Source organism: Bos grunniens, chromosome 14 (genome assembly GCF_055505025.1).
Source record: "Bos grunniens cultivar Pamir isolate PY7600 chromosome 14, Bosgru_T2T1.0, whole genome shotgun sequence".
Lineage (NCBI taxonomy): Eukaryota > Metazoa > Chordata > Mammalia > Artiodactyla > Bovidae > Bos > Bos grunniens.
The window spans coordinates 59,133,574-59,277,752 of NC_141178.1; the positions used below are offsets into that span (position 1 = coordinate 59,133,574).

Consider the following 144,179-nt stretch of genomic DNA (forward strand, 5'->3'; position numbering starts at 1 on the left):
TCCATGGAATTCTCCAGGCAAGAATACTGGAGTGGGTTTCATCTCTTACTCCAGGGGATCTTCCAACCCAGGGATCGAACCCATGTCTCCTGTCTCCTGCATTGGCGGGCAGATTCTTTACCATGTTGCCATGTGGGAAGTCCTAAATAAATGTATGCAGTACTGAAAATCCTAGGAGATGCACAAACTTTCCCCATGTAATTAATGAAACCTCTCCCTTTTACTGCCCCTGCCCCCAGATATCCCAGTTTGGATGCTAAGATGGAAGGGCACTCTACTGTTGGTAGATTCTTTTCTACTTTGCTTAATTCCAAACCCACTTCAAAGATATTCTTCATCTGGTTCTCAAGTGGCTTCAGATGGGCTTTATGAAAATCAATTGCAGCCAGAAGAGTGGGTTTTTCTCTTTCTTTTTCATTTCCTAGCTGTGGGGTTATTAAGAGCATATTTCCAGTGACCCAACACACTGATGCAGTTTCTGCTCTCACTGGTAAAGAGCTCAGAAGTCGTCATTCCCTCCTGTGATAAGAAAAGCTGACCAACAGAAAATCAAAGAATTTCCCTGTACTCATCTGAGAACTGCAGCCACAGGGCACCCTCCCCCCCAACCCCACACCAAATCTGGAGGGTCTATCACAACCAGAAAGGTTCCTGGAGCAGAAACTGGGGATCCCAAGCTGGCAGAAAGATTTAAATCATCCCTCAGGACCCTCTCTGCCCTCCCTCCCAACCCTGCTTCCTGGAGAACGTCCCTTCCATTCTCCACAAGGTTCCAGAACTCACAGCCCAATATATCTTTATGTGTTTTTATTAATTCCAGGGACTCAAGATTGGCATGAAATTTATTACAGCAAATTTAAAGCATTGCACAATTTCACTGCAACTTTGAAGAGATTCCCTAGGGATTTTTTTTACTTGAAAATTTAATCAAATAACCCCTTGGTCATCAATCTGCCCGGCCAGTTGATGGGGAGTTGTGTTCACACCTGCAGTGACGTGTACTCCAGACTCGATTCAATTATAAATCTTGGTGACCTCAACTCACCTACAGATGGCACTAAACGGCATGGAAACGGTTCAGATCCGCATGCTCTCTATAATTACAGTGACGTATCCAGTTCTGCAAAATCAGTGAACAGCTCCTGAAGTTGTTATATATAGCAAAATGGTGCAGAGTTACATGAAAACTGAAATCCTACTTCGTTCAGTCAACAGGGAAAGGCTTGTATCATCTCTGATTTTCATTTGTTTTTTAATCAACTTATAATGGCTATAAATGGATGTTTCTCAGAGAAAATTTGACTTAGCTCATTGTCAACTACAAATGGGTACTCGCCATAGGCCCTTGCCTCTACAAGGCTGAAATCATGAACTACTGCAGCTGCTGACCTTCAACACCTTCTGAAAGGAGTTCAGGGTGGAGCGCAGAAATGAGGAACGCTGTGCTCAGGTAGAGGGGAGGAGGGAGAAACTGGCAGGACAGGTCTTCAGGTAGTTTGGTATTTTCAGGAGCTGATTTTATGAGCCCAATTCTCATATTTCCTCGGGTCTAGAAAAGCACTAAAACCCTTCATGGAGACCACTGCTCCTTGTGACTAGCAGAAAGTTTCTGGGAAAATTTGTGCTCGATTGCATGTACTCTCCCTTCACCAAAATCACACACATACTGACCTCCCCCCACTGTCTCTTTGGAGTGGTCTCTCAGAGCTATCTGAGGTGCTGTTTCCCAGGCTGCAGTCCACATTTTGCCCCCAGTAAAACTTAATTCACAGTTCTCACATTGTGCATTTTTTAAAGTTGACGTCATCGCCCCTTTTGCTATTGGGAGTTGTGGGGTGAGGGGGCGGGCGGTGTTTCTGTTGAAACCTCACTCTCTCCAGAGAACACAGAGCACTACAATCTCTCTTCTTCCCTGAGGACCCAGCATCCTTCAAGAGACCATCTTATCACAGCCAAAGACTACTCCTTCCAAGCACCCTGGAGACGCCAACCTGCTCCTCTTTGAGCTCCGGCCAGTCCTTCTGTATCTGTTGGAGATGATGTTGGTGGCAGCTTTGCCTCTTGGTGTTTTGTCCTAGAAAAGCTGCCTCTCCTCGCCTCCCTGGGGCTTTCTCATCCTCTCGAAGTCCCAAGACTCTGATGCTAAGAGATCCTTGTATGTGTTTAGTTGCTCAGTTGTGTCTGACTCTTTGCAACCCCATGGACTGTAGCCCACCAGGCTCCTCTGTCCATGGGATTCTCCAGGCAAGAATACTGGAATGGGTTGCCATGTCCTTGGATCTTCCAGACCCTGGGATCAAACCCCAGTCTCCTGCATTGCAGGCAGTTTCTTTACCTTCTGAGCCATCAGGGAAGCCTTTATATGTCTGTACATGTTGCTGCTGCTGCTGCCAAGTCGCTTCAGTCGTGTCCGACTCTGTGCGACCCCATAGACGGCAGCCCACCAGGCTCCCCCGTCCCTGGGATTCTCCAGCCAAGAACACTGGAGTGGGTTGCCATTTCCTTCTCCAATGCATGAAAGTGAAAAGTGAATGTGAAGTCGCTCAGTCGTGTCCGACGCTTAGCGACCCCATGGACTACAGCCTACCAGGCTCCTCCATCCATGGGATTTTCCAGGCAAGAGTACTGGAGTGGGGTGCCATTGCCTTCTCCGATGTCTGTACATATATATATATGTATGTATATATATATTCTTTCCCAGATTCTTTTCCGTTATGGAAGATGACTTCCTAACCAAAGGACACACACCTTACAGACATAATCTCTCCAGGGGTCTATCTTAACATGCCTTGGTGGTTAGAAGACTACAAAGAGTGTCAATCAAATTAACAACTGAAATGATTTTTTCCATCTATTCATATGCCAAGTATATAGGAAAATACAGGGGGAGGGGAATAAATTTTTGCCATTTATATTCTAGGCAATCTGCTACTTTGGTTATTTGCAGTTTAAATGTGCCAGTTATTTCAGCTGTGTTTCTTTTTTTAATGACATATTTTGAAAAAACATTCAGGTTTATAACCAATATATGTTAATTAATCATTTCAGTTTTTTCCCTTGAGATGTTTTAGACCATAATTGACCTCATTTTTCCTCTTTCAGTCTTTATTCTTAATAAAAGTATAACTTTATGAATAACAATCTGATATTAATATAAGCATGGACTTATTAAACAAGGGAATTTTATGTAAGTGTTAGGGTAAAGTTAAATAACACAATATTAATATATTGCTTTATGGTTTCTAGAACAGACGCTTGGAATTGAGAGATCTCAATTCTGCTGTCTTAGAAGGCTTAAGTTATTTTGTAACTTTTTAAAGTGGCTCTTACTGACTTTTTCATCACTTATTATTTCTGATAAGATCTCTTTCATACACATTATTATTGGACTGAATATTTAAAAATATTTAAAATATTTTATAAACAAAGATTCTAGGCTGAGCTTGTAAGTGAAACCAAGTTATTGAAATTTGATGGCTCAAGCCATTTGGTATTGAAAGGACTTCTGGTGAAGGTGGGGGGAAAGTGCTTTCATTTCATTTTTCTTTCAGTTTCGTATTCGGATGTAAGGTAAGGTATAGCTGATGAAGTAACCAGACCACCTCTGGTTCATTTATGTGACAGGACACTAGATGGCACTGTCTTCCTTGGGAATTGATCAGAATTCTTTTTAAGTGCATTTTCAGGGATATGTTTCTTTTGTGTTTTCCAGAAATCAGATAAAAATATTCCCTCCACTTGCTGTTCTTAATGAAGTGTTAACTTTGTGAGTAAGCATCTACACTTGAAACACAGCGGACTGTCTGAATAATGTAACTGAGTAAACGACGGGTTGCTGGCTCTTTATGGCTTCTGGGCACCACGACTCCTGGAACTAGTTTCCTTTTTCATTGCTGTTGATGCTAATAAACTTTGGAACAGTTTCAGGTTTACATAAGCATCTCAGGGCCAGTGCAGGGGGCTCTCATGCACTGTGCCTCCAGGTCCCCATTATTGCTCCCTTGCTTTAGTGAGGCACACTTGTCACATGGATGAAGTGATGTTAGCTCACTGTTAGCTGAGGTCTGGACCTCACCCAGTTTCCTTAGTTGTTGCCTCATGTGCTTTTCCTGCCCCAGGATCCACTCCAGATGACTGCTGGACATGTCGCCACCCTGTCTCCTCGAGCTCCTCATGATGGCCTCGATGGTTGCCAGGTTACTGACTGGGTGAGTGTCCAGTGCTCCTTTTCGGGTCAGGCTGGGTTATGGATTTAGGGGAGGAAGACTACACAGGTGCCAGGCTGCCTCCTCGCCTGCTGTCGGGGTGCACACTGTGCTCAGTCGTGTCCGACTCTGAGACCCCATGGACTGTAGCCCACCAGGCCCACGGGATTTCCCAGGCAAGAATAGTGGAGTGGGTTGACATTTCCTTTTCCAGTGTGCACACTATTTAAAAAATTAATTTATTTTTAATTGGAGGATAATTGCTTTACAATATTGTGTTGATTTCTGCCATACATCAGCATAAGTCAGCCACAGGTATACGTATGTCCCCTCCCTCTTGAACCTCTTTCCCACCTCCCAACCCATCCCACCCCTCTAGGTTGTCACAGAGCGCTGCTCCCCGCGTCATACAGCCAATTCCCACTTGCTATCTATTTTATATATGGTAATGTATATTCTTCCGTGCTACTCTCTCGATTCGTAAGTGTCCACAACTCACACTATTGATGTGACCAATCGCTGTGTACATTGACCTTCATCTCCCAGCTGAGGGGTGCTTGTCAGGCTTCCTGTTTCCCCACCATCAAGGTACCTGTCCCCTCCTTTTCTCTACTTTTCTCCTTGGAAGGAAGTCACTTTGCACAGTGAGAACTTGAGGAGGTGTGTGTGATGATTCACCTCTTGGAAAGTGAAGTATCTATTACATTAATCATCTGGAATTTTTCTGCATTGGAAAAATTTCTCTTCTCCTCCACTTATTCACTAGCTTATTTATTTATAACAGTGTAGACCCATGAATATTTATTTTACCCTCTGGGTTATAACTCAGTACTACTTTATTTATTTTGTTAGTCACATTTTTCCAGCTTTGGCCCTTGGGGGATCTTTCAGTTGGCTTCTGTGTGCCTTTGACATACTTCCATCAATGTATTTTTTTCTTTTTAAGCAGTTCAGTCTACAAATGGGATTTCACACCATTATTCTGTGAACATGACTCTTTTCCATTACTGGAGTAATATGTTAATAATGAAAACTAAAAGATAGATGAAAGTAGAAAGAAAAAGAAACAGTCTACTTTATTTAAAAAAAAAAGCCTTCGTTACTTTGTCAATTTTTGTTACTATTCGTGTGTTCTCTGAAAGTGTTTCTTTTTTCATTATTATTTTGCATACTTTTTTTTACATTTCCTCTTTAAAAAACAGGTTTACGCATTCTTTGTAAATAATTTCATATCCTAATCATTTCTATTTAACAATACATCATGGATATTTTCCCCATGTTATTACATATATATTACTTGAAATGTCCTCCATCAAATTAACCTTTCCTTTAGAGTTGAATTGGCTCAAAAGTATCTTCAGTGTGTAATTCTGGATGCAGAACGACCTTTAACACATAGGAATTGAATAAATTATCTCTCAAAATTATCTGTTGCAACATTTTAGAATTACAGTGATGAAATGAGTACATTTGAGCCTACAAGTTCTTTAGGCACCTTCTCCTTATTCAAGTATTTAACATTGCTAGGAGTTGAGCTAGGTCCCAGGAGAGCAGCCATATTTTTTGAAGCCCTTGATTCATGTTTGGATTTTACAAAATTGGGCAAGCTGTATGAGGGCAGCCTAGGAAAAGGAAGGGGAAGATGTTGTTCAGACTACGCACATAAGCCAGGGATCAACAGCCAAGAAGCTAAGGAAAATGAGCTGCTTAGTAAGAAACAGGCTTTTCATAGAAATGATGTCTAATTCAGAGGCTGGGTGCTGCCCTTCTCAGCACAAATTCTTAACTCCTTTACTGAGAAATTATGCAACTGACTTAATTCCACGTAGTTCAAGAAAATACAGGAGGAGATGACTCCACATCCTGGGTGGTATTAGTCACCTTATCCCTCAGGAGCTCTCCTAAGTGGGCAGAACAATGAGAACTTGTATTTTTCCCTAAGATCTCTGCTTAATCACACCACCATGCTATCCAAAATATTCATTAAACAGTTAACAAAGGTGACTGAAAACAGAAAACATCAGAGGCTAGACTTTTACACATTTAACCAGAGATTGTGCATTAAAAGAATGAAATGGAATTTCTGTCATTTTTTGTTTTAAAATTATTTTTCTCTCCAAGGAGAGAGTTCAGCCTTCGTTTTGTATTATGTGGCATAATAACACGGAATTTCTTTCTGGGGTTTCACATTCAGAGGTTAAACCTCACGCACATCATCTATGTGTTTGGCAGGGAATCCTCACTGCCCCACTCATCCCCAATTCTCCCGTGAGGAGCTCGCAAGGTTTTCACTTCATCTTGTCTCAGCTTTGTCCTTGGGGAGCAGGGGGCCTATTTTCTCATCCACAGCTCTTGTTCCAGAAATTTGTGTATGAGTGAATTCTCTTCTCAGAGGACTTCCTTGTTATATTACTGATTGATAAGAACAAAAATCTTTATTTTTTATTTGATCCTCTGGAGTTGAGGGTTTTCATCTGATTTTTACGTTTTTCACACTCTCCTTTTCTTTAATTCCTATTACAGACTGAGCAGCTCTCTGGAATATGATTGGGATATTTTTAAAGCTATTGACAGATGGGGAGCTATTGTTCAGAGAGCTAAGTGACAAATGACTGTGGATGTGTGTGTGTGGCTGGGGGCATTCGTGTCGGGGTGTCCTTAGAACGAAGTGCATTCCAACCAGCCAGCAACCGGCACGGTCCCTGGCACATGGCAAGTGATCCACAACTACCTGTTGACTGAATAAATGAATGAATAGCTGGTATTTTATTGTGATATGATTCCCCAGCTTGAGATTTTGTGGTTGTTGTTCCGTCACGGTCATATCCAGCTCTTTGCGACCCCATGGACTGCAGCACGCCAGGCTTCCCTGTCCTTCACTACCTCCTGGAGTTTGCTCATGTCCATGGAGTCGATGATGCCATCCAACCATCTTGTCCTCTGTCACCTCCTTCTCCTCTCTTGGAGCCAAGGGCGGTCCCAGAGAGGGATTCCAAGAAGGGAAGATGATGCTCTGTCCCAGAACCAGAAACTCAGGGGTGGGCCAGGAATCTGTGATGAAGAGGCAATTCTGAGGCCTTTACGATTGACAGTCATGCCCCAACTCTACAGTCTGGGGGGCTCTGTCCTTTGATGTCCACTTCCTTTGGTGCCCTCCTCCCCCCTCGCTTCAGCCTCTCTCTGAAACCCCCTGCAGCCTTCTCATCCGCTGCCAGCACCCTGTCCCTCCTCTAAGCCAATCCTGAAGGTCACTTCTTTACAAAGCCTTTTTGCTGTTTGTCCAGGCCTGTCTTTGTAACCAGTCCCACCACCTCTCCACAGAAAGATCCTCTTCACCTTTTTCCCCCACCTTATAATCGTTTCCCTGCACTTGCATGATCATCACTGCCCTTGTCCCCTTAAAGCCGGCCACCTGAGACTGAGTTCAGTGAAGCACTGTAATGAATGACCACTGTTAACTACGGGATAACGTTCTTTCAAACTAAATACATTGACAAGAAATTAGGAGTGATGATCCACTTTGGGGAAAAAATGCCTTACAAAGAAGAATTCAAATCCTTTGAAAGGGCAATTTACATCTGTCACCTGTATCCCCTTGCTCACATCAGAGTGACTTCCAGGGCAGTTAGATTTGGGAGTTCACCATCAGTGTACAGAGTTGAACGGAACGCCCCCTTGTGGTCTTTTGTGAAAGAGCATCTCCTTTTGTTTGTGGTCTTTGCCCGCTACTGCGCCCATTATCTATTTCAGCAACCACATCACTGGCATCTTTGTGGTCACTAAAACCACTAGACATTTCTTCCCACTTGAACTTCGAAGTCCCAGGCCTCCCTGAAGTGCATTTGATCAGAGAGTATTTTAATGACTATATTGCTTCAGGGCTTCCCTACCTGCCAATATAGGAGACTGGGGTTTGATCCCTGGGTTGGGAAGACCTCTTGGAAGAGGAAACGGCAACCGACTCCAGTATTCTTGCCTGAGAATTCCATGGACACAGGAGCCTGGTGGGCTACAGTTCATGGGGCCACAAAGGGTTGGACATGACTGAGCAATTAATACACACACGTGTTGTTTCAAAGAGATGCATAAATATTTTGCATCTTGCAACATAGCCGCATTAAATAAGTTTTGAGTAACCACAACCCCCATGTTGGTCAATTTGAACTGGATACTTCACTAACACTAAAAGATCTCACATACTCTTCAAGTTCTGTGGTCCATCGCCTTAGCCCCGGAAGTCCAAAATACCCCAAACCAGGCATATTTAAAGAACTCATTTGGTGGTAAAACCTGATCTGAAGCTATGTATAGGCTATATTCACTCCACTTCCTATGAACTCAGGTATTTTTCCTACAGAAATGTTTTATTTGTTTAGTGGTTTCTTTTCCAGTGTTCACCGAGAGAAATCCACCAAATATTCAGTATATTTATTGTATTAAGTGAAGTCACTAAATCGTGTCCAATTCTTTACGACCCCATGGACAATAGCCAACCAGGCTCCTCTATCCATGGGATTTTCCAGGCAAGAAAACCAGAGTGGGTTGCCATTTCCTTCTCCAATTTATTGTATTAGCCTTTCAAATAAAAACAAAAACAAAAAAAGCAAACCTTAAATCAGAAACACATCTGACCCTGAGGTTAGCAGATGAGGGCTTAAGAACTTGTCTGAGCCCCAGCATAAAGTGTAATTTTAAAAATTCACGGATTGTTTTGTTTTGTGACATGGTATTGACTTTCAGTGCTATAAATAAAGCCACCTTTGATTCTAGAAGTTCTGTATTAACAGGGCACAATGACCAATCCAGATTATATATGAAAATCTTATCAGTGGCCTAGAGATGGAGGCCCAAGCCTGCCCCTATCATTTCCAGATTTAAGGGAAATATTCGAGATCACTTGGTGACCATCTTGGAGACCTGTGACATTTTTGGCGCTTGCTCCTACTCCAAGTATTTAGATTCATAAGAATACAGGAAATTAAACTGGAAGGCTTCCCTCTTACACATCTCTCAGATTAGGACTTTCTGGGATAAATTTTCATCAGTTTAATACAACATCAATGTCATGAAATGGAACACAAATGTTATCAAAGCAATTCATTCAAAAGTGTAGTTTCCATAAGTTGTCTTTTTAAAAAGAGTGAATGGTGAGTTAAATACTTGCATGACTTTTCTCCCCAAATTAAAATTTTTAGAAGAATTTTTTTCTCACATCTGTCTGGACTTTAAGTGGGGCATCTTGTAAGTAGTTCCTTTGCCTGCTTAGAACATCTAGCCGAGTCACGAAGATGCCACTGTAAAGGAATTTCACTTCTTTTATTTTGCAAGAAAATATGAAGAGAAACCACTCTATTCCTTTTGTGGCCCTGAATGCAGTTGATTTCTCAGCTGTGAATCAGCGATCCTAGCGTCCAGGTATTCCAGAGTGACTGTGTGAGTACAAGGTGATCTTTCTTTTAAAGTGCCAAAGCACTGAATGGAGAGAATGGTGGGTGTATGGGTATCTTTGTGTATCTATAGTCATTATTGCCATCAGGAAGAAGAGCAAGGCACTCCCAGTTCATCAGAAAACTTCACATAGTCAAAGCGTAGAGATAGAGAACTGATATCTCATTCAACCAGCAGAAGTAGAAATGCAGATACAGAATGGGGGAAAGGTGGGTGGTGTGAGAGCTGTTCTGATGGGAATTAAGCGTGGCCATGGAAAGTGGCTTTAAAATCACAAAGGTCAGGGGCTGACCCATAGGATGAGCAATTGTTTTAATTCAGTTGAATTTATTAGATGCTGGTGCTTTGCTTCCTTTTAGCTGCAACTTCCTCGGCTATAGTTTGAGCCAAAGGAAAGCCTTCAGCACAGGCAAGATGAGAAATGAGCTCACATTTAACTTCAGTGTCCTTGATCTGTCGTGTTGTGTAAGCAAACAAATATGGCCCCTCCTCTAATCGACCCTCTTCTACGCTCCTGGGTGTAGTGTGTACCCTTCTGTGGTGTACTGTGTCCCCTAAAGGCAGACCCAGACATGCTTTACTGGTGGGATTCCGACAGCACCCCGAGAAGCCTTCTGGAGGGCCTATGGAGGCGCCTCCAGGGACACGTGTCAGGGCTACGAGCTCTACTTTAGGTTCAGCGAGCTTCCTGTTCGTAAGAAAGGAAAAATCCACACTTCCTCCTCCTCCTTCCTCCTCTACGCCTACAGCCAGCTTTGGGAAGGCAAGCCGTCTGGGGAAAGAGGTCTTCTTTTGAGCAGATCACTTTGCAGTACAGGTCAAAGCTGGGGCTGCTCTTGAACCTGGGCGTGCATTTACTCACCTTAGATTCCTGCGAAGCTTTTAGGTTCACTGACACCCCTGTATCTCCCTCACCCAGTGCAGAACAAGAGTCAGGATCTTGGGGGTGGAAGTGGAATGGGCATTCTGTTTTTCAAATTCTCAATAATGACCTGGGACATGAAGATGTAACCGGCCTGCACGTCTCTGTGGACCCTGAGATTAAACGAGCACCTGCCCAGCCCCTGGATCTGCCAGTCAGGAACCCTAACTGGGTGTTGTCTGCTGAGCACCACCGAGTTGGACACCAGTTGAGAACAAGGGAGGAAGCCCAGGTGACAGCAGAGATGCTGAAGGCAAAGGAATTCAGACTTGAGCTGGGGGTGGGGTGAACGGTGGGGGGACAGTTGAATGTAAAACTGCCAGAGGAAGCAGAATGGAGAAAAACAAGGTGACGGTGAATTTAGTCATTTCCTAGAGATGTTGTTTTGCTTTGGGGCTTCCTTATACTCTCTCTTGATGCTGGGTCATGTGTGAGCTTCTGAAATGGAGTGTGAACAGGTGTGTGTATGTCAAAAAATGCAGGGTGGTGCATCACGTCACCAGCTGTGCAGACATTAGATGGTGATAATAGTTCACCTTTGTGAAGGTGGCTCTTGGGAGTTGAGAATTTTAGAATACTTTACAATGGACCTTTAAAAAACATTATATGGGAAAGGAAGTTAAAATTTAGGGGAAAGCAGAATATTTCGTCCTTTTCTCCAGGCAACCAACACCTAGGCAACACATACAAAGTGAAATTGTAATGGTGCTTGATAGATAAGCCCGGTTTCCCTGCTGGCTCAGTGGTAAAGAATCCACCTGCCAGTGCAGGAGATACAGGAGACGTGGGTTTGATCCCTGGGTTGGGAAGATACCCTGCAGGAGGAAACAGCAACCCAGTCCAGTATTCTTGCCTGGAGAATCCCATGGACAGAGGAGCCTGGTGAGCTGTAGTCCATGTGGTCGCAAAGAGTCAGATAGGACTGAGCTACTGAGCACGCACGCATATACTTTACTAAGCCTGTTTGAAAACAAATCCTGTTGGGCCCCCCGACAGGGATGATGGGTGTCTAGGCCACCAACTCCTCGGTTCTCCAATCTGAAAACACTCAAAGGATGGAGGCAGAACTTGTACACATTTTTCAATCGATGTAACCAATGGAATCACCTCCCAACCCCCACTCCCCCACCAACTGGTACCCATTCTTATATTGACGACACTTGGAAATGTTAAACACCAGTGGAAAACTTGAGATGTTACGGGCCCAGGTGTATTAAAATAAGATCAAAAATAGAAATATTAGGTATATACACAAACAGCATAGGTGAAATGTGATATGACATAGCGTTTTCCATTCAAGCTACAGTAGAAAAATTTAACAAACAAAACCTCTATCTAATTGCTCCAGTGACTCAGAAAAGCCTCCTCACTCATTTAGTTTCCAGCATAGCCTCATATAAATAGACTCACACAGACCACACACAATTTAGAAAAGATTGCTGAATCACAAAAATAGCCCCTGAATACGGCATTTTTACTTTCTAGAGTACAACTAAAATGAATACTTGATCAATAAAATAATGTTCAGAATCATTTGAAGCAATAAAGAAAGCTCTGATGTTTTGTAAGGCCCTAGAAGGTTCCGCAGAGATTAGAATCATCTTGTTCGTCCAAACTACAAGGTCCAAAGAAGTCTGGATAGAGGAAATTGTGGAATTGAAAAGCTGGACTTTAAAAAAAAACATTCCTTCTATTGGCAGAGCAGTTCCTGAAGCTCCCTTCCAGGGGAGCTGGGCAAACCTGGGTGGTTGGGGAATCCGCATGGCTTAACACGGTGGCCCTGCCTGCTTGCTGATGACACTTTCAAGGAAAGAGATTCCTCTGCCCAGGTGGGGTTCTGAGTGATCTCCGTGGAAGGAAGTGATCTCCAGTCCAGATTTCATGGGGTGGGAGGTCACAGAAATCTGGGAAGGACATGGAAGCATCTGACTTAACCTGCAAAATCTAACAGGTTGGATTAGTAGATTTTTTTTTTTTTTAACAAATAAGCTCAAGCACAGAGAACATACAAGGAAGTGCAATGGAGACATCTGGTTATTTCTGTTGTGCTCCTGTCTGCGACTCACTGAAATGGCCTCCGAACTTCTGAGTCACATGCCCCCTTGTAAACAAGAGGCCGATGTGGGTGCACTTTGGTGGGATAGGTGTTTTCTTTTCAGAAATCCATGTCCAGGTGTTGGACTCGCAGAGCCAGTGTGCCCACTGGGTGCAGGCTGGTGGGCATATTGCCCTTGAGAGGAGAATCCTTTCCCATGGAAGAAGTCCTTCCTGAGTTTTAGCCTTGTGTGAAGGAAGCAAGGATAGCCGGGGAAGCCAGCCCAGGAAATAACTAGTGACCGGGGATTGTTGTTTTTCCCTTTGGAGGGAGGCGGCGGTCCCGTGCGTGGCTTGAGTCCCCAGCACTAAGGCTGCTGCTGGTACTGGCCCTCGGTGGCCGTGTAGAAGTCGTCCAGCACGCTCTGTAGGTAGTCAAACGTTGGCCTCTCCTCTGCCTTTTCCTTCCAGCACATCTTCATGATGTCGTAGAGCTCATCTGGGCAGTTCTCCATGCGGGGCATCCTGTAGCCCTGCGACAGGGCGGTCATCACGTCCGCGTTAGTTCTCCCTGGAGGCGAAAAACCCACAGGTACTGTTTAGAAGCCTGACTGAGGGTCATGCGATGCAGTGGTACCCACCTCCTTCATCCCTGGTTGGAGTAAGTGTCGGAGGATGGGGTGGGCTAAACTGTGTTCCCACAGTCCCTGCTATCCTGGAAATTCCTATACTGAAGACATAGCCCCAAGGACCTCAGAATGGGACTGCGTTTAGACATAAGCCCTCTAAAGAGGTGACCAAGCCTTTAGGGTGGGCCTAAGCCCCATCTGACTGGTGTCTTTATAAGAAGAGGAGATTAGAACATGGAGATGCAGGAGAAAGCCAGAGAGAAGACAAATGGAGATGTTGTCTCAAGAGCCAAGGATGAGCCTTGGAGAAAGCAATCCTGTCAACACCTTGATCTTGGACTCCCGGCCTGAGGAACTGTGAGAAAATACATTTCTGTTGTATGAGTGATTCAGTTTGTGGTATTTTGTTACAGAAGTTCTCAAAACTGGCAGAGGGGCTACGGACATTTCTGTAAGCAATGTAATCATATAAAGGAGGTTAGTACAAAGAGGATCTAGGCAGCATTCAGCTGCCAAAGTAAAAATCGGTGAACGTGATAAGCGGAAGGCAGAGCGAGTTCTCTTCAACGACAAAAGGACGTTGGACCTGACAGATCTTGTGAATAAACACCCGATTCTAACATTTCATCTCACTCTCTTTTGCACTATTTTTTTCCCCCAGCTTCTACCGGTAATTAAAAAAAAAAAATCATTTTCTCACCCATTATCTCCCAATACTTTTTCAAAATCAGCTTTTCATTGCAAGTTTACTTAAAGAAGTCAGGGTCCTTAAGTGAGCTAGACCAACTGTTTCATTCCCACTCCTCAAATCATCCTCAGGACAAGAGGCAGAGCTCGGTGGGCTCCAGCGAGGGAACCCCCTGCCTGCTGTGTCACTTCAGTGTCTGACTCTTTGCGACTCCATGGACTGCAGCCCGCCAGGCTCCTCTGTCCGTGGGATTTCTCCAGAATACTGGAGTGGGTTGCCATTTCCTTCTCCATGGGGTCTTCCTGACTTAGGGATCCATCCCGTGTCTCTTAAACATCTCCTGCATTGGCAGATGGGTTCTTTACCACTAGCTCCACCTGGGAAGCCCAGGGCACCCACTATTCCTGCCGGGCTCTGCAGGATTGCTGACTGTGGAGGATGGCTTTTACTATAATCACTTGTCTCAGGTTAGCTCAGACACTGAACTGTCCGTCTTTGACACTGAGAAGAACTTTAAGGGGAAACAAAAGGTCATTTTAATAATATTTTTCTCCATCATTAAAACGGGATAATAAAACATGCTCATTCAGCCATTTTAGTAGGCTCCCCTGGTGGCTCAGTGGTGAAGAATCCACCTGCAATATAGGAGACCTGGGTTTGATGCCTTGGTCGGGAAGATTCCCTGGAGAAGGGAATGGGAACCCACTCCAGTATTTTTGCCTGGAGTACCCATGGACAGAGGAGCCTGGCGGGCTACAGTCCATGGGGTTGCAAAGAGTTGGACATGAATGAATGAATAAACAACAACATCAACAACAAGGGGCTGGAGGGGGGCAGGCGGGTCGGCGAGTTAGCGTCTAATGGGTACAGTATCAATTTGGGAAGATGAAGACGTTCCGGAGATGAATGATGGTGGGAAGTCCAGCAGGTGAGGGCGAGGTGGCCAGGGTTCCGTAGGAGCCAGTGATGCAGCTCTGGGCCAGAGTCTCCTTCTCCGAGCCCCAGAGCCTTGTCCACACATCGCTGTGGAGCGTGCAGTACCTACCACACAATACTTGTGAGGTTGTATGTTTATTGATCAGGTGTCATATATAGGCAAAGTATATAATCTTTCTCTATAGGTTGTAGATTATAGATAGATATCTGGGCTGATTCAGAAATACTGTCCCCATTTTGCGGTGTCTAGAGCAGAGCAGCCGTCAGAACATGAAATCTGGCACCGGAGGGTTTCACGGGACCGTCAGCCCACTGTGTAGGCCCCACCCAAAGGCCTCCCCCTCCTACCAGCCCTCCAGGCCCAACAGCAGCAAAGGTGACTAGGAGCCTGGAGGCCACATCACTGCTCTGCCCCAAAGTCTCCCGTCTCTTGCAAAGTCAGAGGTGAAGCCCCTGGGCAGCCTCTGAGGCTCACATCCGCTCCACGTCATCCCAACACCTCCTGCCCCTGCTCGGGACCCTGTGCTCTGGCTGTTTCCCCCACGGGACACCCAGCCCCGGACAGCCCCTGGGGCTCTCTGTCAAGTCACTGAGTCCCTGCTGCTTTTAGAACCTGCGACCCATCCCCCCAACCCAATCCCTAAACCATCACACCCTCCCCCAACAGCATACTTCCCATCCTACATACGGTCCTTATTATCAGTGATTATTATAAATGATTGTAATCAATACTCAACTATTAGCTCTCAAGGGAGGAGCTGGGACTGCTCCATCCGGCACCTTGGGAATGCTTAGCACCCTCAGATTTTTGAATGAGGGAACGATTTAAAGATTTACTTTTAAACTGGCCATATCCATTGATTTTGTGAAAAGCCCATTAACAAGAAAGAGAAGGCTTTGGGGAAAAGTCCCTCTGCTTCCATGTTCCTGGAAAAAGGAGGGCTGGCAGAATCTGGCTGGGAAGATGTTAGGAATCTGGAAATACTGAATGACGTCCCCACAGCCAGTAAGTTGAGGATCTGAAGAATCATTTGTTTGCAGACAGAGGTGGTTGTCTCTTGAAGTGGCAAAGACTCCAAAGTACATTATACAAATCTTTGTTTCAGAACTGACCAAGAAAGAATCATACAGCATCATTTCTATGTCCGTTTCCTCCACCATCCGGTGCGAGGCTTGGGAGGAGCCCTGTGTCTAGTCCGCCAACCCTGTTGCTTCAACAATATCTGTGACCACGCCAGGCACATTCTAGGCTGTTAGTGGTGGAATTTATTAGTGGAGCAAAAGATACGCACGCAGACAAGAAGGCGGAGAAGTGTCTAAGCATATTTTACAACACCTTCCACTAAAGACAAAGTTCTCACACCCTTGTCTTTCCTCTGGATATTTGTTCATCTTTTTTATGTCTCATACCACCTGGCTTTTTTCTCATATATATCCCGCAAATGGAAATAGGTAAGTAAGCAGTACCTGGGTAGGGAATTTTCCCATAGGTGACAATTTCGTACAGGAGAATTCCAAAGGACCACACGTCAGACTTGATGGTGAAACATCCGAAGTTGATTGCTTCTGGAGCTGTCCACTTAATGGGGAACTTAGCACCTAGGGGAGAAGACACAAGGGCTTTACTTGGGTCTCTGAGCTGAAACAAAAAAGTCACAGGCGTGTGACTCTCACACTTTCCTTCTTTGAGGGGGAAAGTTTTGATGATTTATTTTGAGTGGGTAACACATGCATATCCCAGGTGGCTCAGTGATAAAGAACCCGCCTGTCAATGCAGGAGACCCAGGTTCAATCCCTGGGTCAAAAAGATCCCCTGGAGAAGGAAATGGCAACCCACTCCAATATTCTTGCCTGGGAAATCCCATGGATGAGGAGCCTAGCTACAGTCCATGTAGTCCATGGGTCACTCTTTGTGACCCCATGGGCTACAGTCCATGGGGTCACAAAGAGTCAGACATGACTGAAGCTACTGAGCACACACACACACACAGAGGCTTGTCAAATTCTACAAAACCAATGTAATAAATTGATCTCCTGGGTCTGAATCCTGGCTCTCCCACTTACTATGTGGCTTCAGAAGCTTCTGAGCCTCTCCTTTTTCCTCATATACAAGATGGAAGCAATATACTACTTATCATATAGGGTTATTGTAGAGATAAATGAGATAGCATGAAAAGCACTTAGAACAGCAGCTGCCTCACTGAAAAGCTCACTACCTTTTAGATCGCTGCTGTTGTTCAGTTGCTCAGTTGTGTCTGGCTATCTGCGACCCACGGACGGCAGCACACCAGGCTTCCCTGTCCTTCACTACCTCCCAGAGTTTGCTCAAACTCATGTCCATTGAGTAGGTGATGCTATCTCACCATCTCCTCCTCTGTCACTCCCTTCTCCTCCTGCACTCAGTCTTTCTCAGCATTAGGGTCTTTTCCTTTTACCCACTTCTCCTCAAACTGTTTTCCTTGACCCGCCATTTTGCTGAAGGTGATTAAGGCCAAAGATAAATTATAATCCACCAAAGAGTACCGAAACTTGAGGCGGGAGAACCACCTGAAGCGTGACAAATGCAAGAGATGTTTCACAAATCAAAGCAATGTTTTCAGTCTGTTTGTCACATCTATGAATTCTGTGGGCACCTTCCAGAAATAACACACATGTTGTTAAATTGATCTTTAACAAGTCTTAGGAATGTCAAGGAAGTGCTTGACTCTTTCAGAAGAGAAAGCACTGCAAAAAAATCCCCAAAACTACTCACTGAACTTTCAGGAATGAGACTGTAGGAGTCCTCAGATCACAAGCAACACAGAACAGTCTCCAACAGGAGAGGCCAGTGCAGCGCCAGGAGGGCCGGCCTCGGAGCACCAGGCCAGGGACTCGGGGATTTATGCTGCTCTGGGTGTTCTTTGGTTTCCATGTATAATATGGAATGTGGGGAAATAAAGGAGTGTGTTTTTGTAATGTTACATTTACTTCTGTGTGTGTGTGATAATTTCCATGTTTTAATTTGTATTGGGTTGGCCAGAAGGTTCGTTCGGGTTTTTCCACAAGATGCAATGGAGAAATCTGAATGAAATTTTTGGGCAACCCGACAGTTAAAAGGCCAGAATACAGCCTTAAATAGTACAGTATAGAATTATTGTTACAAATATTCTTTCTACAGTGAAGCAAAGTGTACCTCATTGGGTGAAAAGCTCTGACATGTAATATGAACAAAGAATTACGATTCTGCCAAGCCTCTTCTTGTTTTGCCTCACTTAACTGAAATACAAATGACAGCATTTTTAAATTTTATAAAAGTATCATAGAGATAATCGAAAGAGTAATTTTTTAAAAAGAAAACAATTAGGATATACCACAAACTGCAACTGTGGTACATATTGAATATTGTACCAAATGAATTCTTTTTTTTTTTTTTTTGATGCCTATTGTAATCGCTTTGTTAAAAATAGGCAAAAACAAAACAAAACTAAACAATAACCAAACACCTAAAGATGGCTCTGGGAACATACCTTCTCTGGCTGTGTACTCGTTATCTTCAATCACTCGAGCAAGACCAAAGTCTGCGATTTTGCACATGAGAGACTCAGAGACTAACACATTAGCGGCTCGTAGGTCTCTGTGGATGTAGTTTTTCCTCTCGATGTACGCCATTCCCTCGGCGATCTGGAAACAGAACAAGGCTTTCCTTTAGACGTTCTACTTAGGCCCAGAGAGGCAAATCAGAAAGCTTTTGAGTTCTTGTAGATATTTTGATGGTTCAAGTTTTTCAAACAAAGGGTAAATTACAATCGCCCCCTTGAGTCCTCTCTAAAATAACTGCTCCTCCAAATTTCCAATGATGAAAATCAGTCTCAACATGATTATTTAAGTTGTCTCAACCTTTCTGAATGTGTGGAGGCCCTTTTGAAGACTCTGTAGATACAAGGACGTCATTGTCCCAGCTTTTCAGAAGTGAAAACAGAGCCGGGGGAATGATGTGCTAACAGACCCAAGAGCAGGCTGTACCTGTCACCACATATTCATGCAAGAAAAGTTGATTCTAGATTCCATTAGCCAGAGTAGTCTCTGATTTCTTCCTGCTGTTGTGAAATAGAGAAACAGAGCTGGATTTACTGGTGTCCCTGTCACCACATCCCTGCTGTACAGTTAGTTGACTGCCCACAGGACCCAGGCTCCAAGCTCTCTCTGCACAGTCCCTCCAGGATGAGCAGAAAGAGTCACCCAGACACAAAGCTGACGGATGGCAGGAGAGAAGCAATGAGCCGAAGATAAAACAGGGGAGGTGAAACCACTACACAGCAATTACTGGAAAATTGGGTTAAGGAATCAAAATAGGGTTATTTAGGAAAACATTACCAAATTATTAAGAATCAAGAAGTAAGAAAGGAAGGGAGTAAGGGAGGGATGGAGGGTGGGAGAGGAAGGAAAGAGAGAGGGATGAATGAAGGAAGGGAGGAAGGGAAGGACCAAGGAGCTGTGTCTGGTGAGCAGTTAGAGGGAAAACTAATTAGGATTACTTCACACAGGAATGAGTGTATTCTGCAAATTCTACCTTGAATTCCAGGCAGCTCAGGGTGGCGGACCTGACTCCTTCCTAACTCCATCCTCAACAGCATCCTCCTTATCATTCATCAAAGGCCAGTTCAGCCAGGCGCTGCAGCTCAGCAAAGGCTTAGCTCCTTACTACATGCAATGCTTCTCCTGACTCCAATGACTACAGACTGGGACTATAGACTCCAAAGACTGGACAGGGAACCAGGAAGCGCCGAGGTTTGCTGTGATTCCAAAGCAAGCTGGACACTCCATCAGGGACACTCGCCAGACACGTCTCCAGGATGTGACCCACCACTCCGAGGAGCCCAGGGGACACAGGCTGAATCTCTAACCTGGTGCACCAAGGACTCATGTTTCTCTCATTCTCAGTGACGGATCTGAATGCTCAGTTCATGAAAAGCAACCTGGGAACTTGTTGGTAAGGCTCTTCTTACACACTCACCGAGTTCTGCATTTACACAAACCTGAATGCATTTTTAAAAAACATGATTCTCTGAAATAACAACAGACTTGCAGCAAGTCCCACTTATTCTGGCTTTCTTTTTCATCTCAGGGTTTGTTAAGGAGCTCATATTGCAAATAATAATAACAGCGCTCACTGAGATGAAGATTCGAAACAATAGCATTCGCCAAGTGGAATAAACAATGGATATGAGAGCATAACAAAAGCTTTTGGATAGGACTTGTTCTGAGGTCACAAAAGACTACAATTCTCTTTTTATATAAAATGTACTATTTCCCTGGTCTGTATGCGTTGGTCTTTCTGGGTTTCTTTCTTTCTTTTAAACCTTAATCTTTGTTTTTTGTTTGGTTGTTGTATTTACTTTGACTAAAGTAAAACCAGCTCTATTTCTCTATTTCGCAACACCAGGAAGAAATCAGAGACCACTCTGGCTAATGGGATCCAGGATCAACTTTCCTTGCGTGAATATGTTCTACCTCCTCTGGGCCACTTAGTCTAGCAGCTGTCAGCATGGAAGAAAGAGCTGTTGCATAAATACATCACCCCCAGGCTCAGCCATCCTCCGGGCCCCAAGGAGCGGGGGATGGTGCTCACCCTCCACTTTCTTTTTAATTAAATTATAGTTCATTTACAAAGTTCCAGTTGTAACTTACCGCAAAGTGACTCAGTTATACCTGTATATTGGACTGGCCAAAAAGTTCATTCTGGTTTGTCATAAGATCTTATGGAAAAATTGAATGAACTTTTTGGCCAACTCAATACATGTGTATTCTTTTTCAGATTCTTACCATTGTAGGTAATTACAAGATATTGAATATAGTTTCCTGCACTCTACAGCAGGTCCTTGGTGTTTATCTATTTTATATATAGTAGCATGGATGTGGGGCTTCCCAGGTGCTCAGTGGGTACAAAATCTGCCTGTAATGCAGGAAATGGGGAGACGCAGGTTTGATCCCTGGTTTGGGAAGATTCCCTGGAGGAGAGCATGGCAACCCACTCCAGTATTCTTGCCTGGAGAATCCTATGGACAGAGGAGCCTGGTGGGCTATAGTCCATAAGGTCGTGAAGAGTCAGACACGACTGAAGTGACTTAATATGCATGGATGCATGCACACAGCATGTATCTGTTAATCCCACCAGCTTGGGAAAGGTGAATTGTGAAGGAGTTAGGTGGAGTTGCTCAGGTCTGATGAGGACAGAATCTGATTCAGGAAGATGCCTTTGCACCCAGAGGTATTTTACATAAATGATGATGATGATAATAAGGTGGCTGAGTGACAGGTAAATAGATAGATATATATAGAGATGGTAATAACCATCACTTCTCCCAGCACTAAAGGGGCGCTTTTTATGCACCAGACACTGTTTTACCTTCATTAAACCTACTTCACATTTCATCTGAAAACAATCTATCAGGAAAGTTTTATTTTCATTATACACATGCGAATGAGACTTAAAGAGGCACAGGAACCTCCTGAAAGTCACAGAGGGAGGGAGAGAGCCAGGACTGACACCCAGGAGGGCTGACCTCCAGGTCACATCCCAGAATGTCCCATCAGCAAGAGAGCTCACAATTAGATGCTTCTGGAACTCAAATTTTTCATCAAGAGGAAACTATTCTGCTGAGAAGAGAAAAGAATGCTTTTGACGTTTCATCTTAGAATTCATTGTTGATAAGCCCAAATTTCACAGCTCAGAAATGCTATCACAAACCCTCCCCAGGCAGAGTTCAGGAAGGACATACAAGCTTGGACATGCATGGGTTGTCTTTGTCTGGAACAGTGCTTCTCAGCCTTTTTTCATTATCACCCTCTAAGGAGAAAAATTGGAGGGCAAGAGGAGAATGGAGTGGCAGAGGATAAGATGGTTGGATGGTATCACTGACTCAATGGACATAAGTTTGAGCAAACTCTGGGAGATAGTGGAGGACAGAGGAGCCTGGCATGCTGCAGTTCATGAGGTCGCAAAGAGTTGGACATGATTTAGTGACTGAACAACAACAACAAAATACCAAGAAATAGGATTTTGTCCAGTAGGTCTGAGCTGTGGAGGGCCACAGAAATATCTAAGCTTTCCTCCTCCCCCATGAACAAATTCTGAGTCCCATGGGGGCAATCTTGCCCCATTTTGAATTCTCGGTCTAGAAGCTAAATTAAGCAAAGAAGGTATAAAGTCCATTTTTCCCTATGACTCAAAAGTGGCAAATAAGATGGATGATGATATATTCTTGGCTTGGATGAGGTTAACACTCTGTCAGAATGAAAATAACCAGGCTAAAATTAAGCAGGAAAATATTCTTTCATTCAAGTAGTCCTATATATTGTGAAAAAAAGCAATAACTATCTTTCCTTTTGGAAAATTCGACAAGGCTGAAAGGAAATTATTTTCCTAGAGTCATGCCACAGGTTAGCACAATGGTTTGGAAGTGACTTCAATTTCCCTTCTGCTCATTTAGCAGTTAAATTCAGTTTTAACCCTTATGACCATATTTCTTAACTCTCTCGCTGGCTGTGTCCCTGGGCCTCTTATGTTAACCCAGTTCTCACCCTAAACCACCTAAACCTGCATCCCTAAGAGTGAGGCCTCCCTGGCTGGTTGTGATGGGCAGCCCAGGTGCAGAACTGCCTTGGCCCTTGTCGCTTCCCAGGAGCTTGACTCTGATCCTGATTTATTCAGTAAGAACCCGGATTTTAATAAGCTCTTTGTCTGCACAGTGAACTTGAAGAAGCATTGCATTAGATCCAGTGCTTTTAACTTCAGCTGTCTTAGGATTTGAAGTGCTAGACAGACTGGCATGAAATCTCAGTCTCAGCCTCATGAATGGATGGACGATAGTCCTCCTAAGGCTGGGGAAAGGAGGTCCCCACACAACTCAACTGAGGAGAAATAAGGAGCAAGATGACCACAGCCGGCAGGAAGGAGCCCAAGCAGAGAGGCGAGGGTGCCAAACGGGGGCTGATGGCCCAGATGGTGGGCAGCACAGAACATGTGTCCTGAGCTTCTGTTTCTTTTGTAACTTAGGGAGAACACTAGGCTCACAGCTCAGAGGCAGGGAAACTGGAACCTCTTCCTGCACATCAAGGTTCTGGGGTCAGGCTGTTATTGACAGGGCTTAGAAAACTGATTTAACCTCTCAGCTTTAAATAGTCGGAGGGGATTCTCTACCTCTTGAGCCACGTCGGCATCATGCCAGCATCAGGCTCAGTGATGCGCAAACATGAGAAAACCTTGACTTTCTGAACCACCTGCCAACACTAAAGAAGAACTAAAAATGTCTCTTTCTCCATGGGCTAATTTCCAACTCTGTACTAGAGAGTCTGTGTGTGAAGCAAGTGGAAATTTGAAGTAAAAACCTCCCCTATGACTTAAAATGAGAATAATCATACAAGGAGACAAGGTTGGTGATGTGTCTGGACTCTTGGTTTAAAGCTACCTTGATTGACGGTCACATGGGCTGGCCATTTCCTGAGGTCAAATAGCGTGGCAGGCATACATGTCTAGTTCCTCTTTTTCTACCATCAATGGAAATATATGGTGACATTTTCTCTCTTTAATGTTTCTGTGTGCAGGTGTGTGTGTGTGTGTGTGCCTGTAAACTATCCCAAGAAGACAGGGAGGAACCACTTGGGAGTGAACCACTGGGACCCCCACCTGAGCAGTAACCCAGCAGCTTCTGGCAACATTTCCCAGGCATCTGGTACCCAGTAAAAGTTCTAGGCACTGAGAAGACATTAAAAATGATGCTTCCTGAGTTAGAGGTCAATCTCATCTTGCATGCGTGCATGCTCAATCGCTTCAGTCATGTCCAACTCTTTGAGACCAAATGGACTGTAGCCTGTCAGGTTCCTCTGTCCATAGGATTCTCCAGGCAAGACTACTGCAGTGGGTAGCCATTCCCTGCTCCAGGGGATCTTCCTGACCTGGGGCTCGAACCTGGGGCTCCTGCATTGCAGGCAGATTCTGCACCACTGAGCCATGAGGGAAGCCCCAATCTCATCATGGGGCTAAATAAGCAGACCCCCAGCCTCTGGCTGTTCTCCAGGGAGGCCTTTCAACATGCTGTGAGAAGAAAAAGTGTGACCATTGGGCGACTGCCAAGCAGCTTCCCAGACAGGACCAGAGAGGAGGCTCTGACCCCACATACCGGGAAGCCGCTGTTCTGAGAAACGGGCGAGTAACAGGCTATCTTGCTCAATGAGTAATTTGTAAAATTTTAATGAGCAGAGCCCACATGAGACAGAGCGGATGGAATAAAGGAACCTAATTGACGGACTTGCTGTGATTTCTCGAGCAAAGCTAAAATCTGCCCCAGGAAATTCCAGCCCGAAAGAAAACTGGAACTGAAAACCCAGCCTGTCTTCGAATTGGCCAGTTGGAAAACATTTGTCACTTAGATGAGCAGTGAGAGAGAAAGAGCAAAAACCTGCCAGAAAGCAGGAAAGACTGAACTTTGGTTTTCTTGTGGCATGTCGTGGCACCTGTCCCATGAGGCATTGTTTGCCTTACTCTCTAGATACGTACTTTCTTCCTACACTTGGGAAAAATAGAATTCAAATAATTAATCACTTGCAAAAACCCTAGGGAGATTACAAAATAATAATAGTGTTAATATTAATAAGCTGGAACCGAGCCAAAGGGTAAAAGCCTCTCAAGCCTATCTGAAGGGTTCTCTCCATCACCCTGGGGTTAATCCTAAATGGATCTGAAAAGACCATTTCATGACAAAAGGAAAATAAAATGCAGAGAAAACAGTCTTTAAAAAGAAAGTTTAAGTAAGAACACATTTCCTTGGCACTCCAAATGGTACAGCATTTACTTTGTGGCAGGTGATACTTCCTGTAGATGTACTTTTCTATCAATATTCACTGAGCCTCCATACTGGATCCCTGCACTCTTTAGTCCATAATTTGGATGAAGGAAGGGATGGCTTAGAGAGCTCATTCCTTGCTATGTTGGAGCATCACATTTCTTAGAAATTATGTTTTAGCTTTATTGGGTTATTAAAAACATTCTTCTTTATTCCTCTTTTTCCAGCAAAACTTCTAAGAAATAATGGAAACTATGGCTTTGATGCTGATGGTGATGACAACGGAGATGATGACGAGGACGGTGGGGACAGTGACGGTGATGATGACAAGAGCGGCGGTAATGATGACAGCCACCGTGTATTGGCTGCTCACTCTGCCCAGGCACCTCACCAGGCATTTATAATCCCTAAAATAAGCCTGGGAAGTAGCCAACATTCCTAGTAAAGCTGAGTCTTGGAGAAGTGAGATTTTTTCCCCTAGACAGACTTGGATTTGAATCCAAAGCTGGCTGGTCCTACCCCCTGTGCCCTTAATTATGTATCTGTACTAGCTTTTTCCTTTTAAAAGGGCTACAAACTGTAGAATGCTTGCAAGTTGACATCAGGGGAAAGGAGAGAAAGGAGAAATAATAACTAGATCATGTAACAAATGGCCACACTAAAGTGAGCAGTCTGTAATATCTTCATAGCTGAAAGATGAGGGCAGAGTTTGACACATACAAACTTAGGGTTGGTGAGGTTCTCTGATAGATCAAAATTTAATCGGTTCAGGGACTTCCCTGGTGATCCAGTGGTTAAGAATTTGTTTTCCAATGCAGGAGATAGGGGTTTGATCCCTGGTTGGGGAACTAATATCACACATGCTACGGGGCAACTAGACAGGCCGTGCATTGTAGCTAGAGAATTCTTCATGCCACAGTGAAGACCCAGTTTAGCCAAATTAAAAAAAAAAATCAATCCAAAAGCATGCAAGGACCCACAAAGCCTCAGGAAGACACAATTTCCACACAGACAGCATCACAAAATAATCATACTTAAAGCAGTAAGTTTCCATCAAAGAGATTTATCGTCATTAGCAGAAAAGAAAGAGCCATTTGTCAACTAATTCTCATAGACTTTTTCCTGCAAAAACTTACTGGACCAGCTCATATCCATTAGGACAGTTGTTATAAAAACAGTCAAACAACAACAAAAAGAAAATAAGCAGTGTTGAGAAAGTAGAGAAATTAGCTATTGCTGATGGGAATGTAGAATGATACAGCCACTGTAGAAACCAGAATGAGTGTTCCTCAAAAAATTCAACATAGGATTACTGCACAATCCATCAATTCCACTACTGGGTATAAAGCCCAAAGAACCAAAAGTAGATAGTTAACATTTGCACAATCTTGGACAGATGCACCCCTGATCATAGGAGCACTATTCACGATAGCCAAAAGGTAGAAACAACTCAAGTGTCCGTCAGTGGGCGAAATTAAAAAAAAACAAACCAAATTGCAGTCTATACAAACAATGGAGTATGATTCAGCCATAAGAAGGAATAGAATTCTAACACAGACTACGACACGGATAAACCCTGAGGACAGTAAGCTAAGAGAAGTAAATAAGCCATAAATCATTAAGAAGGGCAAATACTGAACGATTCCACTCATGCAAGGCACTTAGAGGATCACATTCACAGAAAGGCGAGTAATGGCTGCTGAGGGCCGGAGCGAGGGAGGAGCAGAGTAACGTTTCATGGGTGCACAGTGTCAGTTCGGCAGGATGAAAAGGGTTCTGGAGATAGATGGCGGTGATGTCCACACAGCAGTGGGAATGCCACTGCAAACCGGATGCCACTGAACTGTGCGTTTAATAATGGATGAAATGGTAAACTTTACGTTATGTGTATTTTATCACAGTTGAAACGTAAAACGGGGAGCTTCCAGCCGTGGGAAAGCAGGAACAGAAGGCAGAGAGTCTGCTGGATGCTGCAGACTGGGCCACACCCACCGCACCGCACTGCGCAGTGCATTCTGCGGCTTGTGGTGGCACCCTGGCCAGGGACGCCCATGCACACCTGGGGGGGTCCACGTCAAACTGGGCAGTGGTCAGGGCTCCTCCCATACCACTTCCTCCCCAGGCCACTCCTCAATCTAACCTCAAATAGACCTGGCCGTGATGTGAATACACAACCAGGGATCAGCAGGAAGTAGACCAACAACGCCTCAGAAGATAGTCAGATGGTTGTGACTGTGCGTCAGAGACTTACAGTAAGTCATCTTGGGTTTTATACAAAACAGGGCAAGTTTCTTCTCAAAATCTCAACTTTTCCACTCTATGAAATGTGATAATAGCATCACCTGAGAGAGTCCAGATGAGACTGAAAAGGAGAATGCAAGACCACTCAATGCAAGATGGAGATGAATGATTCCTAACATTAATACATCCTACTGTACAGCACATGAATCTCTGCTCAGTGCTATGTGGCAGCCTGGATGGGAGGGGAGTTTGGGGGAGAATGGATACACATATATGTACGGCTGAGTCCCTCTGCTGTCCACCTGAAACTACCACAGTATTGTTAATTGGCTATACTCCAGTATAAAATAAAAAGTTTAAATGGTAAAAAAAAAAAAAAAAAGACGAAATGGGATCATAGCAAATAGTAGTGATTTCCCTTTTTTTTTAAGCAATTTTTTTTTACTGTGGGAAAATGTACATAACATAAAATTTACTATTTAAACCACAAAAAAATTATTACTACTACTATTAATAATCCCTGGAGAAGGGCAAGGCAATCCACTCCAGTATTCTTGCCTGGAGAATTTCATGGACAGAGGAGCCTGGCAGGCTACCGTCTGCCAGGTAGGACGGGTCATAAAGAGTCGCATACGACTGAAGCGACTGAGCACGCACTGTTAATAATAAGACCCACATCCAGATGTGGTCGTATTGGTGAATGGAAAGTAGGGCTGATCTCCAAGGGGCAGTGGGCAGAACGCTGCCCACAGGTGCCCGAGTGCAGCCTTGCTCACACTGCCTCCCCTGCTGAGCGGCTGCCATCACCCTTGGGAGGATCTGGAGCTGGACTCCATGTCCACTGATGGGTTCCCTGGTATCAGCTGCCTGAGGCTGAAAAGGGATGACCTGGCAATGATCACCTCCTCCCAGTCAGGTCAGGGACTCCCCACTCTGTACCCCCAGGAGAGGGCAGTGAATAACCGACACTAAGATCAGAAATCTCCTTCGCTTACTGTCCCCTCTTCTGCATCAATTTCACTGCTGCTACTGTTATCAAGACGACCTACTCTGACCTGCGGCTAATGAACTGTGCTTATCACCTTAGAAGGAGAAGAAGGAAGCAAAATGTTCTCAACTTATCTCAAGGATGGAGGAATGAGACAAAAGCCACTGGTTCTTCTGCCCAAGCTTTTACAGGGCCAGATCAATGTTGCCTCTAAGGAGGAATGTGGCCTGACGGGGTTTGCCCCACACACCTCCAGCAGAGGGACAAGTCGCGGGATGCAAATGTGCAAATCTGCTCAATGAAAACTAAAACTGTCAAGTGACTCGAAAACATTCCTACTCTGATCTTATTATGTGGCAACTGGGGCATAAGGAAACAGGTGCAGTAAGTAAAGAAAGGTTTTGTTACTTGTATTAATGGAAAAGTGGAGATTCCCCAAACATAAACCAAGGAATGGTAAGGAAATCACGGTACAGTTACAGGAATAGAATATTATACTTTAATAGGTACATACATGTTGATGGAGAATTAAAACTAAAAAAAGGTTTAGTTTATATTTATTTATTTGGCTGTGTTGAGTCTTAGCTGCAGCATGTGGGATCTAGTTTCCTGATCAAAGATCAAACCCAGACGCCCTGCATTGGGAGCATGGGGCCCTAGCCACTGAACCATGAGGGAAGTCCCTGGAGAGTTCTTAAGTAAATGAAAAACTGTAATATTCAGTTCAATACATATAACATAGCACATATGGTACAAAGCTAATATGCAATGAAAAGAATAATTAGAAAGGATGGATAATGATGAACTAATAACAAAAAAAATGGTTAAAAGCTTAAAGAAAGAATTCCCAGAAAAATAAACTGCAAACAAAGAATAAATATAGGAAAAGATGCATGATTTCATCTATACTACATACACACAACTGACAATAAAGAAACAGTGCATGCCTGCCAAGTTGCTTCAGTCATGTCTGACTCTCTTGCAAACCCCTGGACTGTTGCCTGACAGGGTCCCCTGTCCATAGAATTCTCCAGGCGAGAATAATGGAGTGGGTAGCCATACCCTCCTCCAGGGGATCTTCCCAACCCAGGGATCAAACCCAGGTGTCCTATATTGTAGGCAGATTCTTTACCGTCTGAGCCACCAGGGAAGCATCCTGAATTTAGGGTGGGCCCTAAACCAAAACTGAGGCCAGGAGAAGAGGGCGACAGATGACGAGATGGTTGGATGGCATCACTGACTCAAGGGACATGAATCTGGGCAAACTCCAGGAGATAGTGAAGAATAGGGAGGCCTGGAATGCTGCAGTCCATGGGGTTGCAAAGAGTCGGACATGCCTTAGCAACTGAACAACAACTAAACCAATGAGCAGTGTTGTTTTAAGAGAAGACACATGGAGAGACACACGGAGAGGAGAAGGCCTGTGAAGAAAAAGTGATGCTCTGGCAAGTCAGGGAATTCTAGGAACCACCAGGAGCCAGAAGAGGCAGGAGGATCCTCCACTAGAACCTCTGGAGGGAGTGCAGCCGGCTGACACACTGATGTAGGATGTCTGGCCTCCAGAACTGTGAGAGGATAAAAATTCCCGATGGTTTGGCTACCCAGTTGGTGGTAGCTGGTTATGTCAGCCCTAGGGAAGTACACCGTGCTCTCAGTGAGATCACTCAGGAGGTGAATCTGGAGAAAGAGGAGGTCCGAGAACTGACTTCGGGGACCTTCCAGTGTTTAAATGCTGGGAGCTGAGGAGGAAACTGCCAGTGAAGTGGGAGGACACCCAGAGAGCAGTGTCCCACAAGTCAAGTGAAGAGGAATGTCTGGGAGGAGAGAGAGATCAAGCATGCCGCTGTGAGTCTGAGGAATGCTCTTGGACTTGTGTCATGGGGTCACCGAGGTGACTTGTCCAGAGCTGTTTGCTCGAGAGCTGTTGGGCTTGAAAGAGAGCCGGAGGGGAAGAATTGTGAAGAGAGAATGTGGTCCTTCAAGGACCTTTGTCATGACGGGGTTGAGTGAACTGGAGGTAGAGGCAGCTGGAGAGGGGTGTGGAGGAGAAGGGGCGCTGTATCATGGTTCCTATGGGAATGGCACAGAAATGAAGGGAAAACAGCAGGGCAGAATTTCTAGGGCAATGTCTTGAAAGGAGGGCTTCCCAGGTGGCTTGGTGGTAAAGAATCAGCCTGCAATGCCAGAGATGTGGGTTCGATTCTTGGGTTGGGAAAACCCTTTGGAGAAGGAAATGGCAACCCACTCCAGTATTCTTGCCTGGAGAATTCCATGGATAGAGGAACCTGGTGGGCTACAGTCCATGGGGTTGCAGAATCAGACATGACTGAAGTGACTAAACGTGCACACACATCTTGAAGGAAGAGGGGACAGGTCTTGGTGCCCAGTGCAGGTGGCCTCAGTCAGGAAGCAGTGAGCGTGCTGGCTTCTCCTTCCCAGGGAGCGACAGCAAGTGACCCAGGAGAGCGGGAGGGGGAGGGGTTTCAGTCTGGGGACACGTGTGTGTGAGTGGGGTCCCTAGGCAGCTCGACCCCTGGTCTAGAAGCAGAAGAGCCAGCGCCTTCCGTCAGCAGTGGTCACGGCTGGTGCACACACATGGGGGCTCAACAGGTGAAGGGCTGGGCTTGACCCAAGCGTAAGTGATAAAGGAGGGGACAGGCGGTGCACAGAAGCCAGGTCAGGGGAGAAAAGAAACATGGGGGGCGTGCAGAGGAGGAAACATGGAGGCCTGGAGCAGGAGCCAGGCAGATGCGGGGTGGGGGACGAAGGGCAGGAATGGGGGCCCGGGGGCAGAGTCTCTGGCCATAACCATGGTGGGGCTCCAGCACGTGAGAACAGAGTCCTGGGGGAGAGGAAGTCAAGAAACAGAAGGACTGAGTGTGAGGGTCTACATGCCTGGATGGCCACCAACAGTGGCTGGGGCTCTGGGGGATGGAGGGGGTGCCTGGGCGAGTGTCGCGCTGAGAGGCAGTGCCTGGGGATCCTGGGGATGGATGGTGGGCTGGTGGATCTCAAAGCCGGGGGTCCAGAGAAGGGGAGATGGAAGGTGTGGAAACGATGAAGAAGAGCAGCTAAAACATATGGCTGACAACCTGAGTATAATATGATGGTTACCAACCAACATGCAGGTGGTTCTCCAGCTCAGAGCAGCTCAGATAGTGGTGTCATAGACACAACTGTGTGTGTGTGTGTAACAGGTAACAAGGGTTAGAAACCCCGGTTGCTAAGAAAAGCCTGCCAGCCCCTTCGCCCCTTGAATTCCAGCCTCAAAGGAATCTGAATGGCACTAGAGAGGAAAAACTCGTCCATTTAAAAGTGTTTTCCCGATTAAAAGCATCTGCCACTGGCTGCCATGTGCAACATTTCATTTATAGTTTCTCATCCCCCTGGAGTTCTTTACTCCACAGAGAGTGGAAACAAGTCAGCTCTTTGTCTTTTCAGAAAGGCCTGGCTACTTCTGTTCTACTTCCTTCTTTTTCTCTCACTGTGATTTTGACCAATCATGTGAGCTTGGTAAAGGGAAGTCAGCACGGTCAGAGGGAGGGGAGAAAGTAATGTACCAGGAACATGTTTCATGGGTAAATCCGCCTGAAGAGTGGCCCAGAAAACCCCAGAAACACAGGCTCTTCTAATTACTCATTCAGAGTCACGCGAAGCAGGCTCTGTTGTTTTAAACTGAACATGGGCAGCCCCCGCGTGGGTCAGTGCAGTCATTCGACAAATATTTATTGAGTACCTATTGCATGCAAGGCACTGTGCTGAGTGTCTGGGACACAGAGATAAACCAAAACTGCCCAAATATTCACACTGCAGTAGGTGCACTGAAAGAAATAGAAAAGAGAAAGTGGGTGGTCTCCAAGAGTGGGCTTGGGAGAGACACTGAGATAGGACCCTGGTGGGCTGCAAACCTGAAGAAGCCTAGGGCCGTCTTCATCAGGAATTTTTTGGCTTCCCTGGTGGCTCAGATGGTAAAGAATCTGCCTGCAGTGCGGGAGACCTGGGTTTGATCCTTGGGTCGGGAAGATCCCCAGGAGAAGGAAATGGCAACCCACTCCAGTATTCTTGCCAGGAGGGTTTGCTCAAGGATAAGCCCACTGCCACTAGGGTAGGGGGCCGGGCAGGACCTATGAGCCCACCATCTGGGGCTACATCCTCGGGCAGGGCTCTGGGGGAGCTGGAGGCTGAGGAACGGGTCTCGGTGCACGGAGAGGGCAAGGCTGCAGGGTGGCACCTGTGGCAGGGCACCATGTGGCCCTGGGCATCACCTCTCTGCTCTGGTGGCCCTGTGGTCACAGAGTTGGCCTTCTGGCCTTTGAGCAGGACCCCAGGCTGAAAGTGAAGCTGGGGAAAGTGCCTCCAGCTCCACCTTGACCTCAAAATGAACGCCAAAGACAACAAACTCCTCTTAAATTGGGGATGGAGTGACTTTTGGCGACTCAGTTTTAAGCCTTCTGAAGCCAGGGAGTGAGGTAACACAAGTGTCTTAAAGCAGGTATTCCATGGGTGGGGAAGGAAGGACTCATCTGTGAAAGGCTACAAAAGCATCTAAAGATTTTGGGTAAAGGTCACTTGAAGTCATTTTCTTCCATTTTTTTTCCTGCATAGAAAAAGTCAATATGAACCTGCTTTTAAAAACAACGACCAAACGATTCAATTCAAGAAATACCAGGTATCAATTGTTTGGAGAGCATGACTGAGAGAGGCCAGGAGGGGCGTGGGGTGGGCACAGGGAGGAGGAGCAGTCAGGTCTAGGGAGGAGGCTCCGGAGGCAAAGGAAGGGATTCCAGGAATCAGGGACAGAGGAGAAGACCCCGAAACAGGGAAAGGGATGAGGCCCCAGCTCAGCTTCCACTGAAATCATCACTGGAAACCATGCAGCTGTTACCTGGGGGCTTCCTTGTTGCTGGTGGCACCCGTCCAGACGATTTTGTGGAATTGACCATTTCTGCAGACTGGTGGTTCCAACTCAGAGTTATTACAAGGGATGCCCTATCTATACCCTGTTTTCTTGATCAGTAGATACTTCAGTGAGGGCAGACTCAGACACTCTAATGTCAAAGCCTTTTGTACTAAACAGGCTGAGAATTACATGATCATAGACTGAGGTATTTGACCTGCCTTGTTCCTCAATTTCCAATTTAAATGTGTCCTACCCTTTAACACGAGAAGGCAAAATGTATCTTGAGCATAATCATGATGTGACACAAAGACCTGCATCTTGGCAAAAGAGATTCTTTGGGGGGAAAAAAAAACTAGAGATATTATTAATTCTGAAAATCAAAATCTATAAAAGGAGAAAATACATATCAGCAAAATGTCAGGTGCAGATGACCACAGGGCAATTCTGATCATGAAATTACAGTGGGGTGCAGAGGAAAGGACCAGTTATCTAGAGTCAGAGGAGCCACAGTGGAGCCCAGCAATTCTACCACTAGCTGTAACCTTGGACAAGTCCAAGGTCACCCCTCCATCTGTAAAATGTATCGAAGTGAAAGTGAAAGTGAAGTCACTCAGTCGTGTCCGACTCTTTGCGACCCCATGGATGGTAACCTACCAGGCTCCGCAGTCCATGGGATTTTCCAGGCAAGAATATTGGAGTGGGCTGCCATTTCCTTCTCTGGGGGATCTTCCCAACCCAGGGATTGAACCTGGGTCTCCTGCATTGCAGACAGACGCTTTACCGTCTGAGCCACTAAACAACAATATAAATGCTTTCAAGGTTCTTGGGCTTGAGTTAAATGATGGAGGTAGAACTGTTTTATCATCCAGAAAGAGTTAAAGAGATGTTACTTGCTGCCATGATTATAACAACAACTTTGATTTTCCCACTTTTACTGCAGTTTTGTTGTTGCTCAGTCGCTAAGCACTGTCTTTTTGTGACCCATGGACTGCAGCATGCCACAACTTCGTTACGGTGAAGGGGCTTGTGTAAGCCAATGAAGCTGTGAGCCATGCTGTTCGGGGCCACCCAAGATGGATGGTTCATAGTGAAGAGTTCTGACAAAACACGGTCCACTGGAGGAGGAAATGGCAACCCACTCCAATATTCCTGCCCGGAAAATGCCATGGACAGTATTGCAGCTTTACTCACACATAACTGCGTGTTCTTTGACTTTTGGTACTTTTTATACCCCCAAAGCTCAAGAAATGTCTTGATTCCCCTGAATTACAAGATGATTTATCTGACCTCCATATTGCAACTGTGAAGTCCCAACTTCCTTTCCTTCTCTGTTTGATGAGTCTACAAGCCCATTTCCATCTCTGCTGAAGGAAATTCCCACAGATTTCACCCACTCCTCTTTCCAAGTTCATTTTTTTCTCTTACATGAGGCAAGGGCTGGAAAGCAGTTGGACAAAGTTTCTCTGCTTTGAAAGTATCAAACTTCCTTTGCAAAGGGGTCATTTTTCTACTTCAGCACAAGATGGTTTTAATACCAGAAAAGCACTGGATACGGCTGACTCAGTTGGGATTTCTTAATCTCCACTAAGTGGAGAGGAAGACGGGTGGCTGGAGAGGTGGGTTGGTTGATGACACTGGAGCTCCGAGGAACCTTTCAGAGCTCATCCTGAGACAGGAAGTGATGAAATCAGCTCTCACAACTCACTTCCTATCTTGACGGGCCCTGAGGGAGCTTGCGGAGGGGAGTGGAGCATGGGGAAGTGGCTGGTGGGGAGAGGGAAGAATTGCTGAGAGGAGAGTCTGGGAAAAGTCCCAACACTGCCCCTCACATGCCCCACCCTCACCCCTGTTTCCTTATTCTTCTGGGGCTGGGAATCAGTCGACTGGTTTATTTCTGCTCTCAGTCTACTGTTGCAAAAACTACTGAATTTAACCATAGCCTCTTGTGAACACTCAGTTTCCCAGATCTCTGATGCTACTGACAGTGCAAATGGAAGAAAGAAAGCATAGAAGTGTTTTATAGGTTACTGATCGTTGAGTTCAAATACCACTCAGACTCACCAGTGCTTCTGCTTTACCCCATTTCCGCTTTCAATAGCCTAGTGGAGGTAAGGGGTAAGAAGGTTGGATTATTAGCAACCTGGGTGTCCTGTGTCACCTTATTGATTGTTGTTGTTTAGTCGCTGAGTCGTGTCCGACTTTTTGCCACCCCGTCAGGCTCCTCTGTCCACGGGATTTCCCAGGCAAGAATACTGGAATGGGTTGCCATTTCCTTCTCCATTTGTCACCTTGGGGCAGCTTTATGAATATTTACTATTCTCAAGTTATTCACTATGGGAAAGCGACAATGTTCATTACCGGCACATGATGGAGGGGAAAAGGAGAAACAATTCAGAGATGACTTTCTTTGTACAGAGATGGTTTCAGAACGGCCCATGAAGACGGAGGAGGGTGGGGAGCGCCAGTCACAAAGGGAACTGACTATCACAGAGGGATGGGGTGGCCGGCATGGTTGACAGCAATCGGATGCGTGCGGTGTAGGATTTCAAACGGAAACTGAGGCATACATGCCCCACCCTCACTGCCAAGGTGCAGGTCCCTCCAATATTAGAATAAGAAAAGCCACGAGCAGATGAAATGGGTGACAGTTAATAACAGACAACAGGAGATCTCAGTAGCTCCCCCTAGAGGGGAGGGCTGGGGGGGAGTTGAGGCGAGGTTTGCCCTGTGAACAAAGATGGTCTCAAGGAGATGCAATTCGGTTGTAAGGACCTTGAGCTTTGCGCTGACCTCGCCTGCTAGGGGCTCCCTGGTGCTGCCGACCCTCCACAGACACTCAATTCTCCTGCTCTTAAACTAGACGTGGTTCCCGGCAGTCACTGCTGGGAGAGCCAGCCTGAGACGGATGAAGAAGAGCATCATCCTGTGCGATGGATGCAGTACGCTGGCTTGGACCATGACCAGGGGTGGGTGCCTCAATTGCTCCCTGGCCCCTCCTGGAACCCACAGTCTGAAAGTTAAAGATTAGAGATGGAGGCCTTGACTTGAACCTTAAGAACTATGTCAAGATAAGGTTTTATAAGATAAGCTATACAAAACCAGATACAAAGATAAGATAAGTGTGACAAGATAAGTCCTACCCAGACATAGCACACAACCCGATGTGCTAATTTCCACCCTACAGAACGGCAGGCAAGAATGACCCTGAGAACCCGGACAGGGATGACCATCCAGGCCTCCAGGCCACATGCCCTCCTCCTCCACAGCCCCCTTCCCCTTCTGAGAGGCAGGTGCATAAGCCCTTATGACACCCCTCAATGTCCGCATCCAGTGGGGACTCCCATGTCACCAGCCTTGGCAGGGCTCCCCCGCCTCGTATAATGGTGCCGAGAGTGACACGGGCTCATGAGCCTCTGCCTTTGAGACAGGACAGGACCCCTGACTCCTGTCCGTGCGGGGTCCAGAGCTGAGCCCAAGTCATCTCTCCTCTCACTCCCCAGCAGTGGTTTTCAAAGTGTGGGCCTGGGGACTCCCCTGGAGGTCCAGTGGTTAAGACTGTGCCTTCCGATGCAGGGGGTGCAGGTTCAATTCCTGGTAGGGGAGCTAAGACCCCACATGCCTCTCAGCCAAAAGACCAAAACATAAAACAAGCAATGTTGTAACGAAGTCAATCAAGACTTTAAAAATGATCCACATCAAAAAATCTTAAAAAAAAAAAAACAAAACACAAAAAAACTGTTGGCCCAGAGCTTGGGGGTCCCACAGAGCCTCACAGGGGCGGCTTAGAGAGTTTGAGAAGAGGGTTCAAAAGTCAGGGTGGCCTCCCCAGCCTCCATAACAATTTTTCTTCTTGCCACACTAGATATTGGAGTTGCAGATGCCGTTTGAATTGCCTACTGGGATAAGGAACCTGTAGAGAGCCCCAGCTGTGCAGACGAGGTGAGGGCTAAGCAGGATGACTTGCTCACTCGCCTTTACTGCAGGGAGGGGGACAGTCTCCCCCAGGGTCTCTTCAGTGTCCCCCACTGGCTCTGAAGCACCCAGTTCATGCCAGCTCATTTGACTCTACCCTCAACACCTCTCCTTGAAGCAGGAATGACCACGCCCCTTAAACAGGTGAAGACACCAACCCAAAGAGGCAAAGGCGTCTTGACAGTGGCCACCAAGTGGCTGAGTATTGGCATCAGCTCAGTCCACGATGCTGGGCTCCGACTCTGCCCGCTGACACTCTGCTGCACAGCGTGTGCTCGGGGCCTTTCCTACTCAAACTGCTTTACCTGCGGACTAATTTGTTCCTCTGGTCTCATCTTCCCAGAAAGTTAAAAAAGGAAGGTGTTAGTCGCTCAGTCATGTCTGACTCTATGTGATCCCATGGGCTGTAGACCTCCAGGCTCCTCTGTCCATGGGATTCTCCAGGCAAGAATACTGGAGTGGGTTGCCATGCCCTCCTCCAGGGGCTCTGCCCGACCCAGGGATTAAACCCACATCTCTTGCATGACAGGCAGATTCTCTACCACTGAGCCACCTAGGCAGCCGGACGCTAGTACTAGAAGTCTTACAAATGAACATTTCTCAGAATTCTAAAGACACATCCAACAAGAAGGAGTGAAAGTGGGGTAGACCAGGAAGGAAAACAGTTCTGTTTCCCAGAACACTGAGGCATCAGAACTTAGTAACTTAAACACTACATATACGTCACTGAGAAGGTGCCATGCTTATACTGCATGGAGTTCATCTCCAGAATGCACGAAAGTGATCAGCTAAGTGGTGCTGTTTCTATCTTTCATGCAGAAATGAATACAAGTATAAAGAGGTGGACTGGGTCAGACACAAGAGCATCCATGTCATCATTCAACACGTGCACACACGTTCCAAGAGAAACACCCATCGCCACCTCCAAGGACCTGTCCTTCGAAGGTCTACTAGGAAACACAACCCTAATGCCTTCCCCCTGAAAGTGCAGTTCCATCCCGAGTATGAAGCAGGGGGACATTTACAGTGCTTTACAGCTGCTTTTTCATATGTCACCTGAGCAGAGAAGTCAATCAGCTTCGGAAGCAGCACCTTGCCCCCCTCATCGCTCTTCAGGAAATCCAGCAAACTGCCTGTTGATGAAGAAGAGCAAATCAGTGCAGTTCAAACATGCACACACACAAAGAAATCCAAACAAAATTCAAATGATCATTCCGACTGGCAGGGCAGGGAGGACGGACCAGGTGAAATGACTGCTTTACCATTCTGTGTGGTCACAGTGCCTTTTCCTGATGTTGGTCAAACCCAGTCCCCTCTGACCTGTCCCCTTTGACCTGTTGTGAGATGTACAAGAGCTCCAGGTAAGAAAGGGTGATGGTGGATGCTCCTTTTCTTGCTACAGAGCATTTGTACCTGCCACCATAGCACGCGTCCTGCAGGGCTTCCCTGGGACAGAAACCAGCCTGTCTTCCCAGCTGGCACTCATCCGTGCCCAGCACGGCTCTCAGGCACCACATAGGTGCCCAGTGAGGATGTGATGAACCAACTGTGCTTTGGAGGAAAGTGAGATATCACTTAAAAGGGAGCAAGTGTGCCCACCGGCATCGTCTGCAGCATCCCCGGACTTCATCTCTAAAACACGCCCTGCTCCTTCTTCTAGAACTTGTAGCACCAACTTGAGGGTGACCTTGGGCAAGTTCTGTACCTCGTCTGAGCCCCTGTCAAGTGGGCAGTTCCCAGGAACTCTGCCACAGTCCATGGGAGGAGGGTTTTAAAGCACGTGCCAGTGTGATGGCAGGTAGTGAGCACTCAGTGGATCCATAACAGAGAACGGCGGTGCTCAGCCTCGACTGCAGGGAAGATGAGAGCGCTCCTCAGGGACGACATCAAGTGCCATCTGGCATATAGTAACTGCTCAGTACAAGGTGGGCACTGCTACCATTTACATTTATGGTTAAGAACACTACTAGTTAATCAATCCCACAGGTATCTATGAACTCCTGCTTAAGCGTCTGATCCTGAGCCTGGTTCCTGAACAGCAGCAGCTAATAGGTAATAGGGCTTTTCCAAAATGTATTTATCTTTTTATATTCATTCTCTTGGCTCTGCTGTATGGGCTGCTCTCTAGCTGCGGTACACGAGCTTCTCATTGCACTGGCTTCTCTTGTTGTGAAGCATGGGCTCTAGGTGCATGGGCTTCAGTAGTTGTGGCTCCTGGGCTCCAGAGCACAGGCTCAGTATCTGTGGCACTTGGGCTGAGTTGCTCTGTGGAATGTGGGATCTTTCAAGATCAGGGATAGAACCCGTGTCTCCTGCACTGGCGGGAGAATTCTTTACCACTGAACCACCAGGGAAGCCCTGATAGGGCTTAAAAAAATATTCTTTTTTAGAAGGACTCCGGGAGATATTAATATTCTGAAATATATTAAATAAGAAAATGCAATATTCATCTTTCTAACCTATTCAGTTATGGCATCACACTGTAATCTCTATTCTCAGGAGGTCACTGTTAGTTCTGGATGATGGCTTAGGTATCATCTTCATTCCTTCTGAAGATTCTTTAGAAATCACGGGCAGTTAAATTAGCATTTCTCCTGAGCTGGAGGAAGAAGGATGGTAACTTAAGATCCTTGATCTGAAGGGGACAGCAGTGGGAGAAAAGATGGCTTCTTGAAACCTCTTCTTCAGGGATTCTGTGATGATGCAGAAACTTGACCTTGACAAGTTTTTCAAATATTTACGTTTTAAAGTGTCATTCTGAACATTTAGATAATGCTAAAGAGGACAAGGAACTGCTTTTCAATTTTGAGAACTCACAATTGGAACCCAAAATAATACTCATATGTGATATCTGTATTTACTTATTTGACAAGTATGTCTGGGGGGCCGTCTAGGTTTAGGGTATCATTCTTGAGGCCAGCAGGTACATGGAGACAACTGCACAGAAACTGGGAAGACAACATATTCATTTTATAACAGATGACTTCCAGTGAGGTGGCTTATGAAAGGGCTTATTGTCCTGTGTTTTCTGATGTTTTTGTAATAAGCCTGCGTGCTAAGTCACTTCAGTTGTGCCAACTCTTTGTGACCGAATGGATTCTAACCCACCAGGGTCCTCTGTCCATGGGATTCTCCAGGCAAGAATACCGGAGTGGGTTGCCATTTCCTCCTCCAGGGGATCTTCCCAACCCAGGGATCAAACTGACATTTCTTATGTTTCCTGTATTGGCAGGCGGGTTCTTTACCACTAGTGCCACCTGGGAAGCCCTTGTAACGAGCCTGCTGTTGATAGTCTGAATTATCTGAGGAGTCTCTGAATGTCTAAGTGTTCTCCTTTCCGAGGGCTGGGCCGTCACACGCCCGGGTGTCCTTTCTGAGGGCTGGGCCGTCACAAGCCCGGGTGGGGACGGGCACTCACCCTTGGCCATGTACTCAGTGATGATGTAGATGGGCTCCTCTCTGGTGACCACGGCATACAGCCGCACCAGCTTGTCGTGCTGCAGCGTCTTCATGAGGTTGGCCTCCTCCAGGAACGCCTGCACAGACATTGTGCCTGGCTTCAGTGTTTTTACGGCCACTTTGGTGCTGTTGTTATAGTAACCTAGGGAGGGAAAAGAAGGGAGGTTGTGATTCATCAAAAACTTCATGCAGACTTAGAAGAATATTTAGCTATAGACAGAAAAAACTTCTATAAACTCTATAGTGTTAACATTATCTAAAACCTTTAGGGACTTCCCTGGTGGTCCAATGGTTAAGATGCTGAGCTCCCAGTGCAGGGGACCCAGGTTTGATGCCTCGTCAGGGAACTAGATCCCACATGACACAACTAAGAGTTTGAGCCTTTGACTGTGTGGATCACAATAAACTGTGGAAAATTCTGAAAGAGATGGGCATACCAGACCACCTGACCTGCCTCTTGAGAAACCTGTATGCAGGTCAGGAAGCAACAGTTAGAACTGGACATGGAACAACAGACTGGTTCCAAATAGGAAAAGGGGTACGTCAATGCTGTATATTGTTACCCTGCTTATTTAACTTATATGCAGAGTACATCATGAGAAATGCTGGGCTGGAGGAAGCACAAGCTGGAATCAAGATTGCCAGGAGAAATATCCATAACCTCAGATATGCAGATGATACCACCCTTATGGCAGAAAGTGAAGAAGAACTAAAGAGCCTCTTGATGAAAGTTAAAGAGGAGAGTGAAAAAGTTGGCTTAAAGCTCAACATTCAGAAAATGAAGATCATGGCATCTGGTCCCATCACTTCATGGCAGATAGATGGGGAAACAGTGGAAACAGTGTCAGAATTTATTTTTCTGGGCTCCAAAATCACTGCAGATGGTGATTGCAGCCATGAAATTAAAAGACGCTTATTCCTTGGAAGGAAAGTTATGACCAACCTAGACAGCATATGCAAAAGCAGAGACATTACTTTTCCAACAAAGGTCCATCTAGTCAAGGCTGTGGTTTTTCCAGTGGTCATGTATGGATGTGAGAGTTGGACTATAAAGAAAGCTGAGCACCGAAGAATCGATGCTTTTGAACTGTGGTGTTGGAGAATACTCTTGAGAGTCCCTTGGACTGCAAAGAGATCCAACCAGTCCATCCTAAAGGAGATCAGTCCTGGGTGTTCATTGGAAGGACTGATGTGGAAGCTGAAACCCCAATACTTTGGCCAACTGATGCGAAGAGCTGACTCATTGGGAAAGATCCTGATGCTGGGAAAGATTAAGGGCAGGAGGAGAAGGGGACGACAGAGGATGAGATGGTTGGATGGCATCATCGACTCCATGGACATGGATTTGGGTCGACCCTGGGAGTTGGTGATGGACAGTGAGGCCTGGCGTGCTGCGATTCATGGGGTCTCAAAGAGTCAGACACAACTGAGCGACTGGACTGAACTGAACTGAACTGAACTAAAGATCCCACATGCTGCAACTAAAAAGATCATGCATGCTGCAACGAAGACCTGGTGCGGACAAATAAATAAGTGCTTAAAAAATGATAATAAAAAGAAAAACAAAACCTATATATGTAACATTAGGGGGCTTCCTTGGTAGCAGCTCAGCTGGAAAAGACTCCGCCTGCAATGCAGAAGACCCCAGTTCGACTCCTGGGTCAGGAAGTTCCCCTAGAGAAGGGATAGGCTATCCACTTGAGTATTCTTGGGCTTCCCTGGTGGCTCAGACAGCAAAGAATCAGTCTGCAATGCCAGAGATCTGGGTTCAATCCCTGGGTTGGGAAGATCCCCTGGAGAAGGAAATGGCAACCCACTCCAATATTCTTGCCTGAAGTAGCACATGGACAGAGGAGCCTAGTGGGCTACATACAGTCCATGGGGTTGCAAAGAGTTGGACATGAAATTGGCTGCAAAATGACTGAGTGACTAAGCACAGCACAGCATGTAACATTAGGGGCAACTAAGTAAAGGGTATATGAGAATTCTTTGTATCATCTTTACCAAAAAACTTAAAATTATTCTAAAATCAAAAGGTTTTTATAAAACAATGGTAAAACAAAACTCCATATGCACTGTCCCATTTTCTCTAATTAATTTGATTTTCTCTGTTTCATTAGATTTTTTTCTAATTAATAAAATGTTTTTTATCCCAAGACAAAAAACCCCACACACCATAAGTCTATTAGATACTCTTACACACACACACACACACACACACACACACACTGACAACTGTCTGGAAGAAAATACACCAGAATACACTGAGTACTGGCTTAATTATGAGTGATTTAAATTTTGCTCACCATATCTTTAACTCTTTACCAACTTTACTACAATGAATATGCATTATTTTTATAATCAGAAAGAAAAGCTTTGCCCTTGAAAAAACTTTACTAACTCTAAAGTATAAAGAATACACAGGAATCAAATAAGTATTTCTCAAAGTTTTCAAAGAGAACTGGACACAGTGATTCTATGCAAAGAAAGGGCTCTGGGTTGAGCCACCTGGGAACCCCTGCCTGCCCCACGCCATCTCACCCAGGAGACACAGCAGGAGTGCAGACAGCCCAGCAAGAAAGATGCCCATCTGGCTTGGTTAACCACAGCATTTCCCATGCTGTCTCAACCTCAGAACACATCTTCATGTACCTTTTATCTTCCAGAACACACTTCGGGAAATACCGCCTCCTTAATATAGTTCCCCCAAGGCACTGATTTTCTGGGACCTGCCTCCATGATGTGGTTACTTTTTCTTGCTTTAAGATTACTTTTGATATGGACCATTTTTAAAGTCTTTATTGAATTTGTTACAATATTGTTTCTGTCTTCTGTTTTGGCTTTTCGGCCGTGAGGCAGGTGGCATCTTAGCTCTCCAACCAGGGATCGAACCCATCCCCCCTCCACTGGAAGGTGAAGTCTTGACCATTGGACTGCCAGGGAAGTTCCCCATGATGTGCTTACTTTGGAGCTTGATTTTCTCCTGGAAAAGCCTTTTCTCGGTGGTTTGGAAAGCATAGAGGTAATCACACGCAGCTTTTCTTTCTGTTTCCATAGTTCTCTTGGAAAGACAGGAAAAGGTGAGGATGGAGTGGCAGATGGTCACCACGAATCACCCTCAAGGTCACCTCTACCTGGTGTGTGACAGCCTAACAGCCCCAGGCCCAAGAGAGACAAACACCTAAGGAACAGTGATGTGGAAACGTCCAGTCCCTTTTCAGGTCACACGATTATCAGTACACACACAGCTTACGCTCAGGGAAAACCAACGATGGTGGTCTCCAGAGGACTTCCCTGGTGTGGTTAAGCATCCACCTGCCAATGCAGGGGACGTGGGTTCAATATCTGGTCTTGGAAGACTCCACATGTCGTGGAGCCACTAAGCTGTGTGCCACAACTACTGAGCCTGTGCTCTAGAGCCCTCGTGCTTCAACAAGAGTAGCCCCCTCACTGCAACGAGAGAAAGCAACGAAGACCTAGAGAAGCCAAAAAAAAAAAAAATCTCCAGGAGAAAGAAACCACCACCCAGCATGACAAAAATGACAAAGTCTGACCATCTTGAGTGCTGGCAGTGCTAGCCCCTTAGCAGGACAGCTGGGGCAATTCCTGCAGGTCCTTTCTGGGTTCTCTTCTGAGCATCGCTGAAACAACAGTATTCTCAATGGCCCTGGAAGGATGCTGACAGAGCAGGCTCTTTTCTAGAGCAGTTATATTGAGTGACCACCCACCTGACCATGAACCTGTGTACACTGGTGGGGAGGGTGTAACCCAGAACAGAGCTTTAGAAACTAAGACTGCAGCATTTATTGGAGCTGAGGGCTTCCCAGGTGGCTCAAGTGGTCAAGAATTCTATCCCTGGGTCGGGAAGATCCACTGAAGAGGAAATGGCAACCTACTTCAGTAATTTTGCCTGGGAAATCCCATGGACAGAGGAGCCTAGAGGGCTATGGTCTGTGGGGTCTCAAAGAGTCAGACATGACGGAGGGGCTGAGCACTGGAACTGAAGATCTGTGTACCTGTGATGCAGTAAATCCTCCCTGGTCATCTAGAGAAACTCATGTACCCTGGCACCAACCAGTGCAAAAACGTTCATAGTAGCCTGTTCCTAATAGCCAGAACATGGGAGTAACTCCAATGCCATTGATAAATAGTAGGGTTTCTTTTATATAAAGTTTAAAACCGGGCAAAAGTAAAGTACTCTGGGTGCACACAGCCCCACACACAAAAGCAGCAGAACTACAAAGAAAAGTCAGGAAATGATCACAAAAGCCAGAATAGCAGCTGCCTTCGGGGGACAGGTGGGGTTGTGGTCGGGAAGGGGAGTACAGGGGCTTCGGGTGTGATTCAGTGGTCACCACACAGGTTTTCATGTTGTCAGTAGCTGTGAAAGCGAACGTTCGTGTGGTAGGCACTTTTCTGTCTGCTTCTTATACTGCATGTTAAAGCAACAGAAGAGAAAGAAGCAGGGGTAGCTAGTCTCCTTTTGTCATCACAAAAGCCATGGGACTCACCGAGACTTTTCACAGAACATGAAGTTATGGGTCAAGGATGAAGGAAAAAAAAATGCTCTCCAAGCACAGGGGGAAAAAATCACCAGGAAATACTGCAGCTGCTAAAGATATTAAAAATGTTGATAAGGAGTTTGAAAAGAGCAGCAATTAAAGCAGCTGTGTCAAACCCAACTCTAGGAGGACAGTAGCTTCCACTCATGGCTGCTTAGGGCTGTGACGTTTGCACGACAGGGCAGCTTTCCATCTGCACCAAAGGCATGAGTTTTACTCAGCACTAAGCATCAAATCGTACTTTACCAATACACTGCCCAGTACTGGCAGGTTCACAGGGGTCACAGAGATGTGGCATGACAGATGGAAATATACACATGCTGCTGCTAAGTTGCTTCAGTCGTGTCTGACTCTGTGCCCTTGTTTTTGCACTGGTTGGTGCCATGGACGGTAGCCCACCAGGCTTCCCCATCCCTGGGATTCTCCAGGCAAGAACATCAGAGTGGGTTGCCATTTCCTTCTCCAATGCATGAAAGTGAAAAGTGAAAGTGAAAGTGAAGTCGTGTCTGACTCTCAGTGACCCCATGGACTGTAGCCTACCAGGCTCCTCCGCCCATGGGATTTTCCAGGCAAGAGTACTGGAGTGGGGTGCCATCGCCTTCTCCATACACATGCTACTATGTATAAAACAGATGAACTACAAGGACCCACAGGGAACTCTACTCAATATTTTATCATGACCTGTAAGTGAAAAGGGCTCAGAGGTTAAAGCGTCTGCCTGCAATGCGGGAGACCTGGGTTTAATCCCTGGGTCGGGAAGATCCCCTGGAGAAGGAAATGGCAACCCACTCCAGTATTCTTGCCTGGAGAATCCCATGGATGGAAGAGCCTGGTGGGTTACAGTCCACGGGGTCGCAAAGAGTCGGACACGACTGAGCGACTTCACTAAGGGAAAAGAATCTGAAGAAAGATTCTTATATATAACTGAATCGCTTTGCTGTACACCTGAAACTACCACAGCATTATAGATCAACTGTACTTGAATAAAAAATAAATTTGTAATAATAAATAAATAAAAGGAAGCTGCAAAAAAAATTTTTTTTAAATCTTTTGAAGGAAGTAAATAATTTCTTGTGGGTGCCGCTGTGCCATAGGTAAAGCAGAGAGCGCTCCAATGCAGGTGTGGCTGCTTGCTATACCACAGGACGAAGGTGGTTTTGTTCATACGAAAAGATGAATACAGTTGCTTTTAGAAGTCATTCAATACAGTTGGCTCCCATGAAGATGGATCAAGCAAACTTCAACGCAAAATCAGTTTCCTTTCTTTCCCAAAGTCTCTCCAAAGGCCGAGCGGCAACAGGAAATGTCTCCTTTTGTGTTACTCATGGGTCAGTTCCCTCAGTGTCCAGCAGCCCGAAGAGGAAAACGGGTCCCTGAACCAGACGGCCGAGGATCACACAGACCAGAGGAAACAGCTTGAGGGACAAACTCCCCTCTCTTTTCTCCCCACCCCTGCTCCCCCAGATCAGGGCGTTCCCTAGTATTTGTCCACTGTGCTTCGGACCAAAGAATCCAGACCATAAACTGTGCCTGGGAGCCTCTGAGCCATTTCTCAGGCTTCATGATAATGTTCACTTACTTGATTAAAAGGGATGCAATTCTTAATCTGCTGTCCTTTTTCTAGCCATGAGCAAAGCCAGCCAGCTTATTTAATCCCTCGAGAAGTTAAAGCTAATTGCCAGCAGCTCTAAACTGCACAGACAGACCTTGCTTTTACACGGAGCCTTGGTCGGAATGAGACGTGCAGACACGCGTGGGAGGGGCGCATCCTTTGACCTGCTTCGTAGCACGTCACTCCCCACTGTTCCTTTGGTTTTATTTCCAGCATTCCCCTGCTAAGTGCATTCAACAAATTGACGTAATTTCAGCAGCGAAGGAAGAGCTCCCTGGCTGGCAGCCAGGTTCACAGAACCACACTTGCACAAGACCCCAGATCAAAACTGTTTTTCTCCTCTTCTTTCTTTTCCTTCCTTCTCTCTCTCCCTCTCTTTCTTTTCTTTCTTTAATACAAAACTAGGGGGAAAGCACCATTTAAAAACAAACAACTTTCAGCATCAACATTCCAGCGGTAATGTTATACCATAGTCTTGCAATATGTTACTTTTGGGAGAAACTGAGTAAAGGCTATATGGGACCTCTCTGTATTATTTCTTTTACACCTACAATAGCTTTATTGAAATATAATTTATATGCCACATTACTTTCCCATTTAAAACATACCATTCATTGGTTTTGGTATATTCCGATTTGTGGTACCATCACCACAATCAATTATAAGGACATTTTCATGTCTCCACCCCTCAAAAATGGTACCTATTAACAATTACCTATTAACCTATTAACAATTAACACTGCCATCGCCCTCCCCCACCTGAACCAACCACTCATTTCCTTTGTCTCTACAGAACTGTCTTTTACAGACATTTCACATAAATAGCAGTCATATAACACATGATCCTTTGTCTCTGGTTTCTTTTCTTTATTATCATGTTTTCAAGAGTCATCCATGTAATGTGTGTCAGGACTTTCTTTTAATTACCAAATAATATTCCATTGCAAGGAAACACCACATTTTGTTTATCCGTTCATCAACTGATGGACATTTTGGTTGTTTATACTCCTTGGTTATTATGAATAACGCTCTTACTTATGAACAGTTGTGTAAAAATGTTTGTGTGAACAGATGTTTTCATTTCTGTATTATTGCAGACAACTGTGTGTGAATCCATAGTTATCTCAAAATAAAAAGTTTAATTGAAAATACCCAAGAAACAGCTCATGTTGAGGGGGGAAATTCTGGGTAATTTCTCCCCTCTATTTCATAGTCTTGGCTCTAATTTATCATACTATCTTCATAATATAATTATTTAAAATAATAACAACTGTTCTTAAATGCTGTCAACTATATTAAATGATTACTTGCATCACCTCATCCTGTTTTTACACCATCCCTATTTTATTGTTGCTGAGCCACTTGAGAGTAAGCTGCTATTGTTCTGTTTGATTTTAAGGAGGTCTACCAGATTTCTCTATTTTTAATGTAACATTTTAATTCCCTATTATAACTGATGTATTCATTACCTTAGGGGAGATTCTTTAAAATTGTTTAAATATCCAAAAGCACTTTGCCCACATGGTTTCAGAATCACGTGCTCATCTGATTCTCATCCCTCTTAGAGGCCATCACCTCTCTAAAAGCTGCAGCTGTCTGTCCTCTGACCTGCCTCCACCCTTCCCGGTGCCCCCACCCCACCCCAAACATGGTTACTCCAACCTCCAGCTCAGTCTGGGAACTAGGGACTTTGCCCTCCCTCCTTGGCCTGTAGGCAATAATGGAACCAACCACCATTCTGTACCCCTGAGGGATGCAGGAAGGCACAGCATCGCTTAGTACTTAGATGCTATTCGTGACCCAGGGCATGATCTGGACCAAGCCACGGGAAACATTGGGAAAGCCAAATGAGAGACATTCTACAAAAGGACAAACCTGTCATGAAAGATGGAGACAGGCCAAGGGACTCTTCCAGATTCAAGGAGACTACAGACAGGTCAGTTAAAAGCAAACTCTAGATCCCAACAGCCCTGGGGACAACACTGGGACAATGGGGAGAATTAGGATGTCGACTCTCCACTAGACTCTGCGGATCAATGCAGAACTTCCTGAATGTGACCACCGTGTGGCATGAGCCCATAGCCCTTCCCTGAGGAGATGCCTGCATGAGTATTCAGGGGTGAAGGTCGTCGCGTCTACACCTTACTCTCAAGTGGCTCCGTAAAAATAAAACATGTCTGTGTGCGTATATATAGAAATGATACAGGAAATACAGCAAAATATTAACTGGTGAATCTAGGTGAAGAATATACAACGTATATTATACCTGCTCTTGTTCTGTGGACTTGGAAAAAAATATATTAAGGAATAAATGCAAATATCTCAGGGGAGAAAGAGGTGACAATTTTTTTTTAAATGAGTAGATCCCAGTTAAGACAATTCCTTAAAAAGTTAAGCACAGAATGGTGTGACTCAGCAATTTCACTGTAGGAGAATGTATATCCGTAAGAAAATGAAAACACCTGTCCACACAATAATTTCCATATGAATGTTCAAAGAAGCATTATTCATAATAGCCCAAAGATGGAAACAAGCCAAAGGTCCACCAACAGATAAGTAGATAAGCTGTGGCATACCCATACAATGGAATAGTGTTCGCTCATAGAAGAAAGAAATTCTGACAAATGTGGGTGAACCTTGAGGACATCATGCTGAGGGAGATAAGCCAGACACAAAAGGACAAATGTGTGTAGGATCCCACTGATGTGAGAGTCCTAGAGTATTACAGTCATAGAGACAGGAATTAGAGTGGTGTCCAGGGGCTGGGGAAGTGGGGGTGGGGGTAAATGTGTGCATTATGGGTACAGGGCTTCCTTCTGGACTGATGGAAATATTCTGGAACTAAATAGAAGTGGTGACTGTACAACAACGTGAGTGTGAATTGTTCACTTTAAAATGACTGACCTTCAGATCAGATCAGATCAGATCAGTCGCTCAAACGTGTCCGACTCCTTTCGACCCCATGAATCGCAGCACGCCAGGCCTCCCTGTCCATCACCAACTCTCGGAGTTCACTCAGACTCACGTCCATCGAGTCAGTGATGCCATCCAGCCATCTCATCCTCTGTTGTTCCCTTCTCCTCCTGACCCCAATCCCTCCCAGCATCAGAGTCTGTTACATGAATTTTACTTCAATAAGAAAGGAAAGGTGGACAGAGCAAGGAGGAGGAGGTGATGATTTAGGCAGCAGAGTGGGAGCAGAGACACTCCTAGAGCAAGATCACGCCCCCGGTCTGTGGACCCGACCAGAAACAGGGTGCCACGTACTCACACAGACCCCAGTGAGCAAGGTGAGGCTGTGTAATCATGATTTAGCCTGATTCCATTATCATGCTCCCAGAGAATTACAGCACAGTAAGAATTAATTATGGACTTCCCAGGTGGTGCTAGTGGTAAAGAACCTGTCTGCCATTAGAGGAGATGCAAGAGGTGCAGGTTCGATCCCTGGGTTGGGAAGATCCTCTGGAAGAGGGCATGACAACTCACTCCAGTGTTCTTGCCTGGAGAATCCCATGGACAGAGGAACCTGGTGGCCTACGGTCCGTAGGGTCGCAAAGAGTCAGACTCAACTGAGCAACTGAGCACAGGCACACAACCCAACTGTACCTTTCCCTGAGATGCCTGCACTTAACCGTATGTCCAAAGAATCTGCTGATGAGAGTCAGAGAAGAGTAGACAGATAAACCAGGATAAGCACCCACTGCCCCTTCCTTGTAAACATTCATCCAACAAAAGAATGCCTAAGTCTCGAGGAAGATGAAGAGTCTAATCATGAGGACTGTGTGGGCTTGTTCTTGGTACCAGGGGGACAGAAATGAAAGCATCGATGCTTCTGAGAAAACTGACAGAAATCAGCTGGAGCCCTTATTTCTCCAGAAGGGACTCAGGCTTCAGAGCCACACACTCACCCATCCAGACTTCCCCGAACTGCCCGGCGCCCAGCCTTTTCACCAGCTTGATGGACTCTCGGGGGATCTCCCAGGCATCCTTGTCCCATGGCTTCTGTGGTTTGGGGCTAATGCACGCCTTCTCCAATCTCCGGCACAAGCCATCTGACTGCTCTAATTTCAAAGAGAAAGTAAATGTGGAAAAAGTCATCCTTTGTATTTTACCAGTATCTACAGAGAAATCTGGACTATGAGTTTTGTCATTTCCAACTCGCCAAGGTCTACAAACTTAAAATGTTTATGGGGGTCTCTTCTGTGTAATCATGACTTGAAATTCTTAAATGAAAGACAGTTTAAGACACACTTGATTTGATTCATCAGTAATATTAATCTATGAAAATAAAAACAATAAAATAAATAGACAAACACAGGCTGGCAGGTTGTCACACTTAATAGACTATAATTTTAATTACTGAGTCCGTGTAAACTCTTTAGGGCACAATGGTGGGAACTTGGTCAGGTCACCAGGGGACCCCCCCACCTCCCCGCCCAGTCTCAGAACAGGGCCAGGACTCTACAAGTACTCAACACATATGCCAGATGAATAACTTGATGGGGCTAACAGAGGGGGAAGAAGGACTTACTACTCTAGAGTACTTGCTCTCTCCATACTTGGGGACATAAGCAAATTTTATGTGTTTTACCTTAGAGCAGCTTGAAGAAATAAGCAGTAACAGCTTCCCACTACAACTGACCTCAAACACAAAGGGAATGTACCTAAAGGCTATTCACGGGGTCAGCCTAGCAAGGCTGAAGAGCAGACTGGGGACGAAGGACCGCTGACTGGCCACTTCTAATTGTTTTGGTGTTATTGTTATAATTTCTGTTTTCTTTTACCAAGGGTACGTATTACTTTTACACACACACATACACATGTCTGCATTCCTAGTCTGGATATTAAAAGATGTGTTGTAAAGTCATGCACTATATGAAAATAATACTCATTTCTATGTTTGTAATTTTTGAACATTAACTGTTAAACAGCACAAGCTAGGTGGGAAGGACTAAGATAATTATTCACAAAGATCAAATCTGACTTTGAATGTTTGTGTGTGCTCAGCTGCTCAGTCGTGTCCGACTCTCTGTGGCCCCATGGACTATAGCCCACCAAGCTCCTCAGGCCATGAACTTTTCAAGGCAAGAATACTGGAGTGGGTTGCCATTTCCTCCTCCAGGGTATCTTCCCAACCCAGGGACTGAATGGGTGTCTCTTGTGTCTCCTGCATTGGCAGGTGGATTCTTTACCACTAGTGCACTGTTGAATGTATAGTTATAGGTTACTTTAGGACCAGTTATAGAACATGATCCTGCAACTTTATCCAAAAGAAATATGATTCTCCTTTCTAAAGAGGCTACCAGGAAAACTACTAGAGTTCATCAATGAATTCTATAAAGTTGTAGGATACAAAAATTTTTTATGTAAGTTTGACATCATATATTTATCATAACAGATGTATCTTTCTTTTCTTGTCTGACCTTATGTTTTCACTTACTTTGATAATGCTTAATCATGTCGCTGATACAAGGAAAAGTGATTCGTGGGGAGATGTAATAACCCCCATTGTCCAGACTTCTGATTTTGTAGTGCTTAATCACATCGCCGTGCACGGGGTCATAGTCTCTGACAGACAGAGAGTAACTTCCTGCAGAGGAAGAAGTACAAGCAAAGATTACACTTACATTTTGTAAACAAGATTGGCATTATGGGGAGGCAAGTGTTGGGAGTTTGGGATTAGCAGATGCAAACTATGACACATAGGATGGATAAACAACATGGCCCTACTGTAGAGAACAAGGAAGTATATTCAATAACCTGTGATAAACCAGAACAGAAACGAGTACAAGAAAGATGACATACATGGATAACAGAATCACTTGGCTGTAAAGCTGAAATTAACACAACACTGTAAATCAACTATACTTCAATAAAACGAGGTCTGCCTATAATTCTTTTTTAACAGAATTCTAGAATCATTTCTAAGAATGATTTCCTAAACAGCATTTGAGGCCTTATGTCACTTCCTACCTTTTAATGTCTCGCTTTCTCTGATAAGGAAAGCTCCAGCGCTGTTCCCTGGGGCCAGAAGCTGCCTTTCTGCATCCTTCCTGGTTATATCTTTGAAAAACCACCTGTGAAGACATATTAACATCCCATGGCTGTTGTAATCCCGGGGAGAAAAAAGATGAAGAAAAAGCAAGAAATCCAGCATGTCACACAGAACCATTCCAGACCACTCCAGGTGAGGACTCACTCTTCAGTTTCCAACGTGTTGACTTTGGCCACATAGTTGCTGGGAATGAAGCCTTCTTTCTTTGTCAAAATGGACTTGGCTTTCCACCACTCTCCGTGCCTGGAATAGAAACCCGCATCAGAATGGGTTTGTTGGGCTTCCCTGATGGTACAGTGGTTAAGAACCACCCTGTAATGCAAGGGATGTGAATTCAATCCCCCGTCAGGGAACTAAGATCCTGCATACCATGGGGCAGCGAAGCAACTGCTTGAGCCGCCAAGAAAGAGGCCACACGCCACAGCTAAGACTCGACATGGCCAAATAAATACATATTAAAAAAAGAAAAAAGGGTTTGTATTCAATGACTCAAGAACTACAAGAGCAATTGTCTTAAGGTGTTTGTCTTGTGGGGTGTGGGACAGTGGGGAAGGCCCTGGGACCCCAGAATGCAGGGGGAAAGTTGATGTGTCCTGATGAAATACAAATATGTTTAGTGATGGACCCAAAGCAAAACAGCCTCATGACTGAAGTGTGGGTCTCTGTGTTCAGAGCTGCTGCATAAGAGTTGGTGAAAATGATTTCCATCTTACAGAAGCAGAATTCTTAACTTCCCCAGGGATATCTTTAAAATGGGCTTCCCTGGTGGCTCAAAGGGTAAAGAATCTGCCTATAATGCAGGAGACCTTGGTTTGATATCTGGGCTGGGAAGATCCCCTGAAAGAGGGCATGGCAAACCATTCCAGTATTCTTGCCTGGAGAATTCCAAGGAGAGAGGAGTCCATGGGGTCACAAAGAATTGGATACAACTGAACGACTAGCACTTTCACTTTTCACACTTACAGAAATGGGAGTCAAGGGAATAAAAGCTCATAGTTCTTAAGTTATAAATGGCTTTGTTGAAATAGCTAGTGTCCATAGGCTGATGCCATGGGGAAAAAAAGAAAACCATAAAACAGTCCCAAGCAGATGAGCCTTATCACCACCTCGCATCTCCTACAAGAGGCATGGAGCCAGGGAAGGGGCTGGGGAAGGAGGAACGGATGGGTCCCCAACAGATGAGCCTCAGCTGTGTTCCCGTCAGGTTCTCACACCCAGATGGGACCCTCATCTGGCAAGACATGAAGGACAATTACAACTGGCACTCGGCTGTGGTACACTACACGCCTGTGCCATATTTATAAAATGCACACACACACATAAGCCATTTCTGGTTCCCAAGCAAGACACTAAGATACAGAGTGACTTGTCACAGTCACACAGCGATCAAGTGGCAAGCCCAGAATGAGGCTCAAGTTCACATTCAGCCAGTAATGGACAAGCCCTCTCAGGTACTCAACACCTTATACTTAATAAGGGTCTCTTTCCTCCAGCCAACCAAGGGTCTCCTGTTGGCGGGCCAAGGTAATGCTATATGAAGAGCAGTAGAATTACTGAAGTTCCTTATTCTCAGCACAGTCCTAAGCCCTGTGAGTCAACCTGGAGGGGTCAAGAAAATGATGTCCAAGCATCTTCACAGAAGCGCTAAGTGCTGAGCAGGGGCTTTCCCCGAGATGACCACTGCCTTGGCACCCCGCCCTGATGACTCATACCCAGTTGGACCCATACACTTGGTGTGAATTTGAGGAAAATAACAAAGTAAAAATGGCATTAAAAGAACATGCAGGGACTTCCCTGGTGGTTCAGCGGTTAGGAATCCACCCACCAATGCAGTGGACACGGTACATATGCCTGGTACAGAAACTTAGATGCACGTGCTTCGAGGCAATGAAGCCCACACGCCACAACTAGAGAGCCCGTGTCCTGCAATTACTGAAGCCTGTTACACTCTAGAGCCCATGCTCTGCAACAAGAGAAGCCATTGCAGTGAGAAGCCTGTACACTGCAACTAGAGTCGCCCCTGCTCACGGCAACTAGAGAAAGCCAGAGAGCAGCAACAAAGACCCAGCACAGCCAAGAATAAATTTTACAAACATTTTAAAAAAAGAAATGCAAATTCCACATAGATCTAAACCTCTTAAGGCAGCACAGATGGATAAGGAAAGACAATGGTGCTTGGTTTCAAAGGAAAAACTCTTGGAAACTGCTCACAGTAAAGCCTAAGAGGAAAATCCCTCTGGCCCTGCTCCTTCTGGCAGCAATAAGGCTGGAGTTCCATGCCCACCCCCAGAGGGGTGTCTGCCTTGCTGTGCCGCTGGCGGCCAAGCCCGGGGAGGGGGATAGGCTTCGGGATTTGGTGCCATAGAAGAGGGACACTTGGCTGCACTTACTGCTCCAGGACTTTCATCTTCTCCCCTTTCTTGAAGGACAAGTCGTCTGGGTGGATGCCATCGTACGGATACAATGCGATCACGATGTCCCCTTGCTCCTCTGGATCTGAAAATGAACAAGGCGAGTGAAGACCTTTACGAATCCACAGCAGAATGTTTAAAATGGATAACCAACAAGGACTGACTGTATGGCAAGGGAACTCTGCTCATTGTCATGTGGCCAGCCTGGAGGGGAGGAGAGTTTTGGGGAGGATGGATACATGTATACATGGCTGAGTCCCTTCATTCACCTTCCCTGTTCACAACATTGTTAATCAGCTATTCAGTTCAGTTCAGTTCAGATCAGTCGCTCAGTCATGTCCGACTCTTTGCGACTCCATGAATCGCAGCATGCCAGGCCTCCCTGTCCATCACCAACTCTTGGAGTTCACTCAGACTCACGTCCATCGAGTCAGTGATGCCATCCAGCCATCTCATCCTCTGTCGTCCCCTTCTCCTCCTGACCCCAATCCCTCCCAGCATCAGAGTCTTTTCCAATGAGTCAACTCTTCACATGAGGTGGCCAAAGTACTGGAGTTTCAACTTCAGCATCATTCCCTCCAAAGAAATCCCAGGGCTGATCTCCTTTAGGATGGACTGGTTGGATCTCCTTGCAGTCCAAGGGACTCTCAAGAGTCTTCTCCAACACCACAGTTCAAAAGCATCAATTCTTTGGCGCTCAGCTTTCTTCACAGTCCAACTCTCACATCCATACATGACAACTGGAAAAACCATAGCCTTGACTAGACGGACCTTTGTTGGCAAAGTAATGTCTCTGCTTTTCAACATGCTATCTAGGTTGGTCATAATACCCCAATACAAAATTAAAAGTTTTTTAAAAAAAGAATCCACAGCAGAAATGTTGTAACAGCTTGTCATGGGGCACAGAGTGCAGGGATGTACTGAGGAAACAGGCAGCTGGAAAGAAGACGTGTTTTCCTCCCAGATGGCTCGGGGTCCACATGGTCCGTGGTTGGCCACACACTGTACACACTGTTACATGTCTGTCATCTCAAATCATAGAGACCTATGACCTCAATGACTTCCAGCTCTAGGTTTAAAATGCGATACACCTGTGCTCATAGCAGCATTGTTTACAAAAGTTAAAAGGAGAAAACCATCCGAAGACACTGTGTATACATACCACAGAATAAAGGAAGCAAAATTCGGACACCTACTACAACATGGATGAACCTTAAAGACATTATGCTAAATGACATAAGTCAGCCGCAAAGGACAAATACCATTTGATTCCACTTAGGCGAGATCCCCAGAGCCATCACACTCATAGAGACAGAAAGTAGAATGGTGGGTACCAGGGGCCGGGAGGATGGGGGATGGGAGTTTGTGTTTGATGGGCACAGAGTTTCTGTTTGAGATGATGGAAAGTTCATCATCCCAGATGGAGAGATGGACGGATGGAGGTGATGGTTGCACAAAAATGAGAAGGTAGTTAATGTTACTGACCTGAACACTTCCATGGCTAAAATGATAAATTCTATGTTATGTCCATTTTTCCACAAAAAAAAAAAAAATTCGGAGACACATAGTTTTTCAAAGCAGAAGCCTAGTGTGTCTCCCTTTGCCTGATAAAACAATAAAAGTATCCTTTTCTACCTCACCCCACCACCTGCCCCCCCAAAATCAACAAAAACACCCAGGACAACTATTTTACAGAAACTCGAACAGTAAAGAAAAGAAACTACCATGGCATTATGAAAACATACCTTTAGTTTGAAACCTCTGTCCTGGTAAAAGCTGAGAGTCTGCAACCTAAAAGAGAATATTCATTAGAAAAATATTTTCTATGTTTAGCGTTTTATGCTTACATTCACACTGTATATTATGTCATTTTCGAACAGAAGCAAATAGGATTTAGATTTGTTAATTTATTAAGCCAGAAAGAAAAGGAGTGCAGAGGAACAGTCCTGCAGAGCTGTGTTCCGATCCCTGCCCCCTGCCCCAACCATGGAAGGGCTTTTCCTTCTTCAGCAGCCACTGGCCTGGGGGTGACAGGACATGTCTGAGCCGCTGCTGATTCAATCGGCTCCCTCCCCCTGATTCGGTACCAGAGCCCAAATATCCTTAGAAGTGGTGGTTTGCCCAGCTCCATGGTAATGCTTCCCCATTATCCAGCCTTGCTAGTTGGCAAGGAGTTGACCTGCAGGCAGGTGATGGGGCTTTGGGATCGGCTTTCTTATTCCCTGGGCTTCTTCTTTCTGCCCAGCAGCAGGTGATGAGCTGGGCTTTCAGCAGCCATGGATACCAGTGACCAGAGACAGCAGAGCCAAAGACGGAGAGGGGTCACCTGGGTCCTTGGTGACCTTGTGGAAGTGCCACCCAGGCCAGGACTGCTGATCTTCACTTTTCCCAGACTTGTTTTAAAAGCTGCTGTAAGGGCTTGGTCACTGGCAGCTGAGAACAAGTCCTAACAGATCCAGGCTTCCTGTGGCTGACCCCAATTCCGCTATGGGGACAGATGGCATCCCTGTTTTTTTAGCTTGGAGCTGAATGATCAGGAAGGGCCTGGCGGTACAAAAGGCCACCCCAATCACCTTGGAAATCAAATTCCTTTTTCCTTCATTGACATGGGGAGGATGTGTGAGACTTCCTGGGCTTCATTGTGTTTCTCTTTGATTAACGTGATTGAATGGAATATGAATCAAAACAGCTTGTACTGAAATTTAAATTTCTGATGGAAGTCAGCCCATCCAATCTCCAGGGGCGGGGAGCAGGGGATTACGTTTTTTCTGGTTGAGAAACTCTTGGCTCCGGATGATCTTTCAATACTTATTTCAAGGAGTTCTATACCGATTTTTAAACTCATTCAGATTGGCATAATTAGAATGTATGATCAATTTTAAAGCAGTTAGAGGAAACAATTAGAAGATGAGAGACTGATTAAATCATTTTGAAAGCAGCAAGCTGATTTTCAAATATCAAAGAGTCCTTAATTGACAAATGATTGAACACATTCTTCAGAAGGCCAAAACACATGTATAGAAAGCATCTGTCACCACTGTTCTTCTCTAAAATGTCTTTTCCTTAGAGAGTTATTGAATTCGATTCAGTTCAGCCTTGCTGTCACACATACAGCCTGTACTCAATCCAGGGGTGTGTTTTGGGCACATCTGGCTGGAACTGAATGTTATCCATGGAATAAGGTCCAACTGCCCAGTTCACAAACTAGGGCACCTGTGACCACAGAAGGTGGAGTGTACTGCGCTCCGGGGGTGCATGAGGGAACTGAGAGATTTCAAACCTGCTTCCTACTTCTGCTTTCTAACTTATCTTTTAACCTCCTTTACTCTTACCAAGAGGAAAAATGGTGCGTAAGTTTGTACTGGTCTCCTTTGCTTTTCTGAATGAAGGACATCTTCTTTAATTACGTTAAAAAAAAAATGGGGGATTTTAAACCATGTAAAATCTACAGCACATGACACTGGAAAAAGTCAGGTCCTTTTTATGACGCCTTTGAAGTCTATAACGAGAAAATTATCTGTGACTCCAAGTCCTTGTATCATTTCATTTTCTGTTAGTCATATTTCCATAGCATAGCTCCACATCTATACCTATTTATGTGATGTGTTTTTGAATATTATATTTATAGGTATTTATAACTAAATTATAAAAGTTATTAATAATCTTGTACATTTTGAGTTTCTGTTGTAAAATTACAATATTTAAAAAATTTTTTCTTTAGTTTTGGCTGTGCTGGGTCTTCACTGCTGTGCATGGGCTTTCTCTAGTTACGGGGTTACTCTCTAGTTGCAGTGTACAGGCTTCTCAGTGCAGTGGCTTCTCTTGAGCACGGGTTCTAGGGCCCACAGGCTTAATTGCCCTGTGGTATGGGGGTCCTTCTGCACAGGGGATCAAATCCATGTCCCCTGCATTGGCAGGACTCTTAATCAGTGACCACCAGGGCAGTCCACAATGTTTTTCTTGAATTTCTTTTTTGGTTGTGCACCACAGCCTATAGGATCTTAGTTTCCCAGCCAGGGATCAAACCCTTGCCCCCTGCATTGGAAGCATAAAGTCTTAAAAACTGGACTGCCGGGGACGTTCCTAAAATTAACGTTAATTTATCTGTCTAGAAATATCATATAGGGAATTAACAGCATAATGTATTCACTCTTCATCTCTACTTTTTTGCAAGAATATCAGTTTTCTGGTGCAAGCACCGATTTACCAATCTCAACAATGACATGTGGCCTTGACATACACCATACCTGCAGGATAAGGGGGAACGTAGGGGAGGGGGCTGGTACAGGGCATGACAACAATAATATACTTCTAGAATGCCAAGGCATTTAAAAACATGTCAGATTAGAGAAACAATGAAAACTCTTAATGAAGGCATTTGGACTAATGTGGAATAAGCTGCTTTCAGTTTAAACGCTGAAACACTGGTTTCCATAAAAACCAGGCAATGGGGGATGTACATATATACAGTGAGCAAACAGAAAGGACCTAAGATCTGAAGTAAAGTGCATTTAAGGTTGTAATTATCCAAAGCTCTGTTCCTTTCTTTCATGAAATGTGATATTAGTTCTTTGCCAAGCATTTCTCAAACACATCAGAGAGCACATCCATCATGTAAAAATGCTGGTACAGGTATTTGTCCTAGGTTAGAAGGCAGAATTAGTTGCTTTTTTTTTTTTATCTTTTAATTCTCTATAGTAAGTCATGACAACTTCAGTGTTCATACTAGTTTGAATTAATTGAAGAATAACATGATGGGATAAAGTATGATGGCTACCCTGGTGGCTTAGCAGTAAAAAATATGCCTGCCAACATGGGAGACGCAGGTTTGATCTCTGGGTCAGGAAGATCCCCTAGGATCTTCCTTCCCCAGGGAAGAAGGAAATGGCAACCCACTCCGGTATTTTTGCCTGGGAAATCTCATGGACAGAGGAGCCTGGTGGGCTACTGTCCATGGGGTCTCAAACAGCTGGATGTGACTGGGCGACTAAACAACAACATCTACCAAAGGGCATATTAGCACCTATTTTGGCTTCCGACTTGAATTCAGCATTTCCTTCTGCTTCCAGACCACTATTCTTATTGCCCATCCTAAGTCACACAAGCTCATATACATGTCCTTACATATAAAGAGAGGGTATTTGTACCAGTGACAGGAAAGGTGATAATAGCCACACATAAGGTGACCAAAGTCCCCTTTACTGTACATTAAGTGGCCTGGTTGTCTCGAATATATTTATAAACTCTTTAAAGGATTAAGTAACAAAGTATATCAAAAATTATTTGAGGCCCAAGTAATTAACATGATTTTTTTTTTTTTTTGGCATGCACATGGTAAGATTTGGAGTTTAAATTACGCAGCCATGTTTTGATCCTGCTGTGGGAATGCTCCCCTGAGACTATCTACTTACTGGCCTTTGGTGTTTATTGGACGTTGGATCTCTCACATAAATAGTTCGGTCAGTATTACGTACTGGTTGCGTCTTCAAATCTACTCCATCGTCATTCAGATTGTCTTTCCTTTTTGACTTTATACATCCCATAGTTCCTGTTGGAATACAAAAGCAATGGCATCGTTTTACCATTCCAGAACTGGCTTCCAGCCACCGAAGTCTCTCCATTTAAGAGAAGGTGATAGCGACTCAACAACAACAACAAACACACTTCTATTCTTCATCGCTGATGATTTAACCAAGTCAAAAAGGTGAAGACTGTTCACAAGCCAGGTGCTTGTTCATAATCTGTTCACTCATTCATTCAACAACAATTTATTGAGCATCAATTTCAGGTCAGCATAAATTCCTGCCCTAAGGACGCTCCTATTCTTGTGGTGAAGATGCGTGAATTAAAATAACAATGCAATGTGGCAGGTCAACGACAGAGGATGCACAGGACATAGGAAAGGACACTGACCTCAAGCGAGAGGAAAAGGATGTGGGCAGGGGAAGCGTCCTGATGGAAACGCTTTGAGTCAGAATGGGAGTGATGTCAGCTAGGTGGCAGAGTCAGTAAAGGGATTCCAGGAAGAGACAACTTCACATGCAAAGTACTGGCCCCGGGAACACGGCCCCTTCCGGGAACTAGTTCAAGTCAAACCCTTCAGGGAACAAGTAGGGAAGTCCAGGAGTTGGGCTGGAGGGGGAAGCATGGCTGAAGACGAATGTCACTGTGCAAAGTGAAGTGAGGGGACCTGGGGCTTCAAAGGCAAACATGATGAAGAGGCAGGAAGCATAAAGGGTGGCTCCAACCTTATATGGCTTGGGGCCTGGGGCAATGGTGGTGGCCTTCACGGAGACGGGAAATCAAAGAGGAGACACAGGTATGGAGAATAGATGCTTGTAGGAACATCCACATGATCACATCTGTAGACTTCCCAGTGAGACGTGTGAGTGTGGAAAACATGAGAGATGTCAGAGCCAGAGGCACAGAGGGTGCCGCCAGCCAGCCTAAGGCCTCAGGAAACACGCCCCGACAGAAGAGGGCTTGAGCACAACCAGTGAGACAGATGGAACCACCCTTCTAAAGGCTAAACTCTTATCTGTCTGAAATTCAGTTATACTAGGATGTGCAGAGTGCCACCCAAAGCAAACTGGGAACTTTAGATCTAAAGGCGACTTTAAAACTGAAATTGGATATGACTATTCCTCACAGCACAGCCTCACGGTCAAATTTATACATTAAAGACAAAACAAAATCTGTTATGCACTCCATTACAAGATACTGGAGGGCGGTGTTCCCAAACCTAAAGGCACGCAAGAATCGCCTAGGTTCACAGAGCAGATTCCCTGGACACAGTCCAGGAAGTTCTCCAGGGGCACAGGGGGGTGGGCGCTCCACTGTGACTGTCATTCTCAGGCACTGCCAAAGGGGACCCCTGCCCAGAACATCACAGAACAAGGACGGTTTCACATGGGGAAGGCGGGTGATGGGAGTTCAGAACACCTCCTAGAGGAGGAATGGGTCAAAAAAGCCTCAGGAGCTCGTCCCTATTGCCCCGGCTTGGCCTGCCTTTGGTCCCACAGGCCTCGGCGACCACCGCCTTGTTTATCATCTCATTGGCTGACATAGGAAGCCTCTGAAGACGGCCACGCCTCTTTCTGAGACTAGTGAGCTGTAGTTCCCAAAATAAAGGGGAAGCAAGTACTTCTTTGACTCAAAACAGCACAGTATTTTTTTTTTTCTTTCATGTGCTAAAGTTTCTGAAATGGGATGGGTTTCCTAGTTGATCTGTAAATAAACAGGGGAGCTCTTTTTTGACCCATCCCACCTCCACCCCTACTCCTACCCTCCAAAAAAAATGTTTTTAGCTTATTCGCATGAAAACGGGGCTGCATGAAGGAAGGAAGTCGGTATTGGAAAAGGCCAACCCTAGTGGACCCTAGTGGACCCCAATGGCTCCCTGAGCTGTGAAAGGAGCAGCCCAGCGGGCCCCTAGGACACACGCGTTCCTGGTCATGCGCACCTCTCCCCAGGATGTTTCCCGGGAGCCCACTTGTCTCCCCACACCCTCCCTGGCTCTAACACACTCCAGTTCTGTCTTTTTTTCCAGATCTGGACCCAAATGTTACCTCCTCAGATCTCCTGAAGTAGACAGGCTGGGGTCCCAGCCTGTTTCTTCTCTGAAATACCACTCCGAGCAGGTGCTCCAGGAGGGTTTGTGGAAAGAAGGGATGGACCAAGTGCTCAGGCTGCTGCACTCTGGGCTTCCAGTGTGCTCATCCCAGCCCCTCCCGCTCCAGACAGACAAGGAAAGGGAAAGAGGACATCCCTGCCCCAGCCGTTGTTGTATTGGAGATAGAGGCACAGAAACCTATAGAACTAACTACTAGTTCACAGGAAACAGAGGTTAAAGGATCAAAATAATCAGACAGGTCCATGATGTGTCAAAAGGTGGGAACTTCAGAAGTATTCCCTAAATGAGCCTTGAATGAATAGGTGAGTGGGGGAGGACACGTGGGTAGGATCATTGGAGATATCTGAATACATGTGGACTTGATTCCGGGGGATTATGCGTTTCATTGATGTGATGATGGTACTGTGGTCATGCAGGGGAAGGTCCTCATCTGAGAGGATGCTCATGAGGCGGGTACGGATGTGGGCTCAGGGTATCTGCCAGCTGTCAACATTTCCACCAAAATGAAAAAGAAAAAAGGGGGACAAGGGAGCAAGAGGAGGGGACAAATGTGGCAAAATAGCTTTAAAAAAATTAGTGACTCTAGGTGAGGATTTTTTTTCTGTAGATTTGAAATTTTCAAAATAAAAAGTCAGATAAGGGAGAACATAGAAGGACAGTATAAACGACTTTATGCCAAAAAATTCCCAGGAAAATATTAGCTACCCCTGTAGTGTGTGCGTGTGCACACACATTTGTGTGAAGGCAGATGAGATTAGAAAGTCACTTCGTGGGTGTTAGTGATATGGCACAGATCGGGGAATTGGTGGTTCGGTCCTCTGAAGCAGTGATGGCAATCGTCTGAAGGCCGTGGCCATGGGAAGGAAAACAGAGAATGAAAATTAAAAGTGGGAGGATGTGTGAGGGGGTCGTCTAATCTGCAGTATTATTTATTTATGCATAGTTCATGATTTCCCTCTCCCCCATCACATGGGCTTCCCTGGTGGCTCAGATGATAAAGAATTCACCTGCAGTGCAGGAGACCTGGGTTCAAATCCCTGGGTCAGGAAGCTCCCCTAAAGAAGGGAATGGCAACCCACTCAAGTATTCTTGCCTGGAAAATTCCAAGGACAGAGGAGTTTGGCAAGCTACAGTCCATGGGGTCACAAAGAGTCAGATACCACTGAGTAACTTTCACTTTTCATCACACAGATAATTGAGAGCCCCGTGTGCACGCTGGAGACGAAGACCCTAACCCACTAGCACTGAGCTTTGAGTTTGGGTCCCTGCAGTTCAAACATTCCAGCAAAAGAGCTCAGATAGCATCCTGTTGCATCAGAGGATAAACAGCACCAGGTCTTCAATTCTTTTCACTGAGCCAAGGTACCAGAAACACACAAAACCCAGTGCACCCCCAACAAAAACTAAGAGCCCAGTTACATGTTTGCAAGTGACAGGAGCTATGCTTTATAAGGATTTACACCTTAGTATTTATTTTTCAATTAAACATCTGTAATTTTCTGAGCATCTCATCTAATCCTCAAAGAAACCCCATGACCCAGGTATTATTAATCCCATTTTACAGAGGAGTAAATGGAGGCATGGAGAGATTACATGACTGGCCTCAAACCATTGCACAAGTGAATGGTGGACTCACATAGCTTTCGCCTGAAGTATGTGCTTTTTTTTTCTTACCCTTTTGCCAAACAATGGCTATTTTGAAACGTGTTTATCTCATTATTAATGATGCTAAAGACACTGTTTTTTATAGCCCGCTTCTTTCTCAAAAAGGATTTGAAATACTTTTACCAAAAAGTGAGTTTAACAAACTGGAAACAGAAAACTCTAGGTGAGGAAAAGAAGACAATGCAAATGTGGATCCAGATTTGCAGTAGGAGCTTTCCGGCAGGAAGAGCCAGAGCCGGCATCACAGGGCACTCTCCTGGGAAAAAGGAAGCTGACCTGGGTCCACAGTGGACGGGCACGCCCCGGCATAAAATTTCTAAAGTTTCATAGGATGGGTTTCACATAAAGTGCTGTCGGCAATGTCTTCGATATTTCTTTTTTAACAGTAAATGAAAGCACATTTTACATGTGGACTCTGTTGTTGTTCAGTTGTTCAGTCATGTCTGATTCTTTGTGACCCCATGGACTGCAGCACACCAGGCTTCCCTGTCCTTCACCATCTCCCGAGTTTGCTCAAACTCATATCCATTGAGTCAGTGATGCCATCCAACCATCTCATCCTCTGTTGACCCCTTTTCCTTCTGCTCTCAATCTTTCCCAGCAGATATGAATTAATCATGATAATACCTGAGGGTCTCACATGCAAATACACCCCTAGGATGCTGTTCATCATAGAAGCTCAAGTAGATGATCTAACCAGACACAGACAGCAGGTGACCCTCTGTCACAAAGGGACTGCCATCAACATATCCAGAAATCAGGATTGGGCGACTTTTCTGTCCAGACGTTCACTGGGGCAAATATCCATTAGTGGTGCCTCATCCTCACTGAAGGGCCTTTGAATACTAAAATCTCTGTTTAAAAAAGAAAAACCAGAAGAAACTCTGGGATAAAAGGCTAATTATGACTCCTCGTTTATCATCAGGCTGGTCATGGCCAGACCAAATAATGTCCCACGGTTATCGACATGCTCAGCAAGGAAGCAGCTGTCCACCTGGAATTCCACTTCTGAGAGGCTGTTCTTTTTTCTCTCTCTCCAGCTTTTTTTTTTTTTTACAATCTTATTGATGTATTGGCTTTGCTGGGTCTTCGTTGAGGCACGTGGGCCTCGCTAGTTGCAGTGCTTGGGCTTAGTGGCCCTGGGGCGTGTGGGATCCTAGCTTCCTGACCAGGGCTCAAACCCCTGTCCTCTGCATTGGAGGGTAGGTTCTTTATCAGTGGCTCACCAGGGAAGTCTCTCTCTCCAGCTTTATTGAGATATAATTGACATATACCATTGTATAAGTTTAAGGTGTACAATGTGATGATTCGATACACTTACATATTGCAAAATTATTACCTCAAAACAGTTAACACATTCATCACTTCACATTTTTAGGGGTTTTTGTTGTTGTTGTTGGTTTTTATGGTGAAAACTTGTAGAGGATTTGTTCTTTAGATATGCTTACACAGAGTACAAGGATGTTCATACTGGTCTTATTTATATAACAGACACAGACAATCTAGATGTCCATCAATAGGGGTTGTGTTGTTGTCTGTTAGTTGTTCAGTCATGTCTGACTCTTTGTGACCCCATGGACTGTAGCCTGCCAGGCTCCTCTGTCTATTTCATTCTCCAGGCGAGAATACTGGAGTGGGTTGCCATTCCCTGCTCCAGGGGATCTTCCCAACCCAGGAACTGAACCGAGGTTTCCTACACTGCAGGCAGATTCTTTACCGTCTGAGCCACCAGGGAAGCCTGATAGGGGAGAGTTCATTAAATTTAGCCAAACTGACATTATATCACATGGATCACAGCCTTGCTAACTCAGTGAAACTAAGCCATGCCGTGTAGGGCCACCCAAGATGGACGGGTTATGATGGAGAGTTCTGACAAAATGTGGTCCACTGGAGAAGGGAATGGCAAACCACTTCAGTATTCTTGCCTCGAGAACCCCATGAACAGTATGAAAGCAGGAGGAGAAGGGGATGACAGAGGATGAGATGGTTGGATGGCATCACCAACTCCATAGACATGAGTTTGGATAAACTCTGGGAGTTGGTGATGGACAGGGAGGCCTGGTGTGCTGCGGTCCATGGGGTCGCAGAGTCAGACACAACTGAGTGACTAAACTGAACTGAACTGAGCATATTATAAGAGTGAGGTGGGTTAAAAAGAGAGATTTGCATAACTTTGATGCTCTTGACCATCAATCATTTATTGAAAAAAATTCATATATATCTAAGAAGTGAAGTCGCTCAATTGTGTCTGACTCTGCGACCCCATGGACTGTAGCCTACCAGGCTTCTCAGTCCATGGGATTTTCCAGGCAAGAGTACTGGAGTGGGTTGGCATTGCCTTCTCCAGGGGATCTTCCCAACCCAGGGATTGAACCTGGGTCTCCCGCATTGTAGGCAGACGCTTTACCCTCTGAGCCACCAGGGAAGCCCTAATATACATCTATCAATTTATGTAATCAATCAGCACACACACACACATACATACATACACATACACACCCATGCACACATCCATGTATAATTAACATGCACAGAAAATAGTCTGAAAGGATCCCACCATCATGTTGCTTAGGTTCTGAAGTTCATTTGTAAGATGCAACAGCCCATAAAGAAATTTTATCTTAAAAAAATGTCTAAGGAAAGGAGTTTCCTGGAGGCCTAGTGGTTAGGATTTGGTGAGGTCACTGTGGTCACCTGGGTTCCATCCCTGGCCCAGGAACTGGATCCCACAAGCCCCACGGTGCAGCCAATATATATATATATATATTTTTTTTTTTTTTTTTTTTTTAATTCCTAAGGAAGACACCACAATTTGCAAAATATTTTGGAGAAAAGAACTGTGAAGTCAGATTGCTAAACTCAAATCCTGCATCCCTCAATTATTAACTGTGTGATCTTGGCAAGCAACCTAACCTCTGTGCTCCAGTTTCCTTCTGAAAAAAATGGAGATCACTTCATCTAGCTCATCGGTTTGTTATGAGGGTGACGTGCCTTAAATCAGTAATATGTGTAAAGTGCTTGAAGTGTACTTAAGCAGCACATAGTAAGAGCTATATACATCTCTGCTAAATAATATATAAATAAATGTAACCCAAAGCCTAGGTTTCCCTCCATTACTGGGAGGGAGAGAATTCGTGATGAGATGTATAAGGAAACCCCATTTCACCCCAAAGAGGGACCCGCAGCAGCACACTTCCCAAATCAGCTTCTGGCTGGCACATGCCCCACTTACACCTTCTAAATGGAGCTTTTCTCCCCTCTCCTTCCTCCCCTCTGTTAGGCAAGGTAACCTAGACGTCAGGTCACTCTTTTGTCTACTTTTTAAAAAAAAATTATATTTATTTATTTTTGGCTGTGCTGAGTCTTTGTGGCCGCGTGGGCTTTTCTCTAGTTGCTGGGAGCTGGGGCCAGTCTCCAGTTGCCCTGCTCAGGCTTCTCACTGAGGTGGCTTCTCTTGCTGTGGGCGCTCAGACTTCAGTAGTTGCAGCTTGAGAGCTCAGTAGTTGTGGCTCCTGGGCTCTAGAGCACAGGCTCAATAGTTGTGGTGCACGGGCTTAGTAGCTATGCAGCATATGGGATCTTCCTTGATCAGGGATCAAATCCATGTCTCCTGCATTGGGAGGTGAATCCTTTACCACTAAGCCATAAGGGAAGCCCTGCTGTCCACTTTAATAACATGATGATGTGAACATAAATGTGTGTATTCAGTTCAGTTCATGTCCGAGTCTTTGCAGCACACCCATGGACTGCAGCACACCAGGTTTCCCTGTCTATTACCAACTCACAGAGCTCACTCAAACTCATGTCCATTGAGTCGGTGATGCCCTCCAACCATCTCATCCTCTGTCGTCCCCTTCTCCTCCTGCCTTCAATCTTTCCCAGCATCAGGGTCTTAGAAAAGAGTCAGTTCTTCGTATCAGGTAGCCAAAGTATTGGAGTTTCAGCTTCAGCATTAGTCCTTCCAATGAATATTCAAGACTGATCTCCTTTAGGATGGACTGGTTGGATCTCCTTGCAGACCAAGGGACTCTCAAGAGTCTTCTCCAACACCACAGTTCAAAAGCATCAATTCTTCAGTGCTCAGCTTTCTTTATAGTTCAACTCTCACATCTGTATAAGATTACTGGAAAAACCATAGCTTTGACTAGACAGACCTTTGAGGGGAAGGAATTCTGCAATGAGGTTCCTGAGCTTGGATTTATATAATATACGTTTCAGGTAATATTTTGTTTTTCACCATAAGTTTCACAAATTTAAAAGATATTCCATCATGTCCATTTCAGCCTGAAGTTCATATAAATTCACCTCTCGGCTATAGAAAGATTTTTAAATCACCAATTTCTCCTATTCTGAGAGCTAAAAGAAATAAAAACAGGAAATTGGACTGCTACTTCCCCTATAAAATCTGAACCCAGATTTTAACAGCTATTTCACACATTTATGTTCAGAATCCTAGATCTTAAAATCGAAAAACAGAAGTACTAGAATTTAACCCCTGAGAACATAAATTTCTTGCCTTTACAAAGTGCTACCAAAGAAATTGGTTTCTTTGCTTTGTTTTTATTATGACAGCATTTTCTTTTTATGATGACCGATGTATTTGCTTTCTTTAAAGGTATCTGTCTTTAAAGACAGCATCCCAGCAGCCACACAGAAACTCAACAAAAACATTTTTTTTTTTTTCACTTAACTGCAACTTCCCAGACTGAACATGTACATTTGCACGGCACTTTCCCAGGAGCTAGTAAATAACGCATCCAGAGGTTCTGAAGTCCCCCTCCTGACCCTCTTTGGCCTGACCTTGCGAAATGTAAGTGGTCATTCTGGAGTGACCAGAAGCATCTCTAGGGCAGGAGACAGCATGTGGGAAATGAGAGGAAGATGAGCACTTGCTTGCTCTGTGACTGGCACAGTGCAGACCAGGAAGACACTACCAGAGATGGACCCATGCCTGGTGATCAACGGTCCCTGCCAAAGTGGACCTGAGCCCAGTGGCCTTGGAGATGCACTTCCAACCACCCAAGGCCTCTTGCCTGACCGTGCAAGGAGCTCACCTCCAGAAGAGCTGAGTGAGGGAGCCTCAGAAGAGAAAGGAAGCCCCAGGAACATAGGGATAGGTGCCTATGATCCCAGACAAAAGTGGTCTTGAGCTGCCAAAGCAAGTTGAGCTTGGTTCCAGGATCATTCACAGGGACTCATCCCCAAGACAATTCTTATCTGGGCAACCTGGTACCGGTTATGTAGCCTGAGAGATGTACCTTGCCTGCCCAAATAGAAACCTTTCAGATGCCCTTTGACCATTTTCCTTTTTCCTTTACTTTTAAGAATGAGACTTTGGAGGCTTTTTTAGAGATGCAAAGCCCAGGGAGGAATTGGGATCTTTTCTCCAAACTGCTTATATGAGAGAAAGGGGTCAGAAAAGCCTCCTGGGTGTCCGGGGGAAGGAAGGGGACAGAAGAGGAGGGAGCAGCAGAACTCAACTCCATGACCAGCACCATCTATTCCAACTTAAGTAGTTGTCTTTCTCTACTATAATGCCCCTGCTAAGGTCTAAATCACTTTAGACTGACATTACTTTTTGAACAAAGGTCCATTTAGTCACAGCTATGGTTTTTCCAGTAGTCATGTACAGATGTGAAAGCTGGACCATAAAGAAGGCTGAGTGCCCAAGAATTGATGCTTTTGAACTGTGGTGCTGGAGAAGGTTCTTGAGAGTCCCTTGGACAGCAAGGAGATTAAACCAGTCAATCTTAAAGGAAATCAACCTTGAATACTCATTGGAAGGACTGATGCTGAAGCTCCAATACTTTGGCCACCTGATGTGAAGAGCCGACTCATAGGAAAAGACCCTGATGCTGGGGAAGATTTAGGGCAAGAGGAGAAGGGGATAACAGAGGATGAGATGGTTGGATGGCATCACTGACTCAATGGACATGAGTCTGTGCAAATTCTGGGAGATAGAGAAGGACAGAGGAGCGTGGTGTGCTGTAGTCCATGGGTTGGACATGACTTAGCGACTGAACAACAATAGGCATTTCCACGTGTGCTAATATCAACCATTTGTTTGAGGTGGGGGATGGCTTCTTTCTCCCCAAATAACACAAGAGAAACCTGCATCTATCTACATCTTGGAAGAGAGCAGAAGAAACAAGAAGGACAACTCTTATCTGGAAGGTGTAGAGTCATGATGGAAAACAGACTGTTTAAAATGGAAATGATTTGACCCCTGTTGGTCAACTTAAGGTTGTTTTCCCACCTGCTGCTACTCAGAGAGCTGGAGAGAGAAGAGTTAGACAATGTGAAGATTTCTTTTCCCTCCTTTTTCCTTTCTTTCCTTTTTTTTTTTTTTTCACAGTTGAACTGCAGTGTGCAAAATCTGCAAGCCTGTTTCACAGAAGATGCATCAGTTTCTGGAATTAGAGAGTGGTGATGGTTTTACAACTTATGAGTATACTAAAAGTGTATCAATAAAAAATTAATTTTAAAAAGCCCCCCCCATGCTGAAATGAGAGACCCAGTACATTACGGCTGATTCCCTCTTAATTAACTCTTCTTCAAGCCTTTGAAATAAAAATCTGATCCATTTTAATTTACTCATGTTTGCCGATGTCTTTATCCAGTTTGAAACCATTTCTTTATTTTGTGCTCTAAGAGCCAGGTGCAGCTTCAGGAAGACCCGGGGATCGGGCAATGAACTATAACATGAATGTGTGGCATAAAAATGTGAACCTAACCTGACACAGAGATCTTTCGAAATAACAGTCAAATACGAAAGACAGCAAATTGACTGCATTTTTGGAACTTTAATAACCTGGTACAATTTTTATCACTACATTAGTTAGAGTGAGTCCAGAAAAGAAATGCAAGACAGTTTCAGAAGTAGATGAAATTCAAACACCTGGAGGTTGGTATACAACACAGAGAAAGTGGAAGAGAAATCTAGCTCTTGCCTGGAAGAGAGTGGAGAAGTGACAAAGATGTGGGGAAGTTAGGAATCTGGGTGTCCAGCTGCAGGTCTGGCCTGGACAGTCCTGTATATGGACAAGACTAAGCCGGTCTCAGGACTCTAATCTCCTCACCATGAAATGAAATTGGTGGGCATGGCGGGAGAGAGTATGTGATACTCTTCACCTTGACAGCACGTAACAAGGGCCTTTACAACGTATCCACTTCTCAACACAACACCCACACCTCTCCCAATAAGAGATTTCTAAGAAAATAACTGGGTAGTTACACAAAGCTCTAAGAAAGGGATTTTTATTGTGAGACTGTATTATAATACCATCCAATCAGAAATAGACTTGTTTGACGTGGAAGAAACCTAAGTGTCCATCAACAGATGAATGGATAAAGAAGATGTGGTACACATGTGCATATATATATATATATACACCATATATATGCAAGTGGAATATTATATATATATATAAAATAGAACATTACTCAACCATAAGAAGTATGAAACAATGTCATTTACAGCAACATAAATGTACCTAGAGATGATCATACTAAGTAAGCTAGGCAGAAACAGACAAATATCATACATCACTTATATGTGTAACCTAAAAAAATGACACAAATGAACTTATTTACAAAACTGAAAAAGAGACAGAAAACAAACTTTATGGTTAACAAAGAAGAAAGGTGATAGAGAGACAAATTAGGAGTTTGGGAGCAACATACACACTGCTGCTGCTGCTAAGTCGCTTCAGTCGTGTCCGACTCTGTGCGACCCCAGAGACGGCAGCCCACCAGGCTCCCCCGTCCCTGGGATTCTCCAGGCAAGAACACTGGAGTGGGTTGCCATTTCCTTCCCCAATGCATGAAAGTGAAAAGGGAAAGTGAAGTCGCTCAGTCGTGTCCGACTCTTAGCGACCCCATGGACTGCAGCCCACCAGGCTCCTCCATCCGTGGGATTTTCCAGGCAAGAGTACTGGAGTGGGGTGCCATCGCCTTCTCCGAACATATACACACTGCTGTATACAAAACAGATAATCAACTGGATCTACTGTATAGCATAGGGAACTATCCTCAGTATTTTGAAATAACTTTTTTTCTTTTTTTTTATGTTTATTCTCTTTTTTATTTTTAGTTGAAGGATAACTGCTTTATAATATTGTGTTGAGTTCTGCCATACATCAACACGAATCAGCCATAGGTATACATATGTTCCCTCTCTCTTGAACCTCCCTCCCACCTCCCACCCTATCACAACCCTCTAAGTTGTCACAACACCAGCTGTGGGTTCCCTGAACCATACAGCAAATACCCACTGGTGATCTGTTTTACATACGGTAATGTATATGTTTCCGTTGCTTGTTATTCACTTATTTTTCCTTACTGCTACATTTTGCCTTCAGTAGATCTATTTTTAAAATATTAATCAAGTGCTGCCATCTTTTTTTGTTGTTGTTGCTAACTCTATGGACTGTTTCTTTTTTTTACTTAAATTTATTTATTTTAATTGGAGGCTAATTACTTTACAATATTGTATTGGTTTTGCCATACATCAACATGAATCCGCCACAGGTGTACACGTGTTCCCCATCCTGAACCCCCCTCCCACCTCCCTCCCTGTACCATCCCTCTGGGTCATCCCAGTGCACCAGCCCCAAGCATCCTGTATCCTGCATCGGACCTGGACTGGCAATTTGTTTCTTATATGAAATTATACATGTTTCAATGCCATTCTCCCAAATCATGCCTTTTAATGAAAGAGAATGTAAATGTAGACTATATAGTTATATGTCGCTGTCATTTCGTTGCTAACTTGTGTCTGACTCTTTGTGACCTCATGGACTACAGCCCACCAGGCTCCTCTGTCTATGGGATTTCCCAGGCAAGAATACTGGAGTGGGTTGCGGTTTCCATCTCCAGGGGATCTTCCTGACCCAGAGATAGAACCCGTGTCTTCTGCACTGGCAGGGAGATTCTTTGCCACTAAGCCACCAGGGAAGCCTGTGTGTGTATGTGTATGTAAAACTATATATAACTGAATCCCTTTGCTGTACACCTGAAACTAACACAACATAGTAAATTAACTATACTCCAAATAAAAAAAAAGAAAAAGAGGTTTGGCAGGTAATAGGTCATTGGTTAAATAAATGGAGACTAGCTCTTGAAATTCATTTCACCCAAAACCAATTCTCTGAGGATTTTCACCTTACAAGATGACAAATTTACCAAATTTTGTATCTTTTAACTCTTTGTATAGTGTATATAATTTCATATTTGATGTGATGTTTTAACAGTTTAAGTTTACTGCTGGTTTGTGTTGGTATTCAATAGCTTAAGGGTATAATAATTCTTATCCAATGTAATTGTTTCAAAAGCTTTTGAAGATTTCTATGATGCTTTTTTAAAGGAATGTTCTATTTTTAGAAACTAAGACTTGTTGAGTCTTCTTAGAACTGTATTAGCCTTATGCATGTGTGCATGCTCAGTCATTCAATCATCTCTGACTCTGCAACCCCATGGACTGTAGCCTAACAGGCTCCTCTGTTCATGGGATTTTCCAGCCAAGAATACTGGAGTGGGCTACCATATTAGCCTTGATTACTAGTAATTGGTAGCCAAATTATTAAGAATAATTATGAGATAACTGGAAAAATTTGATCATTTATTGAATATTTGATGATAAGGAATAATCACTTTTATGTTTAATAATGGTATTAAATTTATGTTGAAAATGTGATTCTTTATCTTTTAGAGATGAAAATTGAAATATTTATGGATGTAATTTTGGAAACAGTAATTAGCTTAAGTGTAATAGGAGATATCCTGGAGAAGGGAATGGCAACCCATTCCAGTATTCTTGCCTGGAGAATCCCATGGACAGAGGAGTCTGGCGAGCTATAGTCCATGGGGTCGCAAAGAGTAGGACACAACTGAGCAACTAACACACAATAGGAGATATGGTTTTTCTGTAGTTTCCTACTTCATTTCTTAACTTTTAGGACAAGTTAACTTTTAAAAATTCTTTGGACATGACTGAGCAACTAACACACAATAGGGGATATGATTTTTCTGTAGTTTCCTACTTCATTTCTTAACTTTTAAGTGTAAGTGTTAGTCACTCAGTTGTGCCTGACTCTTTGCGACCCCCTGGACTGCAGCCTACCAGGCTCCTCTGTCCATGAGATTTTCCAGGCAAGGATACTGGAGTGGGTTGCCATTTCCTTCTCCAGGGGATCTTCCCAACCCAGGGATCGAACCCGGGTCTCCTGCACTGCAGGCAGATTCTTTACCAACTGAGCTACAAAGGAAGCCCTTCAGTTCAGTTCAGTTCAGTCGCTCAGTTGTGTCTGACTCTTTGCGACCCCATGAATTGCAGCACGCCAGGCCTCCCTGTCCATCACCAACTCCCAGAGTTCACTCAGACTCACGTCCATCGAGTCAGTGATGCCATCCAGCCATCTCATCCTCTGTCGTCCCCTTCTCCTCCTGCCCCCAATCCCTCCCAGCATCAGAGTCTTTCCCAATGAGTCAACTCTTCTCATGAGGTGGCCAAAGTACTGGAGTTTCAGCTTTAGCATCAGTCCTTCCAAAGAACACCCAGGGCTGATCTCCTTTAGAATGGACTGGTTGGATCTCCTTGCAGTCCAAGGGACTCTCAAGAGTCTTCTCCAACACCACAGTTCAAAAGCATCAATTCTTCGGCACTCAGCCTTCTTCACAGTCCAACTCTCACATCCATACATGACCACTGGAAAAACCATAGCATTGACTAGACGGACCTTTGTTGGCAAAGTAATGTCTCTGCTTTTCAATATGCTATCTAGGTTGGTCATAACTTTCCTTCCAAGGAGTAAGCGTCTTTTAATTTCATGGCTGCAATCACCATCTGCAGTGATTTTGGAGCCCAGAAAAATAAAGTCTGACACTGTTTCCACTGTTTTTCCATCTATTTCCCATGAAGTGATGGGACCAGATGCCATGATCTTCGTTTTCTGGATGTTGAGCTTTAAGCCAACTTGTTCACTCTCCTCTTTCACTTTCATCAAGAGGCTTTTTAGTTCCTCTTCACTTTTTGCCATAAGGGTGGTGTCATCTGCATATCTGAGGTTATGGATATTTCTCCCGGCAATCTTGATTCCAGCTTGTGCTTCTTCCAGCCCAGCGTTTCTCATGATGTACTCTGCATATAAGTTAAATAAGCAGGGTGACAGTATACAGCCTTGACGTACTCCTCTTCCTATTTGGAACCAGCCCTTAGGACAAGTTAATTTTAAAAAATTCTTTTGAACATAGTGGCATGTTTTTTGCTATGTCTGAGGCTCAAGTCTTCTGCTTCTTTCTACAAATTCCTCTATACACCCTCACTTCCTTTCCATATCTCAAGATTCTTCTATCCTTTCATGTCAACTGATTTTACAAACAGCCGACAGATCAACACAGCCTAACTTATCCTTAGAATCCAGAGATTTAGCATGCCATATGTGTTGGGAATGTTTTTTTAAAAGTATTCGTTTATTTATTTGGCTGCACCAGGTCTTAGTTCTGGTATGCGGGATCTTTAGTTGTGGCATGTGGGATCTAGTTCCCAGCCAGGGATCAAACCTGGGCCCCCTGCATTGGGAGTGAGGAGTCTCAGTCACTGGACCACCAGGGCAGTCCCTGTGTTGAGAATGTTTGATCACTTCCAATTACTTTCTGATCCTTCTAAATTTAAATTTAAACTTAAAAGTTTTTAATTTCACAACTCTCAGAGTTGATATGCCATTTGAAGAACTATCAGGAGAACATTAAAATGCCTAAAGTTTCTTTAAAAATAGAAATAATATTCAAGTAGTTCAAAGAAGCATGTCTTCTGGTAAATTGGAACATTTGATAACTTGATCAAACTGGCCTTCAGGCAACTGACTTTTGTAAAATTGGTCTAGACCATGATACCTCAACAAAAAAGGATACTAGTAGTCATTAAAATATTGCACGTTACATCTGTTGACTTAAAAAGATATTCACAATATATTTAAGTTAAAAAGCAACATATATAGCCAGATGCTATTTTTTTGTGAGGAGAAATGATATAAACAGGTAGGAAAAGTGTCTAGGAAGAAATATCCTAAAATATCACAATGTTCATCTACAGGTGATGAGTTTGCAGGTATTTTGGGATTTGCCTTTTTCTTAAAATATATGTGTATATATTTACATGTATGTGTACATGTGTGCTAAGTTGCTTCAGTCTGACTCTTTGTGACCCCATGGACTGTAGCCCACCAGGTTCCTCTGTCCATGGGGATTCTGTAAGAAATAATACTGGAGTGGATTGCCATGCCCTCCTCCAGGGGATTTTCAAGACCCAGGGATGGAACCTGTGTCTCTTATGTCTCCTGCATTGGCAGGTGGGTTCTTTACCACTGGCACCATCTGGGAAGCCCTACGTGTGTGTGTGTGTGTATAGCATATATATAATTTCCTATTCAGATATATATATGTATACACACACGTATCAGAGTTTGAAGAACCTTAGGTCATGTGTTTAATTACCTTTAATCTAAAATTTTAAAAGATGTTTTTCTTTTGTGTAAATTATACATACATATGCAATGTCTCTAATTATATATAAGTATATATATAACATATAATATGCACACACATACATAAACTTGTACAAAAATTGATTGAAATTTTAAAACAAGAGGACCCATAACCTAAGGTCCTTCAAACCCAGAGAATCTGTAGGAGGAAAGAACTTGGAGAGACTCCAGCTGGAGCCATCGTCCATCTACATTTGCTAAGATCACTTGGAAATGAAATGTCAATCATGCAGACAGTTACGGACATCAGGAAAATGGCTTCGTGTCCAGGAGGCGCATATCAGCATGCCCTGGACGGACAGAAGGCACCTGCTGGCTATCTCAGGAGGTGACAAGCACTCAGTTCCTCATGTGGACACAAGAGGTAGGTTCCGTGGATACCTACAAGCCTTCTTCTCTTTGGTTCCAAGACAGTTGGAAGGTCATGCCAAGATCCATGCCGGGAATGAGGTAAGAGGTGGGGAAGGAGTGGGTGAGGCCGGAAGAAGGCTGGGGCTGAGCTATACGAGAAGAGGCCAGGGTCCTGACTCTCTCGTGACAACAAACCCACCAAACATGCCGGTCACAGTCTCTGGGATTGAGTACACAAAGCTGATCCTATTTGCATAACTCTTAGTTGAGCAAGTTCACACAGAGGAAGACACGGGGGATTGCTGAAACAAGTGGGGGTTTTTGGTTTCGTTTCTCTTCACAGTAAAAGGGAAGACTATGAAAACAAGATGAGCTAATGGAAAGTTAGGTATCACAGGGAAAACGTGTCACTTCAAGGACCAGAAGAGGGAATTCAAAGCAGAGTCTGAATTCTGTATGCACAACCCACCAAGAAGCAGATGGAACATCAACCTTATTTCTAGCCTCGGAATTTTAGAATCAGTGGTCCAGCTGCTTCTCTTTAGAAATATATAAAATGCTATGTTTAAATTCTACTTTAAGAGTTAGTCAGGCTTTGCTGTACAGCACAGGGAACTCTACTCAATGTTATGTGGCAGCCTGGATGGAGGGGAGTTTGGGGGAGAATGGACACATGTATGTGTATAGCTGAGTCCCTTCCCTGTTCCCCTGAAACTACCACAACATTGTTTGTTAATTGGCTGTACTCCAATAAAAAAAAAGTTTAAGTCAGGATTACATACATAGATGTAACAAAATAGAAATTATTATGAAATTGAGAAAAAGTGAAACTAAGCGCAAGATAGCTCAAAGCTAAAGGTCATATCTTAAGTGGTCTGCACAATTGTTATAGCAGACCAAAAATCTCCAGAAGTTTAGGTTTTCTGGAGGCTAAAGCAAGAGGAAAACATGCCCACAGATATAAATAAGTCTGCATCTCTGCAACAGGCTTTCTCAGCCTCAGTACTATTGACATTCTAAACCAAAAAATATATGTTGTAGGCACTGTCCAGTGCATTGTAAGGTCATTAGCAGCATCTTTGGCTTCTACCCACCAGATACCAGTAACACCTCCGCCCGCTCCACATGGCCAGATAGAACAACAAAAATGTCTCCAGACATTTCCAAATGTCCCCCCATGGCAGGAAATCTGGTGTTTAAATTACTGGTAATGAGCTTATGTATTGATATGTTCTGTTACAGACTGGGACAGAAAAATATGCTTTGTCACTCATCAGAGAAAGGCAGGTCTACTATTCCTTTATAAAATGTAAAGGACATTCATAGCCAAAAATTCTGTCCAATAGGTGTCTGCCACTCTGCTTACACACACAGATACAGACTCACAAACACACACACACAGACCTGGTGTTTGTTGGACTAGACCCAGAAACTTTCTACGAGAAAATCACCACCCTGGCTTCATACTTAAATACAATACAAACTAGTCTCATGAGATAAAACTAGAACAGTTGTTGTTCAGTCACGTCTGACTCTTTGGAACCCCGTGGACTGCAGCAGGCCAGCCTTCCCTGTCCTTCACCATCTCCCAGAGTTCGCTCAAACTCATGTCCATCAAGTTGGTGATGCCATCCAACCATCTCGTCCTCTGTCAAGAACGATCTATTCTACCCACTCCCTCTTATGAAGAAACTAAGGTTCAAAGAAGTCAAGACAAGAGTAGCTACTAATAGATTCTATTTCCACTGAAGGTAACAACAACAGCAAAAAACCCAAACACCTATACTGTAAAAGTATAGTCAACACTACAACAAACAGCCTAAAACCTGTAGTACTGTATGCATAAAACTGTATAGATTATAGTGGAAATACCATTTTGAATAGCATAAAAAAGTAAAAAAATAAAAGTATAGTAAACAGAATAGACAGCCCAGAAATAGTCAATTTGTCTTTTACAAAGGAGCAAAGGCAATTCCATGGAGAAATGACAGTCTTTTCAATAAGTAGTGCTGGAAAAACTGGACACCCAAATGCAAAAGGAAAAATTATTCTAGATCCATATTTTATACAAAAATTAACTCAAAATGCATAACAGAACTAAGTGTAAAATGTAAAACTATAAACCCCTTGGAAGATGACATAGGAGAAAATCCAGGTGACCTTGAGTTTGGTAATGACTTTCTAAATAAAAAACCAAAAGCATGAGCCATAGAAGAAAAAAACTGATAAAGTTGGACTTTATTAAAATTAAAAACTTCTGCTCTGCAAAAGAAAATTAAAAGACAAGCACGAGCTGGGAGATCTTTTCAAAACACAAAGTAAGGACCGGTGTCTAAAAAAATACACAAGAATTCTTTAAAATCAATAATACAAAAACAAACAACCCAATCGAAAAATGAGTATGAGATCTGAACAGACACCTCACCAAAGAAGGGAGAAAAATGGCCACTAAGACTGTGAAAGATGGTTCACATCATATGTCAATGGGGAGATGTGGATTAAAACAGTAAGATACCACCACGCACCTACGAGAGTGACAAACATCCCAAACACTGACACCACCCAAGTCTGGACAAAAGGCAGAAGGAGAGGAACTTTCATTCAATACCGGAGAATAAAAAATGGTGTAGCCGCTTCAGAAAACAGCTGGGCGATTTCTTACAAAACTAAATATACTCTTAGTACCTGATTCAGTAATTCTACTACTTTGCTATTTACCCAAATGAACTGAAAACTTAAGTTCACACCAAAAACATGCATATGGATGTTTATAACAGCTTTATTTGAAACTGCCAAAACTTGGGCACTGCTAATATATCCTTCAGTGGGTGACTGGAGGAACACACTGTGGTCCAACCAGACAACAAAATATTATTTATCAACAAAAGGAAATGAGCTATCAAGTCATAAAAAGGCATGGAGGATACTTAGATGCATATTGCTAAATGAAAAAAAGCCAGTATGAAAAACTACATAATGTATAATTCCAATGACATTCTGGAAGAGGCAAAACTGTGGAAGAGGAAACAGTTAAAAGGTCAGTGGTCGCCAGTGGTTCAGAGAGAGGAAGGAATGAATGGGTGGAACACAGGGGATTTTGTGGGTACTGAGCTATTCTGTATGACACCATAATAGTAGACACATGTCATTATACATTTGTCAGACCCACAAAAAGTACAGCCCCAAGAGTGAGCCCAATGAAAACAGTGGATCTGCATGCATCACAATGTATTAATATTAATACTGGTACATGCATTGTAATAAATGCACCACACTATGCAAGATGTTAATAATTAGGGGAAACCGAGAAGGTGGTGAGCACTACATGGAAAACCCTCTGTACTTTCCACTCAATGTTTCTGGAAACCTGAAGCTACTCCGAAAAATAAAGCATTAATTTTTTAAAAATTAAGTAGATTAAAATTTGTGACAGAATGGGCATGGAGCCACATACTTCTGAGTTGATATTTCAGAAAAATGTATCCTCAATTTTGAAACGACTGTATTACCTTAAAATATTTCTGCTGAGAAAAGCTGTCCACAGCTACTAGCGTGTCCCTTCCTAGCAGCCAATAGTCTTTGCAAAGATCGCAATGATCAAGGGCAGGCTGCTCTGCCTTAATCATCATTATGTAAAATACAATAGAATTTTGTTAAATCCTCTTAACTGAATCCTCAAACTTCTACAATGTTAGCTTGGAAAAATAACTGATAAGAGGTAGAAGTTTACTAATGTTTATTAAAGTCATATTCCTAATGAAACACCTGTAGCCATCTATAATCAATGAAAGATACAACTAAATTAGACATAAAAACAAAAAGACAGAGACTATCAGATGAGGCAGCCCTGAGTACACACACATATTTGCATAATCAACAGGATTTTATCAGAAATTAGCAATCCTGAAGAACCACTGCTGTCAACCAACAGTTCAGTAAGTTGATTAAGTAAAAATAGAACGGTTCAGTTCAGTTCAGTTGCTCAATCATGTCCTACTCTTTGCGACCCCATGAACTGCAGCACACCAGGCCACCCTGTCCATCACCAACTCCCGGAGTCCACCCAAACCCATGTCCATTGAGTCGGTAATGCCATCCAACCATCTTACCCTCTGTCGTCCCCTTCTCCTCCTGCCCTCAATCTTTCCCAGCATCAGGGTCTCTTCCAATGAGTCAGCCCTTCGCATCAGCTGGCCAAAGTATTGGAGTTTCAGCTTCAACAACAGTCCTTCCAATGAACATCCAGGACTGATCTCCTTTAGGATGGACTGGTTAGATCTTCTTGCAGTCCAAGGGCTCTCAAGAGTCTTCTCCAACACCACAGTTCAAAAGGATCAATTCTTCGGCACTCAGCTTTCTTTATAGTGCAACTCTCACATCCATGCATGACCACTGGAAAAACCATAGCCTTGACTACACAGACCTTTGTTGACAAAGTAATGTCTCTGCTTTTTAATACGCTGTCTAGGTTGGTAGCAGATACCTAAATTATATGGTAGCATTCAAGAGACTCCACCATGGTGTAAAGCTATTGGAATTGAGGAAAAGAAAGTGGTTGGATCTGGTGAGTAAAACTGGATGATGGGTGCTAGGAAGGAGGAGTGAGCGTCTGATGTTTCAAAGTGTTTCAGTTGTTTTGGTTTTTAAATTATGTGCAAGTATCTCCTTGAATGATGTGAGTTGGACCATAAAGAAGCCTAAGTGCCAAAGAATTAATGCTTTTAAACTGAAGTGCTGGAGAAGACCCTTGAGAGTCCCTTGGACCAAGGAGATCCAACCAGTCCATCCTAAAGGAAATCAGTCCTGAAGAGTCATTGGAAGGGCTGATGCTAAAGCTGAAACTCCAATACTTTGGCCACCTGATTCAAAGAACAGACTCATTTGAGAAGACTCTGACACTGGGGAAGATTGAAGGCAGGAGGAGAAGGGGATGACCGAGGATGAGATGGTTGGATGGCATCGCTGACTCAATGGACATGAGTCTAAGCAAACTCTGGGAGATGGTGAAGGACAGGGAAGGCTGGTGTGCTGCAGTCCATGGGGTGTCCCATGCAAAGAGTGGGACACAACTGAGCAACTGAACAACAACAACATCTCCTTGAAAGTGACAAGCATCCATTTTTAAGAATGGCTAAAAGAACTCTGTGACTGAATAAAACAATGTTTATAATGTAACATTCTAACAAGGCAAGATTAAAACTGAATCCACATTATGATGACATACATAGGAACAAGTCCGGAAAGGACTATTCAAATCAAATGAAATCAGAACAGGATGGGGAGCGAATCAGTACAGCATTATTATATGTGATGGGTTTTAAAATTACAAGGGGAAAACACTTGGTTATTATTAATACAATAAACTTTAGAAAAATTTTTGTTTAAATCAAAATTAAAATAAAAAATTTTCACACTTCTATGGTCATTTTTTTATTTTTCTCCCTCTCCACTGCCAAAATGTCTATAACAAGGGACACTGCTTTACTTTCATAGAAGTATGATCTTTTTATTTAAAATGGATAACCAACCAGGACCGGTACAGTACAGGAACTCTGCTCAATATCATGCGGCAACCTGGATGGGGAGGTGAGCTGGGGAGACTGGATACACATATATGGCTGAGTCCCTTTGCTGCCCACCTGAAACCGTCAGGACATTGTTAACTGGCTAAGTGTTAGTCACTCAGTAGTGACTCTTTGTGACCCCATGGAAGCCTGCCAGGTTTCTCTGCCCATGGGATTCTCTAGGCAAGAATACCGGAGTGGGTTGCCACGCCTTCCTCCAGGGGATCTTCCTGACCCAGGGATCAAACCTGCATCTCTTATGTCTCCTGCATTGGAAGGCAGGTTCTTTACCGCTAGCACCATTATTACTTTTTAAAATGGTACTGAATTGTGATAACGAATGCATATGAAGTGGTTTGCATCTGACTCCCTAGGGAATGGGACTCTGGTGCTTCTGCTCTAGGATCGCTGTGAAAAACTTACTGAGACCCTCAGGGGGTCTCAGAGGTTCTCAAGGGGCTGTGAACCAAGGGGGTTGGGGACCTGTGAATCTGTAAGTTTACACAGAGAGCAGCAGCAGGAGGGGGAAGATGCAGCAGGTGGGTGCTGTCAGCTGAAGCAGCCAGGCTGAAAGAGCGTGGAGGGTGGGGCCCCGGCAGGTGCACGTGGGGGGAGGGGGGCTGGTGCGTTGGCGCTGGAAACCCACCCCGTCACCTTCCAGGCTGCCCACTGTGCTCTAAGCAGAAACCACTGATTCTCAGGGAGTACTGATGCTGGGCCGGGTGCCCCCTGGTCACTTACAGAAAATTCTAAATAAGTTAAACAGCATGATGGCTATTCTGTTGAATTTCCATTATTCGTAGGGCAAATTTCTCATTTTCCCCCACCATCCTCGTCACCCAGGATCAAAACCTCTGTCATCTTGCAGTCCCATTTTATTCTCCACTGGGCCCTCGTCACTTTCTGTGTAACCTCGCTGGAGGCTTAGGGAAAGGCACGGACAAGGCCAATAGCGTCATTCTGACGGTTTTCCCCTACGTTAGTCTTCTTTCGCTACTAAACCCTGTGCGCATGCTCAGTTGCTCAGTTGTGGCTCACTCTTTGCGAACCCACTCGGCGGCTGCCAGACGCCTCTGTCCATGGGATTCTCCAGGCAAGAATACTGGAGTGGGTTGCCATTTCCTTCTCCGGGGAATCTTCGCGAGCCAGAGATTGAACCTGCGTCTCCTCTGAGTCTTATTGCAAGCGGATTCTTTATCCACTGAGTCACTAGCCCCTACTAGTTAGTAGGTTAGCCCCTACTAACCCTTACATGATATTAATGACTAAAAGGTCCACTTTAGATGTGACTATTCTGGGTAGTGTGGTTGCCTCCTGGCCAGTATCTGTGGCATCAGGCTTTTCCCGACTCTGGGCTCAAATCTGTGAATTAATCATCTCATCTTTTCATTTACATTCAGGATCCATCAGACCCACCTTCTACTCTTCACCTGATTAAATGAATGAATTCTACCTTTATTCAGAGGCAAACTTCAAAACTGAGATGTGCTCTCATTCACCCACTCCCTGCCCACCACTCTGTATTCACATTTCTCCATGGCATGATCACACGAATTTAGCTTACAGGATTTATTTTAGCATTTGCTTTGTCCCTCCTCGATGAACGGCAAGCCCCGTGAGAGCAGGGATTTTTGTCAGGTCTGTACCCCGTTGGACTGCCCGTCTGGAGAACAGAGCTTGGCACTTGGAAATGCTCATACATATTCATCATGGCACGGAGGACACAGTAGAATAAACACTCAGGAAGTGTTAAGACACCATTATTACTACTATACCATCATCTCAAATTCTGCTACCAACATCTCTAGTACTATCAACAGGAGAAAACTGCCAGTGTTCAGCTTGGCCCACACAGCTCCTCACAGCCTGGCTCCAGTCTCTTGCCGCTCAGTGTGACAAGGACAGAAACTTGCATTTATTGACATGGTAACACCATTCTGCCTCCGCATGTAGGCCAATCCCACTGATTCTCCAAAGCCTAATTCAGACCGAGTCTTGCCTACATCCTTCTCTCCCTGACCACTTCTACCCATCATCGATTTCGGATGTAGCCACAAGCCCCAGGACACCACCAACGGTCCTGTTTTATGTGGGTCTGTAACTCCTGCATCAGCTGCTGTTAATGTGTATGCGTCTCTCTCCTCCATGGAGACTGTAAACTCCTTGACATACTATCTGATCAGCCTCCTTGTACACCACCCTGCTTCCACCGTTGAGACATACACAGTCCCCTGACCTCGTCACCATGACACAGCAAAACACCTCCGTTGAATTGAAGTTGAACTTAGAAATCCCATGGACTATGCTGGGAAAGATTGAAGGTGGGAGGAGAAGGGGACGACAGAGGATGAGATGGTTGGATGGCATCACCGACTCACAGACATGAGTTTGAGTCGAGGCCTGGTGTGCTGCAGTCCATTGGGTCGCAAAGAGTTGGACACAACTGATCAACTGAACTGAACTGATACAGTAGTTTGCAGTCAGAAGCAATTCTGTAGGTAGATCCCATTCTTTTTATTAGCTACAATCTATCTGGTTTATAATAGATGATCAACAAATGTTAGTTCCCCAAATCATTTTTGTTTCAGACAAATCTAGACCATGGCAGCCACCTAGTCAGTCTGTGACCATTCAAACAATCTGGGCTGAAATCTCAACTCAGTCATTTCTCCCAAATGAAGGTGCCAAGAGCTTTAGGATGAGGAAATTTGGGTCCAACCTGACTCCTGTATTTCCTGAGAGCCAAACAAACGCCAGCCAGTTACTTAATTGAACTTCATCCTACTCATCTGTACCAAGCAGATAACACTACTCCTTCAAGGGTTATTGTGAGGATTAAACACAAGAGCATATGTTAATCCCTCTACTTCAAAACAGTGAACAATGCATGACTTCCCATTTTCTCTCCCCATCCCCCTAAACAGGGAGAGCCAGATTATAGAGAAGAAAGGCTCATGGGACCTTTGGCACAAACAAAACTGCTAAATAAAAATCACTAGGGAGTCTTTACAAGTGTGGGTTTCACCAACTAAAGTGTTACATTTTGCACAGCACCACAGACAGGCCTCTAAGGCACCCCACACTCAGCCCCATCCCAGACTTTAGTTCCCTTCCCTGAGATGGAAGCGGGCCAGATTACAGAGCCCTCCCCACTCACACGGGGTTCCCCTCACTGAACTGCTCAAGCCTCTCACTGTCTTACAGCCCCTACTCACCCATCTGGCAGACAAACGAGCTCTGTACTTACAGGTCTTTCTGTTTCAACTGGCTTTGGGTCTCTCCTCTGATTTGTCACCAAAAGAGTAAAAACCTGAAGAATTCTATTTTTGGCCTCCGGGTTGGCTGAAGGACCCAGAGAACTAAGGGGCAAACAGCGGGGACACAATTCAGTCCCCGGGTCCTTCACTCCCCAGGTTTACGTCGAACGAAAAGGCAGCTTCGGTGCTTCAGACCCCAAGGCCCAAGCCTGCAGCCTCAGCTACCATGTCCAGAGTTCCTTTTCAACGCGGCCGTTCTCTGCCCATCACCCCTCCACCTCCGGGAAGCCCTCCAGCCAGCCTCACGCTGAGCTGGAGACTCAGACGGGCACAGCAGGCCTTTCAAGCAGCCCCAGGAGGAGGAAGTTTCTTGTTCCCACGGGCCTGGGTTTTTCTCTTTTGGGTCTGTTTTCTCTTTCTGAAACCAGGAAGCTCAATTTGCCTAATGGTTAAACCCAAAAGGATTACAGATTTTTTTTCTGTAAGAACCCGCAGTCCCATGGTCCATCCCTCCTGGTAAAAAGCAATCCGTTTCCAAACCATCCTGACACAGAGGGGCTTTCTGTTCTCCCAGGGGAAGACTCTTTCATGCCACTATTTGGATGAAAAGTACAACATTTACAGATCATTCATATTTCTGTTTGCCCCTCTCACCAAAACGCTAAAAGTGCAACCACTGAATTACATCTCAATTCCCTAAAGAGACAAAACCTATTCTTTCTTTTCTCCCCGCCTCTGTTTCTTTCCCTGCTTTTAACCAAACTGCTTTTAGGTTCAGACTCTCACACTTAGATCCCTCACATTTCCGTTCATTAGCCCTGACCGCCCAGCAACTTCTGCTTTTCTTGCTGAAATTGAGGTTCTCCTTCTCGCCTATGGTTTTTGCTAAAAATGTGCCCTCCCTTAGTAACACAGCCAAACCTTCAACAATCCTTCCTTGTGCCATCAGCTCCCCTGGTTTTAACCTCTAGGCAAGGGAGTAGGGGGCTTCACCCCCAGCCCCCATGTGGCCCCAAGAGGGAACCACGGAGAAGAGGGTGTCACTCAGGATCAGAGAAGTGTAGACGCAGGCGGAATGTATGACTGTTGAGCTACGGGTCGACCTTGGGCAAGTCATTTACTTCCCCCATCCTCCGTGGACTTACTGGGAAACTGGGGCCACCGCCCCCTTCCCCCAGGGCACCTGCTTTGGGAGGGCTCTTGTCAACATCACTTATGTGTGCTTACTCACAACGGCCTGATTCTTCCCAAAGAATCCTTTCTACATGAGTCACTCAATTCTTTTGTTTAAAAGAAACTTTTTTTTTTTTTACAATTTTTATTTTTTTTAAATTTTATTTTATTTTTAAACTTTACAATATTGTATTGGTTTTGCCAAATATCGAAATGAATCCGCCACAGGTATACATGTGTTCCCCATCCTGAACCCTCGGAGTATAGCTGATTAACAATACTGTCGTAGACTCGAGTGGACAGTGAAGGGACTCAGCCATACATATAATGTATCCACTCTCCCCCAAACTCCCCTCCCATCCACTCTGCCACATAACACTGAGCAGAGTTCCTTGTGCTGTATGGTAGGTCCTTGTTGGTTATCCATTTTAAATATTCTCAGCTGTACATGTCCATCCCAAACTACCCCTCTCCCTCACAGTGTCACTCAATTCTTTTCAACATATTTTCAGCCATGCTGGTAACAGCAGTACATCCTGTGTTTGCTCTACCAATGTGTTTATTAGGCCACAATTCTTTTATTATTTTTGGAGTTTAGTTGCTTTACAATGTTAGTTTCTGTTGTACAGCAAAGTGACTCAGCCATACGTATGCACATATCCTCACTCTGTCAGCACAGAGCACTCAGTGGGGTTCCCTGTGCTGAACAGCAGGTTCTTGTTATTTATTTTACACACAGTAGTGTTATGTGTAAGGGCCACTTAGGCCTTGATTCTTAACCTGAGCTAAGCATTGAAGATCATGGGGCTTTTAGGGAAAACACATGCTCTGGTTCTACGCCAGACCAGGCTCTCTGAGGGTCAGGCCTGGGTGTCAGTATTTTTCAATCTCCACAGGTGAACAAGTAACTCTAAAACTTTTTAATCATTCCTTTTTTAAAAAGATTTTCTAGATGCATACCATTTTTGAAGTCTTTATTGAATTTGTTACAATATTGCTTCTGTTTCATGTTTTGGTTTTCTGGCCCCAAGGCATGCGGGATCTTACTTATCCCACCTGGGGTAGAACCCGAACCCCTTGGATTGGATGGCAGAATCTTAACTACTGGACCGCCAGGGGAGTCTCCAACTCTAAGACTTTTAGGTGGTGGTGAGTGTGATGCAGAAAGAGCAGGGTAACAGGAGGTGAGGGATGGGACGGTTGGTGAGCAACGTCTGGGTGAGAACATGTTCATGGCGAGGACCCCATGGAAGGGAACAGAACCACTGAGTCAGAGGGCTGGGCTCCCCAGCATCCAAAGTGGGAGGTCTCGAGATGCCTTGTCCCTAGCACCGCAGACTCGCTTACTCAGCCCTTCCTTCGCCTCAGGGCAGTTTTGTGTAAGACCTCAGCTTCCTTCCAAAATTTCCTCCTTTCTGCTTACGCTGTGGCCAGAGCAGGTTTCCATGGGAACCCAAAGACCCACTAATGCCACAGGTTATCTAGTTTAGACTCATCTTATTTGTGGAGCCGGAGCTGACAAATTCCAATCGGAATCTGGGGGGAACTGAGTACAGCGACTACCACTGAGGATCCCGGATGCACTATTCCTTTACCTGGTTTAGACAGCCACTGTCTCCTCATTCACAGTACTCGTGGGTCAAACAAAATGTCCATCTTTTCCAGCTCAAATTCTATGCACCTGGGGTCACTGTGACTTGTTGAATCTACCGTAAGAGACGCAGGAGCTGCAGACGCCTTCCAGACATGGGCCTCCCCTTCTTTCTTCAGTTCATGTCAACAGCTCCCCCTCCTCCACTTTCTCAACAAGTTTGACACAATATCATTAGCGTATCCAGTGTATAAAAATGTTTAAAGAGCAATTGCAAAAGAATGACTCTTGCTGATCTCAGCATGGTCAGTCACTTCAGTCATGGCTGCCCCTTTGCAACCCCACGGACTGTAGCCAACCAGGCTCCTCTCTCTATGGAATTATCCCGTCAAGAATACTGGAGTGGGCTGTCATTTCCTCCTCCAGGGGATCTTTCCCACCCAGGGATCACACCTGTTTTCCTGCATTGACAGGCGGGTTCTTTACCACTGAGTCATCTGGGAAGCCCGTCATCATTCCAAATGAACAGAAACCTGGTCTTTTATTTTTCTGTCTGTACACACACACACACACACACACACACACACACACACACACACACGGGCTTCCCTTGGGGGCTCAGACAGTAAAGAATCCGTCTGCAATGCAGGAAACCTAAGCTGGATCCCTGGGTTGGAAAGATCCCCTGGAGGAGGGCATAGCAACCCACTCCAGTATTCTTGCCTGGAGAATCCCCATGGACAGAGGATCCTGGGGGGCTGTAGTCCATCGGGTCGCAAAGAGTCAGACACAACTGAGTGACTGACAAGCACAGCACGCGCACACACATACACACACACACAGTGTTACCATCCCCACATCTCTAGGTCAGTGTGTGCTTGTCCCTCAGGGGTGGGGCATCGTGACATGCAGGACATGATGAGGGGTTTACACTTTCCTTCACATCTGGTGCTCAGGGATCAGCATCAAAGGCAGGACACCCACCTAGAACCCGTGTTCCAGTGGAACCATCTCCACTGCTCTGAGATCTGTACCCTGCACACACACCCTCCCAGAGTGGCATCAGGTCTGGAAATAAGGCATAAACCTTTCAAAATCACCCCTAGTAATCTGACAAAGTCCAGGGGAGGGGGTTGGTGTTTCTAACCAGCCCATGTCCAGAACTGCAGAGCAAAATCATAGAAGATGGGGCAAAGGACAGTAAGGGCTGCAGTGGAAAGCAGGCAGCAGCCAGTTCTAGAATTCAGAGATCTTGGACCACTGCAATGCAGTGCAATGGAAACTGAAATGAGAAGACAACTTTCAAAAAGAAGAGCAGATAACAGATGAGGAGGCTTCAAGGCGAAGCACAGCCTCAGTCATCAACCCCGCGTTAATGTGTGTTATTATAAAATGGATCTTTTACATTTAATTAACAAACCCATCTGGCTTCCCAGGTGGCACAGTGGTAAAGAATCCATCTGCCAGTGCAGGAGACACAGGTTCAATCCCTGGGTTGGGAAAATCCTCTGGAGAAGGGAATGGAAACCCACTCCAGTATTCTTGCCTGGGAAATCCCAAGGACAGAGGAGCCTTGCAGGCGGGCTATCGTCCATGGAGTTGCAAAGAGTAGGACACAACTTATCGACTGAGCGCACACACACACCCATCTGAACTCCCCGTCTACATGGATGTCATTCACTTCTCCTAATTCTAAGCAGGGGAAACCTCAGGCAACAGAGGGTTGAAGCCCCTTCCTAGTCTGGCAGCCCAGGATTCCCCCGACACCAGCCCACTGTCATTGTTCACCTTCTCCACATTTGTTTCAAACTGGGTTCCCACGTTACAAACACAATGAACAAGGTGGGGGAGTGAAAAAAACAGCATTTTCCTTGGTCTTTCTCCCTTCACCAAGTAGGTGAATCTACCGGCTTTTGTTCTGAGATGGTGTTTTCTCACGTCTAGAAAGGAGAGTGAGACGGGTGGAGAGGAGGGACGAGGAACACAGCTCACAGGGCGACGCAGATGTGTCGGTTCCCTGCAGAATCTGGAAGACACCCCAGGGCTTGGGCTGGTGCCTGGACGCCCCAGCTGGTCCAAGCAGCGCCCAAGTCAAGGCTGCTGGTTGTGCCAACCCACCTGCAGGGCCCCTACCACCCTGAGACCCAAGGGACCAAAGCCTCTCACACATGGAGACGGGAACATTTTGGCTTTTTCTTCTCTACTCTGACTTGAAGGGAATATTTGCTCTCTGAGGTATGGGGTCATCCCAGCAGGTTTCATGTTAATACTTCAGATGCTTCTAGGGAGCAGAGGGCTGGCCTCCTGGGGCCTCACTGTGCTCTCTGTGCCTCACACTCCCACCAGAGCTGAGTTTGAAACTCTCCACCCTGGCTTTCAGCCCTCTTGTTTCCCCTCTCCCCCACCCCAGCCCATCCGCCATGCCGCACAGTGCTCTTCCCGTTCTCTTTCCAAAAACAACTGCAGCTCTCTGCCATTTCCCTGTTCCTCACACAACAGAGCTCGGCAAGACTCTCCCTTCACAGCAGCCTACATTCCTGGTTCCACAAGCCGCTCACCTCACCCCACCCACCCTAAGGACCAGCTCCATGGGAACCCCACACCTGAGGGCCCCATTCTCCTCTAACCGTCACACCTGCTCCTTCCTAGAATAATGTCCCTCCCCCTCTCCACCCCACCAGCCCATAAGCAACCTCCTCCTTCTGGTTTCAAATGAACCATTTCAAATGCCTCGTCCTGTGTGCAAAGCTGTCCGGAGCTACCGGGCAGAACTGACCGTCCCTCCTGGCTCATGTCTTGAACACACAGCACCGTCAGTGCCCAGGATGCTTTCAAGCCCATCGGCAGACCAAACTCTGATGAACTGTGTAACACATGAAACCACTTACGTGCCATTATTTCTCCTTCAATCTCTCAAAAGGCTCTTTCACTCACACCTTCAAGACAGTTGGAATGCAACGACTGTATTTTATTTTTTTAATTATTTATTTATTTATTAACTGTGCTGGGTCTCTGCTGCTGCGTGAGGGCTTTCTCTAGTTGCGGCGAGCAGGGGCGACTCTGTAACGGTGCCTGGGCTTCTCATCGTGATGGCTTTTCTTCTTGAGGAGCACAGGCTCGGCTCAGTGGTTAGTTGCGCTCGGGTTAGGTTCTTCATGTGGGATCTTCCCAGACCAAGGATGGAACTCTTGTCTCCTGCACTGACAGGTGGATTTTTTTACCACTGAGCCACCAGGGAAGTCCTCAATGACTATATTTTAATTATTTCACTCAAGCCAGTGTTTTCCAGATTTGCCAGCCTGCAAAAATGGCTGGCGTATTTGTTAAAAATACAGATTCTTGGACCCTGCCCTAGGCAGACCCCTGAATTCAAATCCACGTGAAGCAAGTGAGCATTCATAACACACATTACAGGTGATTCTCCAGGTTTGACTTAGGGGACATTCTGTCTGCCACTGGAAGCCGAGCAACTTTGGAAATAGAGCAACAGTAATAAGCCTTATTGACTGTTCATATGGAATTTCTGGTAAAATTGTTTTACTAAAAGATTTAAGTAGAAGGGGTGGAGAAAAAGTCAGAGTCATGGCATATGTCCAGTTTTCACTTTTCAAAAACATTCTCGGGATAAGGGGCCATTTTATATCCAAACCCTCTGTAATCAAAATATTTACTCAATCAAGTGGCTTCACCCTACATAAAAATAAAGTCAAAGAGAATGAACTTTACAAGGACCACTTTGAAAGAAATCTTAATATTTGTAGTCCAATTTTTTTTTAAAAGATGTATCTTTTTAATCAGGAAATGCAATATCACAACTGTGCTTGTATACACTTGTTTTTTCTTCATAAAAATAGAAATGAGAGGGCTAAAATTCTTATTTGGGCTAAAATTTCAGAAAATACTTCAGTGTAGCCATGCACTTAGTTGTAGTGTTTGTTTAGTTGCCAAGTCGAGTCTGACTCTTTTGTGACCCCACGGACTGTAGCCCACCAGGCTCCACTGTCCCAGCAAGAATGCTGGAGTAGATTGACATTTCTTCCTCCAAGGGACCCTCCCAACCCAGGAATCAAACCCACGTCTCCTGCACTGACAGGTGGATTCTTTACCATGGATCCACCTGTGAAGCCCAATTGTAATGTTAGATATTACAGTTGTAATGTCTGGTATAATTGTAATGTTGGATTTTATAAAAGCTGGACTAAGACACTTCTGCACCCAGCTTATTTTGCCTGTCCCTGGTTGTCCACATAACCACTTCATTGCAAAACTGCCCTGTTTGTCCCATTTCATTATGCCTATTGATGGATCCTTAAAGACACATTGCAAAAGAGGCGCACAGAAATGTTACACAAGGAACTATTAATAGAAATATTCTGTAGCCCAGTCCCTAGGAAGCACATTTCTGTTTTCCCACCATTTCCCTTAGTAGCAGCTTGAAAGCGTGCAAATATTAGTTGCTCAGTCATGTCTGACTCTTTGTGACCCCAAGGACTATAGCCCACCAGGCTCCTCGGTCCATGGGATTCTCCAGGCAAGAATACTGGAGTGGGTTGCCATTCCCTTCTCCAGGGGATCTAAATGTTTATTTAGAAAATAGCTCGTCCCAGTCACCTGTGTCCTGAACTGCTTTTCTCTATTCCTTTGGAGCAGAGAACACAAGATGGGGGGCGGGGGGGGAGGAGGAAGGGGAGACAGTTGGAGGGGTGGGCCTGTACGGAGAAGCAGGGGACAATTCATGAAATGTCTATGTCTTCCTGTTTACACTCCCTTAAACAAGGCTTGTCAGCATCACAACACACATACTTCCCGCCCCAGCTTCTCCAGCTCAGTTAAGGGCCTCCTAGGTGCTGAGGTTGGAGACCCGGAAGTCATCTTGTACTCCTCTGTCTCACTCCCCAGATCCAGCTCATCAGCAAGGCCTCCCCATGGACATCCACTGCCCATTCTCAGTCTGACCTCCCGGCTCCAGCCCCACAGCCTCCCACTGCCAGAGAAAATGCAGGACACCCAGCAATATCGGCATTTCACAAAACAGCCAATCATTGTTTAGTATAAGTGCGTCCCAAACATTGCATGAGATATACTAAAAATTCATTCATTGCACGCCTGAAATTCAAGTGTAACCTGGGCATTCTCTATTTGTATTCGTTAAATCTGGCAACCCTCTCTAGGGCTTCCCAGATGGTACTAGTGGTAAAGAACCTGCCTGCCAATGCAAGAGACGAGAGAATTTGGTTCAATCCCTGGGTTCGGAAGATCCCCTGCAGTAGGAAATGGCAACCCACTCTAGTATTCTTGCCTGGGAAATACCACGGACAAAGGAGACTGGTGGGCTACAGTCCATGGGGTCACAAAGAGTCAGACACAACTCAGCAACTAAACTAAACCACTAAGACATATTGCTGATGAATGAATGAATGAGTTTCCTGTCTGTAAAACGAGATTTCCTTACATTGTAAGCAGTCTTCACTGCAGCATGTCCAACTTTCATAATAACATCCCCAAACTACCTTTTCTGCCCCAAACTCAGACTTTTCCCTCTCAAACAATGAATGCACATTCCTGCCTGTTGCATGGTGCTACCGCCCGCCCTCCAAGTTCATAGTCACCAGGAGCTCCGTCCTAGTCCCAACAGGTGATAGATGGGACAGTGTCTTATTTGAGCTTTTCATTGTATTTTAAAGTGGTAATTTAAAAAATGTAGTGGGATGCTAAAAGTCCAAGGTGTTGATATGAATGCTAGGAAAAGACACGATGAAAATTACAAGGTAGGTTGAAAGTAGGAACCCTTCAGTCTTAAGCAAAACACTCTTTTCAGTGTATGCTGGTTGCATTTTCTAGTGAAGAAAATGCATGCAACTGAGACCATGGACGGCAATGCTGAACACATATTGAAAACTGTCTGAACAGGATTATGCAGTTTTGAAATGGTACAAACTGTTCAGCTGTCCAGGAATGGAAGCCCTTATCACACACTCTATTTCTGGCTTTGGGGCTCCGGAGAGGAAGAAGGGCCTGCAGCGGACCTTCTGTGACTCAGCTGAGAAGCAAGGCGGCCAGGTCCTCCTACTGCAGCATGCAAAGACCCCTCCCCTTATTTTATAATCCTTCTGATTCCTGGCAATTGTTGGAGTTTCTGAAGAAGAAAAACATGAGGTCTTAGTTTGGACTTTTCTGAGCTGCTGGAGGAATGGCTTATTTGCAGTGGTCCAGGCCCTTTGGGCTGGGTAGATAGGCAACCTGAAGGCGGGCCAGGAAACCACAGGACAAGGAGGAAGGGAAGTGCTGAAGGCCCCATGTCGGGTGGGAGAGCCTGAGAGTTCACTTCAGCAAGAAGGAACAGAGACATGAACGCACATGCTAACCAGAAGCAGTGGTTCCAGGAAATTGTGCAAAAGGCTCCCCAGTTCAAGACTCTAAATCGCACATGGTTTCTTGAGCCATTTAACAGATGCAGCACTGTTTTCTTTGAGAAAGCCTTGGAAAGGTACCAGGCTGCGTGCTGACACGAGGACCACTAGGCGTTCAGCGCACGTTCATGGGAGCCTTCCTCACACGGATGACTCGGGAGGACGATGAGCAGGACTGTCTCGACCCTTGGGAGCTCTCGGTCAGTGGAGAAGCAGGCAAGTCCGTGCTGATGTGGAGGGCACAGGTGTCCAGCAGAACAGTGTCCACCACTCTTGGTAGCCGCAGCAGGAAGCAGATGGTCCTGTGTGTCCGGACGTATGAGGCTAACACCTCAGTTACAGCTGAACTGACCTCACCACATGACAGCGTTTTTAGTGTGCTTTTCTTACTGAGGCAAAATATAGAATCTCCTGGAGATGAATGGTGATGAGGGTCGCAGGACAGTGTGAATGTTTTTAATGTCACAGGATACTTAACAATGGTTAAGAGGGACTTCCCTGGTGGTTCAGCAGTTAGGACTCCGTGCTTTTACTGCCGAGGGAGTAGGTTCCATCCCTGGTCAGGGAACTAAGACCCTGCAAGCCAAGCTGTTGTGCCCAGAAATTTTTTAACTGAAAAAAATTAAAATGGTTAAGACAGTAAATGTTGTGTTAGGTATACCACAATAAAAAAAAGAAGAAAAATAAATTTTAATTATTCATCTCCCCAAAATCTATAGAGTAAAATGCACAGATCTTAAATGCTCTGTGAGATCAGTTTTTTGATAATGTCTCCACCCACAATCCCAGCTTCCAAAGCAAGACGCAGAAAGGCCATGTTTGTGGACACAACCTCAGTACCCTTGGGTCCATTTCTAAGTCACCTCCTCCCCATGACCACTGTTCATGACCTTCTGAGAAACAAGATCAGACAGTATGCATTTCTTTCTGTCTGACTTATCAGTCCTTCACTTAATATGATGTTTTGGAGATTCAACCAGTCATTGTTGGAGCAGTGTCTTTTTTTTGGTTTGAGTAGTCCTATTTTATGAATACATCATCCAGCTTTATTGAATCACTCTTCTGATAATGAATATTTGTTTTATGTACAGGGTTTTTTGTTTTATGTACATATTATGAAAAGAATTGCTATATACATCACTGTACACATCTTTTTGTGGACATGCATCTTCATCCCTTTTGCATAAATACCCAGAAGTAGAAAGGCTTGCCTGGGAGGCATTTGTATGTGGAATTTTATAATAAACCACTGAATGGCTTCCTGCAGTGGCTGGACCATTTCCACTCCAGTCTCCCCACACCCTCACCTTCACCAGCATGCTGTGATTGTCAGGGTTTTATTTTTTTAATGGGCCCTAATGGCTCATGGAACCAACATGAATGATGCCGGAAAGGGGTAACAGCTTTCAGGCAGTCTGCTCCTTCCCCCTAGATGAAAGGGCCAGCACCCCAAGCTGGAGTTTGAATGGGGTTCCTTTCTTTTCTTTCCTTTTCTTAACAAACCATTTTCACATACTCTTTAACAACCAATCCTAATAAGAAATTCTAACAGATGGTGAGAGAGCAGCTCAGAGATGCGGTAATTTGCCCAGAGCTCACAGGGTAAATCTCACCACCCTGGCCCTCTGCCTGAACAAGCACCCCATCTCTGAGACTTAGGGCAATCTGGATGTTAAAAAACAAAAACAAAAACTTCTGAACGAGCTACAACGGCATTATACTACTTCCTGGCTCCTATATGGACTTCCTGTCTCACTCATGGGTCGCTTTGACAGAGCCTTGCTCTGTAGAGGTCACGAGCGACCCGCAAACCTTGGAGTCCTGGGGAGAGGGGAGTGGTCCCCTAGTGCAAGGGAGATGCTCGGAAGCGGGAGGAGCTCTGTGTACCCACACACCTCACAACACAACCAGGACTTGCTGTGTTGGAGGCTGAGGCTCTCCCAGCAGGTAGGGTATCCCACCCCACCCTCAAGCTTCTGAAGTATGTGGGGGGAGACTGGAGGCGCAGGCTCTCTAAACCCAGGAGACACACCACCCTCCTAACTGGTGCTCAGTGTGGTGGCCCCTTCTCTAGGGATAGGGAGCCCACACATCTCAGCTCTCAAGACATTTGACATTCAGGTGGGAACTGACCAGATATTAACAAGACATCTAAATTCACTGATCTGAACTTCAATCCATAACAGCCCCGACATCCTCAACGGCTGGATCTGATGAAGTGGTTCAACCTTGGTACACAAGCAGGGTATCAAGGAGAGTGCTAAAAAGCACCAATGGGGACTTTCCTGGTGGCCCAGTAGTTAAGACTTTACCTTCTAGTGCAGTCTTCACGGGTTCAATCCCTGGTCAGAGAGCTAAGAGCCCATATGCCTCTCAGCCAAAACACCAAAACATAAAACAGAAGCCATATTGTAACAAATTCAATGAACTATCTTAAAAATGGTTCACATCCAAAAAATCTTTAAAAAATAATAAAAAGCACCGATGCCTGGGTCCTCCACTATCCCCCTTTTATTAGCTGGGGTGCAGCTTGGGCCCAGGGAGAATTAAATGCTCTCCCATTGACTCCAGTGAGCAGCCAGGGCTGAGAACCATTAGACAAACCCTATACTTTTGACTTCATCTGCTCTGAAAAAGACTTTACAGTCCAATGGTGTTGGGATCCTTTTATCAGACACTGAACTCCACTTCAGAACTGAAATCATAGTAATAGACATGCCATATGCATTGTTGTGTTGTATTCAGTTGCTCAGTCACGTCTGACTCTTTGCAACCCTAGCAACGATAGGCTTCTCTGTCCATAGGATTCTCCATGCAAGTATACTGGAGTGGGTTGCCATGCCCTCCTCCAGGGATCTTCTCAACCCAGGGATCAAACCCACATCTCCTGCATTACAGGCGGATTCTTTATTGCTGAGCCACTGGGGAAGCCCAGATGGGCTATGTGAAAGTGAAAGTCAGTTGTGTCCAACTCTTTGAGACCCCATGGACTATACAGTCCATGGAAATCTCCAGGGCAGAATACTGGACTGGGTAGCCATACCCTTCTCCAGGGGATCTTCCCAACCCAAGGATAAAACCCAGATCTCCCGCATTACAGGGGGATTCTTTACCAGTTGAACCACAAGGAAAGCCCAAGAATACTGGAGTGGGTAGCCTACCCCTTCTTCAGCAGAATTCCTGACTCAGGAATCGAATCGGGGTCTCCTGCATTGCAGGCAGATTCTTTACCAACTGCTCTATCAGGGAAGCCCAAAGTGAAACTTGCTCAGTCGTGTCCAACTCTTTGCGACCCCTTGGACTATACAGTCCATGGAATTCTCCAGGCTAGAATACTGGAGTGGGTAGCCTTTCCCTTCTCCAGCGAATCTTCCTGACCCAGGAATTGAACCCAGGTCTCCTGCACTGCAGGTAGATTCTTTACCAACTGAGCTATCAGGGAAGCCAAGGCAGGCCATAGATGGTTTAATTTCAGATGTCCTGCTGGCTAGCTGCTACAAAAACCATCTCATATTGCATTACAGTGTCATACTGTTATGCAAGAGTGGACATTGGAATTTACCCACAACCAACCTAACCCCATACCTGAACTCAAATCAGAAAAAAAAAAAAAGCTCAGCAAGAGGAAAAAAAAAAGCACTGATTAATAAATGGAGCCAACTATTAAAAATTTGCTGGTGCAGCAAAATTGACTTTACTATCACAATTTGTCTTCTGCGGACTTTATTTTTTATTCTAGAAACCTGTGAACTTTTTATTTTATTCTATGAACTTTATTTTGTTCCACTTGGCCCCAAATGGAAAGTTATTTAGTCCTGGATTTGGTTATACTCTAACCATAAGAAAATGGTAGTATTTTCAAAGTATTAGCTTTGGGACTAATATTTTATGAAAAATATTAATTCACTTATACTTATCTCAGGTTTATCTACTATAAAACTATCACTATCATTTTCCTTTAGTTCAAGAGTCCTTCTACCTTATAGTTTATAATCAATGCTCAGAGAATGAATGTTTATGAAAAGCAGAGCTACTTCAAGTTTCAAACCTCAAGATCTACATAAACAACAAAATAGCTTAAGTTCTATATAAACAAACAATAAACTAATCATCACTTATAAATGATGAAGTCTCAATAAACCCAGTGAATTCAGATTATACTATCAACACAGAAATAGAACTTACAGTAAAGAGCAGCTTCCTAGGAAATGAGTTTTCTCCTGACCTTAAACGTAAAACTTAGAACAGCAGAAAATTACCAACCAGTTCATTTCACGAAACATTGGCAGTCAAAAACAACAGAAGCATAGTTGACCCTTGAACAGGGTGGGGCTAAGGGTGCTGTCCCCTTGGAGAGGAAAATCCATGGACGCCTCTACAGTCAGCTCTGGTTTACCACATCCACAGATTCCACCAAGGCAGATCGTAGTACTGTAGTATTTACTAATGAAAGAGATCCAGGTATAAGTGGACACATGCAATTCAAACCCATGTTGTTCAAGGGTCAACTGTAATTCAATTCATTATTCTTCTCTTATTGGGGTTTATTGCATGTTTTTTGATTTTACCTCACGGGTCTGGCATACAGGAACCTTAGTCAATTTCATTGGGAAGCTTTCCTAGTGGCTCAGTGGTAAAGAATCCACCTGACGGTGCAGGGGACAAGGGTTTGATCCCTGGGCCGGGAAGATCCCACGTGCTGCAGTGCAGCTAGGCTCGTGTACTGCAACTGAGCCTGCGCTCTAGAGCCTGGGAGCCGCAACAAGGGAAGCCACCAAAATGAGAAGCTCACGCACTGCAACTAGAGAGGAGTTGAAACTAGAGAGAAAAGCCCGTGCCGCAAGTAAAACCCAGCAGAGCCAAAAACAAATAATTTTCAGTGTTCCCCATAAGCTCACAATTGTTCTCTTGAAAACTTCAAAGAAACAGTCAAAGAGGGGCTCCATCTAACATCTGGTCTACCGTTTGCATAAACACAGTGAGACATTTTTTAAATGACGACGCATCATCACTCACTCATTCAGCTTTTCTCACCCTAGACTCAATCCCATGTCTATCCAGGAATGAGTCCATTATGACCCTGGGGTAGTTTATTACCCAAGTCACAGTCCTAATGCCCTTTCTGGCTTAGGTTCTTCTCATCTGTTTACATTTGGTTGAACCAGAAAGTGCAATTAGACAAAGAACTAGCACGAACTACTCAGCAAGGAGTTCTCTCCTCTGCATGCAGCCCAGCCTCCAAAAGATCTCAAGCAAGTGGTTGGTCTGGACGGAGCAGCGGTTCTACAGTCTAGAGGTTCTTACACGACCAGCAGCGGGTCCAAACTGTCAGTCAGTTGTGTTTATTTCAGGGTATGACTCATGTCGCTTCTGGATAGGCGTCAAAAATACGGACACAAGACTCCTCCAGCTCTACCTTCCTGCCCACAGAAAGCAAGGATGACACACAACCTCTGCTAATGCCCAGCCCTTCAGGTACCATGTTTGGAGACTATTGGTCCTGGAAAATCCCCAGAAGTGGTTCCAGCCAGGCCACAAGATAGACCAGAATAGGATCCTGTAGGGGCCCAAGAATGAACACAAGGACTGATGTGGAGATTAAACAGCAATGTTTATGTTAACGTCAAAGTCAAAACACTTCATCAAGACCAGAAAAAATTGAGATTTTACTTCAAGAATCACCTGGCACCCCAGGAATGAAAGGAAATCTAGGGATCCTAATACATTTTCCCTTCTAAAGAAAGTTTAAGTCTCAGCCACTTTCCTTTTAATTTCTTTTTGGAGAGCAATCATTCAGAAATGGAAACAGCCCATCGAGGAACCATTGAGAGACAGCAAGCAAGGGGTACCCAAGTGCTGAATGGAGACACTGTCCAGAGGGTTGACACACTTCCCAGGGAATAAGTCCGTTTAGCTGAGGCTTAACCATAGATGACCTTGAATTCATCCCTGCAAATGCCACAAGAAACAGAGGAAGGTAGTGAGCCAAGGATGGATGTATGACTCACCAGATCCGTATTCTTTGCCTTTTATCCAGCCCTTTGCCATTAGTGACCTATTAACTACAATCTTAATAACTTTTCAAAGTCCAAGGCTTTGTAGCTGCATTTTAAAGAGTTGTGATAATGTAAGATATTGCTTCATTAGGAAGAAAAACACAAGCTAGATGAGTACTTAGCAAAAGAAAAATGTGAGGGAACTATGAAGAAAAGGCTAATCCAATCATGATTCAATCTTTGCTACAAAACAGCTGATTTGCTTTGCTTGGCCAGCAGAGGAAAATCGTTTCTTTCCCAACAAATGGTGACCAGGACACTAGAGAGAAATGGAGTCACCATCTGAAGTTAATGCATATAAAATCAACTGGCTTTATCCTAATCACACTTAAGCTCTTGATTTAATGTTCAGATTTTCAGCTCAATTTCAATATTTCAATTTTATTTGTCTTTGCAAGTTGTGATCATAGTAAGAATGACACCAAACTGTCAGAACTGAGGGCTCTCTCTCGCTTTGGCTGGTTGTGAGTGTCTGGGTTTTTTTCTCCCTCAAGTCAGAGAGGTTGCACCTTGGAATCGTACAGCCGTAGAGTTGGCCTTAAAAGTCAGATTTCCAGGATTCAAGTTTGAGCTCTACCCCACAGAGATGTGACCCTGGGCAAGTTAATTAACCTTCAATTGTCCACAAAAAAAAGGGGATGATAACTGTACCGATTTCATAAGGTTGTTGTGAGGATTAAGTGAATAAAAACTTAGCAATGTTTAGAATAATGGATGACATACAGTCTGTGCCCAGTAAATGTCCCTGAGCTGTATTTATTATTGATCTCTCAGGAGGAGTTGCATTCCTGTGTTTGCATTCAAGTTAATGTATAAAGTCAACTTGATAAACTATCCAGGATATTACCTTCCACACATTATAACCTGACTTTTTTTTTTATAACCTGATTTTTTAAAAAAAAATAACCTTTCAAAGTTAAATAAAACACATCAGCCTGGGAGTCGAGCAGTCTCATATTCCATTTACTTAGTAACCAAAGAAGAAAGTGGACTTCCCAGGTGGCTCAGTTGGTAAGGAACACACCTACCAATGTAGGAAACACAGAAGACTGAGTTGGATCCCTGGGTCGGGCAGAGCCCCTGGAGGAGGGCATGGCAATCCACTCCAGTACTCTTGCCTGGAGAATCCCATGGACAGAGGAACCTGGCGGGCTATTGTCCATGTGTCACAGAGAGTTGGACATGACTGAGTGACTGAGCATGCACACATGTCAAGGAGAAGGTATTTATTATCTCTAAGCCTTGGTTTCCTTAACAATACCAAGAATATCAATAACAAGTCTTGTAAGGAATGGTCATCTAACAGAGGACACACACTCAATACATGATTGTTCTTTTTATTATATTTTCTGTAAAAGGTAATTATGGCCTGATACAAAAGTCAGGCAAGTAATAACAGTGCTGGCATCATTGTAAGATTTTTCTGGGAAATCCCTGGTGGCCAGTGGTTAGGACTTGGCACTTTCACTGCCCCGGCCCAGGTTCCAGCCCTGGTCAGGAAACCAAGATCCTGCAAAAGTGTGTGTTAGTTGCTCAGTCGTGCCCACCTCTTTGCGACCCCATGGACTGTTACCCAACAGGCTACTCTGTCCATGGGATTCTCCAGGCAAGAATACTGAAATGGGTTGCCATTCCCTTCTCCAGGAGATCTCTCCCACCCAGGGACTGAACCCACGTCACCTGCACTGCAGGCTGATTCTTTACCATCTAAGCCACCAGGGAAGCCCAAAAGCCTGTGGCCAAAAAGAAAGAAAGAAAAAAGAAGATTCTTCCAATTAAGAAGGAAACTGGCTTTCATTTTGCCAATTTAACTACTGTGCTCGAACTAATCACTCCCAGCTCCTTTTCTCCTTGGGCCTTGGATATCAGTCTCCTCCACCGAAAGAAAGTTCAGAGTGGCTCACCTTGACCTAGACTTTAGTAACAGTCTGAATTTTGGGACCTGCGAGCTAGACAGGCCCTTTAGGTCCCTACAAAGCCCAGGCAGCATGGAAAACGTAAGTCATCTGGTGCGGTCCCTCCTTTGTCCATCGCTCATCCAAACATTTTCTCCCTTTCAGCCACATATGGTGTTTCTGAGCTTGAACAAACATTTCCAAATGCACTTCGGGCTCAAGTCCAAGTGCGCACCTAAGTTCAGATGACCACAACCCTCTCAAAATCTCTGCAGTCACTTCCATATTGTTGCACAGAATCAGCTCCCTAAAGACTATCATGGCTAAAAAAAATGATCACTTGAATGAAAAGAAAAGCAAATATGAAATATTTGTTAGGTCTCTATTATGTTTCAAGTACATCCATGCAAATAAACACAGCTGAACTTCAAAAGACCTTCTGTTATGAACTGTCACCTAACAGAGGGCCACAGGGAGACATGGAGAAGTCAGATGACTTGCTCGAGATGACACCTCTGACAGGGAGGGCTCACACCTGCGAAGGTGGAGCCAGGTCACGTGACCTGTCCTCTGTCTGTCCCGCCCACAGGACATTCCTCCCCTCACAAAGAAGAGGAAGCACTGACTCAAATGACCCCATTTCCCTTGATGTTAGTGACAGCCTGAGAGAGGCAATGGCCATAACTGCTCTCCAGGTGAGGAGCCGGGGCTCATGACACTGCTGCCCAAAGGAAACCCAGGAGTTAAGAGCAGGGCCATCTTCCCTGAGGCAGCAGGGTTGAGGGAGTGGGCAGCAGAATTTTGTAGTTGTTCAGTTGCTAAGGCATGTCTGATTCTTTGTGACCAAATGGACTGCAGCACGCCAGGCATCCCTGTCCTTCACCATCTCCTGGAGTTTGCTCAAACTCATGTCCATTGAGTCAGTGATACTATCCAACCATCTCATCCTCTGTGGCTCCCTTCTCCTCTTCAGGCTTCTCCCTTCTCCTCTCCCTTCTCCTCTTCAATCTTTCACAGCATCAGGGTCTTTTCCAAATAATCAGCTCTCCACATCAGGTGGCCAAAGTAGTGGAACTTCAGCTTCAGTCCTTCCAATGAATATTCAGGGTTGATCTCCTTTAGGATTGACTGGTTTGATCTCTTGCTATCCTAGAGTCTTCTCCAGCAACACAATTTGAAAGCATCAATTCTTTGGCACTCAGCCTTCTTTATGGTCCAGCTCTCACATCTGTACAGCAGCAGTGCAAATGCCCAGAGTTCACCCCTAGAATCTATAGCTCAGCTTCTCAAGGTCTGCTCCTTAATAACTTTCATCCAGGTTGAATAACACCGCCCTGTACCATCTCTGAGGATTCTTCTGGAGAGGACCTTTATTTTTTTTAGGTAGGAGATCTAAAAGAAAATAAGTACTACAAGTATCCTCAAGGTCATCCTGGAGCAACACAGTTCTCAGAAGCTGCTAGATTATTGCCAATGCACACCATAGGTAAGGAAGCTGGCTAAACTGCTTTTCCATCTTTTCTTTTTTTTTATTCTCAACTGAGGAATGCACTTCTTCCCTGGAAAGCTGCCCTGCTCTGGCCAGTCCCCTTGCTAATCCTCCTCTCCCTCCATCCCTACCTTCCCTCCCGGTTCCAATTCCTGTGGATCATCCAGAGGTGAAAACGCAGATGCCAAACATCAGCAAATGCAGCTGGAGGAAGATGAACCTGGGGCTGGAGCTGTGGGCAGTCCAACCCTGGGCTCAGCAACTGCCCCGGGGTGGGGTCATTCCCTGCCTTGACCTCTGGACCACAACTGTGACTTCTTCGCAGGAAGATGGGTACCTCTGTACTCTGCTACCTGACTGTATTCTTCATATTTCATACAAAATAGAAAGTTACATTATTCAGCCCACTTTAAAAAACATTTTAACTTCCTGAGCCTTTATGGAACAATTCTGCTATTGAAAGGTGATGGATAGGAGGGCAAGTCATAAGCCTGCACATTCATGACCAGGGAGCATCTGAGAAATGTTTCCGAATCATGAACAGATGAAGCATTACTTCATGAGTTAATGCATCCTGCAGGTCAAACGACAGTGCCCTCTCACCTCCAACCAGAATCAATGTCAAAACTACAAGAAGCGGAACAATCAGTCAGTCACAGGGTGCCATGTTCCTTCACATCAGAAAAACGAGTCCCCTTTTATGAGGACTCTCATAACTGAATTCACAAAGCCAATTGGCACTTTCAAATGTCTGTGTGCACAGCAGGATGTTTGATTACTTGTGGGTCACTGGAAACCACCCTTATCACACCCACAATTTCACATTTGCATTTATACATGTACTGAGCGATGCAGAGATGGATAGAAAAACAAGCTATATATGGTGAGTGCTATCTAATTTTACTAACTAATGGTTGGATAAACAGGTATTTAAATAAGGCTCTGATCAAACCCACAGTGTGAGAATTTTGGCAGCTGAATATCCAGGGTATAAAACCTGACCAGGACCTGCCCTCTATCCTGCTGAACTGCAGTCATGCCTGTGCCAGCCAAACCCACAGCTTGAAAACTTGTTCATCTGCCAAGCCAAATGGCTTTGTGCAGCTCTTCAGCTTTTTACACTTTATTATGAAAAAGCCAACATGGGAAACTAAACTAAAACTTGAAGCAGGAAGGCAGATGCCTTTGAGGAGAGAAAGCATTATGTACCGGGGGAGGCACCCGGAGATGCTGGTTGTGTGCATCGTTCTGCTTCTTGATCTGGGGTGGGGGTTACAGGAGGATCTGCTTTGAGCTAGGTTTGTCATTTCCTTCTCCAGGGGAACTTCTAGACCCAGGGATCGAACCTGGGTCTCCTGCATCGCAGGCAGATTCTTTACTATCTACTGAAAATATTCTTTCCTATTATGTAATTTGGAATTGAGGGTCTGTGGTTAGAAATAACATATAACTATCAAATTAGAAATTGCATTTTAGAGCCATCCATTTCATCTTTTCTAAAAGGCCCTAAAGAAAGTCACTTGGCCTGTCCTTGTGTGTGTTAGTCTCTGAGTTATGTCCAACTCTTTGGGAAACAATGGACTGTAGCCTACTAGGCTCCTTTGTCCATGGAATTCTCCAGGCTAGAATATTGGAATGGGTAGCCATTCCCTTTTCCAGGGATCAAACCCAGGTGTCTCGCATTGCAGACAGATTCTTTACTGAGTCACCAGGGAAGCCCATGCTTACAAGCTTCTAACTTGTTTCCAGACCACCCTCATCTATTAATATTTGTACACAGTTCTGCTTACCAGGGGCTTCCCTGGTGGTTCAGACAGTAAAGAATCTGCCTCCAATGCAGGAGACATGGGTTCAGCCCCTGGAAAGATCCCCTGGAGAAGGAAACAGCTACTCACTCCAGTATTCTTGCCTGGAGAATTCCATGGACAGAGGAGCCTGGTGGGCTACAGTCATGGGGCTGCAAAAAGTTGGGCACAACTGAGCAACTTTTACTTTTCTGATTACCAAGTTAACTTAAAAAAATTTTTTTTTTATTTTTAAAAGTCTTTTTATTGAATACTGAGTCTTGTTTAGTCTTTTTATTGCTTCTTCTTTTTTTTTTTTCTTTTAATGTTTTGGTTTTAGGGCCTTGAGTCATGTGGGATCTCAGCTGCCTGAGCAGGGTCAAACCCACACTCTCTGCATTGGAAGGCAGAGTCTTAACCACTGGATCCCCATAGAAGTTTGACAAATTTTAAAAAATCATTTCTAAATTGTATTAAAATACACATAACAAAATTAACATCTTAACCATCTTTAATTGTACAAATAAGTGCTTCCATAGTCTTGTGTGACCATCATCATGCATCTCCAGAACTCTCTTCATCTTACAATGCTGAAATTCCAGGTCCATCAAACAACTACTTTTCTCCTTCCCCCAGCCCCTGGCAAACACCATTCTATTTCCTGTCTCTATGAATTAGCTTTCTGACTAAACCAGTCAATCCTAAAGGAAATCAGTTCAGTTCAGTTCAGTCGCTCAGTCGTGTCCGACTCTTTGATCACTCCAGGCCACCCTGTCCATCACCAACCCCAGGAGTCCACCCAAAACCATGTCCATACAGTCAGTGATGTCATCCAACCACCTCATGCTCTGTCATCCCCTTCTCCTCCTGCCCTCAATCTTTCCCAGCATCAGGGTCTTTTCAAATGAGTCAGCTCTTCGTATCAGGTGGCCAAAGTACCAGAGTTTCAGCTTCAACATCAATCCTTCCAATGAACACCAGAACTGATCTCCTTTAGAATGGACTGGTTGGATCTCCTTGCAGTCCAAGGGACTCTAAAGAGTCTTCTTCAACACAACAGTTCAAAAGCATCAATTCTTTAGCGCTCAGCTTTCTTTATAGTCCAACTCTCACATCCATACATGACCACAGGAAAAACCACAGCCTTGACTAGACAGACTTTTGTTGGCAAAGTAATGTCTCTGCTTTTTAATATGCTGTCTAGGTTGGTCATAACTTTCCTTCCAAGGAGTAAGCGTCTTTTATTTTCATGGCTGCAATCACCATCTGCAGTGATTTTGGAACCCAGAAAAATAAAGTCAGCCACTGTTTCCATTGTTTCCCCATCTATATGCCATGAAGTGATGGGACCAGATGACATGATCTTCATTTTCTGAAAGTTGAGCTTTAAGCCAACTTTTTCACTCTCCTCTTTCATCAAGAGGCTCTTTAGTTCCTCTTCACTTTCTGTCATAAGGGTGGTGTCATCTGCATATCTGAGGTTATTGATATTTCTCCCAGCAATCTTGATTCCAGCTTGTGCTTCCTCCAGCCTAGCATTTCTCATGATGTATTCTGCATGTAAGTTAAATAAGCAGGGTGACAATATACAGCCTTGACGGACTCCTTTTCCTATTTGGAACCAGTCTGTTGTTCCATGTCCAGTTCTAACTGTTGCTTCCTGACCTGCATACAGGTTTCTCAAGAGGCAGGTCAGGTGGTCTGGTATGCCCATCTCTTGAAGAATTTTCCACAGTTTATTGTGATCCACACAGTCAAAGGCTTTGGCATAGTCAATAAAGCAGAAATAGATGTTTTTCTGGAACTCTCTTGCTTTTTCAATGATCCAGCAGATGCTGGCAATTTGATCTCTGGTTCCTCTGCTTTTTCTAAAACCAGCTTGAACATCTGGAAGTTCACGGTTCACGTATTGCTGAAGCCTGGCTTGGAGAATTTTGAGCATTACTTTACTAGCATGTGAGATGAATGCAATTGTGCAGTAGTTTGAGCATTTTTTGGCATTGCCTTTCTTTGGGATTGGAATGAAAACTGACCTTTTCCAGTCCTGTGGCCACTGCTGAGTTTTCCATATTTGCTGGCATATTGAATGCAGCACTTTCATAGCATCATCCCTGAATATTCATTGAAAGGACTGATGCTGAAGCTGTAATTCTTTGGGCACAAAGAGCCGAGTCATTGGAAAAGACACCGATGCTGGGAAAGATTGAGGGCAGGAGGAGAAGCGGGTGGCAGAGGATGAGATGGTTGGATGGGATCACCAACTCAACAGACATGCGTTTGAGCAAACTCCAGGAGATAGTGAAGGACACAGAAGCCCAGCAAGCTGCAATTCATGGGGTCGTAAAAAGTTGGACAGGACTTTAGCAAATGAACAACAGCAAAAGGACCTCATAGATGGAATTATACAATATTTGTCCTTTTATTTCTCTAACATACTGTTCTCAAGATACATCCGTGTTATAGCCTGCATCAGAGTCTCCATCCTTTTCAGGCTGTATGATATTCCTTTGTATGTATACACCACATTTTGTTTATCCATTCACCTGTTGATGGACACTTGAGTTGCTTCCACCCCCTGGCTATTGTGAATAATGCTGCTAGAGTGTGGGTGTACAAATATCTCTTGGAGACCCCACTTTCAATTCTGGGGGGGTCTATACCGACAAGTGGAACTGCTGAATTGAAAGGTAATTCTGTGTTTAATTTTGGGAGTAACTGCCATACTGTTTTCCAAAGGGTCTGCACTATTTTACAGTCCCAACAGCAGTGCAGAAAGATTCCAATTTCTCTATATCCTCACCAGCATTTATTATTTTCTGGGTTTTCTTTCTGTCTGTTTGATTTTTTTGGTAGTAACAATCCTAAGCAACTTTCTTTTGTTCATAACAATGACTACCATTGGCTATGTGCTTCAAATATAGTTTAGTTCTGAACCTATTACATCCTGGAATCCCCGCAACCAGCCTCTGAGGTTTAAATCTGAGGTTAGCAAAACCAGCACCTTATGCCTAGGAAGAGACAGACCTGGAATTTGAACCCAAGTGTGATTAATTTCATATACTGTGCTCTAACCACTTCACACACTGCCTTCCTTCTTTACCAGAACTCTTGGTTTCTGTGCACTGATTCAGATGCCTAGGGATTTCCTGAGCAAGGTAACTGTCCCACCCATGACCACAGCAAATTAATTTGTCAGCTTCTGGTGTGTGAACAGCCCAGACAGAATAGGACACAATAAACTCTTTAGGACAGGAAGTTCACACTTATTAAGGTTTATGTTTCCCCCAAGAACCCACCACAATGCTTGACACACAATACTCAATAAATATGCTGCTGTTCAGTCACACAGTAGTGTCCGACTCTCTGCGACCCCATGGGCTGCAGCACGCCAGGCTTCTCTGTCCTTCACCATCTCCCGGAGTTTGCTCGAACTCATGTCCATTGAGTCGGTGATGCCATCCAACCATCTCATCTCTGTCACCCCCTTCTCCTCCTTCCCTCAATCTTTCTCAGCATCAGGGTCTTTTCCAATGAGTCAGTCCTTTGAATCAGGTGGCCAAAGTATTAGAGCTTCAGCATCAGTCCTTCCAATGAATCTCTCTCTGGGTTGATTTCCTTTAGGATTGACTGGTTTGATCTCCTTGTTGTCCAAGGGACTCTCAAGAGTCTTCTCCAGCATTACAATTCAAAAGCGTCATTTCTTGGGTGATCAATCTTCTTTACGGTCCAACTCTCACATTCATATGTGACTACTGGTAAGACCATGGCTTTGACTATACAGACCTTTGTTGGCCAAGTGATGTATCTGCTTTTTAATCACTGTCTAGGTTTGTCATAACTTTTCTCCCAATAAATATACATTTTAAAAAATCCACTGTGATTACAGAAGCCCAGTTATCAGCATTAATTCCACACCGGTCTGTGCGACTAGGACAAACACAGAGCAGACAACCACACACAGTACACATCTCAAATTACTGATGAGAATAACTTATACTATCTCCCTTCCAATTTCCAGTTTCCGGACTTTCACATATTGTGTTGTATTTCTTTATCTTTTGACCAGATCTGACTTTCCTTCTCTCCTCTCTCTCCTACACCTTTTCTGTTTGTATCTTAGGACCATCTATGGAGCATCACTTTTTTCACTGATTACCATTCAACCCAAAGTACACCACTCATGAACCAATCACTGGTAAGAATAGTAGCATTTGACCAATCAGAGCCAGTTTATATAGACAGGGATGTGGAAAACTTCTGCAGAAACTTCCATGGAGAAGCTGGATCGTGACATAATCTGGGCTCTGTTAGAAGAGAGGTGAAGTAATAGTGCTGGGTGGACAGTATGAATGTCCCTACACATTCCATACTTACAGCCACAACGGTTGGATAGTCAGTCCAACACCGCTGGCTTCAACTGTGCAGAAGCAGTGTAGAACTAGAACCAACAAGCAGAAACTATAGAAATAAGACATTGCAGTACAAGACAAAAAAGCTTTTTAATATCCACAGCTGGACAAAAGTGAAATGGGCCACTTTGGCCAACAGGAATATACCTGTCACAGTGCTTCTCACAACGTGACCTCCTTTACCACTGTTAGAATCACTGGGACAGACGCTAACTTTTGAGACCCAGTGCTCAAGAGAAAGTGACTGCTTGATAAGGCCTATGTTCGAGAAACACAGCTAAGATATCTTTCTCCTCTGAGAGTCTGATTTTCATGTTGGACACCAAGGTAGACAGGTGATGTCCAGAGTCCAGTGGCTGACAGCAGAGGGGATGAGTCATTTGTTAAATGGGGCTGTGCAGCACGGCCTTAGCTGAAGACAGGACTATAGCAATAAGGTAACATTCAAGTCATTTACCAAACTCCTCAGATATTTTTTCTATTAAAAATTTGAAAGGTTATCCACAGATACAGGAATTTATGGAAAATGACCATTAATTTCTCATTTAGTGGTTATCTTCACTTATTTAAAACTTTTAAAGTAATTGAAAACCATAAAATAAAAGGTATGTAGACAGTTACATAACTGAACTTGTTGAATTTCGTTTTTTATGTACACTTGCCATGCATTAAAGTTGAAACAGTTGGAAAAGTCAACATGGCCCAGAGAGACAAAAGCCAACTCTTGGGGTGCGTGTTTAATTACCCTGATGACCATAAACTGTGTATTAGCCACTTATTTGAAGCAGGGAGCACACGCACTATTGTGTTGTTCCATCACTCCTCAGATGATAAAGTCTCTCATTATTTAAGGATGCCTCTCTTTAAGGTCTCCAAGTGGTAAATTCCTTCTCCCCCAGCCCTCCCTGACCAAGCATCATCCCCCGTCACCAGGAGCCCTGTCCTGTTTGCAAGGTGCTGTGTTCACCTGTCCAGGGCAAAAACAATCTCGCTCTGAGAACCACGCTATGGCCCCATGTCCCACTCCTGAGGGCATCTTTGAATGCCAAGAACACCGAGCTTACCCCATAGCCTCTGGTGATTCCTGGTGCCCCAGGCAGATCAGAAGTTCACCTGACTTCTGATTTGTGTCACCTGGAAGACCATCTTCTTTCCACCACAGTACACTATCTCCTCTCAAGTTTAAAACTAATAATCCCTCGGGGCTGCAGTCCATAAGGTTGCAAACAGTTGGACATGACTGATGCAACTTAGCATGCAGCAGGCACTGAATACAGCATGTATTCAACAGGTCATCTCTGATTATGCAAAGGCATTCCTTGCAGAATTGCCCAATTATCCCGTTTTGTCCAACTGTTGCCATTCCTGGTTATGGTGATGTTTTTAAACACACTAATTTGTATATGGTAAGAACAAGGCCAACACCAAGCCGCTGCTGTACAGCAGTCTCCATTTATTTATTTACTTATTTATCAGCACCCTTTGGGAATCTTAGTTCCTCACCAAGGAATTGAGCCCATGTCTCCTGCACTGAGAGCCCAGAGTCCTGACCACTGGACTGCAGGGAAATCCCAACAGTCTGCATTTAAGTCAAATGGAAAATACTAATAACCTTACAGAAACTTAGAACTCAACTCCTTTTTCCCCTCAGCAGTGTTGCCTCATCAGGAAGAGTCAGATAAATGTCTGGGCAAGGTCATCACCTCCCAGGGGAGTGACCAAGTATCTGCTCGCTAGTGTCTACAAACGAGTCTTAGGTCATGTACAAAGGCAATAAATACTACTTTCTGGCCCCAGTTAATCTCCGTGGAAGTCCACGTCCCTCCCCCTGTTAATCATCCACCTATTCAGAGGATGACACTCACCTATTCAGAGGACACTTAGCCATTACTGATTGTCTCCCTGTCTCTATATTTTTTGGCAACATCATCAATACTTTGTTACAGAAGAGTCTAGTCAAGAAAGTGATTGTGATGGGGGAAAAAACAGTTTCCCACAAAGACTTTCCACAAGATTCACCTTGGTCTTCACAGTGAAATCCAACACTGAGGGTCCTGGGGGCACGGCTCCTTTGCGCCTGCGCAAACTGCCTCATCACTGCCTGGCCGCCCAGGGATGCTGTGCGAACGGGTCTGTTCTCCCCACCCCAGACCCCTTCTCCCCTTCGGGGTTTCCTCCCTGAAACTGGGCCTAAAGGATAGTAGGTTCTCAAGAAACTCAGTACTAAATATGAGTAAATATCAGTAGACACTTCTTTAGGGAAATATTATGTCTGCTTACACCATCTGCAGTGCACGAGTTCCTCTAGGGTCGGTCTGCCCACAACGATATCCACACAACCATCAAAAGGACCACCTTTGCCTTAAAGTTTCTGCTGTCTCGCCAGCCTATTACGCGTCATCGCCCATCACACCACTGTCCTAAAACCACATAAGTCATAATCTTTGTAACAAAAGAAAGATGTAAAAAAGAAAAATCAGCATTCACCCACCACCCAGAGAAAATCAGTATTGAAAACTTTACTATAAAAAAATCACTGATATTCATAGTTTATCATTGTATCAACATAAATATTGTATTTCAGAAATGGTAATATATGATTACTGTTCAGCTTGTGTTCAGCTTTTTAAAGAACATCTTTCACACTAGTAAGTATAATTCTGATGTATGGCAAAACCAATACAATATTGTAAAGTAATTAGCCTCTAATTAAAATAAATAAATTATAAAATAAACATTAAAATAAAATAAAATTGGAATAAAAAAAATAAAGATATTTACAAGGTACACCATTCATTGTATGCCTGCTAATTTGCTTCAGTCATATTCGATTCTTTGTGACTCCATGGACTGTAGCCTGCCAGGCTCCTCTGTCCATGGGATTCTCCAGGCAAGAATACTGGAGTGGGCTGCCGTGCCCTCCTCCAGGGGATCTTCCCAACCCAGGGATCAAACCCGCATCTCTTATGTCTCCTGCATTGGCAGGAAGGTTCTTTACCACTAGCGCCACATGGAAAGCCAGATGTATCTTAATTTGTGTTTGTGTAATAAACCTTATTGGACAGAAGCTTATAGAATAGCTGGGCTCACCTCTGTGCATTTTACTTTACTTATGTAGTTATTTTGGGGCCAAGCTGCTTGCTGGATCATAGTTCCCAGACCAAGGACTGAACCCAGGCCACAGCAGTGAAAGCAGAAAGTCCTAACCACCAAGTCACCAGGGATTCCTCACTTCTGTATATTCTACATCTCACCAAGCTGGCCTCAGAGGACTGCCTGGGGTCACACTCCCCACCCCCTACAAGCTGTGGGGAGGGGCTTTTCACCAAACTATCTTTCTCTCTTCCTCTTTCTTTGCATACAGATGGATGTACATTCTGGCACAAGATAAAACATGATGCTTCTTGATATGGATCAAAGTAAAAGAAGTTTGAAAGGTCACTGATCTACCCCAAGTATTTAAGGAGAGGCTGGTTGCTCAGATAGTAAAAAATCTATCTGCAAATGCAGGAGACCCAGGTTTGATCCCTGGGTCAGGAAGATCCCCTAGAGAAGGAAATGGCAACCCTCTCCAGTATTCTTGCCTGGAAAATCCCCTGGACAGAGGAGCCTGGCAGGCTATACCCATGGGTGTCACAAAGAGCTGGCCATGACTGAGCAACTAACACTCAGAGCTTAAAGACTTTTTAAAACAGTATTGATCCACTGTAGTTAAGATTAAGAAATAATTATACTGCCTGAACATTAAAAGATTTCAAAACCTCTATTCGGAGTTTTGTAATGATTTCCATGATGGAGAATTTCAAAACGAACATCTTTCTGTGGCTGAACAATCCAGCATGGCCGTGGGAGTCTCCCCACCCCAGGAGGCTCTGCACTGAGGACTGGCTTCATTCGTTCCTCCCTCCCCTCCCCTCCTTTCCGCCTTCTCAAGGACCAACTGCAGAGAAGATGGTAGAAAGAACCCCAACCCAGAGGAAAAAGCAGGGCTGGGTGGTGAGGAAGGTGGGGCTGCAGGCAAATGACGGGCCTGGGCCTTCAAAGCAGAAGGAAGTACCACTTTCTTGCGGCCTCCTGCTGCAGCTCTGCGCTCTGTGACCCAGCTTCCCCGTGGAAAGCAGAAGTGAGCCTCCCTCTCCAGACGGTCTCTCTGAGACAGGCTTCTCAGCTGCCCTCGCCCCTGTGTGGGTTAACATTTCCAGGAAGACTGGAGGCACCCAGAAGGCCCAGCATCTGGGAGACATCTCTACTCTGGCTGGAGGCAGGATGAACCCAGACCTGCCTTACCATCTCACTGGGGACCCAGGCCAGCGCCGAAAAGTCACCATAGCTCCCACCAAACACTGGACCAGTGGAGAGAGAACTGGGGAGAGCTGACAATGAGCTTCCAACCAGCATGACTCGGGATCAATACAGAGAGTGAAGTTAGATGCTTACAGGAAGGGAGGAGTGGGCAGCCATTAAAACGAATGAAATAAGGCTATTTGCAGCGACATGGATGGACTTAGAAAGTCACACTGAGTGAAGTAAGCCAGGCAGAGAAGGAGAGATATCATATGACATCCTTTATATGTGGAATCTAAAAAAGAAATGGTACACATGAACTTATAAAACAGAAAGAGACTCACAGACTTAGAAAACGAACTCATGGTTGCCGGGAAGAAGGGATAGTTAAGGACTTTGGGAAGGTCATGTACACGCTGCTATTTAAAAAGAATAACCAACAAAAACCTATTATATGGCACATGGCACTCTGCTCAATGTTATGTGCCAGTCTAGATGGGAGGGATTTGGGGGGAGAATGGATACATGTATTTGTAGGGCTGAGTCCCTTTGCTGTTCACCTGAAACTATCACCACATTGTTAATTGGCTATACCCCAATACAAAATGTTTTGGTGTTAAATAAAATTTAAAAAAAAAAGAAAGGGGGGAGTGTGGGCAGGCCCAACAATATCTGACTGTGTCTCAAGTGTGAATGGTAAAAAGGAAATGAGACACTTAAAGACCCTCTGAACCTCTTGATGAAGACTTCTTCCCCAAGTCCTACAGCTCATTAAGAGCAGAGCCCACACCAAGAAACATCCATCCAATGGTCTCTGTTAACATACGCCCATTCATCCATCATTTTATGGAGCATCACTTACACATCTAAGCACAATGAAGAAAGAACACAGTTACACTGAGGTTAACCAATAATGGTCAATTCCTAGCAATGCATGGCTTGCAGGCTCTGTAAGACAGTGAGAAAGGAGTTGAAGAGGGGAGTTAGAGAAGAGAGAGTGGACATACATTGATGGTGAATAAAGCAGAGATAAGTAATCAACACTTTGGAAGAGTTCTCTAAAAGGAAAATTGTATTCTGATTATAAATACAACTATCATTAAACAGCTTGGCAGCAAATCAGGAGTGTTGATGCTTAGTCAGTACTAAGATGCAGACAGTGACTGCAGCCATGAAATTAAAAGACGCTCCTTGTAAGAAAATCTATGACCAACCTAGACAGCATACTAGAAAGCAGAGACATTATTTTGCCAAAGGTCTGTATAGTCAAAGCTATGGTTTTTCCAGTAGTCTTATATGGATGGGAGAGCTAGAGATGGCTGAGGGCCCAAGAATTGATGTTTTTGAACTGTGGTGTTGGAGAAGACTCTTGAGAGTACCTTGGACTGCAAGGAGCTCAAACCAGTCAATCTTAAAGGAAATCAGCCCTGAATATTCACTGGAAGGACTGATGCTGAAGTTCTAATACTTCGACCACCTGATGTAAAGATCCGACTCACTGGAAAAGACCCTGATGCTGGGAAAAATTGAAAGCAGGAGGAGAAAAGGGATGACAGAGGATGAGAGGTTGGATGGCATCACCAACTCAATGGACATGAGTTTGAGCAGGTTCCGGAAGATGGTGAAGGACAAGGAAGCCTGCTGGCGTGCTGTAGCCTGTGGGGTCGGGAAAAGTGACGCAACTGAGCAACTGAACAAGAACAACAACAAGGCAAAGTGAAGGTCAGGACAAGACTGAAGACAAAGCCCGAGAATGAAGAACCAGGGTGATAATAGCCCCTGCAACCTGCCAGCATGGGTGAGCCTTTTCCACACATCATCCCAAGTAACTCCTGAAACCTGTTGTTCTAAATGACAAGACAGCCCCTCCAGCTAATGTAGTCAAGAGAATCTGAAAGAAGGTCCGAGTCTTTAAACTGGTGTGTTCCAAAAATTTGAATCCCTCCATGGGCAGGGCTTCCCTCGCAGCTCAGTCAGTAAATAACCTGCCTGCAATGTATGAGACCCGGGTTCGATTCCTGAGTGGGGAAGGTCCCTTGGAGAAGGCAATGGCATGGCTACCCACTCCGGTATTCTCACCTCGAAAATCCCATTGACAGAGGCGCCTACAGTCAGTGGGGTAGCAAGAGTGAGACAGGCCTTAGCAACTAAACCACCACTATGGGCAGATTTCCATACTATTTTCTACACATGGGCTTCTCCCCCAAATGGGAACTTACTCAAAATAAATGTCAGAAATGATGAGAGACTGAACTCAAGGTTTCACAATTTAAGTATCAGGAAACCAGGCAGCTGTAAGAAATTTTTCAGTACTTCTGACCAACTTCCTCTTCCTTGTCCTTCTCCTCATCAATCTTAAAAGCTGGGAGGGAATGTTTATCCATTATAGGAGTGTGGACTTAGGATGAGCCTGGTCCACAACAGGAGCCCAGGAAGGAGGCTGCATATTTCCACATGCATCCCATGGGCCCTGTCTCCTCACCTTGTATATTCCCCTCGAATGACACCTCTTACTGCTATAACAACCACACAAGGAGGCTTGTAGGGTTTATAAAGAAGCTAGGGGGAACTTTTTTACAAAGTATCATTGAGTACTTTTATACTGTCCCAGAGGCTTCCCAGGTGGCTCAGTGGTAAAGATTACGCCTGCCAATGCAGGAGACTCCAGTTGGATCCCTGGGTCAGGAAGATCCTCTGGAAAAGGAAATGGCAACCTACTCCAGGATTCTTGCCTGGGAAATCCCAAGGATACAAGAGCCTGGTGGGCTACAGTCCATGGGGTCGCAAAAGGGCTGGGCACGACTTAGCGACTAAACAACATGCTGACCCATAAGCATGGAACAGTCCTGAAGGCAGTCACTAGTGCTGCTCTGACAGTGACCAGGACAGATGTCATCTGGGGAGTTATCAGACCTCCCCCTGCCCTGAGCAGGTAGCAAAGTTGAAAGACACAGAAACTCAGCTCGACACAACAGCCTCTGCACCCTGCTCACTGGTCCACCTGCTCATTTACTCTAACAGTCCCTTAGTGCAGACCATCTCCATGTGATAGAAGAAGATGACCTTGTGATTCTGTCCTTAAAATGTTTATTAAATGACGAGTTCTTTACTTTTAAGTAATGGAGTACCTACTACAGATCCAAAGGCAGGAAAGTGGGAAAAGCTGTCCGAGCTGGAGTGGAAAACATACCTACTAGGCCCAATGATGTCACTTAATCAGGCCTGTGACACTGATCATGCCAACCCTCCTCACCCTCATTTTTTGGCCCCTGCCTACTGTGCAGGGTCCTGAAAGGTTTGGAGGAAATCAGTGTTCAGAAGGCTTCAGAGCCCTGGATCGGCAAAAATCATCAGTACCACCATTGGCAGAAGGAGCCAAGGAAAGGTCTGAGACTGTCTCTGACATCAACATGTCACCGATAAGCGGCCCAACTAGTGATGCGATGACCTTTTCTTTTCAACTCTCCCCATGCCTGAGGACACAGAGGTCACAGATCAATGGTGTGAGCGGGCCACAGCAATGTTCCATGCTGGGGGGCATGTGCTCCGATTTGTGCAGGTTTTAAATGAATATGGGTTCGTTTATGGATGATATGATTTCACGTTGTAATTTACAAACCCATATATTCATTTGAACCAGTTGGCATCTCAAAAGTTTTGGTGATTTTTTTTTTTAATACAAAAATAATGGAACTAAAAGGCTTTGGGAATCATTGAATCACTACCTCGCTGGACCACTTTTCTGCTAAGAGAATGCCATGGGCAGCATTCAGGTATCACACAAGTACTCTACAAACCTTTCCAACATTGATGATTCTAGGATGTTGTGTGTCTTTTTGATTGCATAACAGCTTGCCCAGATGTCAGCTTTACAGGCTGCATCTTAGCACTTCAAATCAAGACTTCTCTCTCAGTGTTACAAGCATGGAAACCAGTCCTGAGCTGAGAACTCTAGCGCTGGGATAACTTGACAGTCAACTTCCTCCAATTTCCATTTTAAAAGCCAGGACTAGAGGGCCAGTGGCCTACAGATGCCTTAGAGGCCAGCCCTGTTCCTCAGACTTGCACAGGGTGAGGCTTGGAGACCCTCTTTCCTTCTTCCAAGCAATCTTGACCATGTGACAGGCACCAGGGCTGGCGTTTTGGACAAACCAGACAAAGCTGTTTTCAGGATTTCATTGTAGTGGTGAAAACAGACTACACACATATGGGCAAATCATAATATAATTGTAATTACCATTGTGAAGGAGATGTTGATGGGATAAATGATCCAAGTAATTTATCCCAAATCACAGTTCTGATAAGTGATGGAAGACACCCAAACTCAGGCTTCCTGGTTCCTGTTTTCTCTCCCTTCACATCGGCTGCCCTCTATTCTTCTCTCAGGAAGAAGGTTACCCCATTCTGCATCCAAAGAGGACCAATCACCAAGAACCTCTTGTGATCAAATTAAATGACTTCAAGCCTCAAAACACCGACTTCCACGAGAGAACTAGGAGCCACCTGAATCCTACCCTTTTCCAGCAGAGCTTACCTTATCAGGACAGATTCAGAGGACTCAGTAAGTGCCTATTCCCCTCCACCCTGCTTTAGAAGGTGCTGGAGAGAGAGACCCACCCCCCAAACCCCCCCCATCCCCCACCCCTTCTGAACCCTACAGCCAGCTGGGGGTAGCCAAGAAATCAAAAGTAAGTCAAACCTCCTCATTGGCTTGTTCTTAGCCTGAGTCAGACTCCGGGCCCTGCTTTGCGACAGTAAATCACTGGTGTATTTATTATGCAGTGTATCAGTAAGGTCAAGTGGCTAAATTGGATAAGCTGTCTTAGGTTTAAAATCATCAAATTGCAAAGAACCAGGGAGCCTCGTTGTTATGGATAGAATTATTTGCAATAATAACAGCACCGTTTATGGAATGCCTAGTATGTGCTTGGGGCTTTACATGCAATAAATAGCTCAGAAGGTAGACAAGGAAACCCTAACCGAGAATTTCAGTAACGGGCCCCAGTTCACACTTAGCTAGGAAACTGAGAAGCCTGGGTTCAACTCGAGTTTCTGAGATGACGAAGAAGTTGGGTGGATTTGGGGTAATTCAAACAGACAGACACACACATACACACACACCCCACGATCACGCTTGCTATTAGATGGAACATAACAAATGCTCAGCATCTCGAAGACACCACAGTGGCCGAGATAACGCAGGAAAGTGGGAACTGACGCTCACACCCTTCCCCCAAGGCGAAGGAAAGGCAACCCCTGAATTCTTAAAATAACTCTCGCTTCCTCTCGGCCGCAGGGGGCTCGGGGCTGCGGTTCCGCAGGCCGGGAGGCGCCGGGCTCGGCGGGAGGGTGCGCACCGCCTCCGCCGCAGAGCCCGGGCGTCAAGCTCCGCCCGGGCCCCGAGGAGGGCAGATGCCCGCGGTTCGCGGAGGGGCCCCGGGCCCGGAGGGGATACCGGACTGTGCAGGCCTGGGGTCCCCCGGGGATCCCCGCCGCGCGCGCGCTCCGCGTGGAGACCGGCTTCCCCACCCGCGCGGGGACAGCATCCGGCCCTAGGGGCAGCGCAGGAGGGCCCCGCGGTGCGCCCGCCCCGCCCCTGCGCCCGGGGCACTGAGACACCTGCGGAGCCGCCCGCCCCCGCGATCGCGCTCCCGGGGGCGAGTCTCCGCGGGCGGAAGGCATCCGAGCGTACTCACCGCCCCGCCGCGCGCTCCCCCCTCCACCCCGCCCGGGTCCTGCCCGGAACTCACCAGCTCCGTGTGTGAGTCGCGGGGCGGCGGCGGCGCTCCACGGTGGCCGGGGGTCCGAGCTGGGGCCGCGACGGGGCGGCCCGGCGGGGCAGGACGGGGCGGGGGCGCGCGGAGTGCGGGGTGCGGGCGGGGACCCGGGTGGCGCGGCCGCCCCGCCTGCCGCGGGCTGGAGGCTGCAGGGCGACCGGCCCGGAGGCGCCACGGCCCGAAGCGAGCGGCGGCGGCGGCCCGGAGCAGCGGAGGAGGAACTGGCCGTCGCCGAGCTTGGCCGGGAGGTCCCAGCTACTTCCTGGTGCTCGGATTTGCATACCGCGCCTGGAGGGCGGGGAAGTGACCGTTTGGCCCCTGCCCAAGGTTTGGGGCGCTGGCGTGGCTGTCGCGCAGCGCTTTGAAGGCACGGAGACCTGCGTCCCGGTGCGCAGAGCCCGGGAGCCTGGAGACGGACTGAAGGGGCTTCCAGGAGCTCGCCCTGCGCCTGGCGTCCCGCACAGCGAAGGAGCCCCTCGAGTCTCCGTTCCTTCCCTTCCAGCCTACTCCCCAGTGTTAGGAAGAGGGGTGCTTCTGGCAGCAGAGGGGGCGCTCGGGTCCCCCAACATTTGGAGTCCTCTGGAAAGAGGATGCTCCGGGTCTCCTTTAGTTCTTAACCCGTAGAGTCTCTCCTTCAGGGTGTACTCGGGGGCGTACTCCACCTGATGAGGGTGGAGGTGGCCGTGGTGTTAGATGGTCTGGCAGTTTACCCGGTTCCTTAAGACTTCAATTTCCTCCTGGAAAAATAGAGACAGGGCTGCTGGGAGGTTATAAAGGGCACTGCGCCTTGCACAAGGTCATGGTCGCTGTAATCTTTCCCTCTTACCATCTCTGCATCCCTGCGTGCTGCACGTACCTGACCAGTACTTGTTGAAACAAGACTTCATCTTCAAGCTCATGGTTCAACTGAATAAATACCACTTACAAACCCAGGGTAGAGAATCATTGTTCGGCGCTGTGGATACCCACGTGCTCTAAGCAAGATTCCTGCTCCCTGGAATCCCAGCATTGCACTGCAGCTCAGAATTTACAAGGAAATAATTAGTACCCTGTAGTAGATTTTGCCTGGAGAATCCCAGGGACGGGGGAGCCTGGTGGGCTGCAGTCTATTGGGTCGCACAGAGTCGGACACGACTGAAGCAACTTAGTAGTAGTAGATTTTGGAGTTTGTGTCAATAGCAGACACCTGCATAGGGCCTATTGGGAGCCAGACACTGGTTTGACAAGCCTAAGCTTGTCAGACTGATAACCTTTTATTAACAATGTTCTTAGGAAGCTGGCCCCACCGGAGTCTGCAACCACAGTCCTGGGGTCAAGTCTACCATCTTGTAACATACTCATCGAGTAGTCACTTATTACTGGTACCAGAGGACAAAGGTCTGCAAACTACCGCCTTATCCAACAACACTAAGTAGTGTACTTTGTACCGATGATGATCACTGGTATGTAGTCAGTTTCTTGCTGAAGAGGAGAGATTGGGTGACCTGCTGGAAAGTGTTGACTATCTTGGATCCTACTGAGTAATTCACTATGTGAGAGCCCGTTTCCTGGACTTTTCTTCAGAATGACCTTTCAAATATCTTGGCTTTAATTTAAAATATCTGCTATTACCAGTGAGTCCTTGAGATCCTGGCTAAAGGCATCTGGCAGATAAGAACAGCACACAGAATGTTTGGTGTTGGTTAATCCATCTAGAGAAACAAAACATCATTAGGGAAGGTCCAGTGGTTAAGACTGTGCTCCAAATGCAGGGGGCACAGGGTTTGATCCTTGTTCTGGGGACTTAAAAAATGAAACCACCAGGCAGAACTAGGCTTGCACCAAGCTCTACCATTTCTTCTTCTGCCTTTTTTTGTTTTTTTGGTGGTAAAAGTAAAGATCTCCAAAAGAGATCCCCAGAAGTGTTATTTATTTATTTTCAACTAAAAGCTGAGTGCTGAAGAATTGATGCTTTTGAACTGTGGTGTTGGAGAAGTCTCTTGAGATTCTCTTGGACTGCAAGGAGATCCAACCAGTCCATCCTAAAGGAAATCAGTCCTGGGTATTCATTGGAAGTACTGATGCTGAAACTCCAATATTTTGGCCACCTGATGTGAAGAACTGACTGATTTGAAAAGACCCTGATGCTGGGAAAGATTGAAGGCAGGAGGAGAAGGGGACAACAGAGGATGAGTTGGTTGGATGGCATCACTGACTCAATGGACATGAGCTTGAGTAAGCTCCTGGAGTTGGTGATGGACAGGGAGGCATGGCGTGCTGCGGTTCATGGGGTCACAAAGAGTTGGACATGACTCGGTGACTGAACTAAACTGAATTTTATTTTTATTGAATTATTCTTTAAATTCTATAGTGCTTTACAGTTTTCAAAAGTTTCACACACAATATAATATGATCTCTTAATAATCACTTTTTGTTAGTTCCCTGCCCCTGAAATGTCCCTCCTCAAGCTCACCCACTTCTCACTCCCCACACCCAGGTGTCCTGGCTAAATTCATCTCTATTCATCCAGAAAACGTACAGTGTGCGACATTCACCACTGTCACAGCATGGACTTACCCCGGTGCCCTTGCTCCTCTCTGGAGCTTCCCTCCAGGGGTTCAGGCTCCTCAGCGCAACTCTAGGATTATCTGTGGAGGCCCCCCAGGTTGGCTTTGCCTGGAAGGGCAGAGTGGAGGCTAAAACTCTCCATCTGACTCTTGCAGATATAGCCACGGACCTGAGCAATAATGCAGATCAGTTGTGCTCAACTGAGTGGAACCTGAAAATCACCAGTCCAGGCCTTCCCAGGTCTTCATTTATTTTTTAAATTTTTATTATTTTATTTGTTTGTTTTTGGCTGCCATGCACAGCATGCAGGATTTTAATTCCCTGACCAGAAGTCAAACCCGAGCCCCCTGCAATGGAATTGCAAAGCCCTAACCACTGGACTCAGAGAATGCGATGGCACCCCATTCCAGTACTCTTGCCTCGAAAATCCCATGGACGGAGGAGCCTGGTAGGCTGCAGTCCATGGGGTCATGAAGAGTCAGACACAGCTGAACAACTTCACTTTGACTTTTCACTTTCATTCATTGGAGAAGGAAATGGCAACCCACTCCAGTGTCCTTGCCTGGAGAATCCCAGGGATGGGGGAGCCTGGTGGGCTGCTATCTATGGGGTCGCACAGAGTCGGACATGACTGAAGTGACTTAGCAGCAACAGCAGCAGCAACCACTGGACTGCCATGGAATTCCCTTCCCAGGTCTTTAAAGGGAGGTCTGGAGGGGACCCAATCATCAGATTGTTCCAGTGAGTAGCCATGTTGGAGAGCCATTGGGAAAGACCCCCAGCCAATTGTTCTGGGAGAATATGGGGCAAATGTACAAAACAGATGGGTTTCTGCTTCTCACCAGTGTTTGTAGCAAAACACACTGGGAGGCTTTTCATCTGATACATTTAGCACTGATGAATCAAACAAGTTGTTTGAAGTGAGGAAATCATAAAAGTGATGTAAATGTGCCTTAAGTGTTTTACTTGAACTTCAGCTAAAGTGCATTCATCCAGGGAATTCCCTGGCAGTCCATGCTTCTATTTCAGGGGGCATGGGTTCAGTCTTTGGTCAGGGAATAGGATCCTGTATGCTGTGCAGTGAGGCCAAAAAAAGAAAACAGAATTAATTAAATAGTGCATTAAAATTAAGTAGTACAAATTAAAAGTGCATTCATTTACCTCAATGTCCCACCAGGGTGTTTCCAAATTCACCTTGCTTAGGTTGCACGCGCTGGAATTGAACCCTGGAACTGCATGCACTAGAATTGAACTCTGATTGATATCAAAGCTCAACTCAGACCCTTATATAACAAGGCTGCCTATAAAGTTCAGGAGACACCTCAGACACAGCACAGCAGGCCTGGAAGCAAAGAGAGAAATCAAGGCTGAGTCCTCCTAAGTTCCTTTACATTTATAAAGGAAGATCTAAGCTACCTGAATAAGAAACTAATAACACTGAGCCAAACAGTAATAGTAACAACACCAATAACTAGGATTGGAACCTTCTCAAATTTACAACAAAGTTAATTTGTTGCTCAGTGATAGGCAAGATTGTTCTACATGGTAATGAGACCAATAATAGGAACTATGTCTAAGAAATTCTAAAAAATAAAAATAAAAAAAAAGAAATTCTCTCCTTGGAATATTACTCAGCCATAAAAAAGAACGAAACAATGCCATTTGCAGCAACGTGGATAGACCTGGAGATGATCATACTAAGTGAAGTAAGTTGGACAAAGACAAATATCACGTGGTATCACTTATGTGTGGAATCTAAAATATGACACAAGTGAAATTCTCTATGAAACAGAAACAGGCTCACAGATATAGAGAACAGACTTGTGGTTGCCAAGGACGGCACGGGGAGGGATTAATTGGGAATTTAGGATTAGCAGATGCAAATTATTATATATATGTATAACTGAATCACTTTGCTATACACCAGAAACTAGCATAATATTGTTAATCCACTAGGAGCTTGGCAGGCTACAGTCCAGGGGTCACAAAGAGTCAGACATGATCGAGCAACTAACACTTTCACTTTCATACTTTTATGGAATAATTTTTTAAAGAAAGAAATTATCTCCTATAGTCAGGTTGGGGGTTCTTGGAATCTACCAGGGAAAACACAAAAGCTAATTGCTTCTGACTTCATTTCTCTGAGGAGGGGGTCACATTGCCACCTCCCCCTCCTTACCTTCTGGTCGTCAGCAAGGATGCCCAGACCCTCAAATTAAGTTGGTCTCAGGACCCTAGGATCTGCCCTGATCTCGTGTTTAGAGGTGCCAAACCCATTTTCTGAGTGCTCCTCTGGTGTCTAGGAACTCAGGTATTTGGCTTTTCCTGATTTCAGACGTAGAGATAAGTTCCAAAGAGAGCACAAAGGCTCACCAGGTGTCTTCTGCCAGATTCTTTGTCCATGTTTAGCCATCTTTGTGCTCTGTGTCCACTGTAAGCTTCCTATTCTTCATCAGACTTTTCCCCAGACAGCATCCCTTGATGATTCTTCCCTGAGTCTATGGTCACTATGATGGTTGACAAATGCTCTATCCCATGAATTTTGAACTAAAAGAACTTTCTGAAACTCGATGTGTCAGTTAAAGGAGGTGGGAAGAATTTGGAAAAACAGATGGCAAGGATCAGACAGAAGGGCATAGAACCACTTAATTTTCATAGCAGTTTCACGATGTCTAACCAGAGAGCTTTCTTAAGGCTGGTCGACATTAAATACTCTGGCAGTTTAGATGGAGGGACAAGGGGTCACATGGTGCCCAGGTCACCATGAAGGAAGGTGGGCTTTGAGGGGAGTAAGCCAGTGCAGTGCAGGAAGCAGGGCTGGACCCTGAGGGAGGCGCTGGGGGGAAAAGGCTGCAGAAAGAGACCTCCCCCTGGAACAAACGTGGTCTGCTGTTCCAGGTGTCCAGGGGAGCATCGTGCAGACCTAAATCTTGAGACCTGGCTGTGCAACATAATTCCTGCTGGAAAACGCAACTCCACTGGGCACGTGTAATGGTAACAGCAACAAACAAGTTGTTTAACAAAGGGGCACAGTGGATGTGGGGGGCAGCCAGTCAACTCCACGGTCCGAGCTGAGCAGGAGTCCCACTGCAGAAGCTGGGCTGGTGTGGTGCCCGGGATTGGACCAGCCTGAGCTTTATTGACTATGCCAAAGCCTTTGACTGTGTGGATCACAATAAACTGGAAAATTCTGAAAGAGATGGGCATACCAGACCACCTGATCTGCCTCTTGAGAAATCTGCATGCAGGTCAGGAAGCAACAGTTAGAACTGGACATGGAACAACAGACTGGTTCCAAATAGGAAAAGGAGTACATCAAGGCTGTATATTGTCACCCTGTTTATTTAACTTATATGCAGAGTACATCATGAGAAACGCAGGACTGGAAGAAACACAAGGTGGAATCAAGATTGCTGGGAGAAATATCAATAACCTCAGATATGCAGATGACACCACCCTTATGGCAGAAAGTGAAGAGGAACTAAAAAGCCTCTTGATGAAGGTGAAAGTGGAGAGTGAAAAAGTTGGCTTAAAGCTCAACATTCAGAAAACGAAGATCATGGCATCCGGTCCCATCACTTCATGGGAAATAGATGGGGAAACAGTGCAAACAGTGTCAGACTTTATTTTTGGGGGCTCCAAAATCACTGCAGATGGTGACTGCAGCCATGAAATTAAAAGACGCTTACTCCTTGGAAGGAAGGTTATGACCAACCTAGATAGCATATTAAAAAGCAGAGACATTACTTTGCCAACAAAGGTTCGTCTAGTCAAGGCTATGGTTTTTCCTGTGGTCATGTATGGATGTGAGAGTTGGACTGTGAAGAAGGCTGAGCGCTGAAAAATGGATGCTTTTGAACTGTGGTGTTGGAGAAAACTCTTGACCTCCCTTGGACTGCAAGGAGATCCAACCAGTCCATTCTGAAGGAGATCAGCCCTGGGATTTCTTTGGAAGGAATGATGCTAAAGCTGAAACTCCAGTACTTTGGCCACCTCATGGGAAGAGTTGACTCATTGGAAAAGACTCTGATGCTGGGAGGGATTGGGGACAGGAGGAGAAGGGGACGACAGAGGATGAGATGGCTGGATGGCATCACTGACTCGATGGACGTGAGTCTGGGTGAACTCCGAGAGTTGGTGATGGACAGGGAGGCCTGGCGTGCTGCGATTCATGGGGTCACAAAGAGTCGGACACGACTGAGCGACTGAACTGAACTGAACTGAACTGAGTTCTTTTGCAGTTCTGCCAGGCTCTCCTGTTATGTTTTCTTCTCCACCTTCTTGAAGGTCTCCTTCAACTGTTCTATGGGGAAGCATTCCTGGTTACACTGGTTTAGGGATCTCAAGTTGTACGCAGTCTCAAGGCTCCATGTGGGAACTCCAGGAATGGGCTCTGGTGTGTGTCCCACCCCATGGACCCAGGTGACGAGTGTGCAGAGAGATGCTCCTGTCAGGGGAGACCCTCCCCGCTGCTTGGTGATGGTGGGGGTCATGTTTGAGGCCCTGGCATCTCTCATAGACATGACGGAAAATTAGTTAAAGTCGTGAGCATGAAAGGGCTATACAGGGATGTCTGCCCTGCATGAAACAAGCCCACCTCCTTCCTAGAGCTTCCTGTCACTCTGTGTCAACAGAATTGTCCATTGCAACCTTTCATGATGAACTGTCAGGGGCCCTTCAGGGTTGGCTCAGGCCGGAACCCCTCATTCACCCAATGACCCCTTCAGTCAGCCTGTGTTTCTTTCCAGGAGTGAGAGATAAGATAGCGCTTTGAACTCGATCGAGAAAAACAGTGTCAGGTGAAGACATGGCCAGATGAGGATGTCTGTGTGAAGCTGATGACTTCTCTCATCTTTTTAATTTGCATTGGCCAGTGTTACATCACTTTTTTAATTAATTTTTTTTTGTTGCAGTATGGTTGATTTACAATGTTGTGTTAGTTTTTGCTATACAACAAAGTGAGTCAGTTATACATGTACATAGGGGGGTGGTGGTGGTGGTTTAGTAGCTAAGTCATGTCTGACTATAGCCTGCCAGGCTCCTCTGTCCATGGGATTTTCCAGGCAAGAACACTGGAGTGGGTTTCCATTTCCTTCTCCAGAGGACCTTCTTGACCCAGGGATTGAACCCAGGTTTCCTGCATTGCAGGCAGATTTTTTACTGACTGAGCCACCAGGGAACCATATATATATATGATTATATAAAAGAGTGGAGATATATATATATCTCCACTCTTTTTTAGACTCTATTTCCTTATTGGTCATTACAAAGTATTGAACAGAATTCCCTGTGCTATGCAGTAAATTCTTAATATTATATCATTTTTATGCACAGATTTGTGTCTTCAGTTTGATGACCATCTTAGATGTTTCTACACTGCCTTTGAATGATCTCAGCCTCAAATGAATTCGGCTTCTGTTGTTTGCCCTGGTAGAAGGCAGCAACTGAATTCCCCCAGATCTCTTTAGAGTCAGCCTGATAACATGATTTGGCTATTACCATTTCTTTTACACACACAGCCACCTTTGCTGTAAGGAGAGAAGTGTTTCATAAGACTGTCTAGATTCTAACTTTATGGGATGTGTGTTAATATGAGTCCCACGGGCTGGTCTCAGCGCCAGTGTTAGGGGAGAGCCCTAGGGCTCCTTCATTATTATATTCCTTTCCTTACCTCCACTTTCAGAACAAGTCCAGGGAATGCAGAGTATTCCTCCAAGTCACTCAGTAAAATCTCAGCTGCCCTCTAAAGAGTGGATTCACAGCAGGGTGGGTTTCTGTTTTTCTTGAATTCTGGGTGTATCTTTTTGTCAATCTAAATAGTTTATGTGTGTCTGTTCCTCGGAAGTCCTGTTTACTTTGATTAGTTATTGTTAAGCTTCAAGAACACCGCCATCCTAAAAATACAGCTGTCCCATGAGCTATCTGGCTCCCCTGGTGGCTCAGATGGTAAAGAATTTGTCTGCAGTGCAGGAGACACTGGTTTGATTCCTAGGTCGGGAAGATGCCCTGGAGAAGGGAATGGCAACCCAGCCAAGTATTCTTGCCTGGAGAATCCCATGAATAGAGGAGCCTGGTGGGCTACAGTCCGTGAGGTCCCAAGAGTCACGACTTAGTTACTGAATCACCACCAGCACTTGAGCTAACTGGTTCTTACTGAGGGATTCTTCAGATCTGATTGTAGGTAGTAGGATTTAAAGTTACAAAAGGAAAAATGTCACATGAGTAAAGTTAGAACTTAATTCCACCCCATGGAAGAGTTTCAACAGAAGGAATATGATTTTGAACCTGAGTTGCTCATTTTCATGACCCCAGGATCAGAAGAGGCTCCTCAGTGATTACTGGGTAAACTGGACTTAATGTGACTCTTTGTCCTTCTATAAACTAAGTCACATGTACCTCCCACAAGTCCTGTGAAGGCAGTAAGTGACCAGTTTTCCTAATCTCTGCACAAAGTCGTGATGGCCTGGGGCAATGGGGTGGGGATGGTGGTGGAAGGAGGAAAAGAAACCCAGCGAATGCTTTGAGGACATGGGATTCGGAGGTGTTCCTGTGTGGTGTAGGCTGCACCAACATATACCCTTATGTCTTTGTGTTCACACTTTCCCTTTCCCTCCATCTTCCCATGGCCAGCTCCTACCCGTCCTTCAATGGCCTGTTCAAGTGCCACCTCCTCCAGGAAGTCTTCTTTAGATTCACTGCCTCTCTTTCTCCTTTGAAATCCTGCAGAAAGTTACCTCTAGCTCTCGTTGACACTTGTCACTTTCCACCTTTATTCTAATGCTGTTATTTATCTATATCAGAAGGTGGACTGAAGGGGGATCCAGGTTGTGTCTCTCTCTGGGTTTTTTTTTTTTTTGGTTGATGTTATTCTAAGCTCCAAGCTCAGTGCACAGGAGCTGCAGGGACTCAGTGAGTGCCAAATGAAGCGTGAGTGTGCAAAGAGGCTGCCACCACATTGCGGGAGCCTAGAGAGGTGACATTCAGTCTTGGTTCATTGAGCAGACCCACCAGTAGTCCTTATGGGTTGAATTCTTTCCCCCAAAGATACTGATGTCCCGGATTTCCTTGGTTGTCCAGTGATTAAGAGTCCGCCTGCCAATGCAGGGGACACGGGTTCAATCCCTGGTCCAGGAAGATTCCACGTGCTGAGGGGCAACTAAGCCTGTGTGCCTTAGTAGCCCCTCACAACTACTGAGCTCGTGTCCTAGAGCCTGTGCTCCACAACAGAAGCTGCCACAATGAGTGTCCACCCACCACAAACAAACCAGAGAGTAGCTTCCTCTCCCCTCGACTAGAGTAAGTCTGCATGCAACAACAAAGACCCAGTGCAGCCAATAATAATAGTAAAAAGATACTGAAGTCCTGATCTCTAGTACCTGCAAATGCAGTCTTATTTGAAAATGAAGCCTTTGCAGATAATCAAGTCAAGAGAGGTCGTTAGGGTGGACTGCAATTCCACATGACTGTTGCTATGAAGGAGGAAAATCTGGACTCAGGAGGACCTGCCTGCACTCAGGTAAAGGCCTATAAAGATAAAGGCACAGGTCGGAGTGACGCATCTACCAGCCAAGGAATGGCCCGATGTTGCTAGGAAACTATTAGAAGCTGGGAGAGAGGCAGGCAGAGCATTTTTCCTCACGGCCTTTTAGAACAACCCAGCCCTGTCAACTCCCTGATCTTGGATGTCTGGCCTTCACAACTTTGAGTCAAGTTCTGTTGTTTAAGCCAGCAGTTTGTGGTCCTCTGTTACCACAGCCCTAAGCAAGGAACATAGTTCATAAGTCCCCAGTCTGTTCCTGGAGAAGGAAACGGCAACCCACTCCAGTATTCTTGCCTAGTGAATCCTGTGGACAGAGGAGCCTGGTGGGCTGCTGTCCATAGGGTCACATAGAGTCGGACACGACTGAAGCGACTTAGCATGCATGCACGCGTTGAAGGAAATGGCAACCCACTCCAGTATTCTTGCCTGAAGACAGAGGAGCCTGGTGGGCTGCCGTCTATGGGGTCGCACAGAGTTGGACGTGACTGAAGTGACTTAGCAGCAGCAGCAGCAGCAGTCTATTCCAGGAGCCGGGAGCTCACTTACATGCTCCATGTGTGTAATACTCACAGGCATGTTGGCCACATGTTTGCTGTTCATCCTGTCTCATGGTCGATGAGCCCCTCCTGCTACAAATGAGGAAAAGGTGACGTGGAGAAAGGAAGAGACTTGCTCATGGTCACGGGACTAGCGAGAGGGGAGCTGAAGTACACTCAGGGCTTCTGAGCCAGAACTAGGCCTTATCCCACTTGTGCCCATACCATCCTTCATTGAAGACCCCCATCATCCTACAGATGCACACGGCACGTGGCCACATCCCCAGAAGGGCCAGGAGGGTCCTGAGGGATTTTACGTTGAAGATGGTGTCCTGATCACCTTCACTAGCACAGCACCAGGCATGTGAAGATGCTCAGTGCATGTTTGTTAGATGAATGGATTTTTCAGTGTATCAAAAATTAATTTTAATTTTTTCAAATATTTATTTATCTATTTGGCTGTATCAGGTCTTACTTGTGGCAAATAGGATCTTTTAATGGCAGCATGTGGCGTCTAGTTCCCTGACCGGGGATCAAACCTGTGCCCCCAGCATTAGGAGCACGGAGTTTTAGTGACTGGACCACCAGGAAAGTCCTTGAAAGTTAATTTTATATCACAATATCCTGTGATAAATCATAATGGAAAAGAGTATGAAAAAGAATGTATATAGGGATCACTAGGCTATACAGCAGAAATTAACACAGCATTACAAATCAACTATACTTCAATAAAATTTTTTAAAAATTAATTTTATAAATCAAAAATGTTATGCTTTTATGCATCAAAAAGACTAAGCTCTCTGCGATGTCATCTGGCAATGAAAAATAACCTTTCTTTGGTAGAAAGAACATTATCTAGAAATGGTAGGAGCTCGGTTCTGGCCTCAGCTCCACCGATTATGAGCTATGACACGTGGGTCTCCTCATCTTTAAACTTAGGGTTTGGTCTGCCTGGCATCTACTGTAACCTCCAGGTGTCAGAGTCTGTGCTTCTGACGGCAAGACTTTCTGTAAGGACTTTCATTGCCAGTTCAGAGCATTTTACCCAAGAAAATGATTCATTATGCCCTGGAGCAGTTAATTGAGCAGAATAAAGCAGTATTTTTACTTAGACCAATCAGAAGCAGCTTTTTGTTTCAACAAGGAAAATAATTTCAGGGGCATCTACATACAAAAGAAGTGGTAAGAAGATTGTCTGTATTAAAAACTTTAAATCTCACCAGGTATCGTGAAGGTTTATAAACCAACACAAATAGATGCTTCTGTGAAACGGGAAGAAAGAAAACCTTGCAATGACTAGAAAAACCAACACTAAATCTACGGTGCCTTTACTACAGACCTTTTGCTATCTGAACCTGACGGTTTAGACTATTGCTGATGTACACACCACAGTCTGGTAGAGTGAAAATGGTCGTGAGAGGTCATTGTTCATTTTGATTTATTTCTTTGGCAGCACCTGGGTTGCAACCTAAACATGCTCCAAAAAAAAAAAAAAAAGGCTCAGGAAATGACTGAGAACTAATTAAGCTGTATCAAACACATTACACTACAGACAGATTGAGAAAAAAATGTCAATTTTAAGACAAATCATGAAATGAAGTTAAAGAGGCCATAGTTATTGTTTAGTTGCTAAATCATGTCACTCTTTTGTGACCCCATGTAGCCCGCCAGGCTCCTCTGTCCATGGGATTTTCCAGGCAAGAATACTGGAGTGGGTTGTCATTTCCTCCTCCAGGGAATCTTCCCGACCCAGAGACTGAACCTGAATCTCCTGCACTGGCAGGTGGATTCTTTACCACTGCACCACCAGGGAAGCCCAAAGAAGCTGTAATTGTGCATATGTATGTGTATGTGTCTGTAGGGCTGTATTATGACACACATGTGACATAAACTTGAAACAGGAGTAAGAAATAGTGTCACCCTCTTCCCCCACCCCTCAGCTGGTCTGGTCAAACAGCAAGTTTTAAGTCCAAAATGGCCATGGCAGAGACCCTCTGTTGAGAAGTAGGAGAATTCAAAGATGCAATGCATTTTCTGAAATTGGGTTCTGTTTCCAGCTTTTCCATCAATTTATCCATCTTGCATGCCTTACAATGCTCTGATCAAGAAACAGTGGTCCAGCCAGCATAAATGATGCTGAGTTGGTTAATACAACAGCTGTAGGATTAATGATAAAATGGAAATGACAGCTATTGTGTTATCGAACCCCTTCTATATGTGCCTAATATTTTCCACATAAAATCTCTTGGATATCAACTATTTTTAATACATGCATCATACTTATAAAATTATTATTTTGGGAAACACTTACAGGTTGAATCATCTATATATGGTAATGACACCACCTATTTCCTTTCCCCAATAAAAATCTGTAGTTTTGCTGCTATTTTTCACTTTAATGTCACAGAAAAGGATCAGAGAGCCAGGAGGGCCCGGGGGCTTCACAGGCTGATGTTTGTTTCATCTCAGTACAAGTAGATGGCGGGGGAGAAAAGAGAAACTCATGTCTAACACTGGTGGTGGGGGTGGTTCAGTTGCTAAGTCGTGTCTGACACTTGCGACCCCATGGACTGTAGCCTGCCAGGCTCCTCTGTCCATGGGATTCTCTAGGCAAGCATACTGGTGTAGGTTGCCAGAACTGACTAGTGCCAGAACTTCACTAGACTACTGTAAAAATCAATGTTTCCAGGACGGAACCTGGGCTTTTCAAATTCAGCACTTAGGGTCCTTCTGCCACCTCACACTCCCTTCATTTCCATTCTGTGCTAAGCACAACAACAGTGATTTGCCATTGGGACTGTTAATCCCTAGGTCACAGGTGAGGAAAGCAAGGCTCAGAGATGCTAAGTAACTTGCCCAATGTCACATAGCTAGTAAAGGGCAGGACAGAATAATTATTGAAGCCATGTAACACCTTAGTGTAAATATATTCCTACCAACAATTAAATGTTGGATCAAGTTCGACTCATTACATGCTTACCCTGTGGACTGTAACTTGAGTTCTGTTATAACTTGAATTGAACTATAATTTCTTGGTGAAATACAATGCTTAATAAATTGAAGGACATTTGTGAAAAACTAAATACATCTTAATTTGTTAATGTTTACTAAGGGTCATTGTTATTAGTTGAAGAAACCACATGTTTTGTTCTTCAGGTAAAACCTAAATAATAATTGGATTAACGTCTTCATTGTTCATCCTTTTTCTACATATTAGGTGATTTTTGTCCTCTTCTCATGAATCCTCGACTATTTTAACTGGTGACCCACTCTGCTGCTGCCTACTTGATTGGGCCATTCTCTCTCTGTTCCACTGGAAGAAATACAAAGTCATTTCAAAGTAGGTTTGGGAACTCTGTAGAAGGCAGTGTGTCACCAAAACAAAATTATACATTCTTCAGCCTTTCAGAGATGTTCCTTATGTCCCAGTAAAAGAGAAAAATAACAGCCAAGACCAAGCACCTGACAAGAGTGGGAGTGAGGGGAGAGGAGAGCATGATGGAATAAAAATCAACAGAAAAGCGATTTGTGCCCCAATGAAAATGCATTTTGCAGGGGGGATGTGATCAGATCTGTCCTCATCCAATAGTATCTGTAACATTTTCTGTTTTTTTGCATGCAATTGTGACTACAATTATGTTTCAGTATTGGGTTAAAGGGACTCCCCTGGTGGCTCAGATGGTAAAGAGTCTGCCTGTAATACAGGAGATGCACGTTTGATGCCTGGGTCAGGAAGATCCTATGGAAATGGGAATGGCTATCCACTCTGTATTCTTGCCTGAAGAATTCCATAGACAGAGGAGCTTGGTGGGCTACAGTCCATGGGGTTGTGGAGTCGGACATGACTGAGCGGCTAACATACACTGGGTTAAAATATGGTTGCCTTTGCATCTCATGAGAATCGAGACAGAATGAGAGAGAGAAGGGAGAGGGAAAGAATTAAAACTTAGAAGCATTGGAAAAACTGCTCAGCAACTACAGGATGTCCTGTTACATTTATCTGGTTAGACAGACCCATGAGTCACTATAAAACTTGACATATCGGAAATGGTTTTATTGTACGTGGTACTTTACTCCTCGTAAATGTGAAACAGTTAGATCCGAGGATGACAAGAGAAGTGAGTCCTTATGTGAAGGTATCTGCTGTCATTCTTTTCAAAGTGAAAGAACTTTAACTGTAGACATGGAGATGATGATAGCTCAGAAAGGACATCAGTGTCAAGTTGAGCCTTCTCTCTAAACTCTTGAAAGCTCTGGTACTTCCTTCTTCTTAAATTGTTGATACTAAGATATCTCTTGATTGAATCTCTATGTTTTACCAATGTTTTGCAAAGCTACGGCAGCTGAACTGAAAAGACTTTTTTTACCCCTTGAACCATACAAAAGTGATGTATTGCAAAAGGAAAATTAAAAAAAAATAACAACAACAACAAAAAGTGATGTACTGCAAAACCCCACCAGTAACCTAATAATAATGATGATAATAACAGCTTCCCATTAAAATGGGATGGCAACGCTTCCATTATGATGAAGCAAAATGAATTCCCTGCTTTCAGTTTCATAATTGTTTAGAAAGAAAAGCTATAACACGCAATATGAAGAAACATAAAGGTGTCTTTTCCCTCCTTTTTTAAAATTTGCAGTCATTCACACGATCTAATTCAGGTTGTCGAAAATGTCTCCTCTGCACAGAGATGTCTCCATAAGAAATGTTGTAGAATTCCTTCTTTCCAGGAAGAAAAGCTTTTATTTGTGTATCCAACCAATATTTACCAAGTGGCAGTTATGGGACCAGCATTGTATTTGGCACTGGGAAGACTGGTGAACACATACAATAAAGAGCTCTGCATTCTGGGACTGGTATTACAATGGGGACAGGTGAAGAGTAAAAAACTAAGTCAATTATAGAGATTGTTAGAAGGAGAGATACTATGGAAAGTGCTACCTGAAAAACTGGGCTCGCCTCTTGGTGGATGTGGAGCCTAAAGTCACAACCAAGCCAAAGGTCAGGAGGAAGAAGGATTATTAATAACCTTCAGCAAGTTAGGAGAAGATGGAGGTCTTTCCTGAAGACTGCTTGATTACGTTACCTTAACTGACCTTTCTCCTGCGGCTGCTGTGCTCAGTTGCTCAGTCATGTCTACATGTCTACATGTCTACAGACCCCACAGACTGTAGCCCGCCAGGCTCTTCTGTCCATGGGATTTCCCAGGCAAGAATGCTGGAGTGGGTTGCCACGCCCTCCTCCAGGGGATCTTCCCGACCCAGAGACTGTGTCTCCTGTGTCTTGTGCATTGGCAGGCATGTTCTTTACTACCAAGCCACCTGGGAAGCCCAGACCTTTCTCTTTGGTGTGCAGTTATTGCCAAATCACATTATTTTAAAAAACAAAACAAAACTAACAAGGTCCTACTGTAGAGCACATGCAACTATATTCACTATCCATTATGGATAAACCATAATGGAAAAGAATGTAGAAAAGAATGTAAAAAAGAATGTATATACATGTCTGAATCACTTAGCTGTACAACAGAACTTAATACAACATTGTAAATCATCTATACTTCATTAAAAAAAATTAACAAGAAAAGAAAATTTCCCTCAGTCCCCTCATTGGAATTGCGAAATGATAAAATGCCCTAATTTTTTCATTTATGTTCAGATACCGGCCTGGTTGTGCCTGTGTGCAGTGTGTGTATGATAATGCAGACTGTGTGTGTGTGTATGTGTGTGTGTGTGTGTGTATGTAGAGTATGTATTTAGGGACATGTGTAGAGAAATGGTATTTATACATGTGTAGGGGTGTGTGTGTATGGATTTGTATATATACAGACGTATGTGTGAAAGGTGAGCATATGTAAAGAAATTTGTGTGTGGGGATGAGTGTTTGTGCTCAGGGGGCTATGTGTCAGTGTGTGCTTTTATGGAGGAGCATGGGTATGCAGGGATGTGTGGGGTGTGTTATATGCGTGTCTATATGTTTGTGTACATGTAGACACACATCCTAAGTGTAGGGATGTGTGTGTGTGTGTAGGAAGTGTAATATCTGGGGAAGAGGTTTTGAAAAATGGGTCAGCCATGGAGAAGGGTTGTGGGAAGTTTAGATAATAAAGGACAGGGGGGTTGAGGCTGGAGCATGCAGCTTGAATACCGAGGCCAGGAGAACTGTGACTTCATTTAATGGATAAGGAGTCACTGCTGCTGTTAGGAGGGGTGGGGAGGAACAAGGTGAAGCTACTCTAGGGAATTCCTGTGGACCGAGGGGCTGGCATTGGAGGGCAGGGGTGCAGGGTGAAGGAAGGGTGACCCTGACCGCAGCATCTGAGAGGTCACATGTCAGGGGATTGTCTGCTGGGTGCTCCCTTAGCCAGAACCCAAAGCCTGCGGACATTACTGAACTCCTCAGAGTTGGGGAGGAGCCTCAGAGTCTGAGTTTTAAAATGGAAAGAACAAGGCTTCATGGGACTGGTGTGAGGCTCAAATGAGACACAGCTTGTAAGGGACTTGGCAGGGCCTGGCTCCTGGGAAATTCTCAGTAGATACTGTTAACGGAGAAAGAGAAGAAGAGAAACAAGGAAATTCAGGGAAATGCAAAGAAGACTTGGTTTCGGTAGAGAAAGAGGAACGATTGTGTTTTCAGCATTTCAAACTCTGTGGCATCCAATGCAGCATCAAAGTCTGAGCATCTCTAGCCTGCGAGCCGTGAACCCTCCAGCACAGCTCAGATGGAGGAGGGAAGGGGAGATGCCCTGGGAGGAATACGGGGCACCCCCACTCCCAGACTGCTTCTTACTGCAAAGGCAGGGGAAGGGCGACTCCTGCACGAGATTTAGAGGGGATTGCTAACGTGTCCCCAAAAAGAAGAGCTGGATTTGAAGACTGGATGCACATCCAAAGAGCAACATGCGATGTGAGGAAAGGATGATGGCTTGTGTAATCTGCCATGCTGATCTATTGATACAAAGCTGTGGGCTGGTCGCCCACAAGAAATGGGCTGCAGTTCCTCTCATTTTTAATTTAGGCTCTTCTACCAATCAGTTGATCCTTCCTCCTAACTATCTATAAATAGGAAGAATAAACCTTGCCTCTTTTCCTACTGCCTTTTTCTTGACGCCTCTCCTGAGCTCATAAATACCTTCGCAGAAGTTTTTGCATCCTTCCGGAGATGTGCTGAAGTATTTGCTCAGTTTATCTCCTTTTAATTCTCCATTTATGCAGCACTAAGTTATTGTTGAGCATCCGCCACGTGTTGCGAGCCTCAATGCTGGCAGCTTTCCCCACTTTACAGTAGAGGAAACGGAATCTCAGCCGGCTCAACAGTCCTGCTCCAAACGACCCAGCTGGAAGGTGATGGAGCCCAGCCTGCTCAGCTACCTTGGAGAACATTCTCTACCCAGAAGCTGCCTTGTTAGAACACTGCAACCAAAGTGGGAGGGAATATCCTCTGGTCTTTTTCAAAGATTGTGCCACATGAAGGAGAAAAGAGACCAAGAAGAAAAAGAACACTGTCTCTGGTTAACCATAAAACTGAGTTTTCAATTCTTTACAAGATGAAATCACTTTTTTTCCCTCTAAAAATAACTTTAGGTTGATTTTGAGGTTGGTGGCAAGTTTCGGTCCAATGAATACTAAATTTATAAAAAAAAAAAATGAGGTGGAAATAAATGAAGAAATTTGTCTGTTCCAATCTAGCTTAGATGTTAACAGAGACAGGGAAGCTTCTGCTTAAACAGAGAATTGACAATGCTGTGAAACAAAGAATGAAGTTTTTGAGGAATAGAAATTTCATAAATTGTTTATGTTTAGTTTGAGGGTCCATCTTAAATAATGAATTTTTAATAATCATCAAATTCTAAAAGGGTGTTTTTCAGGACATTAAAAGTAAAATTAAAATTCTAAATTGAATATAACCATATTCCAAATAATATAGAGAAAACAGCCCTGGAGGACGCCTGAGAATGGCTTTCCCACCAAAAAAGGAAATTATGATCTTGTTTATTTCTTAAAATCTTTTTTACTGCTTGTTTGGTTAAAGCCTGACTTCTCTTGATTTAGGACATACAGACCTCTGCCAAACTGCATGCTCATTTTTCTGATAAATTAATTGTTATGGGATAAATTGTATTCTGGGTTTCCATGGTGGCTCAGCAATAAAGAATCTGCCTGCCAATGCAGGAGATGCTGGCTAGATCCCTGGGTCAGGAAGATCCCGTAGAGAAGGAAATGACAACCCACTCCAGTACTCTTGCCTGGGAAATCCCGTGGACAGAGGAGCCTGACAGGTTACAGTCCATGGGGTCACAAAGAATTGGACTTGACTTAGCAACTAAACAACAACAAAAAAATTGTATTCTGCCCTCACCCCCATTCATATATTAAATCCCAACCCATAGTACTTTAGAATGGAGCTGTATATGAAGACATGGCCTTAGAGGTATTTAAATTAAAATAAGGTCCTACAAGTAGGCCCAATCTGATATGACTGGTATCCTTATAAGAAAAGGAGTTTAGAACACAACACATAGAACCAGGGAAGACCATGTGAGGACATAGGCAGAGGAGAGGTCTCAGGAGAAGCCACCTGGTAGACATTCTGTTCTAGCCTCCACAACTGTGAGAAAATAAATTCTGTTGTTTAAGTCACCCACCTGGAGTATTTTGTTGTGGTCATCCCAGCAGGCTCAAACACCAACCAAGAAATGCGTTCAGTCACTAAGTTGTATCTGACTCTGGCCCCATAGACTATAGCCCTCCAGGATCCTCTGTCCATGGGATTTTCCAGGCAAGAATACTGGAGTGGGTTGCCATTTCCTTCTCCAGGGGATCTTCCCGACTCAGGGATCAAATCCGTATCTCCTGCCTTGGCAGGGGCGTTCTTTACCACTAGCGCCAACTGGGAAGCCAACAAACAAAAGTCAGGAAAGAACCAGGATCCTAAACCTAGGGTCAGCATTGCCCTGTGGTCTCCTTCTGCAAAGACAGAATCCCATGTTAAGGAGATATGGACAGAGAAATAAATACGAATGTAATGTGTGTGCCTGTGTGTCTGCAGTGTGTGTATCTACCAATATTCTCTTACTCTGCTCTCCACTCGTGTAACACAGTTCTCAACAATGAAAACCTGAAGACCTTTCCTCTAAGATCAAGAACAAGGCAAGGATGCCCACTGTCCCACACTTTTATTCAACAGAGTACTGGAAGTCCTTGCCAGAGCCAGTAGGCAAGAAGAAGAAATAAAAGACATCCAAATCAGGAAGGAAGAAGTGAAACTGTCTCTATTTGCAGATGTCATGGTATTATATATAGAAAACCCTGAAGACTCCACCAAAAAAAGTGTTAGAACTGAAAAATGAATTCAGTAAAGTTAAAATATACAAAATCAATACACAAATATCTGTTGCATCTCTATACATGAATAACAACTATCAGAAAGAGAAATAAAAAAAACAATCCCATTTACAATTGCATCAAAAAAGACTAAAATGCCTAGAAATAAATTTAACCAAGGAAGTGAAAAACCTGTATATTGAAAACTATAAGACACTGATGAAAGAAACTGAAGGACAAACAAACATATGGAAGGATATTCTGTGATCACGGATTGGAAGACATAATATTGTTAAAATGTCCATGCTAAACAACGAAATCTAAAGATTCAGTGCAATCCTTAATAAAATTCCAGTGCCATTTTTCACAGAAATAGAACAAATAATCCTTAACTTTATGGAACCACAAAAGACCCCAAACAGCCAAAAGGATTTCTTTCTTAAGAAAGAAAAGCAAAGCTAGAGGTATCACGCTTTCTGATTTCAAACAGTTTACAGAGCTTTAGTAATGAAAACAGTATGGTACTGGCCTACACATACACACAGATCATGGAATAGAGTAAGAGCCCAGAAATAAACCCACACATATGTGGTCAACGGATTTTTCCCTGGTGGCTCAGACAGTTAAGAATCTTCCTGCAATGCAGGAGACCTGGGTTTGATCCCTTAGTTGGGAAGATCCCCTGGAGGAGGACATGGCAACCCACTCCAGTATTCTTGCCTGGAGAATCCTCATGGATAGAGGAGCCTGGCGGGCTCCATGGGTTGCAAAGAGTCAGACACGACTGAGAAACTAAGCACAAGTGAAAGTGAAAGTCACTCAGTCGTGTCCGACTCTTTGTGACCCCAAGGACTATACAGTCCATGGAATTCTCCAGGCCAGAATACTGGAGTGGGTAGCCTTTCCCTTCTCCAGGGGATCTTCCCAATTCAGGGATGAAATCCAGGTCTCCCAAATTGCAAGTGGGTTATTTTCTAGCTGAGCCACAAGGGAAGCAAATATGTGGTCAACTGATTTATGAGAAAGGAGCCAAGAATGCACAGTGGAAAAGAACTGTCTCACCAATAAATGGTGTTGAGAAAACTGTGCAGCCACATTCTTGTGTGTGTGCATTCCCCTGTGGCTCAGAAGGTAAAAGAATCCACCTGCAATGCGGGAGACCTGGGTTTGATCCCTGGGTTGGGAAGATCCTCTGGAGAAGGGAAAGGCTACCCACTCCAGTATTCTGGCCTGGAGAATTCCATGGACTGTATATAGTCCATGGGGTTGCAAAGAATCGGACACAACTGAGTGACTTTCACTTTTCACTTTCATGCAAATATGTGAAGAACTCATACAACTCAATAGAAAACAAAAACAATGCAATTGAAAAATAAGTGAAGGTAGGTGAAATGGGTGTCTTTGTGTGCTCAGCCATATTTGACTCTTTGCAACCCCATGAACTATAGCCCACTAGGCTCCTCTGTCTATGGGATTTTCCAGGCAAGAATACTGGAGTGGGTTGCCATTTCCTTCTCCAGGGGCTCTTCCGGACCCAGGGTTGAAATGTGCATCTCCTGCATTAGCAGGCAGGTTCTTTACCACTGAGCTACCAGAGAAGCCCAGGTGAAATGGATGAAGACAGTCAAAAAGTACAGACTTCCAATTATGAGCTAAATAAATCTTGGGGAGGTCATGTACTGCATGGCGACCACAGACATAATCCTGTTTGAAAGTTGCTAAGAGAGAGAAGATCTTGAAGGGAAAAAAATTTGTATTTCTGTGAGGTGATGTGACTTTGTGTGTTACTCGTTTCATGATATATACGTTTATCAGGCCATCACAGTGTACACCTGAAACTGATACAATACAATGTTCAATGTCAATTGTATCGATTTTTTTAAAAAAAGATGGGCTGTCAGGTTGTTAATGAAAAACTTCTTACTTTTATTACTTTGTTTTTGTGTCTTAAGAATTTTCTGATTTTTCTGCTTTCTGTAAATGAGTAAAGTTATAAGCATAAATATTAGAGTTTTTGTCTTCTTGTTTCTAAACCTAAAATCCTCATCTTCCTGATCACTTTGTTTTAACCATATATTAGTAGAAATGGCCATATTGGGCTTGAAGTCATAAGGTGGTAATTTGATGAGGTTTGGGCAAGTCATTCAGTGTCTCTGACTCTGCTCATTAAAGTGGAAATAATTTTGGCTTCACAAAACAATTGGGAGGAGGACTGTGGGGCATCGTCCTTAATATGTAAGGTCTTAGAATCACACCTGTGTTGATAGCACATGATTTTGCTGAACCTCCTTTACTTTGACTGTAAGATGGATGTGAAAGCATGGAGGGTTGCTGTAGAACTGAGAGCAGCCAACACTGTCCCAGACACTGCTTTGCCTTAAAACATGAGAACTAGCATGAGAATGCTGCTAAGGATGCCGGAGTGCTGTGAAAGCACTAAGTTCAGGCTATTATTTCTGCTTCTTCCTAAATGGCTCTCTTAATAAGGAGGTACCATCCTAGACTTCGACATTCAAGGTAGTTCGGGGGCACTCCTGAGACATCCATGGAGCAGGTTCTCCTGGGCAGCGCTTGCAGTGGACAGCGCCCGGGTATGCTCACCATGTCACTCCCTCAAGTACAAATGTGAACACAGATTCATCAGTACGTGCTGCTGCTTCTTTAGTTTCACTACCGGAAAAGCCTCCTTGGGTGGAAAGACTTCATTTGCTATGCTTTCTGCCTTTGAGTCTGCTTCGCATAGTAAGCAGGTGTTTTTTCATTCAAAACATGTTGTGGCCATTGGTGAAAACCATCCTGCAGTAAGTAGCCTGTTCAGTGGGGTGGGGGGATGGGAGGGACTCAGTCTGGGGTGGGGTGAGGGGAATCCGGCAATTCTAGATCCATGACAGCCAGAGTCAGTCTCAAGAAATACTTAACGTGAGAAAGCTCCACTCCCTGCCTGTATACCTTATCTTACCCTTATCTTACTGAAGCCAAATAGCCTTCAGTTTCCTGGAATTAACCAGAAGGCATGGTGACCATTGGACATTTCTCAGTAATTCTAGGTTGCAGGTCAGCAAGCTACACCCCAAGGGGCCAAGTCTGACTCAACACCTTTTTTGGAAGGCCTGTCAGATAAGCATGGTTTTCACATTTGTAAATGGTTTGTTGCTGTTGTTGTGGGAGTTTTAAAAAAACGTACAATGTATATCTACAGTTGTTTATATTTTTTTATTTGTAAATAGTTTTTAAAATGGAGAAGGAAATGGCAACTGACTCCAGTATTCTTGCCTGGAGAATTCCATGGATGGAGGAGCCTGGTGGGCTGTAGTCCATGGGGTGGCAAAGAGTCGTACACGACTGAGCGACTAACTGAGCAACTAACACAGTTTTAAAAAAAAAGAATGTTATTTTATAACACATGAAAATGAAATTCAAATTCTTGTGTCTATAAATAAAGTTTTATTGGAACATCACGCACTGA

At 44.7% G+C, this 144,179-nt stretch overlaps 1 protein-coding gene across 4 annotated transcripts; it reads right to left on the reverse strand.

Annotated features, from left to right (window-relative positions):
- Window positions 1–11,763: 11,763 nt before the first annotated feature.
- On the reverse strand, window positions 11,764–121,016 carry LYN (LYN proto-oncogene, Src family tyrosine kinase). Of its 4 annotated transcripts, none has more exons than XM_086336938.1 (13): window positions 120,737–121,016; window positions 60,358–60,431; window positions 56,629–56,674; window positions 54,863–54,968; window positions 52,617–52,715; window positions 52,391–52,494; window positions 51,858–52,007; window positions 50,326–50,478; window positions 40,203–40,385; window positions 37,841–37,917; window positions 18,369–18,522; window positions 16,330–16,461; window positions 11,764–13,180 (listed from the first exon to the last, which is right to left on the reverse strand). In XM_086336938.1, the coding sequence occupies exons 2-13, from the start codon at window positions 60,424–60,426 to the stop codon at window positions 12,978–12,980; spliced, it is 1,476 nt and encodes a 491-aa protein (XP_086193064.1). In that variant the 5' UTR covers window positions 60,427–60,431; window positions 120,737–121,016; the 3' UTR covers window positions 11,764–12,977. The 4 variants fall into 4 exon arrangements, with proteins under 4 accessions (XP_086193064.1, XP_086193062.1, XP_086193063.1 ...); XM_086336936.1 differs by having other exon boundaries at window positions 60,295–60,431; XM_086336937.1 differs by lacking the exon at window positions 120,737–121,016 and adding an exon at window positions 85,886–86,270 and having other exon boundaries at window positions 60,295–60,431.
- Between the last annotated feature and the right edge of the window lie 23,163 nt (window positions 121,017–144,179).

Coding starts and splice junctions, on each gene's coding strand:
- LYN (XM_086336936.1), bottom strand. CDS start 60,426: ATGGGATGTATAAAGTCAAAAAGGAAAGACAATCTGAATGACGATGGA. Junction 52,716..54,862: donor AAGATGAAAGTCCTGGAGCA/GTAAGTGCAGCC, acceptor TTTCTATTCCAG/GCACGGAGAGTGGTGGAAAG. Junction 50,479..51,857: donor CATGATTAAGCATTATCAAA/GTAAGTGAAAAC, acceptor CTTTGAAATTAG/AGCAGTCAGATGGCTTGTGC.